At 36.5% G+C, this 115,599-nt stretch overlaps 2 protein-coding genes across 6 annotated transcripts; one reads left to right on the top strand and one right to left on the bottom strand.

Moving 5' to 3' along the window:
- The first annotated feature begins 5,238 nt into the window (after positions 1-5,238).
- Positions 5,239-72,605, top strand: FRK (Fyn-related kinase). Of its 3 annotated transcripts, XM_030983427.1 has the most exons (9): positions 5,239-5,852; positions 27,115-27,236; positions 35,807-35,970; positions 39,043-39,211; positions 49,325-49,486; positions 57,097-57,275; positions 63,851-63,856; positions 66,979-67,135; positions 68,676-72,605. In XM_030983427.1, exons 1-9 carry the CDS (start codon positions 5,425-5,427, stop codon positions 68,885-68,887), a joined length of 1,599 nt encoding a protein of 532 aa, XP_030839287.1. In that variant the 5' UTR covers positions 5,239-5,424; the 3' UTR covers positions 68,888-72,605. The 3 variants fall into 3 exon arrangements, with proteins under 3 accessions (XP_030839287.1, XP_030839288.1, XP_011681167.2); XM_030983428.1 differs by lacking the exon at positions 63,851-63,856; XM_011682865.2 differs by lacking the exons at positions 5,239-5,852; positions 27,115-27,236 and adding an exon at positions 27,301-27,494.
- A 5,000-nt stretch (positions 72,606-77,605) lies between these two features.
- Positions 77,606-101,479, bottom strand: LOC583574 (uridine-cytidine kinase-like 1). Of its 3 annotated transcripts, none has more exons than XM_030983430.1 (18): positions 101,276-101,479; positions 99,759-99,973; positions 99,433-99,539; positions 98,239-98,364; positions 97,361-97,405; positions 96,812-96,883; positions 95,733-95,922; positions 95,012-95,073; positions 94,313-94,324; positions 92,865-92,968; positions 92,333-92,426; positions 91,709-91,768; positions 87,452-87,472; positions 83,311-83,433; positions 82,402-82,509; positions 81,388-81,445; positions 79,998-80,096; positions 77,606-79,142 (listed from the first exon to the last, which is right to left on the bottom strand). In XM_030983430.1, the coding sequence occupies exons 1-18, from the start codon at positions 101,329-101,331 to the stop codon at positions 79,105-79,107; spliced, it is 1,590 nt and encodes a 529-aa protein (XP_030839290.1). In that variant the 5' UTR covers positions 101,332-101,479; the 3' UTR covers positions 77,606-79,104. The 3 variants fall into 3 exon arrangements, with proteins under 3 accessions (XP_030839290.1, XP_030839289.1, XP_030839291.1); XM_030983429.1 differs by having other exon boundaries at positions 92,865-92,963; positions 94,308-94,324; XM_030983431.1 differs by lacking the exon at positions 87,452-87,472 and having other exon boundaries at positions 92,865-92,963; positions 94,308-94,324.
- Positions 101,480-115,599: the final 14,120 nt, after the last annotated feature.

A 115,599-nucleotide genomic window follows, 5' to 3' on the forward strand; every position in this document is an offset into this window, starting at 1 on the left:
CAAACTAGAGTAAAATGGATGGCAAGGTGAGACGAGAGAACTATTTATTATGATGCTCGAGCATAGAGAGAATGAGTATGTGTGTGAGAGAGAAGAAAGAGAGAGAGAGAGAGAGAGAGAGAAGGTGGAAGAGAGAAAGTATCAGTGTGGAAGAGAAGAATTAGATGAAGGGAAATATCAGAGAGAGAGAGGAGGATACAAGTATTAGTAAAATATAGAAAGTGAATATTGATGGGAAAAGAGAGGAAGATTGGAAGAAGGATGGTAAAGATGTAGACATACAGTCTGAAAATGAAATAAATCGTAAAAGTAGATTTTGAGAATCGGTACAAAAACAGATAAATACACAGTATAAGAGGGGGAGAGAAAGAGAGAGAGATAGAGAGAGATATATATATCTATATAGAAAGAGAGAGAGAGAGAGACAGTCAGAAGAGAAGAAGGAGAGGGCATAATTGTAATACATGTACATGTCAGCTTCTGATGTGTTATCGATAAAAACTGGGAGATTCACTTCTACTATTCTTTCACATCTTGGTTTTTGAAAAAAAAATCAAACTGTCTACTTGTACAATTTTTGCGTGGTCTCTTCTTAAAAAATAAAAGAACTGAAAGAAAATATATAGAGAGAGTTGCATCTGATTTTCCCCTCATTGATTTCACTATAATTAGTATAATGCATTTACCGTAGATGGCGCCCGACCTGCTCTGTGCAAGGGGGAAACCAGAGAGATCAAAAGCAGTAGTAACAACACTAAAGTGAGAGCCAATCAATTTTAGGTTTGAACAAAATGATGAATGCAATAATGTCTAGAATTACCCCTTTTCAGAGTAATTCTAGGTGGCTGCAGTCATGTTTCATGATGTCATATTACTTTCATGTTATCATTTTCCTTCTTTATATAGCTATACAAGAAAGTAATCCATGCAACGTTCTTTTTAAGTCCTTATACTGCTATTGTCACCGTTCCATTCTCTCTCTCTCTCTCTCTTTCTTTATATATATATATATATATATATATATATATACACACACACACACACACACACCCTCTTTACATCTAATTTGCAAAGAAAGTCATACCATCATTGTCATAATATGAGAGCAATTACATTCAGTCCACTTAGAACAGACTCCAAAGCTCTTTTTCAAAGTCTTAACATTTTAAATATTTTTCAACTTCATGAACTTCTTGTATCAACATTTATGTATGATTTGGTAAAAGGTTTTTTACCACACTCCAGAAGCGGATCTAGAGGGGGGGTTGGGGGGGGGGTTGCAACCCCCCCCCCCAAAAAAAAAAAAAATCCGGGGACCATTTTTTAAAATCTTATCTTTTTTTTAAAACTTGTAATTTTATTTTATTCTATTTCTATGTATTTATTTCATTTATTATTATTATTATTATTATTATTATTATTATTATTATTATTATTATTATTATTATTATTATTATTATTATTATTATTATTATTATTATTATTATTATTATTATTTCTTTTTGGGGGGAAGGGGGGGGGGGTGGGCGAACAAATGTCACAGAGTCCCTTGCCCCCCCCCCCCCCATCAGCTTTTTTGAGGACACGGGCCACCGCCGAAGTGACAAGCTAGGCCAGCGTTGCCGATTCTCATCCCCAAAATCCCCACATTAAAAAAAAAAAATTGGGGGATTGTTGAAGTCTTTGGGGATGAAAAATAAATATTTGGGAATGAAAATAATATTGAGTTTTATGAAAAACGAATTTGGTTTAAACCCCCCCCCCCCCCCTTGGGCGGCCCAAAAAAAAAAAAAAAAAAAAAAAAAAAAAAAAGAAAAAAGAACGCACGCTGGAGAGAAACCCTTTCAAGTGCAAATATTGTGAGAAGATATTCAACTCATCTGGTAACTTAACCAAACACATGATAACTCTGGATATAACTGTGTATTTAACTGTTACTTGATTTAAAAAGACGTTATCATGCACTGCTTTTTATGGTCTCCATTGTGTTAATAGATGCCAGGAAAACATCACTTACGGGGTTCAAATAAACACCCCCAAAAAAAAATCGGCTCGCCGCTTTGCGGCTCGTGGACGATGCTCCGCATCGTCATTATTGGTCAACCCCCCCCCCCTTAGCAAAAAGCTAGATCCGCCCCTGCACTCTTTAGTGGATTATTGTCAGATGATACAGCACAGATATGCAACTAGGAGAAAAGAAAGTGGCTTACTTTTATCAACCAAAATGTAAGACAACGCAAGGGCAATTTTGTATTTCGTTTGTAGGAACAAAGCTGTGGAACGATCTGCCAGATGAAATTAGATTAAAAACATCAAGATTATCTTTTCGGAGACATCTTTCCACCTACCTTCTATGTAAATGACGAGGGCTCAATCCAACCCCCTTCGTTTTTTCCTTTTATATTACTTGTCTTCCTTTTATATAAGTATACACTTCCTTGTTAACGATTATAGCGGCCTTAAGCTTTTACAGGATTTGTGCATGTACGAACATGTGTATGATTATTTTTATTAATACATCCTTTTCATTTTTATGAACACATTGATGATTTTATTTCTTCAAAGATTTGTCTTCTTTCATTATAATGCTTTAACGCTTAAGCTTTTTTATTTTTATTTTTTTCATTTTAGTAAAGAAAAAAAGTTACATGATTTGTTGTATATGTAAATACAAAACAAACAAGTTTTACATTCATATGTAAAAACAAATTAACAGAAAAAAATCTTGCCAAAGAATGGAACTAGGCTCGACTAGCACTTGTGCTAACTTCTAGTTCCCATTAACAACTTCACCTAAACATAGTAATATACATATCCCAAGACGAAAATCCAATTGAATCCCCCTTGAATGTCCCCATTGAATCCCAATTGGCAATTTGGAGTAAATGGAAAGTGAAACAATGGGTACCCATTGAAACCAATTGGCAATTGGTCCCCATTGAAACCAACTGGCAATTGGTTTTAATGGGGACCAATTGCCAATTGGTTCCAATGGGGACCAATTGGTTTCAATGGGTACCCATTGTTTCACTTTCCATGTACTCCAAACCCGGGACTCCAAATTGCCAATTGGTATTGAATTGGGATTCAATGGGGGCATTCAATGGGGATTCAATTGGTAATCGATCCAGTTAGAAGAACCAGTGATAAATTACTGATACTTCATAATCATAATCAATATTGGCAACTGTCCACCAATTAGGTATATTCCAATCTCATTTGCATTAACTTCATCACATAGATCATTTGAAGTGAATTCAAGAGTTACATTTAGAGTAACACAGGCTCGTACACATATATATACTAAATATGCATGTTGTTTCTTGGTTAGTAATCATATAATCAATATATCTATTGCTAAAACGTGAATGAAATTGTAACATGATCAGACAAAATAATCTATTGGTTAATAATTGCCGAAGGAAAATAGAAATCACAAAATTGATGTGCATTGTCATAATTATTTTGCTTAACAAATCATGATAAATTTTTCTGTGACACGTGTAAAGTGATAATGAATATTCATGAGATGCCTAGATGTGTTGGTTTCTATTGGTTTCTGTCGGTTTCTATTGGTCCTATTGGTCTTATTGATTTTTTATTGGTCTTATTGGTCCTAATGGTTTCTATTGGTCCAATTGGTTTCTATTTAGCATTGGTCCTATTGGTTTCTATTGATTTCAATTGGCCCTATTAGACTTTAATGGAATTTCAATTGGTTTCAATTGGACCAATTGAAGTCCAAATTAAGGCCAATTGGTCCAATTGAAACCAATTGGGGACCCATTAGAGTCTAATGGGGCCTAGGCCAATGGGGCCAATGGGTCCAATTTGTCCAATGGGGCCAATCTGGACCAATTGAAACCAATTGGGGACCCATTAAAGTCTAATGGGGCCTAGCTACGCCAATGGGGCCAATGGGTCCAATTTGTACAATGGGGCCAATCTGGACCAATTGAAACCATATGAAATCCTATTAAAGTCCCATTGAAACCTGTTAAAACCTATTGAGACCAATTGAAACCAATTGAAACCAATTGAAATTTCAATTGGTGTTCAATTGGTTTCAATTGGATTTTCGTCTTGGGATATACGTATATATCTTTTGTACATTTAATAGTATGCAGATGTATGTCTAAAAAATATCGTTTTAAATCCATTACGGTTCAATCGACATTACTCTTATGTTATGTATACATGTATCAGTATTATTCTTTGCATTGTATGATTGTTCATAATATAATGTACTGTCATTATTGTGATGTGTTGTTGTTAATAAATTCAAATTCAAATTCAAATATTCTCGTTATACTAGGGAGGTGGCCTACATTCCTAGGAGGAATCCTAGCTCTTAGTACCCCCCCCCCCGCTCTCTTTCTCTCTCTCTTCCTCCATATCTTTATTTCGACTTTATTATTATATTTATTAGCCTTTTTGAACTGATGTTCCTAACGCGAGTATTTCAGAAATCACTTTAGCAAAAAATACCGTATCATTGACATATTGAAATATACCCTGCGCCACCTGCACCACACCACCATCTCGGCGCCGTTTCATGTTTCGAGTCTCCCGATTGTCACTTCATATTTTAAATTGTACAATATGACGGTAATCACACCACAACCTGCATTGCCACCACCACCACTACCACCACTACTACCACTTTTACCACCATTGCGGCGCCATTAATTTTAGCCTCATTTACAGCCTTGCGAGTTGCGGCGCGGCGCCACGATTTATGGACATAAACTGCCTTGACCGTGGACTGGTCAAATTATGTCGATTTATAAATACATATTATCCTCCAATTTATAGGTATATTCACTAAAACCATCCGCGTGTGCCCTCTCTAAATTGCATTCAGGTAATAATCTTCCTGTTTCATGTTTGAATGAAAATAAATTCTAGGAAAATATTGATTTGTTCTTTCTAATAACTCTATTCAACGTTAATGAAAGTCGATGCTCATAATATTATATCTTACATTTTACGTGTTAATATATCCATGCGCCAGGATTTGGTACATACATTTTTCGATGTAACAAAAAATTTCACGAGCAATTGATGACTATTTGTCATTATATATAAGAAATAAGTATTTTTTGGTGTCTGTAAGTTGTAATCATCTAATTATCATGATGACTAAAGTAGTTATGTTTTATGAGAATGCAGCGCTGAGAGAGAGTGCTGCGGCCATTACTAATAACGTGTATTTTTGGCATATTGAGGGAACACCCATTGTGTGTACATCATGACATGAATCTTGTCCGCTGGCAATTGAATTTTTCGTCCATCCGATTCACTAACGAGTTAATACATGTAGATGTTCGCGATGGAAGGTTTGTAGCGTATTTTCTTACGGAAATTTATTAAATTCTTCATATATTCTTGGATTCTGACATTGGATTTATACCAGGCTTCGTCATGGGGAATTGTTTGCGTGGATTAGGACTCACAAAGAGTGACAAAAACTACAATCCATCCCCTGCAACGCAGGGATCTGGGGGAAATGATGTCGGGATGCTGCCGACTTCTCCGCCCGGAGCTCCCGGGTCGCACATCGTGGTTAACGCACCTCCTCCACATCCATCAGCAGGGCACCAACCCTACAATATAGGACCAAGTAATGCAGGACCAAGCGGTCGGATTGAGCCTTCAAATCTGAAGAGATATGTAGCCCTGTTTGATTACGAAGCAAGGACACAGGATGATTTAGGTTTTAAGAAAGGAGAAGAATTGGAAGTTCAGAATGACTCTGGTGATTGGTGGCTAGCGAGGTCAAGACTCACCGGTTTAGAAGGCTACATCCCTTGTAATTATGTGGCCAAAGTGCAATCTTTAGAATCAGAACCGTAAGTATAGGCCTACTACATCTATATCAAAGTCTATTTATGTTTATTCTGTCGTTAAAATGTTTTTATCCTGTCATTTTTTAAGGCAGTGCATCATCAAACAGATAAATGTCATGATATTCAACAGCCTACAAATATTTTGATTAGGGGTTTACAGTTCTTGTTTAAAATAATACATTTCCCTTCATATTTTTGCATTTATATATTTGTATCCATATATTTGTATAATATTTTGTCATTATCACCTCTCTTTTACAGCATTTATTTTTGTATTTTTGTCCATTCATTTTGATTTAAAAAAAAAAATGTAGCGTATATTTGCATAATTTATAATTTGCCATTACTTCAAGGTTACAAGCAGTATCTACATGTACTTCAAGTTTGTTTGATCATATTTTAAAGAAAGAAGATGTTGTTGAGTTGTAATACATTGTTAACGTGATCTTATAAATGTGCAATTATATTGTTTGTCATACAACTGCTCTTACTGATGTATTTGTTCTACATGTGTCATACAGTAAATTTATACTTTTATTATCATGACAGGGCTCTGTGCTAAGCCCCATTGTAACCCTTGCTGTTTTCTTTTCATCAGTACCAGTTGCCTATCAAAGTGAATGACATTATACTATCATATCCTTTATTGCATTGAAATGTAAATTGAAAATTGAATGCAAAGAAAAAAAAAGAAGAAGAAAAAAAGTTCATGATACATCTCCATGTACATTGTTCATAGGTCTAATTGTACATACATGTACATGTACATGTATACATGTAGGCCTACAGTATTCTCAATTTTGTGTGTGGATACATCGGTACAGTATGCATGTGAAGTTTGGTTAGTTATGGAGCATGAAGTTAATTGTGTCCAAACTGATTTGATCATTTGTAACATGAAATTATAATGATATAATGGGGTGTTATGTTTTCCCCTCTCTTCTTGAATGTTTCTTTACCTTTACCTTTACTGCAAATACTGGAAGAATGCTGAGACAGCAGTCAAGCTTCCAGGTCTATCTTCTTGGTCTATCTTCTTGTACTCATACTCTTTAATGATAATTCACATTATATGCAAGGGAGGCAGAGGGGCATGATATTTTTTTGTTTACAGACCACAAATATGAAGTCATTGAGATCTTTGTATGATCTGATTCATTGAAACAGGTCTTTTAAAAAAAAATACACCATGACTTTGCAAACACATGTCCTCAGGCCTTTGCCTGTCAGAATGGTTTTGACAAAGGAACCACAAATCGTCAGGCTGTACTTTAGGTACATGGACGTACATTAAAGAGGAAGTTAAGTATTGACAATAGGCCTACTGTTGCGTTGTGAAAGAGACTGATTTTGGAGGCATTAAGAATGCAAGAAAGTGGTGAAATATTTCCAAGAAATGTGATTCATACAAAGTTACAAACAATGGAAAACACGGTACATACAGTGCATGTACTACATGTAGATATTTACAGGAACATTCAACACTGCATGGCAAAAACATATGGCATGATTGGCATCAAGTACAAATTTGTAAAGTATTTCCATTCATTATTTGAAATGTGAGAGCCATTTGTAGAGCAGTCAATGTCATTGGACATTGTACAGTGTACATGTATCTTTCCTTATGTCTTATGATGATAAAAAAAAAGAATGAGCTAATTCAATTAAACATGACCTTTTACAAGAATTTGATCCTTTCTTTTATTTAGTATGGGAAGACAAAGGGCCTCGATGAGCAGGCAAGACTGTATAGGCGCGTCCTCATCATCTCGAGATTGCCAAATAGCCTGCTATTTCTGATTTGGGAAATAATCCCGAAGTAACAAATCGCGTCTTCACTATCTCGAGATTCGACCTCGAAACTTGAAACTCGACCTTGAGAAATTAGCTCAAGATATTTTGCTCAGCGTTAGCGCGTATTGCGAATCTTCGGTCTAGCGAAGACGCATGTGACAAATACATGTAGCTGGATATTTTGCCAAATAGTGGGATATTTTGCAAACTATCCTAAAATATATTGGGATGACAATCCTGACCAAATATCCTTCTAATTGCTACTTCGGTCTGATGAAGACGCAAATTAGCTGGATAGTTTGCGATTGGGATAGTTCAAATAGCTGGATATTTGGCAATCTCGAGATAGTGAAGACAGACCTTTTGAGGAAAGATAGCTTGACTTGTTTTATTGCCTGATTAATGACCAATTGGAGGTACTCAGCTGTTGTGATGGGCAATAGTCAGAGATTAAGAGAATTAATGACCAGTTTTGACCACAACTCTGGCATTTCATTAGGTCTTTGGAGTTTGGACTGAAATTATCCTTTTGTAAAAGGTCTTAAAGTGCTTAGGAAAAAGAAAAATGTGCAACAAATTACAACAGTTACTACAACTATCAATGAATCAAATAAGTATGTTTTAAGAGCAATTTTGAATTGTAAAAGTGTTCATGTACATTGTACAGATGTTTCATTCACTTCAAAACTGTGTTCCACAGTCCCACCAGTTCTGAGTCCCACTGGAAGAACGGGGAAAAAGATAAGTTGAGCAGGGCTTGTGTTTGCTTTGAGTATCTTGGGTAACAAGTGCGGGGATGGGGGGTGGGGGGGGGGGGGGGGTCATAGATTTTTGCCCATAATTAATAAGAGCTGTTAAAAAGTGTTTTTGAAACAAGTATACATGCATACATGTACATGTATATATGTACATGTACAGTACATCAATCATAATGTTAAAGATAACACATTTTTGTTGGTTTAAAATGGTTACATATTTCTGATGTTTACATATTTTTTATGTACCTGCTCAATTCATTGTTTTTTTTTTATTTTCTTGCTTTAAAGCAATATTGATTCAATTACCATGTGAGGGAAGGGGAGGGTGCTAATTAGAGCCCCAAATTTAAAGTTACAGGAAAAAAAGGCAAGTTGTTTATTGAAAACATGAATGTTCTGTATACAATACAGTATCTTTTTATTTGCATGGAAGCCCAAATGCAAGGAAATTTGACACATTTGTTTTTGGAAAAAAACAATTTTTCCTGAGGGAAAATAGACATGTTTCTGTTTCTTTTTAGTATTAGAACAAATAGAAGGGAACCTCTCAAGACTTGCCAATTTGTGTTACTTTCTTATTTTTAATCATATTTTGCTCAAAGTTTCACAGGTATGTTCCTTTTCTTTGTCTGCTTTTATATACTTTAAATGAGGATGGACTTCCCCTTTACACGTGCACCAAGAACACATGACACAATAACATGCATAGTAAACAGAGACTACCACATGCTGCTCTTTCTCTTGAAAAATGATATCTACTGAGTACTGATCCATGCATTTCACCAAGCGCTGGAATATGGACCATCGATTTTCATCATGAGCTGGCCGCTATTATTGCAACCTTCGGCTCACTAATTGCATTTCCCGAGACCTAATTGAAATTCAAAATGAGTTCAACTATATACAGTATGTGTGCAAGATAGGCAGAATTCATTCAAGTTCTCCAGTTCATGTTTAATAGCCTGGTTTGACTCTCCTATTAAAATTGCATTAGATATTATACATGTACAATGTAGGCTCAACGCCAGACTTTTGACATGGACTTTGCACAGGTCATTTCATGTACAGCGAAATCTACTTTGACAATTGCCTGTATAAAAGACTACCTGTCTATAATATATAATGACTTCATTTTTTTTTTACCTTCAATAGTACTTTTCATTGAAAACAACCTGTACTTCTAAACCACCTGCCCAGAAAGACTATTTTTTCTCTCACTGTCTTTACAGCCTTCACTATATTGGCAGCAGGTCTACAACATTGTCTATACTTTAATACTGTACAGTACATGTAGTGAACTGCTATTAAACAATACACTTCAATTTTGAATGTTTGATTCTATGCCAAAATTGAATGGATTAAAAAATTTGAAAGTATCATTGATTTGTTGCTAGGAAAAAAAAAAAAGATTATATGTTGGAAACATCTCTCATTTCTAATTTGAAGCAATTAAAAATATTTCTACATGTGCAACTATGGTAATGTTCATGTACATGTAATTTCCTTCATACATACTGTACATTGTACATGTAGTTTGTTCGATCAAATTTACACATTTTTATACTTTTCCTGCTTCACCTTAAATACCACAAAATTTCATAATTCTTGTGTGCATTGTTGATTATAGTAGTGAGATATTGTACACTTTTAAATTTGTTGCTTTTATTAAAAATGGATCCCTTTTCTCTGGTATATATATATGCACACTACATGTACATAATACGCAGTACATGATCAGGGGCTGTGGTCCAATTGGGCATTTTATGTTTATAACTTTATATGGAAGTTACTGAACTTGTAAGCCTACAAAAGTGCCATTTTAAAACTTTTGTTTGGCTGAACTGAACTGTTTTTGGAGTTCTGTGAAACCTTGCTTGTGTTGACAATGCAACACATTAAAATAATTGAAAGAGTATTAGCCATTTCTATTGACCTTCCCTGCTAAATTAACAGCCAACAGCCAGTTCATAGTCCTATACAGAGTACATGTCATGTTTAAGAGTTTACAGAAATTTGCCAACAGTGTGTTTTTCATGCATACTACAGTACATGTACCTCCGTTTTTTCTTTTTCTTTTTTTCCAAAGATTTGATTATTATCAAGATGGTTGCCTGCATGAACTGATTTTTTTTGGATAAAAAGTCTGGTAAATTGCAACTCAGTCTGACACCAGGGCTGGTTTACCCAAAACTTTTTCAGTTTTTCCAGGGTGAAATAAGGAGCAGCATACTGTACATGTACATGTACACGTACAAATGTACATACTTGTACATGTATCTTTTATTGTGAATGATCAAGAGAATGGTTAAAAATACATACAGGTGTACTTGTACATGTAGATAAAGGTACAGTACCGGGTATGTATTTGAACACTTTTGTACATAAAGTGTGTACATGCAATTCATATATATTTCATACATGTATGTTCATTAAAATAGTGGTTTGTTTATATACATGTATGCCTACTTGTAATTTATTTAAATCATTCTTCTTTGAGGAGATGAAGATGCATGTGTGCAGTACATACAAAAATGTACATTGTACACATGCATTTGCTGTCAAAAATTTGACCACAAAAACATTGTAAAAGTATGTACTGTACATGTACATGTACAATGTATTTCTCTTTAATACTGTACAGGTATGTTGAAATCATCTTTTATCTGTTCATTAAAATAGTATTTACAGTGTACAGTCACTGTACATGCCTGATATAATAAAAGCATACTATTTGGAAAAGGTGCATACATGTAAGTCTTATTGCAGTATTAAACTGTAACTGTCATAAAGTCAACATCAAAAGCCTTATACATTATATACAGTTGTAAAATTTCTTTCAGGTTGACTTCTTTTGAACAAAGAAAAGTAGGATTGTGGGTGTGCATTGTTCCATATCATTCTATTGACACACCATTTTTGTGAGTTTGCAAATATAACCAAACCCAAAGTATTATTCTGTGTAGTACCCATGTTCAGTAGCGTGCAACACAAATATGTACAATTATACTCTACATGTATACTTTTTGTTTTACAGTATGATTCTTTTAACATGTACACCTATACCGGTAATGTAATTACATTGTATGGTACATGTACTGTACATGTACATGTATGTGCTGTATGAAGAAAATTATAAATACATATGAACGTTAAAGGTATTACAAAGTTTTGGGAAATTTTGAAAAATGGGTGGATAGTGATTCTTTATAACTTTGATATATTTGGATGCCCCTGTGGATGTATTAAAAACACCAGAAATTTTAGCCCCTAAAACACTTCTGCTTTCGAGAAAAATTGAATATAAAGATTTACCGGTGCTCCCGGTAAATTTTGATACATTTCAAATAGCTCCTACGGCCGTACAGTGGTAGCTGCGACCATGAAAATCTCAGAGTATGTACAGTATTGCTCGAAATAAAGTAGACACCGTACCGCCGTGTACCGCGCGGGAGCAAATTACCACGGTAATTTATTGAGTACCGCCACCCAACTGGTTACCGCGGTACTCCCACCTACCATAATGTCCCGCGGTAATGTACCACATTTGGGAGTCCGCAGTCTCGTAGAACACGAGATTCTTGTATGTTTAGTCTATCCTCAAAACATAAATAAAAATGTGTGTGTTAATGTGAGTGAGAGATGTATAGGGATTTCAATTTTTTGATCTGTAATGAATGGAAATTGCCGATTGACTGACTTGATTCTACAAGTTCGCACGTACTGCACATGATGGTTGTTAGCCAACTAGGCATCGTTTGTAATTAGCTGAAAAAATGTTCATTGATAATGAGAATAAACGAGTTTGGGTAGGATTTCACCATACCATCATTATTTCAGAACAATTGTTGAATATTTGAATAACAAAGAGCCTTTATTTCAAGAGGTAAAAGCAGCCACAAATACATTGAACATTATAATGGTCTGATAAACTTAAACTACCCCAGCGTGTAACCTAGTAACCAAACACAATGAAACAAAGGGATGAATGTAGGTCAATTCATTCATCGATACGCGAGGCACGCAAGTTTGATAACTACATAGGACATGAGTTATAAAGTATTCCCACATCGCTTTGCTCATTCTGGTTTGAAAATACAAACGACTTAACTAAGCATAATCACGTAGCTGCAATTTGTTTAGCTACAGATTGATCAATGATTGCATACTTACCTGATTCTATGACGTGTCCCACTTTTAAAATATCCATGTTTAACTATAAATCCGAAAATCAGATGAAAGTTATCCCAGGGACATCCATGGTTATCCGAAAGATTAATTCCCTTACACACGTTGTTGGAACCACCGATGGTATAAAAGCTAAGTCTAGTTTCGGACACAATAATTCCATTTTTAAAACCACTACAACAACGATTCGTACAATCTCGTTCTATCTCTAAATGGTGATTTTCAGATGAAAAGTTAACTCTTCTCATTGGCTAAATAATAATTTGCAACTTTATTTTTTAAAAGCAAATAATTATTTGCTCGTTTTCAGTTGTCATTTATGGTATGGCGTCTGAATTGGCAGACTATGCAAGCCCTTTCAGTTTCAGCTGGCTGGGGCGTGTCATATTTCTTAGATAAGAACTGTCAAAACATGTCTGGGAAATGTAATCACGTGCAGGAGGGAGAGAGAGATAGAGAGAGAGAGGGGGAGAGGGCAGAGAGGGAAGTAGAAAGACGGGGTTAGGTAGAGGTGTGGAGGACAGTGACCTCATGTCATTTACTTGTTAATCAATCAATGTTTGACGGGACTTGTAAACATCCATGAAGGGTGATGTCTTCAGATGACGAATCAAAGAATAAAGGATAAAAGGAAGGAAAATACATGTAGATATTAAAGATTAAATGATATCAGAGAAATATATGGAACGAAGAGGCGACTGTAAAGGAATAAAGTATACAAGGAAATAGATGGGAAGAATCAGAAACTGGATAAGAATAAAGGATTCGTGGGAGAGGAAATCTACATGGGAGGAAGAGGAGACTTGATATAAATAAAAGGGTTATAGGACGAACACCCCCGGCCAAGGCAATTATCCCCTCCCCCTCGGAAAATTACCTCCTTTGATTTTCAGCCCCCCCCCCCGAAAAAAATGCAAATTATCATCAAGGTGGACTTCCCCTTCAATGAACGGGGGGGGGGGGGGCGGGCGTATATTTGTCCTTGGGGCATATTTGTCCTAGGGGAGCTAATTCTCCTCCGTGGATATTCGTTCCCGGGGGGGGGGGATATTTGTCCTCGGATGTTAAAGCCCACGGGGGTTATCGTTCCTGGGGGGGGGGGGGGGGGGGGGGTGGTTGTCCGAAGGTTCGTATTTCCGAAAAATGCAATAGGGTTCATAATCCGAAAATGAAATAGGGTCCATAATTCCGAAACTGGAAAAAGGTACCTAAAAAGAAACGAACGTTAAAATGAATTCAGGAGGCCGAGACGGCCTCCCCCCCCCCCCATAAGACTTAAGAGATCCTAAATAACTGTAGAGAGAGACATAGACGGGGAGAAATAGTAGAAGACAACAAAAGATAATAGAAAAGTATAAAGGACAAATAAAAAAAGGAAAGGAAGGAATGAAGGAAGAGAGGAATATTAGAAAAGGAGGGATAAGAGCGCAATCGGTGATATAGAGTGAAAGTTAGAAGGGGGTATCATTATTGATTGATTAATAAGGTGATAATTGGAGGTCCGAGGCCATCTCACCGATTTCGTAATATTTTCTGATTCATTTATTGTTTGTTCGTTTGTTGCTATTTATTTGGTATTTGTTATTGGCTCCCCTCCACCCTCTTTCTTGTATTAATGGGATTAACCGTCTCCCGTTATTATGGGAACAAAATGTACATCATATTAACCCCCCCCCCCCCCCCTCCCGCTGGATCTAGTGTTTACAAATAAACTTGATTAATTTTAAAACAAACAAAACGGAACAGGTCAATATATTTCACGAGTTGTATAAACAAAAATAGTTACAATAGAGGATCTCCTTCCCCCTTTCTTTCTTCTTCCTCTCTTCTTTATTTCCCTTATTCTCATTCTCTCTTTCTCTTTTATTTTGGCGGGGAGGGGAGGGGGCCAAGCACGCTCCTTCCCCTGGATCCGCGCCTGTATTTCAGGCTTTTCTTGAGCGTTTTTAAATAAACCACGTCCGCCTTCTAATGTCAGCTAGTGCTTTGAATCTTGCCTAAACATTGAAAATGGATAATTTTGTTAATATTTTCTCTTCATGTGTAGCCCGATAACCCAGGCAATACCTCATTTGCACTCAGCCATTAGAAAGAGAAGACGATAGAAATAAAGCAACATAACATATGGAAAGAATTATCTTGCGGCCGCCAAATAATCTAGCTATATTTCCTCACGTTATGATGCAGATAGAAAGAGACATAAAACAAAGAATAACATGAGAGATAGAAAGAGAAGATAGAAAGATAGAAACAAAGAATAATAACAGGAAAGAACAGAAGATAGAAAGGAAAACAAAGAATTTCAAAATGAAAATAGAAAGAGGAAATGATAGAAGTATAAAAGCAAAGAGTAACATACAGAAAATAGAAAGAGAAGAAGGTGGTAGGATAAAAACAAAGAATACCATAAGGAAAGGTTGAAAGTGAAGAAGATAGAAGGAAAATAACATAATCATGATAAGGAAAGATAGAATTATCTGGCGGCCGCCAGACAATTATGACTTGGTTCGTAAGTATATGTAAATTGTATTGGAATGGGAACAATACAGTTCAGTTCATCTGAAGAGAGAGAGAGAGAGAGAGAGAACCCCTTACACATCAAAATGTGAGCTGAGCCTGAAAGAAACCGGACTTCAAGAAATCTTTTATGAACAAATTCTAAAGGTCCCCTTATTTCAAAGAGCCCGATGACGAGGGCGCTGGCTGGGAGATTAGAGAAACAATACACCTTTTATGAACCAATTCTAAAGGTCCCCTTAATGGTATTTAATGGCATTAACCGATTAAATACTGATTGCATATAGTGCTCGATAAAATCTTGGGTTTGGGCACATTTTCTGATGCAAGTTTCACGTCAATTATAGGACAGGAAGCAATGTGTTTGGACGTGTCGTATGTTTATCATGACGCCGAGAAAATATCGATTGGGAAATTGAGAGAAAACTTCATGTACATCGTTGATTTATCCTTTGTGTTACTATGTAAATCCTACTAACATCGTTTGCCATTATGGATTATTTCGGATATGAGAGGTGGTGAAAAGAGTAGAAGAAAGATTGGGAAAGAATGAAGTAAACATTTTGCATGAAAAAGCGGGTGAAATAGATGATCAAAATTAGAGGAAGAAAGAGGATGCAAGAGAGAGATGGAGGCTGTTGAAAGATCAGAGGACTGAGTAAATGATACGTTAAGGTAGAATGAGAGAGGATATATGACAATTGGTGAAAATAGTAAAGCAAGCAGTGGCGGATCCAGGGTTTTCCAATTGAATGAGAGAGGATATATGAGAGATGGTGAAAATAGTAAAGCAAGCAGTGGCGGATCCAGGGTTTTCCAATTGAGGTGGGGGGGGGGGGGCGAAAATTTAAACATTTTTTTCTTGTTGCTCGAGGGGGGGGGAAGTGTGAGCACTACAACTATAATCATGTTTTTACTCAACAGCCCCTCCCTCCCCCCTTCTTGAGAAAAAGTAACTTTGTGGTTACCATCTTATTTTAAAACTTGTTTGGGCAGGGGTGGGGGCCGTCAGTGTTTTTTGCCAGGGAGGAAAGGCCCCCGTTGCCCCCCCCCCCCCCCCACCCCTCTATTGGAAAATCCTGAATCCGCCAATGCTTCCTAAATTTTGTTAATTTCCAATCTAAATGGTCCGTACGCTCTAATAATTGAACAATGATGTTCTCATGCCACGTGGCATTACTCTGTATCGTTATCCAGTCACAACAAACGGCTTGTAAAATAATGACATATTTATTACATTCCCGCCATGTCCCGAGTCGGCGCTCTCGGAACAAAGGTGCGTAACACTTCGCGGTGTTTTAGAACTTTGGTGTTGATTGACATGACACCACATTTAAGATACGCAATCGGCCTATACAGTGCCTCCCAGGAAGAAAAAAAACGAAACCGACGTCAATGTTTTATCATAACTTAATCACAATTATAAGAGGAGAATGGGTATGAATAAAGGACACTATAGAGAGAGGAAAAAGATGGATAGAAGAAGAGACTGGATAAAGGATACTAAATAGAAGGAAATAGATGGAGAGAAGAAGAGACTGGGTAAGAATAAAGGATACTAAAGAGAGAGGAAATACATGGAGAGAAGAAGAGACTGGGTAGGAATAAAGGATACTAGAGAGAAGGAAATAGATCGGGATGAGAAGAGACTGGGTAGGAATAAATGATACTATAGAGAGGGGAAATAGATGGGGAGAAGAGGAGACCCGGGGAAGAATAACTAGAGAGAGGAAATAGATGGGGAGAAGAGGAGACTCGTTAAGAATAAAAGATACTAGAGGAAATAGATGGGGAGAAGAGGAGACTCGTTCAGAGTAAAGGATAATAGAGAGAGGAAGTAGATGGGGGGAAGAGGAGACATTGACGTTGTTATTTTTATGCTTCTACTTCTTTCTCTTGTTTCTCACACCGCAACTTTCTTATTTTTAGTATGTTTGAATATTTACACACATTCGTTCTCATGATTTACCCTTGACATCACTTGGAAATCGATAAAAAAAACCCCTACGATTTCAGCTCTGCATAGCAGTTTTTTCAGCATGTCCGTACTCATCAATATTCATGAGCGCATAATCACGCACGCTGTTATGTTGGCAAGGCTCCAAGAAGTCATGTCATATCGTGGGAACCAAAACTGTCTCTCTGCCTGGGTACGTAGAGACCGTACATTGCGTAACATACACTTTCTCTGTCATCAAGTCACACAGAAGAGATTGAGATAAGAGTCGAGTTGTTAAATGATTTAATTATGTCAAGAAGATAAGAGATAAATTTGTTTCTCTGGGGACTTGCTGGTTGAAGACTGGTGGAATGTGACATGGGCCACGGGGTGGATCCAGGATTTTCCAATAGAGGAGGTTGAAATATGAAAATCGCGCCGATCGATATTTCGGGGGAGGGGGGAGGGGGATGAGCACTAATTTTTGTTCTTTCTTTTTGGGGGGTAGTGAGCCTTATTTTAGGAGAGTTCGTTGTGCTTTGGCATGCGAAGAAATTGAAGTGGCTTATCGGCAATCTTTACAAATCAATATTTTTTTTTTTTTTTAAAGAAACATGATTTTCAATGCAAACTCATGGACAGTGCTATCAAGAAATGACAAAGGCCGTTTGAGACCATGAAAGATAGAGCATTTCGGAGTGCGATCATGTTATGACCTACGGACGGTTATGCTTCTCCAACTCCAACATTAGTAACTGAGCTGATCGAGGCGATTGGAGACGCCGCCCGCCGGCGAGCATCAACTGGTCAGCTAATTTTTATAAGCCCACGTTTTCGCACGGCGCGATCACAACCTTAGCCGTCGACAGAAATATAAGGAATGAAAGCATTTCTCCCGGCGTCATTCATCGTTTAAGTGATTAAACAATTATGGTAAAGCGACGTGCGAATCCTTTCCGTTTGATACATGACAAAGGGAGTGACGTACGTGATGGTTCATTACGAGATTTTCTTGAAAATCTCGTGGTACATTTTCGTGGTAATTACCGCCATTTGTGTACCGCACAGGGAAGAGTTACCGCGGGAGTACCGCGGGACTCAATCTTGGATTGATTCCCGCGAGACCCGGCGGTAATCTGTCTACTTTATTTCGAGCAATACTGTAGTTGTGGTATATAATTTCCGAACGACAATAGATAATCGGTCGATTTTAGTCAATAAGCATTGTTTTATAGCTTAATAAATATCTTGACATTGAGAGGGAGCTATTCAACATAAAATTTTTATTATTTACAATTTCATAACTTTAGAGTCGATTTCGACCGCGACAACGATCACTGAATATTGTAGGATTGTATATGCTTCCAATATATTCATTTGAACCAAATTCATGACCCAATACCAAAACTTTGTATTACCTTTAACTTGTGCTGTCAACCCATTTAAAAAGTATGTTTGTTTCAAAATAAAACCCAAAGGCTATTTAGGATTACAGTACATTATAATCAGTGACCAGTGCTTTTGATATTATGAGGTGTTTTACTGGAGGCTGAACACTATTGTATGAAAATTTACATTTATCCTCTCTTGAGCAGCCGTTATTTGGCAAGCTGGAAAATACAATTTCACAAAGAATGAGATGTTGATGTTTTTATGCATGTCCCATACTGTACATGTATTGACATGTACCTGCTGTACGTGTGCGTGTACCTGTGTCCTGTACCTTAGCAAAATTATGTTCTTCTTCCTGACCTTCCCTATGAGTCGCTTCATGTCACTTTTGATACAAATAGAGATGTCTCTTTCTTTATTTAACAATTAAAAAGCGGTGTGTCTTTCATGTACATGCATATTGACAATGAGACTTCTTTAAGGTGTTGCAATGTCAGTAGAGCTCTAGAAAAGAACAATTTATTTTACATGTACTGTACAGTACCTGAAATATTTGCTAGCTCTGTTTTATACAATAAGGCTTAGCATATGTATGACAAACAGGGATTAGTGTCTGTAATCTACACTACAGTACTGTACAATATTAATTGTAGCATTGTTGCAAACATTACAATGTACATTGTAGGTACATGTATGGCATGAATGCAGGCCTATCTACTTGTACATGTACATGTGCAATGTGCATGTATATGTACATTGCATATTTCATCTTAAATGACTGTGCAGCAGTGTTCTTTTCTGAACTCCTACAGACAGACAGATTTATTTGCCCTTTCGTTGTTTGTTATGTTCGTCCAGTGGAGTGTAAATAAAGCCAGCCTTTGTATTCATGAGTGTGTTTGTGAGAAGCTGAAATGAGTCATATATTTTCTTGGATTGCAGACAAATAAGGTTCTGAAGCAAGTGATTGAAGTGAAAGTCACTTCAACCCATCATCGGTTTCTTTGAAAGTGCATTTTTAATCCTTACATTGTCCATGTTTAGTACGTGTTATTGTTATAAAACGATTGCAGGCTTTAGCAGCTACAGTGTACATTTACATTGTACATGAATGAAGATATATAAAGATTTTTAGTTTTAAACACAACATCCTAAATCAATCTTTGAATGTTCAACTGTGCATTACATCAAGATAGTAGTGTATCCAGTAATCCATAAGAAAATTAGCAATGCAGAAGTTATGAATTAAAGTCTGCTCCTTTGTTTCTTGGTCCATTCAATCGATCATTATTAAATGCTTTTTGCTTTAGAATTGAATATTCTTTCATACAGTGTACCTCTACATGTGTACATGTACACGTGTTTATTTATTTATTTATTTATATTCATTTTATAGTACCGGTACATCGTAATAGTAAAACTGCTAAACATGCAACATGTCCTGTACGGCCTACATGTACAGTACCTGTAGTTGTGAAGCAAATTAGCAGATTGAAAGTGGAAATGTTTCTGAAATTTTAACGTGGAGACCTTTTTAGTACACATGTAGGTTATGTACATTGTATATACATGTACTGTACAGGTAGAGCCGTTGAGCTCGTAATGCAGAATGCGGTTTCAGTGAGTCATTCAGAATGTTCGAAATGGGAAAGGTATACAATTCCTGCTATCACTATCTCCTTCCATTATTCTCTCCTAGTCCTTCCCTCCGCCCAAACCTGTCCATTGATTATCACGATTCTCATTTACATTCAGACGATAGAATGGCGATTGATATGAGGATTGCATGATCAGGCATAGTCCCATTGCCCTTGAATTGCGTCGGTTCTGAAATGACTAGCGATGTATCGTTATGGACAGATGAAGGCGAGAGAAGAGGCAGGCTGTTCAGATTTGAATGTTTTAGACATTTCACAGTTTGAGATTATCCCTGCATTCAGACAATGTACAATGTAGCAATACACATGTACAGCATGTAGCCATATGATAAGTAAATTTACATTTTTTGGGGTCTGAACATCGTATAAAGAAACGTAGAACGAAACACCTGTTTTGGCACTGTTTTGAACAAAAACTTGATAAAGAATCATCATCCTATTCTACAAACTGTAGTCTGAACGTATACATGTACATGTAACTGGGCAGGGCTTAGCGAGACTGCGCACTCATGATTGGCTCGCTATCATGTCACCTGACTTCTTTAAAACCAGGTTCTTTTAATATACGATGTTTTACAATGTTGTTATCTAGTCTGAATGCTCCTTTCATAATCACAATTATTCTTTAAATACAACGTTTCATTTAAATTTCCTATAATAATGACGTATGTACATGTATGTGTCATCAAACGATAATTTCTACATTGTGAATGAAGGCCATGAATGCGTGCATTATACATTGTATATTGTTGGCAAGGTCATCTGTGTAGATTAGATCTGGCATGTTATGCTAATTGTAATCAGTAATCCTGATGTGCAGTGTACATGTACATGTACTGTACATGTATGCACATTAAAAGCATCTACAATACAAGAGCTACATTGTACATCACAAAGACCAATGTTGTGGTCACAGAATTTGTGACAGTACAAATTCAACACTTATTATAGCCTGTTTGAATTCTAGGACTTCTACACTGTATTTAGCAACCAAAAAGGACAGAAAATTAGTTTTGAAGCAAAAAAAGGAGATTTGTAATGTAAAATATAGTACTTGTACATGTATGTTTGATTTTTTCAAGTGACAGTTTTGTTTGAAATAGAAATCTATGCATACTGTACATGTGTGCACATACTACAAATGTACAGTACTTCCACATATGCAATTTATAGTGGAAAACACTCCTTAAAAGGTGTCCTAGCTCACTCTCCGTTCTTCCTTTTTCATTGTTTGAATTCAGCTTCCGTCCAGATTGAGTGAAACCCTATTTTTATTACAGTGCACTCTCAAATTTACCCAACCATGCTGGCTGGGCTAAGGAAAGCAGATGCTAGCTCATTGTCTGCTCGCCTCCTCGTGGAACCAGATAATGATGTCAAAAATGACTCATGATCTATTTAAGACATCACTCACGTAAGACCAGCTTGTTTGGGGGTGAAAATGCAAGTAAATTAGATTGGAGGAACCCAAACAGTTGTTGTTCATGCTGGCTGGATATAGACTTGTAGTTGGAGCTTTTACAATGAGTCAGGGTGTTAAAAATGAACATTTGGGTCTATTTTGGTTAATTTGCTTTTTTGAGAGGCTTCTTGTAATCCTCTTATTGTAAAGAATAAAGTTAAGATTAAAAATGAGGTTACATTTAATTCAAAATGGATGCAGTGATTGCAATATTCTGTATCAAAAAAGAATGTGAGCTATTGCCTGATGTTATTAAGCATATACAGTACATGTATGTACATGTACATGTACAGTGTAGATGAGAGCATGGACCTACAGTACATTGTACATGATCAGAGTCTACCGTACACTGAATGTATTATTGTTGTAGTCTTTAAAAAAATATTTAAAAATATATATATATATATATATATATGTATATTTTTGTTATTGTTTAATTGTACATGTACAGTAGATGTATAATTCAAGCAAACATGTACAGTACATACAAAATATATAACCCACATGTGCACTCATGTGCTTGAAGGTCATTGTCATACACTGTAGTTTCCAGGAAATTCAAACACATTGTTTCTCTTGATGAGATGTTAGATGTTATCAAATTACTGTTCTCTACATGTACTGTATGGGCATATTAAAGGCACAGTGCATGTATTTAAATATTAATTTAAATAGGTATGTAAAATTGTTTTACAACAATTTTTTTTAAACAAATTCTGTAAATTACTTGCACTCACTTATATTCTGCAATCTGCCTGACATAGCAATAGGGCCTCTTCAATTGTATTGATCAGGACTCAGAGGTGGGGGGGGGGGAGAAGATTTATTTTTCTTTGTGTTGGACTTTGCGATCGAACAACTGTTTATTTCCCTTGCAAGCATGTGTGTCTTCATGTTGACAGACTTGTTCAGTAATTGTTCAGGGTTCATGAACACTCATACACTGTATATCATAATAAGTAATGATACAGTTGTTTCTTCTGGGTCATTTGCAAGTAAAGGGACAGCGAGATCAACTCTGTAATTGCCACACAAAGACAGAATTTTTGGATACGCGATGAGTGACAGAGTACAAATATACATGTACTACAATATTAGAGTTAGTCATACTTGGTGTAGGGCTTCACACTATTATTTTTGTGAGGGAACTTATTTTTTACAGTCTGAATGCATGAGCCCAACTAGTGAAAAATAAAATAAATTGGGGTCCAGGGGTCCTGACTTAGATTTTGGGCACCCATGTCTCCCGGTTGCTTTTTATAGTGTTGATCATTGATGTACTGAACATGTACTGTGAGTGTGAAAAACAGAGAACATGATTGATGCAGAAAGCATTCAGAAGGAAGCGGTTGACATGAAGATGGCTCATACAGTATTAAAGGCCTGTCTTCATCAGCTTGAGTTTGCCAAATATAACCCGCTCATTTAGCTATCCCGATCGCAAATTGGCCAGCTAATTTGTGTCTTCATCAGCCCGCAGTTGCAATTAGCGGGATATTTGGTCAAGATAGTATCCCGAGAAATCTTGGTCTTGTTCCCAAAATATCCTGCTACAGGTGTATTTGGGAAATAGTGGGCTAATTTGTGCCTGTCCGAGCTAGTTTTCGATGAGCGGTCTGGTGAAGACGTACGTAATATTGAGTTTCGGGATAATATCCAGAGTCTGAAAATAGCGAGTTATTTGGCAAACTCAAGCTCATGAGAACTTCCTTTCAAGAGTTTGTGATAGAAAATGAAACTTTTTCTGTCCTTCCTGATGGAAACATGTATGCACATATGTATATCGTCCTTGTTTTCACGAAGTGACGGTAGTGAGGAAAATCGTCACGCAAAATGAATGCAATTTTTTTCACTTAGTGAAAACAGAGACGATATGTACATTTCCTGTTAGCTTTACATGTACATGTGAAATATTAACATACAGAGGTCAATGTACTTCATAAGTAACCTCTTTTGTCCACTGAAAGGATTGCTTTAATAATAAAAGGGGATCAACAAACCAATAAGGTATTGAAAATCAAAAGGGAAATATTTGAAAGATCATAGAAAATGATGTTCATTTATAAATAGTTCAAAACGTATATACTGTACTTGAAAGATAAACAACACTTGTACTTTAAAAAGTATCTGGCATGCTGTACATGTAAACGTAAAACTTTTGGTTTACAAAATGTAAGCTACATGTAGGTTTTACCCTTATGAACAGTAATGTGTAGTGCCATAATATAATTACTGTACGTAATGATTTACATTTTTGTGTACATCCATAAACTTGTTGCCATGTTGTTGACTTCTTGGAGCAGGTACATAACAACATGTAAATTGTCTGTTCAGGTCTTAAAGTTTATTAGCGTAATTTCCCCTTTTGTTCCCCCTGGAGGTGTGTGTTATAATGAGTTCCAATTAATAGATTCCTGTCCTACGGGCATTGTGTGTACTGATACGAGCCAAGCACCGGACTTCTAGCTGGCACTCTCTCAACTGTAACTGTAACACGAAGAAATTTCAACCTGCTGCAAGATGTCCATACAGTACTACATTATGTAAAATGCAGGACCCTGTGTGCATGTTACAATTGTGGATGATTACATCATGTTTTTTTTAATAGTGTGGGAGTGCCTTTTTACTATTTGTTCCCATTCAAAGCATATATTGTATTAAAGATCTGCCTTTGTGATTACATGTACATGTACATTGTGTCATTCTATGGCTCTGTGTGAAAGACTGAAAGTACATGTACTTTCCAGCACTTTCCATCTCAAATTAAATTTCTAATAATGGTTATTGTCTCTAAAATCACAGATTGCATACTACACATGTTTATACATATTAATTTGAAGCCTCTAATCTGTTTTGGTATGGATGAGGAACAGGTACTGCCAGGGAGTACCCCTATGCCCCTTTACATTGTAAATTCACCCTGACCAAGTCTTTCTTATTTTGCATAGTCCATGAGATACATTTACAGTGGGGTCAGAGTTGTAACCCCTACTTCCTTTTAAAGATGTACATACATGTATGGATGTACATGTACTATTTGTACATGTTCATGGTCTGCATACATGGGCTGTAGTCCAACTTATACACGTAAATTGTCAATGTCAATCTCCTGATTCTGTACAAACCAACATTATTGTCATTCTGGAAATTTGTTAAAATACGACCCCCCCCCCCAAAAAAAAAACAACAACAAACAAACAAACAAACAAACAAACAAACAAACAAACACACACACAACAACAACAACAACACAACATAACAACAACAATAACACAAAAACAACAACAAACAAACAAACATTAACAACAACTACAAACAAACAAATTTGTTATTCATGTAAATTCCTTTCTGATATTCAATGTTATGTCCAAAGTAATTTTGTTTATTTAAAAAAATGTATTTTGTTGCCATATTGCTATTAAAATTCTTTTAGGCTAAGGGTATACATATGACTATATGGCTATTAATGATTCATTCATGCACTTCGCCCTCTGAAATTAAAGTGAGTTTACTTCCTATACATGAAAATATTTACCAAGTTCATCTAGACCACTAAAGAATATGAACCAAAGTACACTGTAGGTTACCTCAACAATGACCTCTTAAAAGGCCTGTTTTCATCAGCTCGAGATTTTCACATAACCCCCTATTTCTGATTTGGGAAATAATCCTGAAGTTACAAATCGCGTCTTCATCAGCTTGAGACTTGACCTCAAAACTTGAAACTCGAGCTCGAGAGATTTTGCTCAGCGTTCGCGCATACATGTACAGTAGTACGAGTTTTCGGGCTGGTTAATATGCATCGGAAAATAGCGGGATATTTTGCAAACTAGCCCAAGATAGCTTGGGATGGTTATCTCGACCAAATATCCCACTAATTGCAACTTCAGGCTGGACTGGATAATTTATAGCGATCGGGATAGTTCAAATAGTGGGATATTTGGCAATATCGAGCTGATGAAGACAGGCCTAAAGTGTATGCCCTGGGTTGACCAGTCAGTTGGGTCAAGTTCACGGTTTGCCCTGTATCACAGTTAACCTCTAAATCTATGATGATTTATTACATGCTATTTATATCAGGAAGTGTAGGAATCTAACTAATGCCTGATTGTTTCCTTTTTTATTAAAGTACATGTACATGTTGTACAGTGGGTTATTGATTGACTTGATGCAAGCCAGGCCATTCAAATTTGTGTAAATATATTGCTTCATAATTGTCTTGTTGGCATTCAGACATTACAAACTGTGTGTGCTGAGAACCAAAAAGGGCATGAAATCTATTAATCTATGTACATGTACATGTAAATATCATGTTAACATTGATAACACCCTTCTAAAGCCCTAAGTAGATGTTTTGTTATTTTCATCACAAAGTACTGAAAGCTTGGCCGAGGCTTGCCCAACATAGCATCACATAATTTACTTGTGTGCAGACTGGATCCCAAGTATTTTAGTTCATTCATTTATATCAAACAAATAATGGAATAACTTGCCACTTGGTCAAAATCAAAATCAAAATGATAAGAAATTTGGCCCAGTCTTGGTAAAGTTACAAGCACTGTAGTGACTGTACACAAAAAGATGTATATGGGACTACGCGATATCTATCCAGTCCGATCTATCTAGTCCGGATAGATATAATCATTTTATTTACCAAATATATCAATAAGTAGGCGGTTTCCCGGCAAAATTTGTATCATCCCGTATTAGTCAAAACATATTCTTTCACATGATTGGTAATATTAGAGCTTCCATTTCATATTTTAAGAGTGGCGCATTTCCAAAACTGGTCTATACCTTTAAAACACAGAGTGAACTTCCAGTTTCAAGTACTTGACTTAATCACTTTCGTTTGTTAACACTTCATGTAAAAGGAAACGATCAGAGTACTAGTAGCAATCGATTACTTCCTGATATCATCAAAATGAAATTAAACATTGGCATCATCCCACTTAAAAAGCACTTCATTGACTAATCACTGACTGCCAATCAATAAAAGTGTGACTTTAGAATCATTAGAAGCAGATGTACAATGTACATGTATGCGAATCAGAATGTAGAACATACATGTAGTTTCAATATCATCTGTATAGAGCCAGAAGGTTGTTGGCTCTGTATTATTAAAAGTTTATGAGAAAGAAAATGAACAATTTAGCTGTACATGTATTATGACAATGTTCTATGTTAATGTTTTTTGTGTGTAAAGGATTAAAAATGTATCCCCCATATATTGTAGCTCAATATGTTGCAACTTTTTGGTTTTTACGCTAACTGGCATACAATATATGCATTTTATTCTAGTACATGTATTGCTTGTAAGTTCTGAAAATATCTTTCTTCATTCTCTTACAATTTACTTGTTCTTCGTTGACATACTGTACATGTACAGGAGTTTGGAGATGATTTATTTCTCCACGACAGGTAGAAGGAGAGATTGTAAATCATATCCTTTCTTTCAAATGATTACCAGATGACATTATTTATAAATCTAGTATTGCAATCAAACTGATTTAATATATACTTGAATGTATTTGCCAATTTCTCTCGCTACTATACATAGGTGGTTCTTTGGCAGTATAAAGCGTATGGATGCTGAGAAAAAGCTGCTTCTATCTCAAAACGAGCATGGATCATTCCTTATACGAGAAAGCGAAAGCCGAGTCGGGGATTACTCCCTCTCAGGTAAACATATGCATGACAAAAACGATGAATGTTTCATTTCCATGTTTAACTTTGCATTTCAATGTCTTGTTCTCCTTTGTCTCCTCACTCATCCTCCCCCTCACCGTATGTTTTGTGTGAACGCACCGACCGTCAGGTGGTATTTTGGGAGGTGCAAGCGATCAGAGGCGGAGAAGTTCCTGGACAAAGATGGAAACGATCACGGCTCGTTCCTATTGAGAAAGAGCGAGAGTAGTGTTAATGATCACTCTTTATCAGGTAACCCAATAAAGTAAAACCAAAACAATCCTTGCCAAATTGAAGCAAAGCTATAGCATCATGGCTGCTGTACTCAATCAAGGAAATCTTGAGCTGCCTCTGTTTTCTGGATGCAGGGTTTCTGACTCTTCGCGGATTGCAATGATATCTGATTCTCGCTGAAACACTTTGCATATAATTCATGGTTGACATTATTGCTGGATTTATAGCGGAGCTTGACGGCTTTATATAATCACCCTTATGATGTACACTGTACATGTACATGTAGCTTGCATATTATGAGATTCATGTCTGGCGTTGTATAGACGCATTTATCATAGATTCACTGTAAACAAAATTAACAAAATCTGTAAATCACCACCATCTATATATTGAAGACACTTTCATGGGAAATAAGGAATATTTAATCAAATAGAACATCTACAGGGAATAATTTTCCTGGTATCGCATCGCAATTTGCTATGCATTTTTGCATGACTGCTATACAAAATATCTTTTGTGTAGCAGTTTTCTTTCATAGAAATGTACAGAATTTCATTTGAAATATTTATCCATCGGCTGAAATTGCTAATCAAAAAAATTGAGGAAAATTATTCCCTGCATCTATCACTGGGATGATACATATATGTATTTTCAAGGCTTTATGGTTTGCGTCTCCCTTTTTTCCATTTTATTTCTCATCCATCATGTTTTGTTTTTTAATGACGTCAGCTTTAAACCATTTCATCAGCCTAATCATGTATCTTCATAATGAATTACATTTCAGTCATTATACACCGTAATTACACTAAATTACACTTCTTTGCGTTTTTGTTTTACAAAAATACTTTCTGCTCACCAGAGCATTCTGTTATTTTGTTTTAATATTGAAAAAGTGAGGTATACAGCTATTTCTTCTTTCTTTGACTCCTTCCCCCCTAAAGCTCTACTTTGATTTTCCAAAGCTTTTTTTGAGCTTTCCAAATTTTAACCACTCTCCAAATATATTTGTAACTATTTGTAACTGCATTGTATGTTCATATATTCTGCATATTTATAAAATAATACACAGTATCACATTACATCTTGAAAATATATGTATCTGTGTGTTTGATTGTCTATGTTTTTACTGTTATACTTGTAACCTATTTAATAGAAATCCATGTACATGACTCTTGAAATTCCTTTTTTGTTGAAAAAAACAGTTCAGAGCTGTACATAAACTCTTTAATATGACAAAGAAAAATAGTTGCATAAAAGCAGCAATTTGAATAAACAAATATCTCTTTCAGTGAACTTTGTGGGTTCTTTTTAATTGTTTGATTGTCATTCACGGAGGTTCATTCAATTGAGACCACTGTGTAGGAGTGAGGTTTTAATTATTTTAAAATTGTTTAAATTTTTATTGCTGTGTTTGTGTTGTTTTGTTTTGGCAACCTAAATAACTGAATGAAATTGTTGTGGCAATTGTCCCAAGGAAATGCGTGGATGTAGTGTTTGATTTATTATGGTTGAGAGTAAACCAACATCCTTTTAAATCAGTACACGTATTCAGTATAAACCAAAGGTAGAAATCATATTTCATTATTTTGAGAAAATATGCTTGTTTGTTAATTATAAACTCACACTTCATTTGGAAATAAAGTGATGAATCCCAAAATTTGCTAGTAAAGAACCTTCAGCTCAAATGGAATTTTTCATAATCAACAATATTCACTTTAATGAAACCAGGTATGTCTACAATCTTTAAAGTGAAATTGTTTGTCATACCCCTTTGTTACTCTCAAGTGCAATTTTTCAGCATGCATTCTTGCATTCCCTTTTCATGAATTCATGTAAATTATACATTTGTTTAATGTTTGCTTCTTTCATGCGTTCCTTGTTCTTTGTTAGCTTGTTTTAACGTGGTAATGTATTTTCATGTCACCATAGCATAAATATGACACACCATTTGCATTCTATACGTACCTCCGTATTTATGTAATGTACAAATGTATAACTATATGCTCTATTTCCCTTGTGAATTGGATTTAATGATAATTTCATTTGCTGGCCTATGCTTTCAAGAATCATTTGTAGGCGAATTGTCCATGTACATGGTATTCCCTTCACTAAAATATAATAGGATTATTGTCTTCTAAATTGTTAAATGCATTAATACTTTGTCGAAAGGCTCTATGAGTTTAATCCGTACTTTTGTTATAAATAGACAGTAATAATATGAACAACCTTTCTTTCTTTTCAAGCCAAATTGATATACAGCCGGTGTATGATTTTAATATGCAAGCTCCTTTAAAGATACTATGTCCCTTTTGCAGCCAACCTAAAATGCTGTAGAACTTTGCAGGAATTATGAATATGTCATGTTTGTCCTATCTGTGAAATTTAAACGTTAGCAGTGTCCTCATATTCAATTTATGCAAGGAAACCCGTTTACTTGCTAGACTTCACTGTCAGACACTATTGAGTGACTGGCTGGCTTTTTTTCTTCTTTGGTAATAACATACATGAAAAGAGTTGTAAAGGGTACATGAGCATTTGTCTACATCAATAACCCACTTCTTGTGATGGCCAAGATTAAACTGATTGAATCTTTGCGCAGCATAAAACGTATGACCATTCGGTACAATGATCTGAAAATCAAGACTATTACTTTTGGGCTCTATAGCCCTAAAGTCGATTTGACAACTAATAGTCATTATTTTCCCACTTTAAAGACATTTTCAAGCCCCATCTTTTTTAGGGAAGTTCTATATTAGTATTCTTTCAAATGCAGTTGGAATTAAACTTTTTCATTTTTTTGGCCTGCAAATGGGACATAGTACCTTTAAATACTTGCCCTATTTCAACATCTTAAATAAGTAACTACAGCAGCAAAAATGTACTAAACAATTTTTTTCTCACTTACAAGCTCAAATTATTACAGTTATTGTAGTCCTTTTAATATAGTTGTTATTTTACAATTGCTGCAATCGCTTAAATTTCAGTTGGATAATCTTGATTCATATTCATACCAAATATCTTTAAAGGGAAAGTCCACCCCCAAAATAAGTTTGTTTCGATAGAGGCAGAATAATAAGAAAATCAGGTGAGTGAAAGTTTGAGCAAATTCTGAATGAAAATAAGAAAGTTATGAATTATTGAAGTTGTGATCAATCAAATGCAAATTGGCAACTCTGTGACTTATTATACGAGCTCTCCTTCATTTGCTTTGTGCATAATATTCCATAAAATCATGTTTTCTTCGTTATTGATGACGGAATATATATTTGTTCCTTGCAGGGGGAGTATAGAAACATATTTGCAATTATTATATTTAGGGTGCATGTATGGTTGAAATTTTTCTTGAGGGAAAATGAAAATTTTAGATTTTTTTAGTACTGAGCAAATGGAAGTTGAGCTCGCATGATACGTCATAGAGTTGCCAATTTGTGTTTGATTGATCACAACTTCAAAAATCCTAACTTCCTTATTTTTAATCCGAATTTGCTCAAACTTTCACTGACTTGTTTCTCTCATTTTTCTACTCCTATTAAAACTAACTTAATTTCAGGGTGGACTTTCCCTTTAATAGTTACTTTTGAACACTGCAATTTCTATCTACAGGGAACGATCCTCTATGTCTATGTACATTGTGATAGAAGTCACAGCCTAGTCACATTGTATATATATATATATATATACACTTCTTTGTGAAAGAGAGTTTGTCACAGCCTCCTAGGCTAGGATAGAGAATGAATGGTGGGAAATCTTGTTGAGTGTTACTGTTAAACTGATTTGCATTGAGGTTGTTAGTCTGGTAAAGCGTTCACCGGGATGCACGTTGACCTGTGTCACTTAGCTCCAGTCAGAAACAGGTATAGACACTGTGACAGAGAAAAGACATGGAGGGTATACATGTATGAGCTGGTACATGTACAGTATGTGAGCCTGATGTATGCGTCAAACGATACACTGTACAGAGAAAGAGAGAGAGAGAGAGAGAAAGAGAGAGAGGGAGAAGGAGAGAGAGAGAGAGAGAAAGAAAATGAGAGAGAAAAGGAGAGAGGGGGAGGGGGGGGGGGGAGAGGGAGAGAAGGAGAGAGGCGATCTACAAAGGAAATTATAATGGCAACTAGAGACATATGAGAGAGAGCAGGAGAGGGATGCTGAGGGAGAAAGTTTAAAATGAAAGACAGATACAGACAGATCTACGCATGTACATGTAGCTACACGAACAAAGAACAAAGACTAGAGACTAAAGAGGCGGAGAGAGAGAGAGAGGGAGAGGGACATACAAAACTACAAACAAATTAGGGAAGAAAGATTTAAATAATATACAGACAGACAGAATGATATCAACAAAAGACATGTTAAAGAGCATTTTTTATGACATACATAACTGTTCATATAAAGTGTAATACACATCGCAGGACCCTGTTGAGCATACTTGCCATTCATTTACATGTTAAGAAAACAACACATGTTTTTTCCGGCATATGTCTGAAGAAGCTTTTAATGCTTACAACTAAATACAACAATACATCTGTAAATGTAAAAGCAAGTGAGGGCCAGCAGTGCACAGAAGCAATAGTATAAGTGATAAACATTTATTTAGCAGTCTCTAGAATGTTACAAGCATGTGAGCTAGAGAAGGTTAAAATTATAGGACATATCGTCTGTTTAGAGCCAGAAGGCGGTGTGCCTCATATACTTCAATGCAGAGATAATAACTACCTTCTGGTTCTGAAGTGACGATATCATAACATACTTTTAAAAGCAGGTACGTGACATTTCCCATCTCGCCCACAATAACAAGGTAGATCAACCCACTCCTCAAATACCATTTATTTATTTTTTCCTCGTCCCAATATTAGATTTCATTTAATTTGTGATTGCAGTCCATAGCAAGGCCTTCTGCAAAAATATCTGTAAAAACATCGAGGCATGCACCTAATATTTGCTCTTTAATTATTTGTACAAGAAATATGTCTTTAATATAGCCCGTTCAGACCAGATGAAATTTGTATGAAACACGTATAAAGAAACGTGTATCGTTGAATACAAAACGGGCATATGCAATGGATTAACAACAGCTTATGTAAAGAAACATTATATGAAGGAAATAGTTTTAAGCATTTAGTTGTCATGACAGCGAGCCGATCATTAGTGCCCACTCACCACAAGCCCCCCCCCCCCCCAGTTCTATTTTTTGTATACGATACAATGTTTAGAGGAGAAGGGGACCCTAATTCTCCATCAAGTTTTTGTTTGAAATAATGCTTAAACATGCATTTTGGTTTTGCTATATGTTGTTTCATTGTAAATCATTCATTCAGACCAGAAACAATGAATTACTTATTACATGAATACAGTGTTCGTTTAGCCAAACAATGAACTTGGGTAGTCTGAATTGGGGGGGGGGGGGATGTGCTCTTTGGTAGCTAGATCTCCTCTTTTAGAACAAACATCATGACTGTGTTAACATTTGATGAAAGCTGATTGGAGCAAATGTTTGAATCGTCAGTGGGTGTTCCCAATATACAGTTATGTACGTACAGTCCATGGATTAGCATTGTGTGAATGAATACCCATAGGGTACCACCAGAATTACCAACAAATATTCACAAAGTAAGCCGTCAATCATGGTTTATTTTACCATCAATCATCTTGGTACTAAGACTTTTCTAAAGTATCAGACTTTACATTTCCCTCTATATAGAAAACAATGCCTAAGCGTTGCCCGTTGGTTCTCCATGATCCTCTTTTTCTTATGTTAATTCAGGGCTGAGTTGATGAGAAAGCCACCTGTAAGTGACCAAGCTTGGTGGTCTACTCCCTTCTGGCCCAACTAGTGCAGACAGGCTTTAAAAAGGGATTAATTTTCAGGATATAACTTAGTAGATTCAACTTTGGAATTTTGAAATTGAAGACCACCTATGAATCTGAAAGGTTAACAAAAAATTGAGATCATTTTCGGGATGGTCACAGCTACTGCAGACAGGTCAGAAAGAGGGATAAAGATACATTGGGATTATTTTTGTCAGCATTGGCGTAGCCTCTGTCTCTGTGCATGTGGGGGGGGGGGGGCCTTGTTCTCTTGCATCTCTTTCTCCGCCCCTGACCGGTCCCGGCCAACCCCCCTTTCAGGACACCAGGGGGGGGGGGGGGGGGCGTTTCACAAAGCCTTTTTTCAATGACAAATAACAAAAATCAGTGACAAATCTGCTGATAACCAATCAGAAGCAAGGATTTCAATAGCTTATAACACAAACTGTCATTTGTCACTGATGGCAAGTTTTGTGAAACTCCCCCTTGTTCCCCCTCAAGGGAACAACAATGCAATTTGAAGGTACCCGTTTAGGAGGAAAGATGATATTTTTCTCATTTCAGATTCAATTTTAGAATTTGGATAATTAAGATTAAGACTGCAAGTGTGAATATGGCACATGTATAGAACACATCCAAGATGGTATCCATTACAGTGTAAATGGTCATTTATCGGTATGAACACAGCTCCTGCGCAGAGATGAGAGGAGATAGATGAGAGAGCTGGGATAGTGATTAAAGAGAGAGAGAAGCAGATGAGCCAGTGATGATAGGTGAAGAAGGCACATTTATATCATGCTAGTCTTAGACTGCATTCGAGTCCATACCTTCAGTATAATTCATACATTTGATTTTGAGGATACTCAAATAGACGTTTTCTTGTGGGCTGAGAAGCATGTTTATTAACTACATATAGAGGTCAATATTATGAAGCAGTAAACTATGAAAATATTGAAATGTAAATTAATTTCCAAGTTTTCTATTGAAAAAGGAACAGTTTACACAAACCATGTATTTTCTAGAACCACTATCACATGTATCCATTCGTATTTTCCTTCATTCTTATATATCATTTTCATTCACAAATTTGCTACTAGTCATAGTAATTCCTGATTTATTCTCTGGAGCTTTTCTTACTTTTCACAATAATAATAATAACAACAGTGCTTATAAAGCGCTTACATGTAACTTCAAATTAGGGAGAAATTATCTATCATAAATTTCTAATAATTAATCATACATGTGACATGTGTACATCAGAATTTGCTGGTAGAAATATTTTTGTTTTTGAGACATAATTACTATGTTAAAGCCCTTGTTATTCAGTCGAGTTAAATAAGTGCAATTTTATCATCATTCAAATTTCTGATAAATCAATGATCTGTAAATAGCTTCGGAACGCATGACCCAAAAATATCCACAGATCTTTACACGATGGATTCGTCCAACTTCTGCATTTTAGAATAATCACTGCCAAAGTGATGGAGGTGCTTCATGAATTCCATTGTTTGACTTTTGAGAAGAATACTTCCACCTGTGTATGAGATAAATGTACTGTCGATGCATATTAAATGAAAACTCCATAACTTTGAGCACGCTACCAGTGTTCTTCTCAATGGTTTTACAATTTGGGAGCTAATGACCTTTATCTGCCCATGCGCAGATTGGCCCGAATTCACAAAGCAAGGTTTGAGCTCAGACCAAGGTTTGAGCTCAAACCTCCTTTTGTTTCGCCAAACCTCCTTTTGTTATTTACAAACCTGGTTTGTAAATAACAAAAGGAGGTTTGAGCTCAAACCTTGCTTTGTGAATTCGGGCCATAGTTTTTACAATATTATCAAAGAAATTTTGCCATATCGCCTGAGAATCTTAGACTAGGGTATGATGATATGGAGAGCCACATGGAGCTTGTTGATTGAGAGAAACTTAATATGAAGATAGCTTCCAGACACGGACAGGATGGGTTTTCTCAGCTTACCCAGAATTTCATTTCTTCATATCGATGAGGATGCATGCATGTAGGAAGATGAAAGAAAAAGCTGCAAGTAATTGAGCTTGCTTCCGACATCCACTGGGCTAGTAGAAAATTGGAGGGTAGGGGGTTGATAGGGTTAGAGCATTGCTCATTTTTAGAAATAGATTCAAAATTGAATTGGTATGGAAAGTTTGTTACAAAGATATTATATTTTTGGTTGTTTTATGTCAGACTTGGCTATAGCAAAGAAAATATCAAATTCATTTGAATGCATTCTTTGTGGTAAATGTCAGTTTCTTCATTAGGCTGGAAGAGAGAGAGAGAGAGAGAGAGAGAGAGAGAGAGATCAAATGATCTTTGGCCCTTTTGGAGAAGGTTTCATTTCAATATTTCATTCTCCTCCTTCTTCAGTCATACCTGTGATCCCTTCTCTCTTCGCAAAACAATCAATACCATAAATAAGAAGAAAGAGTAATGACATCAGAAAAGAAATTATCATTATCCACATTTGTCTCACTGTCCCATATATTGTTTTTCCTGTCTTGTTTAGTGCGTGATGGAGACACAATCAAACACTACCGTATCAGACAGCTGGATGAGGGTGGATACTTCATCGCAAGGAGATGTACGTTCGCTACCTTGGTGGAGCTGGTCCAGCATTATCAGAGGGACGCTGACGGTCTGTGTGTTAACCTCAGGAGACCGTGTGTGTTGGTTAGTAGTCTTTAATTCTTTGAATGTCTATAGGCCTATCTTCATCAGCTCGAGATTGCAAAATAACCCCCTATTTTAACTATCCCGATCGCAAGTTATCCAGCTAATTTGCGTTTTCCTCAGCCCGTAGTTGCAATTAGCGGGATATTTTTGGTCGAGATAATCATCCCAAGATATCTTGGGCTAGTTTGCAAAATATCCCACTACATGTATTTGTCTGGTGCGTCCTCAGCAGCACTTGCACTATGCGCGAACACTGAGCAAAATATCATGAGCTAATTTCTCGAGCTCGAGTTTCGAGGTCAAGTCTCGAGCTGATGAAGATGCGATTGTAACTTCGGATTATTTCTCAAATCAGAAATAGCGGGTCTCATTGTAGTCGGTGTATAACCGTGATCTAGCACTCCTTCCACTCCATTATTTACACTACAATTCACAAAAATATCAACCGATCTTGCCCATGTACTGTATCTTTTAAAACAAGGACACAGTGTAAAACTTTATTAAAAATGTTTCATACCAATTTTCTTTTCAGCTACTAAAACTCTTTTTGAGCTTAACTAATACAGGGCTTGACTGCCTCGACACAGACAACCGTATATGCTACATACATGTATGGGCCCCCAAAATTGTGGAAATTAAATAGAGGCCCTTTGCCTGCACAGATTTCTGTTTTATCAGCAACTATGTAGATCATGTATCAGCTGCAGATGAAATTTTATTTTAAAATACATGTCCAATGAATTAGGACATGAGACTTGTCCGCATTAACCCCAAATATTAATTCATTCCACTTTGCACTAAGCCCCCACGTCATTGATAATCCACACTGTATTACAGAGACATGCAACTCTAAATCCATTTCAACCCGCAGTTCTTTACTACCTGTACAATGCCAGGATCTACAAAGCCCTATATGGTTAGCATAAATCTACATTGCTTAAAAGTTCACCACAATGTAATCTGATCAAAACCACAGCTTATATGTATCATATGCACCATACTCGAGGCCTACATGTACATTTGCTAATAAACCAGTAAATTTATGAGCAAGTCCGTCTTTCATTACAACCTACATATTCATGAACTGTCAATATTCAGAACCAGTGTAGAGTTGACAAACAAGCAAACAATAACAAACATGGAAAATACAATTTGAAGCCCTTTAATAAGCCTGCTCCAAATCACAAGTGGATATTAATTTTAAAAGAAAATACTAATGAAATATAATTAGTTTAGTATTATTTGCTTCACTTCAAACACGAGGTAGGATACAAGAGAGCTCCATCCTATTCATTTTCATCGAGTAATCTCTTTTCTTTTTTCTTTTCACTGTGATGTCATTGGTCTGTGAAATACATGGTCTTTCAATGATACCTTTGATTTTACATGTCTTAAAAAGGAAATATGAGTATTAATTTATTCATTTTTGTCATTAGAAACAGTACAATCTATTCTAAGATATAGGCCTTTATAATAGGGTGTGAAATATAAATCATATTGAATAGGCTCCATGTACACCGACTTATCCAACTACCCTAGGACATGATGATAAATTTCAACAACAGATGTTATAAATGTTCAATGCAAGGGACTTTTTTAGCAGAATAAACGCATTTCCTACCCAAACTGTCCTCACTTAAGCAAACAGTTGTTTACAGATTTGGTATCATTTAAAAGGAACTTCTCCAATATACAACTGAGCATGCATGAAATAAACATAAGCTAGAGGTGTGATGTACTGTAAAGGACCGATAGAGGTGTTTGTTGTACATGTCAGACTTGTATATTATATGCAGTCTATAGTGAGGGCCCCATTGAAAATGAGATATAGTGTTACACTCGAAGTGAAATCTAATCTGGTTTGATGGTGTTCATTGGCTGTTGTGGCAACAGTAGAGCACCTATCTTTCCTAGAAACACGGTTTTCAAAGACGTTTAGTTTAGAACTTGGTTGCGTTCAAGCGATATTTCGTCGGTCGTAAAAATAAATGTGTTTTAAAACGCAAACATGAAACGCTGAAAAAGATGCGTTTTGTATCGTGATTCTGCAGAATCACAGTCGCTAAAAATTGCTCGAAGGAACGGAGGTCTCATTATCGTCATTATCGCGGTCTGTACGGGTTTTTAACAGCGTTTTGATTTGTGATTCATGTTTGTGATTCTAGCTTCAAAAAAATCGCTTGAACGCACCCTCTAGCTCTTCAGTGCTGTGAATTCTCTCAAGGAAGTTCTATGAAAGCTTAATTCACCTTGGTGAAAAAACATTTTGTTCATGGACAATAGAAAAAACGCCTGCATCAATTTTATTTCCTACATAAAATCAAGTGGGGAAAAATTAAAACTGTAGAGAATTTGATATTGCAGATTTTTTTTTCTTACATCGCCATTACTATTTAGGCATAATATTATCATGTTTGCCTTCTTTTTTTATGTTGCCTCTCAGGGGTGTAGGTTTAGTTTCATGGTACACATTGTTAACCGATAATTAACAGCCGATGGTGCGGAAGCCACAGATAGCATTGCATAATGTCATCTTTTCAGATTTAATGACTTTTCTTTTGTTCATTTGATGGATCGTAATTATTGATACATGTTACATGTATATAATAGAAATTTTAAGTCCTTGATATTTGATCAATTGGTTTTCCAATAGGTTGGCAAGTACATTGCGGAGTTCTGAACATAAATGGATATCAAATGTGTCTTTTTTCCTGCAATATGTACCGTACATTGCTCCTAGATATGATCACTCTGGTCAGTACAACCTACGTAGGTACGGGACAAAATCATCATCATCTAGTGCCGTCCCTTCGCAAGGGGTTGGTGGCTATCCACCTCCATCGCTTTCTGTCATGTACCCTTGTTCTAACCTCTCCGTAGTTAAGACCAGTCTATTTCTTGACATCATCAAACCAAGTGATTCGCTGTCTACCCCTTTCTCGTTTACCCTCTACCATTCCTTCCAACAAGATCTTGTGCAATCCTCCCCCTCACATCACATGACCAACATAATAGCATGGTCTTATTTGCTCATAAATATCTTTATTTATTTCTCTTGTGAAATTTCAGATTGAAAAGCCTCAGACACGAGGCCTTTCATACAACACCGTAGACCAATGGGAGATCCCTAGGAGCTCGTTACAGCTGAAGAGTCTTCGAGGGACAGGACAGTTTGGTGAAGTCTGGGAAGGTCTATGGAATAACACAACACCAGTTGCAATCAAGACGCTAAAGAATGGTAAGTGGTCATTGCATGTACACGCTGTAGAATCCATGATATCCGAGGACTCGACCCTAACAAGCAGTCAGGTTGCTCAGGCTCCCAAAATCTAAGTCCAGGGACCTGTTTCACAAAGCCTTTCTTCAATGACAAATGACAAAAGCCAGTAACAAATCTGTTGATAACCAATCAGAAGCAAGGATTTCAGTAGCTTATAACAAAAAATGTCATTTGTCACTGATGACAAGTTCTGTGAAACGCAACCCTGATCCCTCAAATTCCACATTTTAAATTGTACTGATCTCCTTAAAGATTTTGCTCTGTAAGTTAACGATTTCTTTCACAAAATTCGAAATATGAGCTTCGGATATTAATTTTATGAAGAGATACTGGAAGTTTAAACACACTCTCGGTATTAAACAGTAAAGCAGTGTAAGAGTAGCCTAGTCAAGCCACCGGTATGTGCTTGCGTGGAAAACATCACATTAGCACATAATATGGAAGATCCCTAGGAGCTTATTACAGTTAAAGAGACTCAGAGGGACAATTTAGTTTGATGAAGTCTGGAATGGTCTGTGGAACAATACAACACCAGTTACAATCAAAACATTAAAGAATGGAAAGTTTTAACTCTTCACTGGCTTTGCTCGACTAGTGGACACAAGCAATGGACTGCCATATGGTGGACTAAATTGTTACATGTACATGTACAGTTTATGTGTAGCATATACATAATCTGTACAAATATGATGGCACTCCATCTAGGGTTTCCATCCATATCACAGAAAGAGTTAAAGGTAAAGGCCAGTTATGGTCATGCGATCGCATTGTGAAAGAAACGTTGTGGAATCGATCAGAAAAGGTTGATCATCTAGCATCTAGCATCTGCAAGGTTCTGGAATCATCAAAATGATAAGAAATTTGGCCCATTCTTCGTAAAGTTACAAGCACTATACACAGAAAGATGTATATGGGACTACCCTATATCTCTCACAGACCATGAGAGAAACAAATTTACCAAATATATGAATTAGTAGGCGGTTTCCCGGCAAATTTTTTATCATCATGTATTAGTCAAAACATATTCTTTCACATGATTGGTAATATTAGAGCTTCCATTTCATATTTTAAGAGTGGCGCATTTCCAAAACTGGTCTTTACCTTTAAACAGAGAATGATATTCTATAGCTTCTAACAAGGAGTAAGGACACCCGGGTGCCAATAATCCAAAGTCCAGATCCCACAAATTTCACATGTTTAAAATTGATTTAGATCTTGAAAATTTAAGTCTGGTCCCCCCCCCCCCCCCCCTTTTTTTCAATGCTAATTCAACCAGCTGGGTAACTTAGGGATATTTTAGTGGCATATCATACAGAACTGAGGATTCATATTCATTTCTTGCAAGCCAGAAGGGTATTACCTCATTATATACCTACCCCCCTCCCCCTTTCTGGCATAGGAGATGATATACATGTGAAATAAACTTCATTTTATCATCTCTCTTTGCCCTCCCCAAGGCAGAAATGATGGTTATACCCAATTATTATCCATCTAGACAATACCCAAAGCCGCTACATTGGAAAGCTCAGCTCATTTTAGCGATGAATCCCTAGCATTCTATTGGTGACGGATTGATGCTCCAGAAATCCTATCCTCACCATCTCCCTCGGGGAGGTAAAATGATAACTCTGTTTTCCATTCCTCGAGCCTTTTATCATTAAGGAATTATGGCTAGAATTCATAATACTCCATCCTTTTCCTTCCCCGATATCCTATCTAAGTTTGTAATCTGGTATTTCCCTTGTATGATTGTTCATGCAGATTGTGTCGATAAAGGCGTGACACATACATGTACATATACATGTGCCTCTTTGAGGAAAATCATATCTGTTTTGATATTTTGATATTTGAAGCTACAAGAATTGCCCAATAATAGAGTAATGCAGTTACGAAAAGATTAAAATAATTATGTTATAATGATAATAATATTTTGATAATAACAATGATAAAAATGATAGTAATAGAAATAATAATAATAATGATAATATAGTAATGATAATATAACACACAAAAACATTGGAGTGATATTGAGGAAATAAATCTTAATGATTATATCACAAATTATGATTCTATTTTTATCTCAAAATCTCAGGAATGTATTCATGGAATGTGCATTCCATGTACCGAACCAGGAAGTTTTTCTGAAATACGAATCATAAAAGTTCATTGCTCAACAATTCACAAAAAGGTGTATTCATTCCAGGGAACCAAAGCCTGACCATATTTGGGCAAAAATTGTGGTGAAGATGTCATCATAGGACAATAAATAGGAATTAATTCAAGCATTTAATGTGTTAGAGCTCAAAACCATAAAGTTATGATTTATAGGAAACCATCACGCTGTCACAAAATTTGACCAAGACAGATTAGTTGGTACAGTGTTCTCTGTAACAATGCCTTACAACAATTTTGGATACTTATTGTAAGAATTCGCTTCTGTGAAAAATACCCAAGAAAAGAAAACAATTGCTGATTATACTTTATGATCAGTGCATGTAATGGGGTCAAATACTATTGATTTGGTTAATTTGGAGAAAGAAAGAAAATATGAAGAAAAAAAAAATTGGCCCTGACCGGATCAGGTCGAGGCAAGCTCTTTGTTCGTCTATTTTCAGCCTATCTGTATATACATTGTACATGTAGTAGTAAAGGATACAATTATTTAACCAAAATAAAAATTGAATAATCACTCCTGATTTTTGTTGTATTGTATAACTAATTAACATTAGGTAGGGTACATGTACGTGTACAGTAGTGAAGAAGGTAGGGTACGTACATTAAAGATAAAGGTGAGTTCTGGTCATCTGATTGCATTGTGGAAGAAAAGGTGTGGAATGGATCAGAAAGAGTTGATCATGTAGTATGTACATGTAAGTATTGGTGTGTACTGCAAAGTTCTGGAGTCATCAAAAATTGAAAATCATAAATTAATTTGGCCAATTCTTGGTAAAGTAACAAGTACTGTAGACAGAAAGATGTATGGGACTAGACAAATGGTGTTGGGGCTAGTAACCTTGATTTCCTAATCTTTCTATGCTCATTACTCAGCCAGTATAAATTTTCTACCAAAATTGTTTGGCAAATGACATTTATTTGTAATCTTGAATATTCAGTGAGTTTTGTTTGGTTCTGTGAGAATTCTTTTTTTTTTACCAGAACTCATCTTTATCTTTAGATTAGTTCACTTGATTTTATTAGAGGACGATCCATCATAGATGTTTGTGATGATTTTTTTGTGCCAAACATTGACACAATTTTAAAAAGCAGGCACTTGGCCAAGCTAGTCCCAAGAGCACTGAATTACTTCACATCCTTTTACGTAGGTGTTTTGTTACCCACCACACTTGCACAAACATTCTTATTTTTGATGTCCCCCGTCGTCGTCGTCGAGAGAGGAGGTTGCTGCTACATTGTAATGCTGTGTTATTAGATGCAAGTTAACGCCCTTCTGGCTCTCAGTGCATGATGTATTGCTTTGAAAAATAAGATTACATTTAAAAATGTCAGGCATCAGATTAGATGCTCTATTTTTATCTCGACAATACTTTAGGCACCAAGAGAAGACATACCTCTAACACGATCACAAAGATTTTCAAGAAAAACCTCCTCAAGGACGACATCAATACCCTTTTGTAATGCCTGAAATTGTGTTTTGATTGCATGTGTACTCTTCACTGTATACTAAAATGTCATCATTGTCAAGTTCACACATTTCAATGGGTGATGTACAGTTAAGGCTATTGAGATTGCCATAGGTTGATTTCCTGAAAGTTTTTGTGATCGTATTCTCTGTAATATGGGGGAATGCTCATGAACTTTAAAGAGAAGGTTGAGTTCTGGGAAGAGGTAAAAAATAATTTGTGAGTGTTAACATTGTTATTATGCAAGGGTGGAAGAACATCAGATTAAACATGTTCCCTGAAAAGCATGGCTCCACTTACTTTACCAAGACTGGGCCAAATTTATTATGATTTTGATGACTCCAGAACCTTGCAGTACACACCAATACTAACATGCTACATGATCAACTTTTTCTGATCCATTCCACACCTTTTCTTTCACAATGCAATCGCATGACCAGAACTCAACTTTATCTTTAAGGCTATCTAACCTACATGTATTTTCAAAAATACATTCTCAAATTAACCTATCCTGTCAGCCTCTATAATGGTGCCAATTTTCCTATGTGTGCATGTGCATGTAAACATGGCCAGGTTAACCAATTTGCTCTTTTGTGTTTGCGAAAGGTTAAAAACTAAGGGGAACATTGTTTGCAAGAAGAACCATCCATCAATGTCTCCTAAAGAATGTTGCAAAGAGATCTAGGAAGGTTGAATATTCCAGCTCAGTGCAGATAGTTTATCGTACCGGTATATTCAGCGGCAAAGTAAATTTGATATTGTCATAGTAGAAATGCACATGGACACATAAAAATATAATATAAACAAATTAACACGGACAGCTACAAATGAAGCTCATGCACACATACATGTAATAATACAACAACCAGTTTGCATAAATGCTGAAATAAGAAAAAATGAAGTGCCAATAGATTTGAAGAGTTTAGGAATCACACCAACATTGAAATGAATACTGCCATATCTTTGTTTGTTGTAGATATGATGATGATGAAGTGTAGATGTAGAGTGGTGCCACTCAGTTCAGAAATGAAATATGATTGAGAGTAATAATAAGACATAAGCGAGCGATCGAGAGCCCAGATTGTTGATTTGGTCACCCCTCCAGCCAAGCTAAGGTTTCTAGTCTTGTATTTCAGTAGTAAGTTGATCGTCTCGTAGTACCGAGTGAATATCAAATGAATATTGGATGATGATTGAGAATGATGATGATGATTCATCTTTTTTAAGGTATTGTTTGACTTTTGAAAACATGTGCTGACAAATCTTTCAAAACAAATTAGAAGACAAGGTTACAAATGTATGGGTGTTGACAATAATGGTTTGCAAATTTGTTGAATTTTCTTTAGTCACTATGGTACAGCGTATCTGATTTTGATCACAATGTGCCCGTGGCTAAATTCAGTCATGAAATTGATTAAAAAACCCTTGTTAATCAACATCTGTCTCACCTGTCTAGATTAAAGAAAAAATTATTTGCTACATATTTATACAGACATGCATTATGTTCACGGAGCTTACATTTAAATGTTTCTCAATGGGTTTTCAGTATTAAAGTATAACATGCTTTTTTTACCCTCTGACACCAGAAATTGCAGAGGGATTTTCCCCCAAAATGTCCATGCCTAAAAAACCACTGCATTATACATTCTAACATACGATGAAATCGCACCAATAATAATCCAAGCTTCCACATTGAACCTGTTTTGTCAAGCCAACTCAACAGTAGATCCATTCCAATACCCTTTTCTATAGCTGGTACACTGAGGAATGTTTTTTAAAGTTTAATAATATCAGATCGAGTCTGATCATGCTCTCTGTGAAAAATCCAACTACTGAAGTTTACCCAACAAATGCTCCAGACTTTTTAAAAGATTTAGGTTCTAATCTAAAGATAGGGTTGCAATTCGGTTTAAGATCAGGTTTATATAGGGTTAGGATTCGGTTTAGGGTTATAGCGTTATGTTTGGTGCGGCATTGAAGTTAGGAATTCAGTTAGTAAGTGTGGGATATTGACCCAGAGAAATTGTTTCCGAAGCCTCTCTTGTAGAACCTAACTGTCTCATCATTGACACCCAGTGTGACAAACGAGGAGTGTCTGGACTGTGAAACTAGGCATTATCGTCATGATTGAATCCGGTGATAACTGCTGGCTCCATGTGATGTATGTGAGCACCATCGTAATGTGAACGCATGGCACCGATCAGTCCACGACACCAGACTCTGTGGCTCTTCATTGTATTGGGCAAAGAATCAGAATAATCCCTACTTGATGCAAATTTATGATCAAAATAAATTATTCCTGAAGAGAATTGTTGTCTAATACAGCAGCCTGCAAGACATTCATTCTTGGAAACAAACAATGTAATTTTAGTAGCTCTATTAATACATGTGAAAAAACTATTATGTAGACATTATCGTCATGATTGAATCGGGTGATATCTGCTGGCTCCATGTGATGTATGTGAGCACCATCGTAATGTGAAGGCATGGCACCGGTCAGTGCACGACACCAGACTCTGTGGCTCTTCATTGTAGTGGGCCAAGAAATGCTTCCTACATGTATTTGATGCAAATTTATGATCAAAATAAATTATTCTTGAATTGAATTGTTGTCTGATAAATAACTGCAAGACATCCATTCCTGGAAACAAACAATGTAATTTTAGTGGATATATTAAAGAATTAGGACAGTGTATTATTTAAACAAATGCTTTACTCTGGAGCTCATGCAGTAGTAGTCGTAGTACTTTGATATTATAGAAGTGAGATTAATTAGCTCTCAGTCATTTTAATCAAGTTTCATTTGTACCATGTGCTTTATGGTTTTTCATTCTTTTACTTGTAGTTTTCAGAACTTTTTTGTTGTTATTTAGTTTGGTTTAATTTAAAACTTTTACATGTCATTAGACATTACGTGCAGCTGCCCGGAGTTAAGTACGCCCAGCTTTTTGTGTAGCAATTTTCCTTTTTCAATTACTGATCCAATCACCTTTGCATTCCACCAAGCACCCAGTTACATGTACATATATATATATATATATATATATATCTATATATATCTATACCAGGAGGATAGGGAAAAGCATTGTAGATGATATCTGCAACACAGGTGTTGTGTTAATTGAAATAATTGGGATATTTTTTTTAGGTTCAACTAGATAAAGTCAATAAAGATAAAAGGTACACAGAAGATTATTTAGAAGTATCATAAGAATTCTTCTGATTTGCACATCAAAATATCTCTCTCTCTCTCTCTCTCTCTCATTACTAAAATCACATCAAACCAATCTGATCTGATTATGGTATGATTTGGAAGACTACCGACTTGCATTTGTGCCTGAGTTTCGCAATGAGTTGTGGCACCAGGGATCTAGCTGAACATCATTACCAAATGAATGCATTATCCTAAATCCTAGCCATATTAGTGTCTCCAGCTCACCCACAGGCAAAGGGGGGAGTGAAGGGAAGAATATTAATGGCATTTGATGCAGATGAGAAATATTAAAGGGAAATATCAAAGCGCTTGATAGGGAAAAAAATCCATATTTAGAGAGATATTGTGTAGAATGTAATATACAGGTTGTATTTTGATCATGCTAGAAATTTTTAAATTTTTAATATGTATATATTTCTTGAATGAGGGTTTGGGAGATTGAGAAAGGTTTTCACATTTTCACTTTTCAATAAACAGTAGGTCCTTTTATACCAACTCAATCAGGATGCACATATTTACCATCAATGCTCTTTCTTACATCTTGGGGTTAATTGTTGTGGTAAAAATGTATTGCTTGAGAACATACAACTCCTGCTTTGTTCTCGGTTAGGAAGTTGGCTATCACTGTCTGATTGGAGCTGAACAATCATGAACATGTACCGGAAGTCCTGTATTTGAACACATACTTACATTTATAAAACAGATTTTCTCATTGTTGTTTACATTATAGCGGTAGACCTACAGTATATGCGTCATGCACTCATGCACCCCCCCCCCCCCTCCTCCCCCCTCCCCCTCCCCCCGTACTCGATTTCACCTACATTGTACATCATAATGACTTTGGAATTTAGATCAAGCCTAGATTGTATTAGTCCTACATGTACAAGTAATATTAAACATCTCCAGGCATTTGCAATTGCAGTCCAAAATAATTAATGTATGGGGTCCGTTTCACAAAGCCTTTTATCAATGACAAATGTAAAAAAAAACAGTGACAAATCTGCTCATAACCAATCAGAAGCAAGAATATCAGAAGCTTGTAACAAAAACTGTCATTTGTCACTGATGATAATTTTAGCAAATATCTCTGGGACAATATTTTTTTTTCACTTTAAAAACATTGTTTGGTTGCATGGTTTGTACAGTAGTATCTAAATACTCTTTGAGGCAAATCCAGTCTAAGATTTAAAGCCCATCTGCACTACCCGGTAGTTTGGCCAGGGGGAATTATATCTCCCTGCAAGGTCACTGACAGGTGGTTATCTCATCAAATCAGCTCTCAATTAACATAAGAAAAAGGGGATCATGGGAAACCAACAGGCACCGATTAGGCATTGTTAGCTATATAGAGGGTGCAAGTAGCTATAAGTAGTGCAGTGGGGCTTTAAATACTCTTTGAGCCAAATCCAGTCTAGGATTTAAGCTTCGTATTCAAACCTGTATCTTTCATTTAAAAATGTAGGGTGGTATTCCGGTAGCGCGTACTAAGTTAGCGCGTACTTAGTTAGTTCACACTTCTATGGAGTGCCTGTTGCAAACTAATTTACCCTGTACAGATTATTTTAATCCTTCAATGAAAAGTGTTCAAAAAATTAATTTTGCAATGAAATGGGAAGAAAAAGATAATATGAGTATGAACTGAATTTCAACAAAGTTTTTGGTAGATTATCTTTGTCATGAATATTGAAGGAGGAAGATGAAACCTAGCATTCCATAGAAGTGTGAACTAAAATTCTTGTTTAGTCTGGACTTAGTCCCGGCTTAACTTATGAGAATACCACCCGTAGTCTTTGTAAATTGAACTCATGCAAGCAGAAAATGTCTCTTTGATTAGAGTTGGAAATGTGTCAAATCAAAGCCTATCTGCTGAAAGATTGTCACAGTGTGTAAGACCACATGCACACGCAGTCCATGATGAAGGTACAACAGATTCAACCTTGTCTTGAGAAGAAGTCCCATTTACGTCTAATGTAATCATTGGCTTCCTGCTAGAAGGGCGTTATTACCATTGATAATACATAGCTCTGACAGGTATGCCCTTTTTCCTGGCAGTGACGGTCTATTCTATGGGGTTACCTTGTGTGTGTGTGTGTGTGTGTGTGTGTGTGTGTGTGTGTGTGCTGATACATTGTCCCATGGGAAACTCATTACATACATGGATTAACCTGTGACCAACCGTCTCGGTTCACACATGAACTGTAATTATCTGTAATGAAAAGGAAATACATAATAGGCCAAGAGAAGGGTAGTGCTGGAAACAGAGACAGAGGGAAAGAGAGACAGGCAGAAAGAGTGACAGAGAGAGTGAGACAGAAAGACAAAGAGACAGAGAGTGTGTGTGAGAGAGAGAGGGGGGAGAGAGAGAGAGATAAACAGAGACAGAGAGAGACAGAGAGAGACAGAGAGAGACAGAAAGACAGATAGACAGAGGCAGGTTTGTTCTTTGATTTTCTTTGTATCTAGAGACACAATACCCTCGCTGTATCCAACCCCATGTAATAACTGTTGAGGTTTCAAATAAAGTTGGTTGGATGACTCAACAAAAAATCTTGAATCTACTCCTAAAGACATGTATGCTTGAACGCTCACTTTGTGTGTGTGTTCATGGGCTATTGTAGGTGACCTGAGGTGACCTGTGTGCATTACCTCAAAGGGAAATCCCCTGTTTAGAATGGGTGTGGCAACTGCTAACAACTATGCTTAGCACCAGAAATTATGGCTGATAACTTAATTGGTTTACATTGTTTAGGTGGTGGAAAGAAGGAGAGAGAGAGAGAGAGGGGGGGGGGGGGAGATAAAAAGATAGAGAGAGAGAGGGTGCTTGAGAGACAGGCAAATGGGGAGGGCAGCATGTGCACAAAGCAAATCGATACTTCCACTTTGAAACAAGATATGTTTTTTGTTATATACGTGATAATTTCTGTCCAGACCATTATACATTGAAGTCGAATGATGCTATTCTGTTTGTAGTATCATAACAATAACCAGTAATGAAAGTAAGAGGAAGTAGAAAGAATGGAAATTTAGCAGTTTGACAGATATGGAAAAAGAAGATGATACAGTACATGTACAATACATGTATATTCTTTCTCTCTTGATCAACATTTTATGTGATGTTAAATAAGCAGAATCAGTTCACCCTTTCGATTTAAAAAAAAGACATTTGTTTGATGTAACCATTCACATTTTCTTCCTTTTTTCTGAATTATTTTGCAGATACGATGAACACAGACGATTTCTTGAAAGAAGCCCAGATCATGAAGAAATTAAGACATCCTAAGTTGATTCAGCTGTATGCTGTGTGTACCAGAGATCAACCCATTTATATAGTCACTGAACTCATGATCAATGGATCTCTATTAGAATTTCTTCAGAGTCGTAAGTATTCTTTCGATATTTTTCTCCCCTTCTATTTTTCCCCTCAACCTGTTTTTCTTTTCATCTAGCTCTGTTCCCTTTCCATTATTTTCCTGTTATTCCATTTTATTCCTTTTCTCCCCCATAATTTTCTCCTTTTTGGTTCTGATCGCACTCTCTTATTTTCCTGTTCATCTTTCATTTTCTGTTACCATTCCTCTATTTTTCAATCTTGACATATTTTTCAAATTTGATGATTTTACGTATCACAAATGTTATGTACTCGATCTGTCATATCCCTGCATTTGGTTGCATTCTCTCTCTTTCTGTCTCATCTCATCTCATGTCTGTGTCCATTTCACCGTGTTTGTCTGTCTATTTCTCTCACTCTTCCTCTCTCTCCCTCTCTCTCTCCTCCCCCTACCTCTCTCCATCTCCCTTCTCTCTCTCCCTCTCTCCTTCTCTCTCTCCGTCCCTCCCTCCGTCCCTCCCTCCATCTCTAACTACCTCTATCCCTTGGTAAATAATTTCTCCTCGCATGTTTACTGTCATTCTGTCTCTGTCTGTTTCTGTCTGTCTCCGTCTGTCTCTTTCTCTCTCTCTCTCTCTCTTCCTCTTCCTCTTCCTCCCTCCTCTCTCTTCTCCCTCCCTTCCAGTCAGACCGCAGCCGGTGCGAAAACCCTCTATTTTATTCAGCACGTATGCAAGAATTTACGTGTCTTGCATGCGTAATGAGTAGTGCAGACGATCTTCCCGATCGGCAGTTTTTGCCTTTATAATTGTTCATTTCTCATGAAATGGGTCTTATTTTAAAGATAAGAAGTTGCACTCTCTATATACTTATATGACAATCATGTTAAATATATTTTGGAAACAGATATTTCGCCTAAAAAATGGGGTTTTTCGACGATAAATCTATCTAAAGAGTAGGGCTGATTTTCACATAGAAATCATTTATGCGTCAAGAAGATATTATAATCAGCATTAAGCATAAATATTTTTCTTTACAATGATATTAAAATTATTATATTTTATGCTGTACCAAAGTCAGGAACCAAGAAAAATCACGCGAATGTTTATGAATAATTAATAGAAGTAGTCAATTTTGCCGATGTGATAATAGAGAGTTCTGATTGGTCAAATACGTCAACTACGTCACATATGTCCCGCTTTGGTTTATTAACATTCTGAATACCAATATTTAGTTTGCGTGCCTTGTGGCGTGCGCCGGTAATACACGTGCGCGCAAGCAGTCATGTCAACAATCTAAGGACCCTGGATCAAATACGTCACGTGCCTTCCAGAATAATTATTTTCTACAATATTTCTTTTTTAATCATTTTTCTTATTTCTTTCGGCCAGTCGGTGGTGCGGCGGAGCTCCCTGGAGTTTAATAATCAGTTATGCATTGCCATTGCTCAGACGGCGAGCGTGCACGAGCATGAAATCACACAATTTCGCGCCATCATAGAAAGAACAAATTGGTAATTTCCGGGTTTTTAGGGTCTTAATTACTATGATTATAAAGAGAACAAGATTTTGCGTCAATTAGGTTTTGACATTATTTTGATCAGTGACTTTTCATCTTTCCAACGAATCTCAAAGTAAACAAATTAATTATGTACCAAAGTCAGGAACCAAAAGCGAAATTTTGGGTACAAAATAGCTGTTGAAATGTTACAAAAATAACGACAATAAAAGTGGTGAAAAAGGAATGTTTCAAAATTGTGAAATATGGCAAGTTTCATATCAAACTGAAGCTGAGAATCTCGAGAGTAATTACCGTTGCGTGCTGCCATGTTGACAGAAGTTATCGACCACAAAAGCAGCTGCATGTACACCCTTACAAATCTCACGGAAAATCTCGTGAATTTCAGCGCACGTGAATGTACGAGATAACCAAAGAGACGCTGAATAAAAATCAGACTATAGCCTCATTATCGCGCACGCTGCGGTCTGACTGCTTCTCCCTCTCTCCCTCCCTCCCCACCCCCTCCCTCTCGACCTCTCCCTCCATCTCTAACTACCTCTATCTCTTGGTAAATAATTTCTCCTCGCTGTTTACTGTAATTCTGTCCCTGAGGTTGGTATGTCAGGGCATATGTAATGTATGCATACCATCCAGAGGTATTAAGCCACTGATCGCCCATTCAGACTACAGGAGATTTCTACACAACCTGCATAAAAAAACGTCATAGGAAGCTGAAAGAGAGTTCACACATGAAATAGGTTATCGTATATATAGAAGCAATATCAGAAAATAGTTCTTAAGAGGTCATTTCACTGATAGTTCAGGAGGATATAGAACATTTGTGTGAATCTTGTATAGAGAAACGTTGTTTAAAGAATTTTTGTATGGCGAAAGGAGCTCACAGACTAGAAAACATATAAAGGAAACTAATATTGAACCGGGCAGTTGCCATGACAGTCGGCCAACCATTGATAGAGATAGAGGATAGGTGTTCATATACATGTACTAGCTATACCTTGAATTTAGCTTGTCTGAATGCACTCAGGGCGACCGTTTGATGATGCAGGTATAGGATGATGAAGCAGGAGGAGGAGGATAGGTGTTCATATACATGTACTAGCTATACCATGAATTTAGCTCGTCTGAATGAACTCAGGGCGACCGTTTGAGGATGCAGGTATAGGATGATGAAGCAGGAGGAGGAGGATAGGTGTTCATATACATGTACTAGCTATACCATGAATTTAGCTCGTCTGAATGAACTCAGGGCGACCGTTTGAGGATGCAGGTATAGGATGATGAAGCAGGAGGAGGAGGATAGGTGTTCATATACATGTACTAGCTATACCATGAATTTAGCTCGTCTGAATGAACTCAGGGCGACCGTTTGAGGATGCAGGTATAGGATGATGAAGCAGGAGGAGGAGGATAGGTGTTCATATACATGTACTAGCTATACCATGAATTTAGCTCGTCTGAATGAACTCAGGGCGACCGTTTGAGGATGCAGGTATAGGATGATGAAGCAGGAGAAGGAGGATAGGTGTTCATATACATGTACTAGCTATACCATGAATTTAGCTCGTCTGAATGAACTCAGGGCGACCGTTTGAGGATGCAGGTATAGGATGATGAAGCAGGAGGAGGAGGATAGGTGTTCATATACATGTACTAGCTATACCCTGAATTTAGCATGTCTGAATGAACCCAGGGCGACCGTTTGATGATGCAGGTATAGGATGATGAAGCTAGAGGAGGAGGATAGGTGAAGTGAAATGGAGTGGAATGGAATCCTCTGTGATTAGCAGGAGAAGGTGATCCTAGAAACCAGGGCAACGCATCAATGATTAATGAGCTGGTCATCGGATGAATGTGGGCTGTCCTCATCAGCTCGAATTTGCCAAATATCTCACTATTTCAACTATCTCTATACCGGAGTGTTGGCTCAGTCAGTAGATCGTCCGCCTCACAACCAGGAGGTCGTGGGTTCGAACCCCGGCCCCGTCATACTAAAAGACGTTAAAAGATGGGAGTTGTTGCTACCTTGTTTGGCGTTAAACAATAAGGGATCGATAAGGGTCGATCTGGCGCTGCTCAGTGGCTGCCGGCTCACGATCAATTGGGCAAAAAGAATTTCCGTTTCGGTTTAATCAAATTTGGAGTGGACTATTAGGCTATTATTATTATTAAATTATCCAGTTAGTTTGCATCTTCATCAGCCTGAAGTTGCAATTAGCGGGATATTAGGTCGGGATAATCATCCCAAGATTTCTTGGGATAGTTTGCAAAATATCCTGCTATTTGTCCGGTGCGGCTTCACCAGCCCGAAGACTCTCACTATGCGCGAACGCTGAGCAAAATATCTTGAGCACATTTCTCAAGGTCCAGTTTCAAGTTTCGAGGTCGAATCTCGGGCTGATGAATACGTGATTTGTAACTTCAGGATTATTTCCCAAATCAGAAATAGTGGGCTATTTATAGGCAATCTCAAGCTGATGAAAACACGCCTAATGTGGGAAGTAAAAAGAGAGTGGAGGACGGAGCGAGGGGAATGGATTTAGGAAGGATCCAGAGATTTGAGGATGAAAGAAGGAGAGAAGAATCCGGAGAAGGAGAGAATGTAATCCAACAAATGCAAATGAAGGCAAAGAAAAAATGGATTGGTGTAGCAAGGACAAGCATGTACATGTAGGTTGTCATTGAATGGATGCGGTAAAGAGCTGGGGATGGAGTGAGGGGCGGACAGAGGGATGATGAAAGAAGGAGGATAGCAGAATAATTTGTGTGCCTCTAGTGCCTTTAGTTCTCCTTTAATGGTTAAGTCGTTGGACTTTGGATCACAGGGTCTGCTGCTCGAGTCCCGCCACGGCACTAATGTCCTTTTGCAAGATACAAATCTACATTTGCCACTCCCCACCTAGGTGTTAAATGGCTACCTGTAGGAAGGAATTCCTTGAATGCTGTGAGCGCCGAAATCGGCTGCCTAGCAGAGCCAGGATAATAGTTGGAGCACCTTGAGCACTATGCATGGTGGATATGTGCGCTATATATCCAATATTATTATTATTAGTAGTACCAATTCAAACAAATGCAAATGAAGGAAAGAAAATTGATTACCGGTACTGTAGTGAGGATGGAGCTTGCATCTGGTCATTGAATGGAAGTGGAAGAAAGAGCCGGGGAGTGAGCGAGGTTCATGAATGATCCAGAAATTTGATGATGAAAGAAGGAGGAGAGAAGAATCGTCATCCTGTTTCATAATATTAGTTTGCCTTTAACTAATCATACAAAGCCAAGTGAAGGCGAAGAAAAATGGATTACTGCAGCGAGGAGTTGGTTTCTAACATGTATGAATAATGAGCTAGTCATCTCCGAGATGCAGGGAGCCAGGATGTACATTGTAATGTTGGAGGAATTAAAAAAAAGAAAGAGTCTCTAGATTAAAAAAAAAGGTATGAGATACTCCTACAAAATATATAGAGGAGAAGCATGAGTAGGTGTTACATTAAAGTAGGAAGATCAGCGATGCAATGAGTAAGAGATATACAGAGATGGTGTGATGCTACTGTATTAGGGGAAAAAAGTGATAAATTTGTCTGCTCTTGCAGATTACTTATCCTTAAAAGTTCATGTTATATAATTTGATTGTTTAGAATGTATAATTCTAATTAATTATCCTTGAAATCTGACACGTTCAATATACTAATATAAAAAATGATAGTTAATGTCATCCTTGTCTTACATCTAGAAAATAGTGGTTGATAATATATGGGCTCTACATATTTGTAATAGTCTTTCTCTCTCTCTTATGACTGTCAGTGTTATTGAGATACATCCTGCTGTGACCAAACTGACAGCTGATATATGAATAATCATTCAATTCTTGGTATAAGGATGCCCAAGTAATCAAAGCATCATTGAATCTACATTTATTCCTTGTAGTTACCTACATGTTTGAATACTCACTACAGTAAAGCAGTAGCAAGAAAACCCTCTGTCAGTGATCTTCCATAAAACCACAAATATCTTCCTTAAATCTGATCAGTCTGCTGGATTATTCCATTTAAAACAGTGTTCCCATGGACAATTATCATCGTCCGGATGCTGTTATTGTGCTATAAAATGTATTCCAACGTTTGGCGAATTGTTGTTTAAGAATATGGCGTGCAGTTACTGACTTGCTGTAGTTGTCAACAAATTTCATGAGTTATGACAGCTATTCCACTCTGATTTGTCTTTCTTCAGTACCTTGCTGCACAGGTGTATGGCTGTAAAACAGTATGATACAATTTAATCTTGAAAGTACATTCAAGTCTCACATGTAGTATATTCAGAGTGTCACAGTTTGAAATGCTTGTGCAGTGGGAAGCTACCCCTTCTTTCACTTGCAATAAGGCTGAATGAATTACCAATATCCTGTCTGAAGCGCAAGTAACGTGTTGACATATCCCGACTGGGGTTATCCTCTAGCTGAAGAAAGAAGAGTCAAAGGAAACGTTCCCCCCAAGTAGATGCAAGGCATCGATAATAAAAGCAGAAAGATTTTAGTCCTGTTTAACTCCTACAGTACTGTTGGTGGTTTAACTGCCCAACATTGATACTGAAACAAATACTGCTTTACTAAGAAATATCTTGCCTTTTGCAGTTAAATAGAACCGGCTCATTGATTATGAAATTTGTAAAATATCGCATTGTGAACAAGGCCCGAGGTCTACAGTTATGATGAAGCCTCACACTAGTTTATAGGGATGTTTCAGTTTTGTACGACGTCAACATTGCCTGTCTGTAGCAATAGTGCTTCTTGCAACTATCAAGGAAACCCAACAGTAATTGATAACAAATATCTTATATTATATACCTCACTTAAGAAATCCAGCCATCTGATTGGTCGAATTGCATTCATAAACTTCAACTGTTCCTGTAAAATTCTCGGTAACCATGCATAAAACATTTCAATATTTTTAATAACCATGGTTATTAAAAACAGTTGGTCAGCCTCCATGGTTACCCCATAGGTTTACATGTTAAAAAATGGTTTGAGCGATGGAGGATGCCGTATGTGTGCGAAGGATTGGTCGGTAATTTCAATACAATTGAATCTCGATCGATCTTACCGACAATTTTATCTTGCATTGTTGACATGAAGACGAAAATAAACTTCCAAAAACAAAAAAACAACATCTGCCGATAGATCTTGATCTAAGTTCGTGCCAATATGCATTGCAAAAGTAAAAGAAGAGTCCGTATATGGAGCTTTTGCGAAGCATTCATCACACGCGAAGCCGGTTTCAATCCATTTTAATGTATACATCGGAGAAAACTGCCAAGCATGTTAACGGCGGGCCATAGCCGAGTGGTCTAAGCGTTGGTTTATGGTACACCTCTTGTTGTACGCAAGGGTTCGAATCCCGTCTTCGACAAAATGATAAATATTTTTAATTTTTCATTTTTTAGTCTATTTTTGTTCGGCATATAAAAGTATTAATGACTGCTTTAATATTCGAGAAATAGTTGTTTTCATACGCTCTCGGGAAGGTTACAATTGGGCTATTCCCCTCGGCAAGCCTCGGGGAATAGCACAATTCTAACCTTCCCTTGAGCGTAATAAAACAACTATTTCTCTCAAAGCAGTCATTAATACTATACTAAGATGTGGTTTAAAGTAGGTAGGGTTGAATTGACCCAGGACTTCTTCTTTTTTGTTGGTCATGAGAATGTGGTTTGTTCTTGAGTTGCAGAATAGTTTGATGTGACATCAGTGATCTCCGTGGATGTACAAATGTTACCCTGTCTCTAGTTCTTTCAGATCTCAGCTTCACTACATGTTCACTACATCATCACCAGATGATGCAGAACGATTATTTTCAAGTAGTTTACAAGTAGTCAGTAGAGCGTCCGCCTCACAACCTGGAGGTCGTGGGTTCGAACCCTGGCAGCGTCATACCAAAAGAAGTTAAAAGACGGGAGTTGCTGCTACCTTGTTTGACGTTCAACAATAAGGGGATAGAGCAACGTCGATCTGGCGCTGCTCAGTGGCTGCCGGACTCACGATCAATTGGGCAAAAAGAATTTCCATTTTCGGTTTAATACAATTTGGAGTGGACTTAAAGATTATTATTATTATTATTATTATTATTACTTCTTTTCTCTTCTCTCACAGCCAAAGGCCACTCTTTACAGCTGAGGATACTGATCGACATGTCAGCACAGGTAGCAGCTGGTATGGCTTATTTGGAGTCACAGAACTACATCCACAGAGACTTGGCAGCCAGGAATGTACTGGTTGGAGAGAACAACATCTGCAAGGTGGCTGACTTTGGCTTGGCCAGGGTGATCAAGGTAAGTACTGTCACGTCAAAGACACAAATCTGTCTTTATATTGTTAATGGCAGCAATGTAATAGGATGTTACTGGTTGGAGAGAACAACATCTGCAAAGTGGCTGACTTTGGCTTGGCCAGGGTGATCAAGGTAGGTACTGTCCATTAAAGACAACAAAGACACATGCAGTATGTACCCATCTGGCACACTGATGAAAAGTTGTTGATGACAGCAATGTAGTAGGAATGTACTGGTTGGAGATAACAACATCTGCAAGGTGGCTGACTTTGGCTTGGTCAGGGTGATCAAGGTAAGTACTATCACTTCAAAGACACAAATCTGTCTTTATATTGTTAATGACAGCAATGTACTAGGATATTACTGGTTGGAGATAACAACATCTGCAAGGTGGCTGACTTTGGCTTGGCCAGGGTGATCAAGGTAAGTACTGTCACGTCAAAGACACAAATCTGTCTTTATATTGTTAATGGCAGCAATGTAATAGGATGTTACTGGTTGGAGAGAACAACATCTGCAAAGTGGCTGACTTTGGCTTGGCCAGGGTGATCAAGGTAGGTACTGTCCATTAAAGACAACAAAGACACATGCAGTATGTACCCATCTGGCACACTGATGAAAAGTTGTTGATGACAGCAATGTAGTAGGAATGTACTGGTTGGAGATAACAACATCTGCAAGGTGGCTGACTTTGGCTTGGCCAGGGTGATCAAGGTAAGTACTATCACTTCAAAGACACAAATCTGTCTTTGTATTGTTAATGACAGCAATGTACTAGGATATTACTGGTTGGAGATAACAACATCTGCAAGGTGGCTGACTTTGGCTTGGCCAGGGTGATCAAGGTAAGTACTGTCACGTCAAAGACACAAATGCTGTCTGTATATCATTAATGAGAAGCTGTTCATGACAGCAATGTACTAGGATTTTACTGGTTGGAGAGAACAGCATCTGCAAGGTGGCAGACTTTGGCTTGGCAAGGGTGATCAAGGTAAGTACTGTCCATCAAAGACATCAAAAATATCCACTAATGTGGTACAATACAAAAAACAAAAAAAAATAATGACAGCAGAGTGCAAGGAATGAACTCATTAGAGAGAAACACATGTGCAAGGTGAGTGGCTTTAGCTCAGCCAGGGTGATTAAGGTATGTACTGTCAATTCAAAGACTCCAATGCTGTCTCTACCTATCATTCATGAAAAATTGTTCATGACAGCAATGTAGTAGGAATGTACTGGTTGGAGAGAACAACATCTGCAAGGTGACTAACTTTGGCTTGGTCAGGTGTGATTAAGATAGATTCTGTCACATCAAACATGTCTACTTATGTGGTACAATACCCCCAAAATAATGACGGCAATGTGCAAGGAACATGCGGGTTAGAAAGAAAAACATCTGCAGGTTTGACTGACTCTGACTTGGCCAGGGTGATTATCACAGATGTCAGAGGTCTGTGGGGCCCTGCCCATCTGATTGATGAATGAAAAGATTTAGATGACAGCTCCAGTGATCCAACATAGTTGTTTGAAGCAAGAAGGATATTAAAGGCATCGTTTAACAGATGCACGGCCCTACATGTTACCAGTGTCTGTGATATGGTGTAATATTGAAGCCCTAAAGAAAAAATCGCTTCAAAGTGATCAAGAAGTGCCTCAAAAAGTAAAAACCTTTGAGTGACCGGTTTTACCATACTCGTTTCCCCCAATAGACTGTAATGTTATGAAAACCGTTTGACAAACGCAAAATTTGATTTTGATTTTCAATCATAAATATGTTGATAATCAGACAGGCGATCGGCTTGTAAAAGTGGGGTTCCTGACTGACCTAAAGGTTTATAATTATCATTGCAGCATGAGCTAAATCAAGGATTTTTTAAAGGATCTAAGACAAAATTACTGAATCCCTTTAAGTATATGTAAAAGAAAAAGAAATGTGACTTACTGCCCTTCTGGCTCTCAGCAGAAGATTAAACCTTGGCAAAATTTGCTTATAAGATGTTCTCCATTTTATTGGAAATAGGGTCATTAAGGGCTTGGATGTGATTCGGTTTTAAGTTAGGGGTAGGATTAAGCCTACTATACACCATACAACTCTACTTCGATCCATTTTTTGAAGAATTGCCATTTCATTAGATATGGGATATTAAACAAACATCGTTTTCTTGATTTAGGTTCTGAATAGTGATATGAATACTAACAACCAGAATGTTAGTGCATTTAATAATAATAATAATATTGGATTCTTATATAGCGCACGTATCGACCTTGCAAGGTCCTCAAGGCGCTCCAACATTACCCGGCTATGCTAGGATGCCGATTTTAACACCTGGATGGAGAGTGGCAAATGTAGATCAATGTCTTGCCAAAGGACATTAGTGCCGCGGCGGGACTTGAGCCGCAGACCTTGTGATCGACAGTCCGGCGATGTAACCACTCATCCACGACACCTCTAGTACCTATAGTCGGAATAAAACTTGAATTGGCTTCAAATTGTAGATCATAACTCTACTGGTTGGACGTCACTACAATTCTGAGCTGATTTAGGTTTTCCTCCAACAAGAAAGCTTGCAATGCTTTCAGTATTTAATTTTATTTTTCATGCGACTATAGAGCCCCAATCATTATGATTTGACATGTTAGAAATCTGAATATTCATATCTGATTCTATTGCAAATTCTTCCAAAATTGGATCTTAGTCACACCGTACATTTTGCAGAGGGCTTTAGGGTTAGTGCCTGGGCATGAGCCATGAACCATGGTTAGGGGTAGTGTTTGGGAGTGGGGGAGGAAGTATACTTACCTGGGAAGTAGCTGCCCTCTATAAACGGTGGTTGCTGTACGGAAACATGTAGTTTTCTAAATAGGGAGGGGGGCGAGTCTTAGTCATAGGATAGTGTAAGACAGTGACAGCTAAACTGGGACGGAAACTGGAATGTTCAAGGTTGTTGCTCCCAAGCCAAAGGCTATTTCGGGAAATTTGTATCGCAATATTTCTGGATCAGTAGCAAGACCACAAGGTGTAACTTCTGTCATGTGGGAGCCCCAAATTGAACAGATTTTACTAAAAATACAATCGTGCCTCTAGATTGTTAAACAGTAATTATGTGCTTTATCTTTCCAATCAAAACAGACCCTTTCCCCTCTTGGCGCATAAATTGTTTATGATGAATTTTGGTCAAGATTGATTGACTGACATATCACTGTCCAAACACTTTGGCCTCAGGAATGCAGGGATTAACACTGTGCCTCTCAACTTGGCTGAACTCATTTTACAGTCGGCCTGTCTTTATCAGACCGAAAGGGGGCAAAATAGCCCGTTATTTCTGATCCGGGAAATTAGCCAGATCACAAAATAGCAGGCTATTTGGCAGGTACCGTATTTGCGGGCTATTTTCTCAGGAAATCTTCCCAAGATATCTTGGGCTAGTTTGCCGAATAGCCCGCTATTTGTGGTCCGCTTCACTAGCCCAAAGAGTCCGGTAGATCTCTCGATCCTGGCATGTGTGACAATATCCTATTGTTTCAAGTGTCAATTGTTGAACTTTTTGTCGGCAGCCCACGAGAATGCTGTTAATGCCGTTGACAATACAAAGCTGCTTGTGCTACGGCTTTCTTGTGGGCAGCCGAACATTTGATTTTCAAGTTGATTTGGCACCTAACAAATATTGTTTACTATTAATCTCATAATTTTGTACTTGAAAGTTCATGTACAATAATTGTTGGTAAATCTGGCATGGGAAGGGTTAAAAAAAACAAGTGATTGTGATCAAAATGAATGAGGATATGAGGATTCACAGGAAATGAAAATGGGAAGTGAACTGTCATCATTCAGGGTAATACAAGCAATCAGAAATCTGGATTTAGTTATTAATACCATGGATTACATCCTAATCATTTTGTCACATTGTATTGTATTCATCCTACTGTTTCTCAGTACCCTTATTCATCATTTCACCATGATGTATTTGTTGATGTTCCTGACCATACACAAATTTTTCCCTGCCATATCTTTTGGGTTTAATGTAAAAAGTGTGGAGTTACATTTTATTAGAATTTGACTTTAATCCAAACTTTTATTAGTTCAGTAGTATTCTGTTTATTTTTGTTCGTTTTTTATTATTATTATTTTTCATATAACACTATATGCCAAAATTACACAAAATATAACTTTGGGCCTACATGCATAGTACATGCGATTAAGATCAGAATAATGTCAATTACAACAAAATTAAACTGGGAACTGTTTTTGAATGCTAACAGAAAGTTTAAGCTGACATTCAATCATTTCATACATGCTTGTAATCTATTTGAATGTAAAAATGACTGTACAGACCCGTTTTTAATAGAGCACAGGACAACAGACATTTTGTATTTCTACACCTCATTTATATAAGATAAAATATTGGCTTGCAAAATCTGCAAGCCTTCCTAGGTTGAAAATATACTCATTGGCCTGGCAATGATATTCAAGATTATGTTCATGACATAAATATTGTAATGTATCAAGGGAGTTGTTACCATTCAGAAAAGTAATAGGACCTTTTTGTACATAAAGAGTGTTTATTAAAAAAATCTGCACCTGCTAAAGATAATATTTACAATGTAATCCAAACGGGGGAAGTATCACCCTCAAGTCTCTTCTAATTAAAACATTATCACTTGTTGCGTCATGTTAATTCTGACCAGAAGATTTTTACAGCCTTGAAGCGTTTCCTTTGACAATTTCACTTCATTAGGCCTTTAAAAAAAAAGATGTTGTATAGCCCTTTACCTGTTTAGCCCTTTACCTGTTTAGCCCAAAACATTGGTCATTCGTTCAGGAATTTTTTTTTTCTCTCCCTCTTTAGGCTGATATTTTTCAGTTTTGAATGCTTTAATATTGTTTTTCTCCAAAAAACATTTATTTTTTATTTGTTTAAAGCGACCATAGATTTCAAGACTTTTGGGTCAGTTGCTAAGGGCAATACAACATCTTTTTTTATTAGGTCTTATACTTGTTGCATCATTTTAATTCTAACTAAAAGACTTTACAGCCATAAAGCATTTCCTTTAAGATTGCCCAAATGCCAAGTTGAAACGGGAGGCTTTAGATATGAATCAGAGGAGAGTGCACAAACTCCCTGGCGTGTTTCCAAATACATACATAGGAAGATGAGGGACGGAAATAGAAGATGATAATTCATTGTGACTTACAAACAAAGAGAAGGGGGAACCATCCGTGTTAAGAAGAGGAAGAATAGGAGGAAGGTTTGTGTTAGGGTTTGTCAGTCAGTGGTTACATCATATCATATCATTCGTGATGAGGGTGGTGTATTAATAGTTGATGAAGCTGACATGTGTTGGAGCAGTATGCGTGCGACAGAGGTGATGGCTGGCCTTGCTTCCAGGTGAAGTTATATTTTTTCCTTCTCAATATACATGAGTTTTATTGTTTGGTTCAAGTAGACTAGTTATGAGAGGAAGTAAAGCAGAAGTGTGTAGTAAGATTACAAGTTTTCTCATTTCTAGTCTCGGTATATACTCATTTGCATTTAGAATGAGGGCAAAATCATTTGGTGTTGAAGTGAGGCTAATGATTGTGAGCATGCAAGACTAGGAATAGAAATCAAGATGACTGCATACATGCAAGTACATGCAGCTTCTGTGATGGGAACCAGTTAGACATTCACCAAAACCACTTCATCAATACATAGCACACCATCAGAGCCAGAAGGCTGTTAACCATGTGTGTTGAAGTACAAGTAGTACAGAGTATAGGAGGTTTACAATCTTCTGGCTCCTAACAGATGATAGCGCTCATATCTGTCAGACTTGACACTCCTGGCGCTCCACATTCATTACCCCGGCTTTAGTATGGCTACCATTACGACGCTCTAGCATTTCAAGGAATAAATACCTGCCAGGTACCCATTTACATCACCTGGGTTGAGTGTGGTGAATGTAGATCAATGTCCTGTGACGTATCCACTCAACCACAACAAATAATGGTATACTTGGATCTCTAATCTATACTGCCCTTCATGTTTAATACTGCACCCATTCCCTGCTGTAGCCTTGTAATCGTGTATATCTGCTTATATAGAGATATATTGTGGACCTGTACATCTAGGTTGTGACCATGATCTGCCTTACTTGCATTCATATATGCTACAGAGTTCTTAATCCAATAACTGTGTCTAACAATCCATTTTTACCTGTGTGCCTTTATAACCAAGTGTTTTTGTCTACATGTACATACTGTTGTTATTTGTGTATCAATGTTTGTGAGTCATACTAATATTTCCTTTCCTAAATGTGTAGTTGTTATTGTCATCATTGGTGTATTTATACACATATTGTTTTCTGCGTATTTGGAATCCAGTCTGCATACATTACTTGTTGCTTTATCATACAAGCCTCAGGCAAACTTTCATGTTGTCAAGAACAACCTTTCTTTAAACAGTGTGCCTAAAGTTTGAATATGTTAGTATTAAAATGGTCTATTACACTGCTGTTAAATCAATAGGAATCATTTTCTCATTCTCTACACATTTTATGAGCCCCCTCCTTTCTCCTGTTTTTCTTCTTCTCTTACAGAATCAGGTAGGTTTATTCCTTTAGTTGAACAGCAATGGAATATCCCATTTATGGTCTAATAAAACCAAAAGGGGTGACACTTATTGTCAACCTAGATTGGTTAGGGGTAATGTATTGATTCGGTAGATCAAACTAATAGATATAGAGATCATCAAACATCTATTGCATGTATTGCATTTGCATTTTAATCTCTAACAACAGTATTTCTTCAAGAAATTGACACTCTAGAGAAAATTACATAACTATTTTAAAGGGAAAGCTTTAATAGATAGAGACAAGTTGGATGAGAATTAGATGGTACATTTAGAAATAAATTAATATTTGAAAATGGGAGATGGTTTGTGAGAAGATGAGGAACAATTTGCAACAAACGAAGGGGAGGGATCTGTTAAGGGGGTATATCGCCTGTTCTGTAACACAGAGTTAATGCCCTTCTGGCTCTGAACAGATTATATATTATTTGATAACAAAAGAGAGAGAGAGAGAGAGAGGGAGAGAGAGAGAGAGAGAGAGAGAGGGGGGGGGGGCAGGCATATTAAAGTTCCCACATCTAAATAGAGATGAGTTCTCTATTAGTTGCACAATGTCAAAAAAAACTCTGTAGATAAAAAAGCAAAACCTTGGTTTATCTCTTTTCTGCCTTGAATATTATTAGCATGTTCTAACAACACTTCACACCACATAGAACAGTCACTGCACTTTTGGACATCCATGCATGGTAGCATATTATATCACTCATTGCATATTAACTAATTACTAATGTACCCAAATTCACGGTTTAGACATTTTACATCGTCTAAGTCAATTTCCCAATAACTGTAGGCATGATTGTAATCAAACATAACCCGCTCATTGCCTAGATTAACCATTTTGACAGTAATGTTAGATATTACTCACTACCAAGGTGAAAGATAATTAGTATAGCCATGATGAGAAATACTGATAATAATAGCGCATATTACAATGTGTCCTATGTGCTGTAAATTGTCCTTTAGATTGTAAATTAGATTCAGTTGTAGCTGTTGAATTTTCAACAATTTTACATGCACCGTCTAAGACTGCATTTACCAGTAATAAATTGCCAGATGCACGGGTATGGTACATTTTAAAAGTTTACTCTTTCCACAAAAAATTGTTCTTCTCATAAAGGTCGTCACTGTCAGGATCTTTAATTTAAGATCCAGCCTCACATTCTTCGGGTGCTATGAGAACTGTCAAGCTTCTAAACTGTTTTAAAAGATCTTTTTACTACTATTTATATTTTATGTTTTACCCATTTGGAGGGAATGATTCGCTTTATTAAAGAGAGAAAAAATAGTTTAGTTTGATGGAATAATATTCATTGAAAGTGTCCTAATTATCATAACTATTAAGGTTGCAGCTTAAATTGAACACAAATAATGTGTGGTAATGAATGCCATTAAGAATACTTTCTACGAACTGTGTCCATGGCAACTGCCAATAAACAAAGGCCTTGATTAACGAAAGGATTATATGTCATGTGTGGTTTTTTCAGCAATTTACATTGTATGACTTTGTGATGACCTAGAACGGATCAGACCATGTCAACGGCACCTGCTAATATTGCTATGGTCATTGTTGTCTGACCTCATATTTGAACAGAAAGATTTTTGGCCGCAGAAGGGGATTTTCTCTCTTTTTTCAAGGCCTGCATTACATTTGTTTGTTTTGTATAGCTACCCTGTCAGATAATATGTTTTGCTTGAAAGAGTAACGTGTTGTGAAACATGAAACTACTGGAAAACACAACAACTTTTGTGATTTGCAAAAGAGAGTTATTTTCACTTCAAGAAACTTCTACAAAGACTAATAATTGAGTGTTGTGTCAGATGGGATTATTTTGTGCCTTAAACATTTTGTTAATCTGAACCACTCACAAATTTGCAAACAATTCAAATCTTCTGGCACTTTCTTTGAACTGAATAAGAACATGTACTTCCTCCTTGCCATTAATCTATATGATGGGTAACCGGACACTGTGTCTTCATACATTTGCAATATTGCTGTAACTGGGAGCACAGTTGCAGAATGTGTTAAAGTAAATATAATCTCTAAGTAGTGTTTGTTTAGATTCTGTAAGAGTCTATTGTAATATCAATAGCTGATGCACATGGGCCATCGGTGATATTCTAAAAATGTATTCCTTGTTCATAGAATAAACAGAAAGGTGTATTTCTCAATGCAAAAAAGGGATTTCCCTGTTGTTGTGCAATGGAAAGATTAAAGTCCTGTACGAATATTACGTAATGCAGAATTCATCTTTGCAATCGACAGACAGGAAGGGGTTGGCTCATTATTTGTATATTGGAATTGAAAGAATTTAATTACTTTTTCAATAAGTTTGCATATTACTCCACTTAAAAGAAAAAAAATACTGAAAAATAAATTTCCTTGATTGAGAGAAATGCCATTCAATTGTTCTTGTAAAGTTTGTTAAGTTTCATTGTAAAAAATGTATCATTCCAATTGGCAGAATTACAGTTCTAGTTATTGTAGACCCATCCTGCCTGTAAACAGTTTATTAGACAAGATGGACTGTAACTTCAGGGCAAAGATACGATCAACAGTTAATCCACATTCACCCCAAACTTCTCCTTCTTTTTAATTTTTAGGGAGTAGAGTTGTTTGTTGTCGTTTATTAGCCACTTAAGATTTTTCTTAAGCAAAAAATACACCTCCTGTTATCTCCTTTTTTATTGTTCCATTATCATTTCTGTGGATCATAAATCATTCATACATACTTTTAATAATACATTGAATTAAGCATGTGCCTGATGATATACATATCATGTAACCCATTGAAACAAAAGACAAATCGTCACATAAATACTTGTGACAAAATGTGATTGAGTAGCCATTCTTGATGGTAAGTTTCATGCATTTTGTTCAATTTACCAAAGTGAGATCATTTCATTCCACATACTATAATTTGAATCATTATTTTATACTTACAAAATACTTGGTTGTTAATTTAATAGCACAGTTATTAGTTTTTCATCACGATTTCCAGAGACTTCAACTCTCCATGGACTAATTTAACCCATGTTTAAGTTTATTACGGTAGTCCACCTTCATAAATCCCTGCATCTATCTTTATTTTGTTTTAGGATGAGATCTACGAGTCTCACGTAGGAGCCAAGTTCCCCATCAAGTGGACCGCTCCAGAAGCAGCTAACTATCACAGCTTCACCATCAAGTCAGATGTGTGGTCGTTTGGTATCCTACTCACAGAAATCATCACCTATGGAAGGATTCCATACCCAGGTAAGCAAGCCCCTCACCCTCTCAACAAACAATCTATTTTATAATGATCTATGGGTGCGTTTTTCATGTTTTGCCACTCAGAATCAGCGTTTCTATATGTATATATCGAACCCCACTATACGAACGTGATTTGCGGGATGTCACGTTTATCAACTCGTCACGATTCGTCACAACTAGGGCGCACGCTTTTTCTTCTTGGAGTAGTATGTTATGCTTTTGTCATTTCTCAGAAACGTAATTTTTGGCTCTATGTCACATTCCAAATGCCCTTTTTTTTTTGCGTTTCAATATACCATATCTAAAGACGTTTGAAAACAGGCTTGCGTTTATCACCATGAAAATTTGCCTGAAACAGGTTTGAAAACGCTGATTCTAGGCAAAAAAGGGTACTTTAAACGCACCCAATATAAGACTTCCAAGTGGTACAATAAGTCAGTGCATTTTTAGCTTAGTACCCAGATGAAAGATCAATATTTGTTTTTTTATAGCTCTGACATTCAGGAACTTGAACTGTCGATACAATATTGCTTGATTATCGTGTCAAATTTTGTTACTTCGCTAGTCAGCCTGATATAGATAATAATGATAATTTTGTATGGCTTTGTTTTCGTGTGATACTATATAAATATTGCTCTCGCTATGACAATATATTCTTGTATCACACTCAAAGCCATCAGATATTATATAAATACCCCTCTCTGTGGGTTTCAAAGTTTGCCCATGAATTTAATGATAATATCTCTTGTTTACTCAGGGTAGCCACATCAGTGTTAATAATGTTCTACCTGAGGTCCCTGCAATCATTTGAGTTTTGAAAAACAAAATTTGTTTAGACTAAAAATGATTGCAATGCATGTTTTTCTTCTACAAACAATAACATGTTTCCTTACTGCAAAGTGTGTTCCCACAGAATACATTCTACACCCAATTTAATAGTGACACTTTGCATTATAACTCATAATTGATGGTTTCTTTATGACGGCTTAGTGTTATTAGTATTTTTTATTGTATCAGTATTGCTATGAATCAAACTGTAACAATTGAAGAATATGTCCTTGCAATTCACACACTTCTGGGAAACTTCTTCCACAGTCAATCACTGTAACACAAGAAAATTTCTAACATTTGGCACACAGCCATTAGAAAAGCTGATGGATTATCAAAAATCCAGTGTTGTAATTCAATCAGATTTCGACGTGACCACTCGGCAAATTTGTGAAAGAATATGAATTTATTGTATGTCACATTTTCTTATCAGCTTAAAAATCTTATAAGTTATTAGCATGAAAATTCATATCAACGTGTATCTTAAAGCCCCACTGTACTACCTGTAGCTACTTGCTCCCTCTATATAGAAAACAATGTCTAAGCCGCAACCATGATCCTCTTTTTCTTATGTTAATTGAGAGCCGAGTTGATGAGATAGCCACCTGTCAGTGACCTTGCAGGGTGGTCTAATCCCTCCTGGCTAAACTAGTACAGACGGCCTTTAAATAGCACCTGACATGTTTTAAGAGCATTTCTTTTTTTTCCTTGCCAGGGATGACAAACAAGGAGGTCCTAGACTGCGTAGACAGAGGTTACCGTATGCCTAATCCTCCCGGCTGTCCACCAGAACTGTACGAGATCATGTTAGAATGCTGGAAGTCCAAAGCCATGGAGAGACCGACCTTCGAGACCCTGCAATGGAAGCTAGAAGAGTTCTTCGTCATGGAAGGCGAGCAGTATCGTGAGGCATCGTCCATCCGCTGAAGACCGGTCTCACATCACAGGGGCGCTGCAACGACAGGGTGGCTCAGGCAGGGCCACGTTGCCCTAGGAACTACTCAAGAAGCCCCTATAGACTTGTAGACCTACTAAACCTTCTCCTTTATAGGGGGAATGGTTTGTTGAACTTTAAAAAGAGCACAGATAAAAGGGAGATTTTCCTTTGCGGGGGACAATTGTTTCATTAAAAAAATTGTAAGGACCCTGGAGAAGAGGAATATTTTGATGGTTGTTACAAGATTGTAAGACTTTTGCAGTGTATTCTTATCTTACATACACATGTATCCCTCTCATCTTACCTCTCTCGGTGGTAATAGAGCTGGCTCTTGTGTATTAAAGGGGTAGAGGTCTTAGAGCCCCCCTCTACAAGGGTGTAATGTTTATTTACAGCCAGGGAGGGTTTTGGTGTTGGATTCGCTTCCTCTCTCCAGGTTCCTGTAGTGTTAAGGGAAAGATGTTTCCAAGTTTTCACCATTCATTCTCCTGTCTGCCAACTCTATTTTTGATGCAATATTTTCACTGTGTTGTCCAAACGATAAGCCATTAATCATGCACACGTTTTATTTACTGTACTAAGTTATTTAGAAGGAGGCTTGTGGGAGGTACTGAACAATGATATAAATGACAAAGGAGCTCCAAAGACCATGAATGAAACCATGGACCATGATGGAACCTACATGTAGCTGATTCAGTGCTCTCAATTTTAAAAGTTAACTTTGAAAGTAAAATCTGGTTTATCCATTAAGTGCATCTTTTGTAGAAGGGTTACGCACTAAATATTGAAACAAGCTAGTGAGATATTCAGGTGTTTTTTTTCCTCCTACATGTAGGGGACAAAATGCCAATAGAATGTCTACTTTGGATACCATGCTCTCCATTTCATTGGTGTGTGATCTCTTTCTAAGGTGTGTTTTCATTACTTGTAGTGTCTTCTTTTCTTCCTTTTACTTCTGATTTAAATTGGTGAAATTCATGAGATGCTTTAGGTAACTATGTATTCTTTAACGTACATGTACATTTTTTGCAGGTGTGATTTTATCAAATCAAGACTTTTTTCAAAGTAGTTTTTTGTCTCCTTTGGAGCATTGCAATCTTAATGCTAAACATGTACACTCTTTAATAGGTACTCTATTAACTCTATGTGCAAGTAGCTCTGAATAGAAAGATGCATTCTACAGCAGTTATTTGTGTTGATCATGCTAAATCATTTTGGAAACTGGAAAGTTTTTTCCACTGCAAATGTTTCTCCAAGCAAACAAATTTTACAATTGCACTCAAGAACAATTTGTGTAGCTGCATATTTAATTGTAAATGTAAATCCATATTTAATTTTTATGGAGAGAGAGAGATTAGTAAACGGTACTCTACTTTCGATGCTGCTGAAAATGTCTTATTACATTATATGCCCAGATTTAGTTTTGACAGTCGCATTTGTTCTTAATGTGAAGCTACATGTATGGACAATATTTCCATTCCTGTTCTCTCATCGTTTTCTCTGCAATTAGGAATAAAGAGCATTGATATGTAATCTGTTTGTAACTTTCATATTCAGGAATGACAATTTATATGATGTCTGGTTGTTTATATCAAATCATGTTCAGGTTAAGGTCATGTGGGATATAAGAAAACTCCAGGTTTCATAGTTTGTTTACATTTCATCACGCTATTAACCATGACAACTGCAAGGTATATAGCATAGCATGCAATATTTTACTCAGCCTTTTTTAAAGCTGTACAAAGTCGCTTTGGTTTCATTTACACAATTTTTAAACAAGCAAGTGGAATATATTGATTAGATCTCATTTTATTTCTAGTATATTTTAGAACATGAGAGATACATATCATGTTCAAGATAATCATTATTCAAGAATGGTAACACATTCTCTTTTACTAGACATGACCGCTCGTATGCGCGATGCTTTCATTTATTGAAACTCTCTTTTTTTCTACTCTTATGTAAGATTAATCGAGGAAGGTAAATGAATTACAAGTTTTTATGATAGTTAATATATATGTACATTACATTAATCTAAAAAAAATATTTTTTAAATATTACATTTACGGGAATGACAAAAATTGGTCGGGCTTTAGAAGAGGCTTCTGATGTGAATGTAAAAGATTTAATTTTTAGAAATTCTAAACAGTACTGCTTTTGGAGTAAATAGATTTTGACTAGGGAGACATGGTTCTTTGATATTAAAGGGTGGTTGTGGTGTAAGTGAAGTTTTTAAGATCATGGTATTAAACCTTAACAATTTGTATTTTAGAAGAATAGAAGCATTAATTGTTATAATCATGTGGCAGTTTTTGCAGTGAAACCATTTGGTCATTGTATTGAAGGTGAATGACTGGGATGAGTTTTTATTTTTTGTTTTGTGTAACAACTAAATCTTCAGGTTTAAAGGAAAAATAATTCATCTAGATGAGGAAGTGTCTTTTCTTTGTTCAATTTGATTCTTGTTTTTTTATTGGAAGTCTATGGTACATGTATGCAGGAAGACTTTTTTCATTGTTATATTATTAGAATGCCTTACTCCTTTTTCTTTCTTTCCTATTCCTTTTATCTACTTTTTTATTGCCATTTCTGGAAGACAATATTATATTTTATTTCATTTATATCTTAATGAAGTCCTAAAGTAAAAAGTCACTTGTTGAATGTACATGAAGCAAATACATCGTTCCAAATCATTTGTGATATAACTTGGCCTCGCATAGCACTTGGATCCTCTCTTTTTCCATTTTAATTTCTTTTGACTTTGATGATTTGTATCTATATCTTCTTCTCTGTGATCCCATGAGAAATATTTCTCATTCACTTTTCAAGCTATTATTCTGATCAATATCATGGAATGAAGGCGATGAAATTTATAGAAATATATATACCATAATGTATATCGGAACATGTATTTCTCATGTGGAGAAAAATACTAAGCAATCAATATCAATCATAATTTAGACTTGCATGTCAAAAGTAATGCACCATTAAAAAAAAACATTAGTAGTATTTATTTTACGTTTATTTTATGTTTTGAATCATGACCTGCCAAGTTATTCGTTTACTTTATATCGCTTTATTATTTTGAAGAATGGAGGTATACCGGTACTCAGAATCATGAGTACCGTACTTCTTAATTTTTATTGTAATCATAATTGCTAAAGATTGGCGGAAATGTTACATAAGACTTGCTTACCGGTATGTACAGTGAGTTGTGCATCATAGTAATGTGTTCATTTTGTTCCAATCACATTTATAGATGTACTTTATTTTATCCATGAGTTAGACATGAATATTGATTTTAATGTTCATTTTTTAATGAGTAAGTGCCATTGAATTTTCACACTCTATCAATATGTAACTTATATACTTCAAGATGGCATCATGGTTTTACAATTTTATTTGTTTTGTAAGCCTAGACATGCATTATATTTGCAATAATGGTAGTGTTAATTAATTGTATTCGCCGACCCTTGTTATAACTTGTATTATTTATGACTACTGTATATTATTAAAAGAAAAAATGACTTTTTAAGAGCCACAAGCACTTTCAAATGCACATGAAGTGTGTTCTAGCTTTCACTTTCTGTTACGTATTATACACAGCACTTTCATAAAGACTTGTAGATTATGTAAAAATATGTAAATAAATAAATACTTGGTCAGAAGTGAAATATGGGGACGTGGGTATCTTATTCATGCAGGCTTTATCAACACCAACTGGACGTTGGTTGTTGGATTTATTGTTCAGCAATTTTTTTTGAGGATTTCTTTTTTTATAAAGAAGACTCAAGTGTATTCAATGTAAAATACATGTGCATGTATGCTTCTTGTACTCACTTTTCTGAGCCGTTTGTTTGTTGTATTTTTATGAAAATATGTGTATTCTCTTTTAAAACTATTTACAAAACACAAGATTGTAATATTTAAAGAAAACTTTCTGCATTTAGTTAAGTACTTCTCCATAACTCATGAATGTTTGTTGTTATTGTCATCATTATTGCAAGTCATTCAATTATGAAAGCTGAGGCTTTCTCTGTAACTTATTCCTCTCTCTATAAATATATATTTCATCTTGTATCTTTCTCTCTCTCTCTCTCTCGTCTGGGGGTTGTTTCACAAATGTTTTAAGTCAAACTTAACTCTAAGTTGGACTTGAATATTATGGAGAGCCATTTGTAGCCTTATAATGAAATATATTCTAAAGCAAAAATTCAAGTATTTTAGACTTTTCATAAATTCCACATTAAGAACATGAAATCTCCCATGATAATACAAAATATGAATGCTTTGAATCAACATTCTATGCCTTTTAAAAAACTTTTACAAAATATTTTCAAAGATGCTAACGGCTTTCCATAATTGTTAAGTCCAACTTAGGATCTTTGTGAAACACCCCCCAGGTCTATTTCTCTTTCTCCCCTCCCTCTTTCTTTTCTCTCTCTCTCTCACCTCCCTCTTTTTCTCCCTCTTCCCCCTCTCTCTCTCTCATTTTCTCTCTCTCTCTCTCTGTCTCTCTCTCTCTCTCTCTCTCTTTGTACCTCACTCTTCATGTAGTCCTCCTTTACTCCCTTCCTAACTTATCTTGCTCACACTTTCTCTTTTTATCTTTGAAATTTCTCTATTATAAATCAAGTACATATTGGAAATATAAATGCAATTACTCAAGAAGAAAATGGACCAGAAAACAGTGCATTTATCCAGTTATATACAAACCTACTGTTGCATTTAGGCTTACACATATTATATACATGTATATGTATGGAAATGTTTCCATTACGCTTCACTTAAATCAGACATTTTCTATACCATTCAGTTCAGTTTAATGACTTCAGTGCACAAGCGTACATGTAATGTAGGTGAACAATTTTCTTGAATTTTGAAACTTACATGCTTACAGTTGAACACAATGACCAATATGATGAAATGTTCTTGTACCTGTTGATGCATATGTGATTTCATTTGTTGATGTTCGAGCGCATCCGTTTGAATTTTGGTTGCATTTTGTTTTAAAACACATTTATTGTCACATGTTCATGTACATTGCACATGTTTCTGAGTCGACAAATTGTCCGAAAGGCTAAAATGTATAAGAATGTTCTTTGCAAAGTGATTGAAATTATGTATAAACCTGAACTACATGTATGATTAACATACCGTAGTGTAAGGTTTGTATGAAAAAAAATGAACTCTTTCATCATACGTTTAAAAAAATGGTATTCAATCAATGAACTGGAAGTGATACTTTTGACAATTCACAGGATGTGTAAGTCACATATCTAGAACGACAGTGGCTGGGAACTTGTTAACATGTATAAGGGCAAGTACTCGATCTGTATGTAGATTGTTGAGAAATAAGAAATCATTATATAATCATATCGGTATTTTCTTACTATCGTGACGAAAGCCAAATTGTGTATGTTGAGTGCTGAAGCGTTGGGTTTTTTTTTCTTCAAAAATACTGTTCTTTTATGCCAACTATTGTATGTCTTGTAAAACGTGATGTTACACAGGAATAAATGTATTATTATGATGTAAGAAATGTGTGTTCTTTCTTTGTTTATTGATGTGTGCATAGCTTGTGTCAGATTGCTATAGAGTGGTGAAGTGTGACGTCATCAAAAATCTATTTTTAGAATTTCTCAATTTTTCTTCATTTTCCGAAAGAGCATAACAAATAATGTCCAAATGTCGAAAACCAATTGAATATGTTAAGTATTGGCTGATATATGACCATCTGAATAAATATATTTCCTACAGGAACTTGGTGTTATTTGCTCTGGCTACTAACCATTACGAGCATTGTTTTTGATGCTCTTTTCTTCGGTACTCTATTGGATGAGAAAAGATGGAAATTAATGCAAATAGTGAAAGGAAAAGATGCAAGAATCAGAGGTCAGGCAAAACACTGTCAAATTGGCAGAGAAATTAGAAAGACTACTTCAAAATAATACATAAAGCACTTTTGATAGGCAAAGGTTTACTGTAACCCATGTTGCAATTAGAAACATGTGCAGTCTTTCTATACTAGTGGTCACCACTAAAAAGCAGGTTGATTACAAAGCCCTGTTTTACACATACGTTTTGCTGCCATAAAAAATTGGTGCGGCTCTTTCCATTACCCACTTGCCATTGATCTTGCAGGGTTAAAGGTAATGCAAAGTTTTGGGAAACTTTGAAAATTGGATTGGTAGTAATTCTTTGAAATGTTGACATATTTGGATGCAACTGTGGATATATTATAAGCACTGGAAAATTTAGCCCCTAAAACACTTCTGCTTTCGAGAAATTGAATAATAATTTTTTTTTACCGGTGCTCCTGGTTAATTTCAAATATTTTGAATAGCACCTTGGGCCATTCCATGGTAGCTGTGACCGTTAAAATCTCAGAATATGCAGTTCTGATATATAATTTCCAAACGGGAATAGCAAATCGGTTGATTGTAGTGAGGAAACATCGTTTTAAAGCTAAAGTTATATCAGTCTTGAGAGGGCGCTATACAACATAAAGAGTTTATTATTTACAATTTCATCACTTTAGACTTGATTTCAACTGCGATAACGATCGTTGAATACTGTTAAATCGCATATGCTTCTAATATGTTCATTTGAACCAAATTCATGACCCATACCAAAACTTTGTAATACCTTTTGGTTTTGATATTGCAGTGACAGTTTTTTTGAGATGGTTTATACAATGTAAGAAGTGAATGTAGATCAAGTGGTTTGTGAAATATGTACATGTACAAGACTTGAGAAAGAAAGAGAGTTTTAAACTCTTTATTATAAATTTCAGCCTGTCGAGCATTGTCCAAGCTAGCACAGAATTTATTGATATATAAAAAAAATCCACTCCACAAATAAAATGTGTTTAATTTTATCAACATGATGCATGATATATATGAGGTAAATTTACTATATATGAATCGCATTTCATTTATCAAAGCAGATGAGATGACTCTGACGGACAGTTGGAAAATAAAAATAAAAATGATTAGATCAACAAAATTATGTTTTACCATAAAAAGCCAGAATATCATTTCATGAGAAAAAGAAAGAACTAATCAAATATTGATTAATAAAAGCTGACCCAGGTACTATCCTTTGAATTAAAAGAGAACATAAGACTTTTAATAAAAAATAAAAAATTAATAACCTATTTTTAGTACATGTTACCATTCATGTACACTATTGTTGGTTACTCTTTTTCTTTCATTTAAAAAAATGCTTCTGCAAAACAGAAAAAAAAATATATATTTTGTAGCTGGAAACATTTACAGATAATGTACACCTAATCTCTTTTTAATCATCATTTCTTTTTTAAATATAAGACAAGCATGAAACAATAGAACTTGTTTTCAGTGACTTTATATTTTAGGAATATATTTGTAGACAAAGGTTTAAGTAACCATGACAAATTACCCAACAACAGAAATTTGTTAACATTTTCAATGTATTAAGATATCTCCAAGGTACAATGTACAATATATCCAAAGTAGCACTCACTTGTACTTTGAAATTTTGAACATATATTGACATAAAAAACATAATTTTTTAATTTTTGTTTTTTCTGATTCAAGCTTGAGTGTGGGGCTTTTTGGCTTCATACAGTCATCAAAAAACACATCATCTTATATGAGGTCAGTATTGTATGGGACAAAAATGGGTTGGAATACATACATGTATAGTTAACATATGATAAAACCCTGTGCAACATCATTACACATACCTACATGTAACATATGTCTGGGAGCTCATAACTTCAAAACCTATACTTGCTTCAGCAAGGTTATTTCTTTGAAATGCTATTCCAACCATCGGAAATAAAAGACAAAAAAAAACCCAATGCATTATCTAGGAATTTGATTCTTTTCAGCCTAAAATTTCTACCAAAAGGGGTCAACTTATGAAGTTTTTATTTGTGCTAAATATCTTTTTTTCTAGCATTTCATGATCACTTGATTTAAATGTATCATTATCATTTTACCCTACTATGTGCAGTGCATAGAGACTATTTGAGTTTAATGCGCTATACAGTGTGTCCCAGAAAAAACAAAACCGAGAATTATCGATGTTTTAGCATAATTATAATTAATAAATGACACGTATTTGTAAAGTTTGGATCCTCCTCTTTCATTTGATGCAACTCATATGATACATATTACATGCATGAGTGATTAAAAAAACAATTTGAAGAGAGGGTACAAAGTTCTGTTTGTTTAAAGTAATGCTTGCATTTCCATAATTTGATTAAACAAATTAGTTTTCACTGGCTGCCTGCCTTAGCAACAAACAGAGTTGACAAAAGACTCAACTCCGATTCGTTGACGATCAGCCATGCACAAAGAAGACGAAAGACTTGATGCATGGCTGATCGTCTACGAAATGGAGTCTTTTTTTCTGGGACGCACTGTATAATAATCTACTAAAATGATCACTGGGCATGAAATCCGGCAGCATATTTTTCTTTGTTTCATAAAGTAGGCAACAACAAAAGGGGAATTTATCATTTTACTGAATAGCTCTGCAATAGAAGAGTGGGCTAAAGTTCACTTCACACACCCTATCCAATCCATCCAAAAGTTTAAAAAATAAAAGGGAAACCCCCATTGTGAGTGTATCAACATTGCACAATACTGGTCATGTCAAATGTGTACATGTGCATATATGTTGGCAAATTAATACCAACCGAATACTGGGTAAATGAATTATGGGAACAGCAAACAGAGTATCATTTGTGTTAATTTACACTGAACTGCTTACAATTTTGTACTCCATTGATATGAATGAGATCATAATCCGTTGAGCACGATTTGAATGGTGTAGCTTTACATAAAGATGCACAATATTTACGATGTACTTTATCCTCATATTCCTGCTCCCGCCCCCCCCCCCCCCCTGGAAAAAAGGAATGATGTCATATCTATTCAAGACTTACTATACTTTATTTTGAACAGAGGACACTCATAGGACTTGCCTTAATTTGGCTCTTTCTTGGCTACTTTACATCAGGATCATACAATTTCAAGATATGTTTGAGAAGAGATGGCCAATTCATGCCTAGCTACATAAAATAGAAACAGAATGTTCTTTTGACAAGTTCTTTGTTTCGTCACAAATGTCTTCCCATAATTATTTGTAAAGCTGAATTTCCACTTTGAGAATGCTGCTGGCAATATCAATGAAAATGGGACCAAAATTTAAGGATACTGGTACATATGAATTTCCAAAAGAGCAATGTTTTTTCTTCTATGATAGCCAGGTGTATGTATACAGTATACTTCCCCAATTAATGATGGGCTGTGGAGAACACTTGACCCAACAAATTTAACAAATTCTCTGAATCATGGCTGATGGCTCTTTATGTATAGCTGAAGCACATATTCAATTTTTGACTGCAAGAAAGAAGTTGGTTACAAAGTAAATGATACCAGACAGATGTGCCTCTATAATGCCACTGTTCAACAAACAAATATTACTGTAAAACTATACATGGTAAAATAATATTAATAATGATTAATATAAGATGTTGTTAAATTGTGCACTTTTGGCAACTGTTAATCACCCTGGTTACAGCATCTCCTGTATACGACTACCTCAGTTACAACACCAAATCAACCCAACCCGACCCATTTTTGACGAATGGGGGTAATGCAATTTTTTGTCAGTCTGGTGTCGGTCTGGTGTCGGTCTGACGGGAGTATCAGTACACAAAAACAACCTGGGGGTGTTTCACAAAGACTAAGATTGACTTTAAGTTGGATTTACTATTGCAGGCCGTTCATACCACTGTTTGCTCTCATCAGTTACTGGCATTGGTCTCGCAAGGGACGTACAAATTATGGTCACATATCTACAGAATTTACCTTTTTTGATAGTTCATTATTGAAGGAAAACATTATCTAAAGACCATAATTAAGAGACCAATGGTGGGAGCAACCAGTGCTTGATAGGCCTGTCATAGTTAAGTCTAACTTAAAGTCAATCTTAGTCTTTGTGAAACACTTCTCTGAACACAAAACAAAACTAATATCAAATCTGCACTTCGAGCTAAACAAGTGTTACCACAAACACTGTATGAAACAAGTTCATCTTGCAGAGATGGCTTTCAATACACTATAACTGTCCTGAGAAGCGAAGGAGTTCTTAAAGGCAATTGTCTTTACTCAAGCTAATGCCAATATCTGCTGGTGTCCAGTCATCCCTGTCATGAACCAGTCCCAAAGTATCTGTCTCCAAAGTTACCTAAACCAAGAAAAAACAAAACATTGTAGATATCAACAAAAGGGAGCTGGTGTCATGAAAAGCACGACCTTTGGAAGAAGGTTTTAAAAAACAGCTAGCAATAAAACAAACTATTAATATAGAGATCAAAATAAGCATTCATGGTTATAGAAAAACTGTTTGCATTATTCCAGGACAACACTGCATAGGCTTTGTATGTTTTATGATTCAATCTTAACATACTACCAGAACATGAGACAAATACAGTTGGCTTGCACCTATCCCCAATTATTTTTTTAAAGATAGAGCACTATCAAAAATTGCAACAAAGAACTGAATTATTGTGGAAAATGTTATTTAACATTAATACTACACTCTAAAGAAAATAAAAATTCTTCTCATTCCATCGGACATACTGTTGATATTCGAAGATCTTGTCTTGTTAAAAGTTGTGCTGGATTCCAATAGATCACAATTCAACTTGAGTTTGATATCAATCACAACTCAGTACATACATGTACACAAAAGGTAACTACATAATTGCACCTCCTTTTTTTTCTTCTTCCATTTATATTGATTACGGTACATGATTGTATCTTTACGAATGACTTGAGTACTTGCAATCGATTTGACTCGACCAAAACTCTTTATAAGACAGGGCCATGGTCTATTATTTTTGAGCGTCAAGTAACGCCTGTCTGGAATACTCCCCAGGGAATGGACATTGTGCACACAATGTGTGCCGGCAAGTATTGAATCCAATGCCCGGGGTAATAGTATATCTGTAAAGCGCTTAGAGACATCATAGATGTATTAAGGGCTATATAAAAGCGGAATATTAATATTATTATTATTTTTGACGGGACTATAACTCACCTATCCCTGGTAAGATGTGAAAGTTCTCATTGACCGCCTTATCTACAGCAGTGGTTACGATCTTCACCTTGGGGAACGCATACGCCACCGTTTGGACACCTAAAAACATAATAAATACACCTGTTATCAATATGCAAATATATACATGTACAAGAACGCATACGCCACCGTTTGGACACCTAAAACATAACAAATACACCTGTTATGAATATGCATATACATAACAGGAAAGCATATGCCACCGTTTGGACACCTGAAACATAATAAATACACCTGTTATGAATATGCATATACATAACAGGAAAGCATATGCCACTGTTTGGACACCTGAAACATAATAAATACACCTGTTATCAATATGCAAATATACATGTATCGTCTTAAGAGTAATTTTATCCATTATTATGCAGGCCACAGTCTGTACAGCTTTAATTAAACAACAAAATATTACTGTAATATGAATATATATACCCTTTGATTTTTTCTTTTTAATTTTAAATCAAAATGTCCTTTTTCAATGTGGCATAATTTTGTACATGTGTACCCGCAGTCAACATTAACATTATATATATGCACAAGTAGGGTGTTTTTCTCTCTACGGCAGGTTGTAGTTTCCAGGACCCACAAACGTGCAGGAGAGAAATCCTTTTCCTCTGCTATACCTCGCTTTTCCTCAGTGCTTTTGGTCTTCACCATCTCTTCCTGTTTACCACAAATTCCTGGAGATCTTGTAAACCTTGAAATCAATTGTATGGCCTTGCAGTATTTATATTTATTGTCTGAAATTAATTACATGTATGTCCATTTATATAACAAGTTTGTAAAGCATTGTGATATAGTTAAACTGTAAGAGCGCTATATTAGTTTGGCATGGTTTGGTGTGGTGTGTCGTGTCGTGTGGTTTGATGTTGTGTGGTGTGGTTCGGTTTGGTGTTGTGTGGCGTGGTGTGGTGTTGTGTTGTGTTGTGTTGTGTTGTGTTGTGTTGTGTTGTGTTGTGTTGTGTTGTGGTGTGGTGTGGTGTGGTGTGGTGTGGTGTGGTGTGGTGTGGTGTGGTGTGGTGTGGTGTGGTGTGATGTGGTGTGGTGTGGTGTGGTGTGGTGTGGTGTGGAGTGGTGTGGTGTGGTGTGGTGTGGTGTGTTGTGGTGTGGTGTGGTGCGGTGTCGTGTGGTGTGGAGTGGTGTGCTGTATTGTGTTGTGTAGTATAGTGTTGTGTTGTGTAGTAGTAGGCAACAGGGAGTAGAGATGGAATTTACATGGTGTGTGGTAATGAAGGCTAACAGTAACCACAGTTCTACCCAGAATTAAGTAAAATGCACTATCACAGATCATGAATTTTATGTTTAATCCATACACTTTAGACTGGAGTTCTCTATAAAGATTTATACTGACCTGACTCGGCAACTAGCAGTGAGAGAAACAGGATGTTTTCTTGGGGTACATCATGGTCCTATAGAAGCATTGGCGGAGGGGAAAGAATGTTAATAATATAGACAATATGACATGGTATTTGTTATCAAGAGATGGGTCCTGTGATATTAAAAAAATATCTACTTACAATGAATTATATCAATATCTCCAGTCTTACTTTGAATAATTGCATCTTACTACACAATAGTACGTATTACATCTACATGTGTATATGTGCAACATAAAATTTATTGTAAATTTACGTTTAATTTATGAAATTAAATGTACGACAAAAGAATTGTAACTTTTAGCGTTACAGGACCACGTGCACATATAAATACATTTTATTCTGGTAGAGCTAAATATCTTTAGGTTTCCCTGATTCTGATGATTATCAAAAAAATTATTCCCTACATGTACATATCGTACATATATGCCATGTTGGATTTTGTATTTGAAAATTATCTGTTTCTTTCTGAAATGACATTGACATGGAGTTTTGCCTCTGGCCTGCTTGTCGTCATCTCAGTCATAGCTCAACCAGGGCCCCTTCTTATAAACAGCAGATAGGCCAATCTTTACATTCAGCTTTCAGGGAGGATTCATTCAGGTATCAGGGAGGTTTCTATCCATTGCATACAGCATAATGGGAATAATCTTTCAAAAAATCAGGGAGGAATTAACAATTTTAAGGAGTGATGTGTCAACAAACAAAAAAAAATTCAGGGAGGGTTGGCATCTCTGAAACAACTGAAACAATATATTTGCGATTGATATCAATCGCAACTATGTACATAAGAAACTGTAAACTTGCGATTGATTCTGATCAAACGCAGCTCCTCATAAGACGGCCCAGGACTGTGGAATCCATCATACTTTTTTTTTAATGATAATAGAAAATACAGAATTATTATTAAAAAAAACATTTTTAGTATAAAGAAAGGAAAGATAGGAAGGTGACACCAATTATAAAAGGAGGATGAAAAGTGAGCTTACCAGAAGGACCCTGATGGCCATCATAGCTGCTGCTCCTGTTGCTACGGTAGCATCCATCAAGATGACGTAATCTTTCTTGATGTCCTTGGGAAGCCTCAGGTAGTGAAGCTAACAAACGTCAAATGAAATGTGATCATTGACCGATACATGGGCATTCGAAACGTCATATTATCAAGAAAGGGGGTGGCTGCTTCACATTACTTTAGAAATTTCAAACAAATTTGTTCTCCACATACGCAAGAAGAAGATTAAGGAAATGCCTGCACCCATGTCATGCTAAAAAGCATTGCATCATGCCAAGAATATCTTCATTTTATATAAGCTCTTGTACACATTCCTAAGGAATATTGTACATCAAAGGGCAGGAATACATCTCTTCTTTTAGAATACACCTACATTCTTTGGGGTGAATCTTCTATTCAAAGCAGATCAGATTTATTTACCCATCATATTATTCTCAATTTCATAATCCCCTACATGATACTGCCATACGTCCTCGGTAATCTGTACCCCCGTTATATTTTATCCAAATTAAATTCCAGATTGGACTTAGGAATGGAATTTTCAGGGATATACATGGACATCTAACAATAAAATGCATTTTCATTTCAATTATAAAGATTAGTGATAATTGACGAACATTTAGTCTGTGAGAGCTAGCAAATAGCATGACATGCTGCTGCTACATGTACATGTAGTTGAGTTTAGATCAAAATTTTATTTTACTTAAATCTTAGCATTTATTATTATTTTCTAGTTTAATTCTTTTAGTATTTCATTCACAAATGGATAAATCTCTCCTTTATTTAATTTTACTCCTAGCATTTATTATAATGTTTTAGTTTAATTCACTCCACTCATCTATTTTTGCCATGAATGGAAATTAAACAAAATTGATGTACATCTTACCTCTGGCTCTCCAGATATGTTATTCGTCTGTATGAGGATCTTCCCTAGGCGGATATCCTTACACACCTCACTCAATGCAGGCTCCATCACCTCCCCCGCTCTCAGAATGGACACACCGCATATCTGCACAGCACATAAAAGGAAGTTATGATTGGAACATTCCATTTTTAGAAATAGGGGAAATCTTGCAAGGGGTTCATGTAGAAGAAGAACAGATAAGGAAGAACATATTCACCATTTCTAGATGATTAACCGAAAACCAGTATAAATACCCAAAGTGCAAAGGAGAAAAAAGTGTAAAAGAAACAATTCCTTCGCCTAGTTACATAACAATCTGAGAATCAATGTGTTAAGTAAATCATTACAGAGGATATCCGATTTCTAGCAGTTATCTTTCGTTTTTCAAGATAGCAACTGTGATTGTAAACTTGTAATCATACAATGATAAAATCAGGCGGTTTTATTAGAAATGAAAAGACAAATTAAAAATCAAACATAACTGGAAAATAGGGTGCATGTTTCATCTCTCCTTTTTCTACACGGCATCACTGCCATTTTTATAACGATTCATGCTTGCTTTCCAAATTCCATATATGGTTATGCAAACTACATGTAGTAATGCTCTTGCATAGAATTACAAGAAACTGCATTGTAATTCAGTCAACCTCTATATTAAAAACAGGTTGTTATCATTCTTCTATTCTACAGTCATCTTCTACACTTTTTTGGAAATCAAAATACATTAAATGCTATTAAAGAAGACAACTAGAAGCATGAATGCTGCTTCTCTTCCTAATATATCAAGGTTTAATTCTGTAAAGGATGAAATAAATATTCACAGCAGCAAGAAAAAGAAAACCTAACCTACTCACAGTGAAGTAACAACCAAAATCAGTGCACAAATTGAATTCCAATGTTTCAGAGATACTAAACAAATATTCCCACGAAATCCACAAATATCTGTAATTCAGTAAACCAACAGCTGCAAACCAGTAACAAAAAGTCAATGAGATTAGAGAAGGTTACTGTTAAAAACGGCCATTTTGCAGCAACAACTGAACCTTTCATGAAATGTACTAAAATGTTTATGCATGCAAAACTTTTTTTCAGTACACTTGGAAGTCCAGAAAAGGGGGAAAAATATTTTGCGTAAGTACTCATAGCTCAATAGAATAGATAGATGGTGGATTGCTATATGGAACCCTAGTTTACAAATACCAAAAGAGTATGGACTGCTATATTAAGTTCCTCATACAAGAAGTTCGAATTTGTGCTTGAAATATGAGTGTCATGAATCATTGTCTAATGAATAGGTTTCCTTTAATTTCTTTCATGCTGTCCCATATCTGTTCAAATGTTAATTTTTTCCTCTATTTCCAATGAATCTGAAAAGGGTTAGTTCTTCTTTAATCGGGGCTCAACACCAACAGTCTCCCGGTAAATCTGGGTGACCCGGCCCAAATCTCGGTCTAGACCCTAACATTTCGTTACAGACTTTAAACATTTCAATCCTGACCGCCTTCCAAAAAGTTAGTGAAGAGCCCTGCTGATTTATAACATGTATTAGTTCTTTCTGTGTGCTAACATGATATAATGATTAAAAATGGGGTGATTCCATCTTCCAAGGATTTACTTTGCAACAAGTGAACGTATCGGTATGACTGCGATAAATATGTATAGTATACGCAAAAATATGGATTTAGTTGCTTATAATTGGACACACTTAGAAAAACGCCCTATTAATGTAATTATTATTATTATATGTAGTATGCCTCACGCAGCGTATTGCTGGTCTAAACACCTGATTAAAATAAGATTTCTACATGTACGTCTATATCTTTAAATACTCCTCCCCCTACTTTTCTTCTCATGTTTTTTTTATATAACATCCCGGGGACGATTTAAAGGTACACCTGTACAGACCAGTTTTGGAAACGCCCCCCCCCCCCTCTCAAAAAATGAAATGGAAGCTCTCATTACCAATCATGTAAAAGAATATGTTTTTAATAAGACGTGATGATACAAATTTTGCCCGGAAACCGCCTACTAATTGATTGGTAAATCATCATATCGATCAGGCCTGGATAGATATCACGAATGCACTTCAACGTTGAACATTTGGGCATATATTTCTGCTTTTTTGCAAATTTAGGTTGAAGTATTGCCCTCTAAACCTCTGAAGGCAATATTTGAACCATATTGAATGGATATTTTGCACCCTAAATCCTTGAACCGCAATTTTACAACTACCGGTCTATATCTTTAAAAAAAATTACTGCAGATTAAACCGAGGACCTACTTTTCCATGCAAATAGAGTGCCTAAATGAACATACCTCTATGGGAAATGGTGTCATATTTAAAACAATTTGCTGGGTTCTCGAACAGAGGTCGTCCTCGTCTTGCGAGTGGTCCTCAGAGTGAAGGTACAGTCTTCCTAGTGTTCTTAGTACCCATCCACCCCCACACCCACGCACACACCCACACACACACCTTCAATGTCACAGTACTTTTAAAAAAAAATTTATAAATATCTCAATCCCATGCAGATTTTTAGTAGCATGCGTTGAAGTAAAGCTAGGTTTACAATTTCACAAAGAACTACTACTTGTTCCATGACATACCGGTAAGTTAAATTCCTTACAAGACACACAAAGCTATCAATTGGTGATTGCATGCTATTTGTATTTTTATATGTTTGATACTTTGTTCTTTTGTACAGGTGTCATTATCTGTTTATTTGTTGCAGTGATGGTGGAATGCTCCATGATTTCAAAGCAGTTACACTACATGGAAGTACATGTATGTAAATTTGCAAGTATGGTATTAATTAATCTGTATTGTAATTGAACAAAAGCATGTTGGTGGATGAAATATAGCACAAATTGCTTGTAAATTACTAAATCATTCTAGAAACATTAATATACATGTATGTTTCTAAATGTGAAGATAGGCTAAATTCAACAAATTTGGAATAATAATGCAATGTTTGACAAATGATTTACATTGTACCTACATGTATAGTATTACACTCCTCACTTCTAAAGCCAGGACAGTCTTAAAAAAGATATTTAAGAGGATGGCTGATATCTATATATTAAATTGAAGCAGTTATTCTCACGAAAATAAAAGCGTACTTTGCAGTAAATCATACATTAGTAACTAAAATTTATTTTCTATTAAAAAATCAAGATATAGAAAAGAACAGTAAAAAATACATGCTATGATGCTTTTGATGTGCTTGAAATGTAAAAACAGCAAACAAGGGAGAAAAAGACTTTGGATAATAAAAAGGAATACATCATTTCTATTAATGTTATGAACTGCTTTAATTCACAACCATGAGTTTATCGCACCGATATGATTCATCTTTTAAGCCCATCACTAGAGATATGTTAGAACCTGAAACCTTTACGCCTTAATAACCTATGACCTAGGTCACCTAAGGTCACTTATATGTGTAAATTAGTTGATGAGGAAACCCCAGTAAAATTTGAAATAAAATTCTCTTTTATTTATGAAAGAAATAGATGAGAGATTAGCAACTGTGCTTGTTCTACCCAAAACCTAACCTACATTCACATTAATAAAGATAGATATTGAAAATGGATGTTATTTTCCCCATATTATAACCCAATTTTAAGTTTACATTCAATGGATAAATAAAGTTAAACATACCCAGTCCTATGGTAATGACTACCGGTAATCAATTTTGTACATTTTGCGACACAGAACCTAGAATTTCTTGTTTCACTTCTGCACAATTTTTTTTTAAAGTTAAAAAAAATAATAGTGCAAAGAAAATTACTGCATCAAAAAGTGAAAAGAGAAACTCATTTGGAACTCATGAGGGAATTCATGTAAATGCACGGCAAACTTAATATTCAAATAACAAAACAAATCATTCACTTTTAGTAAAGATTCTCACTGAACTAAACCCAGAATACAATGTACATGCAGAATAAGTGCTGGAATATACCATGACTGATCCGTAATTAATCAAGTTAGTTTACCAGAGACTTTGTATAGCTGGTTATCATGAATGAAATACCAATCAGGATATTTTGAGTGGACTGGCGAATGGATGAACTTCACTTCAAGCCGAGTTGTTATTAAATATATTTTGGGTTTCACAAGACTAACCTTATTTTTGCCATCACTTGACTGTAAAGATCAAAAAGGAAAAAATTAAATCATCACATTTTTCTTCAGCTATATATATGGCATACCTAAGGGTGATGTTTTTAAATATTTCTCAATGGAAAAGATGATGGTGATGATGAGTTTATGGTGGTGCTTATTGTGCATGTCGATACAGATGATATACATGACCTCTCATGACCTCAAGTTCTTTACAAGACAAACATGAATACAATAAATGATGATGGCAATTTAATACAAGAGCTACATGTACATTTATATCTTACTATTAACATGTACATGTAGATACAATGTACATTGCCCAGATACACATGTATAAGTGCACTTAACAACTAAATAATTAACACCCCTTGTAAATGTTATGCTTTTGTGTTTTTCATATTCACCTCCAGAATGAAAGGTAGAATGGTTGAATTAGGGACTTTCTTAAATGCTTTTAGATGTAAGCTTAAATATATGTCATATTCTCAAGAAACGTACATCCGTACAAATGAATTTTTCACATACTTAAAAAATATCAAACCTTGGTGAGGTTCTGAATAATTTAGTTGTTAAATTTATATCATGTATCCAACCCAGTGAATCACCAAGTTACATACACATACAGTCAAACCTGTCTATAAAGGTCACCCAAGGGTATCAGAACAAGTGGCCATTGACAGGTGGCCTTTCTAGGCAGGTTCTACTACATGCATTTTTTACCAGAGGGAGATAAATTACACAACCACTGTCTTCAGGTGGCCTTAAAGCCCCACTGTCCTACTTGTAGCTACCTGCTCTCTCTATATAGAAAACTTCCCCAATCGGTGCCTGTTGGTCCCCCATGATCCTCTTTTTCTTATGTTAGTTGAGAGCTGAGTTAATGAGATAGCCACCTGTCAGTGACCTTGCTGTGTGGTTTAATCCCGTCTGGCCCAGTAGTATTGACTGTCTTTAACAGAGAGCTTGCCACTAAGACAGGTTTGACTGTATCTACAAAGAGCTACCATTATCCTAAAGTTAGCAAATCTGCCCAAAGGTGCTGCAATGAATCATTCAAGGCATTATTTCCTACCTGGTACCCATGGTATCCTATTACCTACACCCGGGTAAAGAGTGGCTAAGTATAGATCAATGCCTTGTAAAATGACACTAGGCTAAAGGACATAGGAGCCACGGCTGGGATCCAAACTGTGAACCATTTGATTCACAGATGGGCGATTTATATCCTCTTGACCAAGACACCTGGGGGTGTTTCACAAAACTTGTCATCAGTGACAAATGACAGATTTTGTTATAAGCTATTGAAATCCTTGCTTCTTATTGGTTATCAGCAGATTTGTCACTGATTTTTGTCATTTGTCATTGAAAAAAGGCTTTGTGAAACAGGTCCCTGGTTAATACAATAATGGCAATGCTGTTCTGGAAAGGGGGAATGAAGAATGTCAAAAACTCCAACTTGTGATAGTCTAAGTTTCTTTCTAAATGCATGTTTTGTTTGTTCACTACTGCACGTGTCTTAAATCGAGTTCAACTTAAGGTTATGCATCATATACATTAACAAAATGTTTAACCTTTTGTATTCAAAAGTGGACCAAATTAAAAAGACATATAGCTTTTAATAGTCCACTGCAATATGGAGCAAAGCACAATTAAAACCAAAAAAAAATTAAAAGAGAGAGAGGGAGAAAGAGAGAGAAAAGGAGAGAGAGAGAAAGAGAAAAGAAGAGAGAAAGAAAGAGAGACTGATTGCAGTCATAAAATAAAAAATAAAAATTAATTTCATGATGACATGACTTTGTGTTTACTCAATTAGTTTCAGAAGTATGCTACATCTCATCCTTACTGGATGGATAGAGTAAACACCAACAAACAGTCCATATATCAGTGTACCAACAAACTCCATCCACTTTTCTTAATGATGAAACCATGCCTAAAGTTATAGTGTATGTATTATACTTGCATGAATACTAGCCAATGATTTTCAAGTGTGATCTCTACTGCCATGTGGTATTCAGGTTTTAGCTGGGCAATTTAGAACATCATCTGCTAAAATCACAACATAGAGTGTACGATCACACTATGAATATTGATGATTGCAGATGATCGAACAATATTCAAATCATACTCATACATGTAAGTGTCGATCCGTATGAATTTGTATGCTGTACACGAGAGAAACACACACATTTGAGATAGCACACAGTAAGGTTCTTAAACTTTGCCATTATCAGATAACCAATAAAAAATTTACAATAATAACCAATAAGTTTACATGCATATATTTTTGTTTTCAAATCTTGTCAAAGTGTGGAATGAGGCACGACTAGCACTTGCACTCACTTCTAGTTCCCAACAATAACATTCCCTTTAATATGAGTAATACACATATTTACATGTATATCTTGTACATTAAATGGTATGCATATCTATGTCTAGAGTTTTTAACATTTTTAAACATTACTCTTCCTTTATGTATTTATACGGTATCATATTATTCTTTAAAATGTATGATTGTTCATATACTGTCATTATTGTGATGTGTTGTTGTAAATGAATTCAATTCAATTCACTTTAATAAGAAAAGGAACGGTTAAGAAGATCTTTACATCGAAAGGATTATCTGTACACCTGACACATGTACTAAAAGCCCCTCCCCACACCTTCCCTTCTATAGTGTAATACATGCAAGGGTCCTTCATCAGCAAGTGTGTATTGACTGCACACATGATATATATGATATGTATCAAAACGAAACATATTGAACGGCTAAACACTTACATGGGCATCAATGTACAAGACAAGGACAAAACGTTTGGATTAAAGGGAGGTGGTAGTCAGTTTCCATGTGTAGCCGGTCATAATTCGCTGACACCAGACTTGGTGGAAATACCACTAATGGGTGTACAAGTCTGTGCACAGCCAACCCATGGCCCCACCGAGAAATACCCCCTAGTCTCTCAGCGAGCCTTTGGATGAGGGAAATGTAAGATAATGACTAATCCTTATGTTGCGATTAATTAGTAACCAGAAAATGCAGAGCATTTAATACATATTAAAGGCCTATAGGTCATAAAACTTAAGGCTAATCCTGGTGATTGACAACACCTGTTCTAATGGGTAAACACCAGAATCATGTTGAATTCCCCAAGAGAGCCCACTACTATGTGTCTTTAAACTAGAAAACAATTCTCGCTACCCCAAATAGCGATTCTGCCGAGATCCGGGGAAAATCCTGAAAACGCGCATTGCATTATGGGATAGCTTTTCGACATTACAGCTTCCTGTGCAGGCGCGCGATAGCGCAAACGTAAAACGCCGTCGCCACACAACGTGTATGCACCGAATATGTCGTCTGCTCGGTTTTGGGTTTTTTTCGCAAATATTTCAACGTTTATTTGAACATTTCATTCGTTGTTTTTTGCGTCTTTTGACATCAGTGACGATGGTTTTCTTTTGTGAGGCTGCACAGTGCTGGGCTCATGATTCCAAGCATAAGAACCCTGAAAAATGGGGGTGGATGAAGGCCGTGACTTGGGATGGGACTCTATACCGGAAGTTGTAGTGACGACCCGAGAGAGTGAAAATTACCTCGTCTCGCGAATTTCGAGATTTTCGTACCTATTTAGGATAGCGAGAATTGTTTCTGCATCTCCTATGGTCTCTGTACATGTAATGACATTACATCTGCAAGTCAGAGTGATTTAATGAGCTAACCAATTTGCATTGTAGAAGTGCAAGTCCGAGGTATTTGGTCATTTGCTGTCCCAGATGTTATCAAGAATAATGGAAAATGAACAGCAATTTACTTTTATGGTGTCATTTTCTTCGATATTTGGTCTGCTCCAGCTCTAGTGAAACCTGTATATAAAGACCACTTTGGGGAGACAAGAAACACTGTCTTTGTATTTATAAGCAGGTGGTCTTTAAGTACAGGTTTCAAGGAGAAATTACTTTCAAGACAGAAAATGTGATCTTTACAGAGACAGGTGGCCTTTCTATACAAGTGGTCGCCAAAGCAGGACCCTGTTTCTTAAAACTTGTTATCAATAACAAATGCTAACTGAATTTTGATGACAAACTTGCTCTCGGCCAATCAAATGCCATGATTTCAGTAGCTTATAACAGTTATTGTAACTTGTTCTTGTTTGTGAAACAGGGCGCAGGTTAGACTGTGATTCCAAAATTCATTATGGCCGATGGTACATGTAGCTCTAAAAATAAATCTGAGCTGTGGATCGTTCCATATTTCATACTTACCCTGCCTTTGAATCTCTTGCCTGCATACTTGGTATTCTGTGGTGTTTCTACAATGCAGTCCTGAAACAAGCCAATCAAATAAATATATACTAACAATTAATTAATCACTAGGAAGTTCAACAAGGCCTGTGATTATTGTTGTACCATTTCAATGTGAAATGACTTCCTCTTGTACAAGTTGTACATGTATCAAAATGATTTCTTTCTTTGTCCATTTTCTACATGATGTGCAATTATAATACCCAGCCATCATGTGACACAGGCTCTAGGGCAAAGGCTAAAGTCCCGGAGATTTTGGCATTTGAAGGGCTCGAGTAGAAGGGAACAGCTTAAAAAGGTATTCCGTTGTTTGTAGTCATTTCAATCTATCCATTAATGAAGCAATCTTGGCCCCTGTTATGTACCGGCTCCAATTCCCTTTTTTACCCAATTTCATTATGTTGAATAAATCTAGTCATCTGATTGGTCGAAATTGGAGTCGTGATTTTAGCCAAGCCCGCAAAGAAATCAAATGATTCACCAGCTTTACATGGCTCTGCAAGTAATGATTTTTAGATCTTTCTACAATATGTACACTATATTAATCCATGAGTATCATTAATATTCTTCAAGGTGAGTTTTTACCTCGAATGGTAGGAGTGAGAGAGCGTACTCTATTAGAATCCTGGTCAGTCTCTGAGAATAGAAGATGAATTCATCACGTCCTGTGTCACGATTCCTAGTCAGAAAAGAAGATTGGAAACGACATAAATCAAGTCAATTTTAGAGTTATTTGCAAAAGTGCAAAATAAAAATAAAGAGAAAGAGAAAAAGAAGACAACTGGGCGAGAACGTCTGTGCATGCCAAATCTTAAGTGAGTGCATTGACTTGTCTATTTAAAGGTCCATTTAACCTTTACAAAGAGTGCAGTTTGTTCTTTACACTTACAATATATTTTTACACAAGTAATTTTTAAAGCTCAAATAGTGTTTGAACATACAATACAAACATGGAGTCCCACATATAACTCACAAAAAATGCTTTGGCTAATTGGTTCAAAAAGACGTGTACCAATCACCTCAAAATAAATTTGTGTACAGCTAGAATGCATAAAATCAACTTCAGGAAATTCCTCATTCTATAGGTCTAATAATGAATCAGGGGAATGCTTAATACCTGATAAATGTGTGCAACCCTTGGACCTGGACCGTATTAGTAACTACATAGAGTGTGTCGGGCAGCGGCTGGTTGACGTGAGCTAGTGGTAGCTCAGCTCTGAAGAAAATCAAAGACAACAAAATAGAAAAGTCAATGATTTAGCAGGGGAGAAGAAAATGATCATTTAAAATAAGTAGGTTATGTTTGTAAATGTATTCATATTGACCTGCTACAGACAAATGTAACAATTCATTGAAGTGTGATAGAATTAGAATGCATGTTTTAGGTCGACAAATTCTGTTTTTCAAAGCTTTAGATTTCAAGTTTTCAGAAAGCTGTTACTCCTCTGACAGACACTGAAATAGAATGTAATTGATATTTGATATTATTGTAATCTATGACTTATAAACTTTCTGTTGATGTATGGTTCACCTATTTCATTTTCCACTCCCAACAGGGTCTTTAACCCTACGTTAACTGGGGGGGGGGGTCAATTTGACCCCCCCCCTGTAGAAATTTCGCGACTACTCCGAAACCGCGGCAGATATAAAATTTTCCTCTCATGACTTTTTACTTTCGAGTGTTACGCATCTTTTAAAACAATTTTTTTGAAAATCGGACCTACGGTTACAAGGTCGCGTGACCTTTTGTCTTTGCATGTCAGCCCGAAAATCGCTCATTTTCGTGATTTGAGTACAAAACATATGTAAAAGTCATTTTTCCTAAAAATAGATGAAACATTGGTTATTCAGTCTTGTTTAAAGTTTAGGTGTTCGTTTTGGGGTCAAAATAGTTGAATTGTAGTTATAAATGAAATAAAACAACAAAAACAATAAAATACATAAGTTAAAAAAACAATGAAATACATAAGAAATTATAAAAACAAGAGATAACATAAGGAATAACCTGGCTCTTCCAATTTTTGTGTTGTATTATTATTCCAAATGGTCTAATAAATATATGTAGTGAAAAAGAATACTTAAATATGAATAATCTATGATTTATGGGCCGAAATGTGAATTTTATGACCTTATTTGCATAAATTACCATAAATATGCAAATGAGTGAATTTTTCAAAAATTTGAAATTACCATAGTATTCTATACACTTCACTTGACATGCATGCAAATTTTCGCGGCGATCGGCGGTAAAACGGCCGAGATCTTAGGGGGGGGTCAAATTGACCCCCCCCCCAGTAAAAACCTGGTCTGAAATAGCCCAGTTAAAATAGGGTTAAATATACAGTCAAACCTGTCTATAGCGACCGCCGAAGGAAAACACAAAAAGTGATCTTTGTAGATGGGTGGTCTTTGTAGACAGGTTCCTTTAGTACATGTTTCAATGAGAAACCATTTTCAAGGGAAACACAAAATGTGGTCTTTGTAGAGAGGTGGTCACTAAAGCAGGTTTGACTATATCATACTACCTTTTCTAGAATCTAAAAACAGATGGCCTGCTTACCTGAATTGGAACCCTCTCTGGAAAAGAAAAGAAGGACAAAAATACAAGATTTATAGGCCATATTTTCAGAATGTGCATCAGTATACGTCACACACTGTACAAGCAAAAGGATCTTTTCAAAATCTCGTACACCAGGCATTGATGAATACAGATTATTCAACTGCAATATTGGTGGAATTCATAAGCTTCAACTTCCTAGCATAAATGATCAATCCTCTAGCATAATATAATAACTTATATTAAATCTTCTTTGAGAAAAGTAAAAGATTTAGTTATGGTCAGCTCTGAGAGGAGCTCTGGCTATAACAAAAAAGGGGGAAAATTGAATGCATATACGTCCATGTACAACATTGAATGCGAGAAAATCCACATTTCCTAGTTCCTACTCATGATATATGATAATAATAAAACGGTGCTTATAAAGTGCTTTCCACTGAAGTCTCTAAGCACTTTTTCATTAAATCTTCACAATTGATGAATATAACAATACAGAAATTTCCAGTAGGTTCCTGGTATAAACTTCTTCCATTAGCGTAAATATAAAATCATGAAGATCACAAAAAGATACTTTAATTAACAGAAAATGAGAGAGCACATAATAGCATGTAAATAGGCGCATCTCCTCCTCCATACCTAAAAGAGCTCCTAAGAACAAAAGGAAGTTTTTTTTTTCTATTCTGGAGAAAAGAATCTTGTATACTCACCAATGTGAGTTGGTCATGTACATGCTGGACGATAAGGATCATCGCAACCTCATTCTCAGCTCCTGTAGGTATATCAACATATTTAGTAAGGATAGTACGGTGAATAAGGAGAGAAAATTAAGCTTTTGATGAGGAAATAAACCGGTTTACCAACATGCACCTGTATTCAAATTTACGGATGTTTCTTTCCTGGGGACCTACACTGTAGTGACGGGGTATTCCATTAACCCCTCCGTTATTAATGAATGAACTACAATACATTACTTTTTTTTCAGATTTCGTTCAAACTTTCACCAGTCTGCTTCTCTGCTTTCTTTAAGAGTAGTTTGCTATCAAGGTTGGATTTCCCTTTAAGAAATAAAATATATTCCGCATTTACATAGTGCTTAATACATCGACAATGTCTCTAAGTGCTTTACAGATATAATAGTACCCTGGTCATTGGATTCAAGCTTGCCCGCACATAATGTCTCCATTCCCTGGGCAGTATAACAGCCAGGCACCATTTACGCCATTAACATTCGTATCCTACCAGGTACCCATTTAGCACCTGGGTTTAGATAGGCAAATGTAGATTAACGTCTTGTCAAAGGACGTTAGTGTCGGGCTGGGATTTGAACCCTGTACCTTGTGATCTACAGTCCATCGACTTATCCTCTACTCTAGACCAGAACACCTCTACAAATATATGATTCTTGGAGAAATGAGCCCAACTACTGACCTCTTGGCACTACAATATCTGCATGCTGAATAGAAGGCTCGATAAACTGCTCAAACGCTGGCTTCACAAATTTATTATACTGTTTGATGACTCCTTCCAGGCCACGCCCCCTGTCAGTGATGTCCCGCTTTAGTCTCCGTGCAAGCCTGATGTCTGAATCGGTGTCTACGAAAATCTTGAGGTCCATAACCTGTGTGGGAAAAAAATATTTGACAGCACAGCAGCAATAGTGTGTTAGAATGAATAATAAGGATGGCAACAACAATTGATTCTGATTCTAAGATTTTTCTGACTTGTTTTCAATTACAACATCGAGCACGCGATCTCTATCTACTGGGTACAAGCCAAAAAAATTCTTTATAAAACAATCCATTCTACTGATAGGATATTACGTTACTTTCTATTCAAACACAAGCCATCAAAAAGAAAATAGTTTTCCTGATATCTTTCTAAAATTATTGGGGAATAAAACAAATAAACTAATTTGGGTAAAAACACTAGGCCTACATTGCTAATGTAATCTGTTAAAAGCTCAGAAATGAAATACTGGTGTATACCATTTGTCTTTATACTCCGTAACTTCAGCCTGTTTGAGACATACAAATACAGAGAAACCTGTAGGTAAAGACCACTCAAGGGAGCAATAACAGTGCTCTTTATGTATAGGTTTTTGAGTACACATTTCAATGAGAAACAATATTCAAGGGAAACAGAAAATGTAGTCTTTATAGACAGGTGGTCTTTCTAGATATATATACCCTGAAGGAGGCCTCACAAGCCGAAAGCTTGTAATAAAATTGAAAAGTACAGCTACGTCTCACGTTCCTAGACCATTTTATTCACGCCTACATATTCTGGAACACCTGTTGTCATGTCAGAGTTGAGAATTCTCGCACTTTATATTTATATATATATATATATATATATATGGTTGCTAAAGCAGGTTTCACTGTAAAACATTCACTGACAAGACATTCTCTGTAGGATTTTCGGTAACACTATGTACTAGCTTTTATAGTCAAATGGTTGTGGACATACAGTTCGAAGGAGAAGGAGAAGTCAGCATACATGTAACTTACATCTATGAGTTCTTTCTTCGCAAATGCCATAATTCCTTCGAAAATGACAACATTGGCACCATACATAGTTTTCTGAAAATAAAAAATTACAAACAATGAAAATTAGAAAGAGTTCACATCTGGGCCCCATCTCACAAAGAGTTGATATCAATCGCAACTTATTTGCGATTGATATAAATCGCAACTATGTACATAAAAGAGAGGAAAATGCAAACTGGAGATCGCTTGGAGGACTTACGATTGATTTGGATCAATTGCAACTTAAGACGGGGCCCTCAAGTAGAAGTAAATGCTGAAATATTGAAGTCTTTTAGAAATTATTGCATGGGGTCGTAAATAACATTTTTTTCTTGAAATTTTACAAGATGAATTCCATGTTTAATTTCAATACCTGATTAGGAGGTAGAAATATCAAGTCAAAAATACATGTACACAGTTAACAACAGGATATTCATAGTTTTTCATAGTTTTTCAAATCATATTGATAACTCATGAAAATTCACGGATCTTTTTATTTTTTTCTATAACAGAAGTAATTGGGAAGCTTACCATTTCTCTTTCTCTACTGTGCGTTGTGAAATTATACACTGGAACCTGAACCATAAAACATAAAGAAACATCACAGGTTATAAGACTAGAAGAGACAAATTCTTCATACCTTTGAAAGAGAAATATCAATTTTCAAAGGAATTGCATATCATCACAATTGCTTTGATGCAAAAGTAAATTGTTGTATGCTGCAAGTCTACAGAAAAGAGGGCAACATTTGTATTTTTATTCCTACAGCTGGATAAGAATAGTAAATCTAAAACAGAAGCTTATAACTAGTAGCAGCTCTCTCTATATCAGGGCAAGTCAACGGTATTTTGGTAATTTGATTTTCCACATGATACCAAGTTTTGAGTCAAAATCATATATTGACATGAACTATGTCATTATATTTCATATTTGATCTGATCCAAGCTATAGTATAGCAATCAACCAGAAACAATATATACCATAATCAGAGACATGGTCAGTAATTTTCCAGGCCAAAACAACTTGGATTTGCCAATTAATTAACATCAGGTAAAATCTCACCGTGTCTTTGGAAGCTCAAACTTTACATGGGCTATAAACTTGGACAGTTTAATGTTTTTCACTCTATACTTGACTAATTACTATATCAAGAAATGCGCATTTGTGTTGTTGTTGTTTTCCACCCCTGTTGTTGTTGATGTTGTCTTATTGGTGCTCTTATTGTTGCTGGTGTTGTTTCTGCTTTGATGTTGTCATTGATGTTGCTGCTGTTGTTGTTGTTGTTGCTGCTGCTTTTGTTGTTAGTAGTGGTGATGATGGTGGTGGTGGTATGATTTTTTTAATCATTTATGCATTTGTTTTTTGTTTCTGTTTTGCTTTTTGTTATTTTGACTTGAAGGATGACAAACCTCTACATGCTTCCCTTCCTTGAGTTTCTTCAACGTCTCCACAAGAAGTTCAAAATCAAAGGCATCCGGATGATCAAAGTTGTACTCATTTCTGTTGGCTTGTTCGTGCTGCTTGGGGCTCAACACCTGTATAAAAATAATGGTATCAAACATCTCTCATTATTGATGTATCACATTTCACAACACATACATACAGAACTGAAACCAGAGGCGGTATTCTGAACCCTGTGTTATCTCTAATATTGTTGTATCTTTGAAGATAAGATAAAGTTGGTATTCTGAACATTGTTGTAACTTTTGTGTTATCTTTTGTTGTATCTTTTCTCTCATCTTATTGGCTGTGCCTGCGCTCATACTTTGGTGCGCTTGTAATTGTGCGTATTATTAATAAAGTGGCATTTAATCCTCATTTGCATATGCGCACGGGAGATAATATGTCAAGATAATTGGTATTCTGAAAGTTGTTGTATCTTTTATCTTATCTTATCTTGCATGGTATTTACAACAATATTTACAACAGGTAGGGGTTGTTGTATCTTTCGTGGTGATATAATGGCGGCAATATTTTTTGCCCAGAACCAACTTCGTGCCAATAGACGAGTTAGAAGAAGATTGTGTGTTGACCGGAAACATCACAGATGAGAACTTTTTAAGATATTACATGCTAGGATATGACGATTTTAATGCTCTCATCTTAACCAATATAGTGAAAGCATGATTTTTCTTCATGATCCACATTCAACAGCGCATAATGATGACGAGCGTAATAAGTGCTCAAATAACTAATTACACCCAAGATTAGTATGCGCTAGGCGCATCTTCAGATATGGCATTAAGTATTCCTATTGGTTGACCTATTTATCATGCTTATATAAATAGATTTTGATTGGTAGGTTCCATAAAAATGGGCATGTCATCAATGGTCAAAGATAAGATAGAGGCGGTCCTTCAAGAGATAACATAGGGATAAAACAATGTTCAGAATACCAACTTACAACAATATTAGCGCTGTGTTATTCTGGAAGATACAACAAAAGATAACACAAAACTTACAACAATGTTCAGAATACCGCCCCAGAGGTGTTATTCTGAAAACTGTGTCATCTTCAATATATTGAGAGGTCTTTTCAATAACTGCAATTACAAACACAAAATCAAGAAAAAGTAGCCTTGACTGAAGACTAGTTGACCCACCTTGTAGAATGAGTCCATTGAGAGGAGACTAACCCATGGTACATCCAATGCTTTGATGATTTCATTGGCTACAGTGGTCTTCCCAGATGCACTGCCTCCACATAACCCTGCATTCAGAACAGAAGAAAAATAGTGGGTTCTAGCATACATTAGTTGTTGCTAGGTATGGCAAAATTGATGGCTTGCCCTAACTAACAACACATAATATATGCAAGTATAAATATGGTTAACTTACGAAGATGGCCTATTAAAATCATTTATTTGCATGTTATCTCATTTACAAGGTGACTTATTAATGATCAGTTTCAAAGTTATCTGTATCATACCTATGACAAAAGCCTCATGAAGCTGTCCCTGTGAGTTATACCACGGGGGTCTTCCAGCGGTGTAGATAGTTCTATTAGATGTTCTGATGACCGTATCACCCGAACCACCGGTAGAAATGGTTCTCTTCCTGACTGGTTTAGATGGAGAACTAGTGATCGATGATGGATCAGTAGTTACAGAAGAGGGCAGACTGTCAAATGCATCACTAGTGTTGCTGAAATTAAGATTTGAAAAAATTTGAAATGATATTTGTCATATATATTACTCGATTAGTGAATATCATGATAACATCTCTACGTGCTTCTTAAAGGGCCCCACTAATCAAAACGGGCTTGAAATTAAAAATAAATGATGGAGAAGAATTTTTGACGCAGATTCCAAATATGACAATGATTATTCTTAGAAAACATCAATAATTCTAGAATCTAGATTTAAAAATGACGACTCAGACCGCTCAGGAAAAAAAAAAGCCCAATTCCGGAGCTGTATTGTGCAATAGCATATGATGTCACTGCAGGAGACAACATTGGCATTATAACACGACATAACATAGCACTTGAATAGAGATACCCTACTATAACATACCAAAAATCAACTAAATCTTTAACAATTGTTCAAATTATTGTCATGATTTAAAAGTCATTAGTCGGGTATCTTTCCTTGTTTTGTGTCTAATTTTCTTATATTTTTTGGAGTATTTTTCCTAAGAACGAAGACATTAGTATACAGCTTCAAATCGGAGGTGGATGCCTATCTTTCAACACAGCTCGACAAGTTTAGTTATAGGCCCAGCAGGTGATAATTCTGTTGAGTCTTCCCACAGATCCAGCGATGGACCTATTCTATTAAGGAACAAACTATTTGCAGTGGTGTAGGCGTACTGATGAACTATGGGAGGGCATTACAACTACAAGACATTGTCTTACTAAGGAGCCCGAAAAGACAGGTGAAGAGGTGAATACATGCACTTTCTCACAGGTTTCACGGCAAACAGCTGCACAATACAAGTGCATACTGAGGATGGGGTGCGGGAGCGCCAGTGCATGAAGCTAGCGACTGTAATCTCACATCCTCATTTAATTCATGCAAGTTATGAATTGATGATGATCATTACGGTCACTAACAAGGTGACTAATTAATGATCAGTTTAAAAGTTATCTGTAATTTCAAATTCTTTCTAACCTGCTCACATCGGTAAGTTGAAACAAATGTATTTTATGCCCTATCGCTTTTTCTTTATTTTTAATTGTAGGTGTCATCATGCATTAATTGTCATTAAACTCTTAAGTCTAGACATCTATCTAGTGATTTTGAGTGAAATCGGTTGAATTTTGTACAGTGGTGATTGAAGATCAATAGAACAGGTTTTAATACACAACCAGGATAGTAATGCAGCTATGTGTGTCTGGAGTTAACGCACACCTCTCCGAGCTCCCTCAGGCCCCATATGATTACAATATTTACTTTACATGAAAATTAGCACGTGGGAACATTGTTTTGCTCAAGTCTTGTTTACCTTTCGTCTGAGGCTCCAGATGTTCTCCGCAATGCGATATTAATTGTGTCTGCCATTTTATTAATACGAAAGGTATTGCAAGTGACACTCAGTCCTGATCCCCCACAGGTTAGAGTCTAAAAAATGTGACATAAAACACTGAAAAAGAATGTTTCAAAGAAGGTCTTCACATGTCCACTGTCAGATTTGTCACCTAGACATCTCGGCCACAGGTACGTACCAAATGCGGTAAATGAGGACTCGATATCGAGACTTGACCCGTACCAGCTCGGTATAATAGGGTCTTAATATTTATGTGCTTTTCCCGGTTGCCCTTTCCCCCTGACATACGTTATTAGAAAAAGGAATTATAATCATACATTATACATTAGAATACTCTTTTAAAAATCGTGCATTAATTCTTGACTCGTACAATGTATAAGTGATCATGGTGATTGCATGTAAATGAGATGTCGTCTCATCTCATGTTAGAGGGGGACGGGGGTTCATGATCTATTCAGTGATTCAGCTTTTTTTAAAGCTTTTATGACCTTGCCATTTCCTTTTAATCAGTTATTGTATGCATTTTCTTGTATTCAGTTATTGTATGCATTTCCTTGTATTCAGTTATTGTATATTATCATGTTTTTAATTTTATGATGCTTTTTATGCTTTTTTCCTTGTAAGTCTATTATTAACAATTAAATAAAATCTAGGTAGAATAAATGAAACGTTGAATCATTTGCTAACCAGATTTCTCTCGTAAACTGCGATTATACTAAGGGGCAGACGAAAATTAGAAAAATCGCACCCCCCCCCTCTTGAGCGCCAGGGGAGGGGGCCCATCTAAAAAATAAAAAAAAGGGTAAAATTAACGTGTTTTTACCTGTTTTTCCCCCAGGGAAAAAAGACAAAGTATGTGGTTTAGGTAATGAATAGAACCATTAACAATCTTCTTAACGTAACATTTATAAATTGCACATTTCGCATAATTAAAAGTAATATTCAGGAGAGAATTTATTTCTTGTTTCCAATGTCCTTACCTACAATTAATATTATTTGTTTTATTTGTAGTTCTACTTGAAATAGGTAAAATATCAAATTACTAGTTATATTCCAAAACATAATCACATCCTTGCAATATAACATAAAGTGAAAAATTGAGTGAAAATCGCGCCGACAATTTCGCAACGACTTAGCCAGCCGGTGAATAAGCGGGGGGGGGGGGGGGGGGGGGGCGGGGGGGAAAGAGCAATTTTTTGTCCCGGAAATTGGAAAATTTGGCCGACCTATATTGCGTTCAGTAGGGGGGGGGGGGGTAAGGTCAATTTTTTGTCACCCTTTAGCACAATTTTGTTGTTGTTTTTTCTTCTTTTTTTCATTAAAAAAATTAGAGGTTTTTTTTTCCTCCAAAACAAACACATTAGACAAAATTGAGGGTAACCCCCCCCCCCCCCCCCCCCCTGCGTACGCGCCTGCACTTTATCCCCTGTTTCTACTTCTCTAAGATTCGAAAATATCACATTCGTGTTCAAATCATTCACATAGCTTAATCTATCTAACCAACACTGCGGAAATGCTTTCTTTAATTTTGTATTTTTAAAATCAAATAAGAGCTGTGTTGCTTTCACTTTTGTATTTATTAAAGTAGAGTCATTCCAAATACCATTTGTAATCAAATATGAATTTTCAATAAACCTGCATCTATTTTTCCAAATAATTTCATTTGGAATATTTCTTACTTTAAACATATCAATGAATCTTAGTTCTGACCAAGTACAGAAAATATCTACATAGAATCCTGGCAAATTATGTTTGGAGCATAATAAATTCATATCTGTTATGTTACAATTGAAATGTAAACAAAGTGGCAAATCCCCTATTTTATCGGACCAGTATGTAAACATATTTTTCAGAGCCATTATCATTAAAAAAAAGAAATATATCCATGAGAAACGAAGTGAAGTTATTTTACTACCAATACCAATTATATTCAATCCACTATTTTCAATATCACTTATAATATTACATTACGTTTAATTTGTTATCTTTTTTGGAATTCATTAAGAAACAAAATAATAGTCTATTCATATAAAACATGTTTTGATACTGGAACAACATTAATTTTGCGGTATACACAAATTTTGACGCCGTTAACATTTTCAAAACAACTATTATACCATAAAAAGTAAGATCTCTCATTTTCCATTATTTAATACATTCCGAATTTTATCTATTCTTACATTCCATTTTAAATCTTGTAACCATTCCTTATTTTTGCCTACATATACTCCTAGATATTTAACAGGTTGATCAGTATATATAATGGCATTATCATGAACAAAAGTATCTACAATATTCAGTTTCATAACTTCTGTCTTATTCCAATTCATTTTCGGACCTGCATAGTCTCCAAAATCGTTAATTTCATTCAGATTCTACAAATAATGTCGTGTCATCTGCATATTGGGACCTTTTTAAACTATCAATACTTAAATCAACAATGAATATATCAATCCCTTTAATCTTTTTATTTTGTCTTATTTTGATGCTTATATATCCACTACTTTGTTAAAAAGTAATGCTGATAATGGCCAACCCTGGCGAACTCCTCTTTCAATAATCAACTTTTTTAAACTTTCCATTATTCATCACACGACCGATGGCGTCAGTGAAGGTCTTTATCCAGGTGATAAAAGATTCTTTGAAATTGAAGTTACGTAGTACATGAAATAGGAAAAATAGGGATGGCATTGTCGAATGCTTTTTTTTAATCCAAAAAGAATATAATCCCTGAACTACTGGATGTCTTTAAATAGTCGATCACATCTTGTACTATTCGTCTGTTTTCTGCTGCGGACATTTTCTTTATAAAACCTCTTTGATCAGTTGAAATAATACTTGATAAAACACGTTGAAGTCTTTTAAACAGTACTCTTGCCGCAATTTTATAATCATTATTTAATAACGAAATTAGTCTCCAATTGTCTAAATAAACCCCTATCCCCCTTCTTGAATAACAATGTAATAAAACCCTGCCTTTGGGAAGAAGATAATTTTTATTTGTGATACCCCTCATTTAAACTTGTAATATTAACAATATTTCTTTGTAAACAAAACCGCTACTCAAGCTTTCCAATTATATTGGCGGCTTCGAATCTCGGACATCAAAGGTAACAGCACACTTGTAGATTCTGTTGTGCATCCTTAGAAAACGCTCAAATTATGCCAAGCAGCTGCCGCTTTCTATAAGGATGCACAATCTTCAAATGTGCTGTTACCTTTGATGTCCGAGGTTCAAAGCCGCCGATATAATTGGAAAGCTTGAGTAGTGGTTTTGTTCACAAAGAAACATCGTTAATATTGCACCTTTTATTTGAACTAAATAAGGGGAAAATCGAACAGCTAGATGAGAAAATATGAATACAAAAGCCTAATTGAGACAAGAAATTTGAATACCTTGTATGATATTGTTTTAATTTGTAAAAATAGTAAAATGTTACAATCCTAAAACCTGCAATTTGACGCTTTTCCGATTACTCACGAAAAAAAAAAGTGAATTTGTTCTTGTACAGTTCTTTATGATGTTATATATCAGATTAGTGCCTACATATAGTCGTGTAATTTTGATTAATATCTCAGAAAATGCCTCCTGTAAAGGTAAACACTATACTCGTGTAATCGGACGAGTAGTAGCGAACAATAATTATCATTACAAAAGCATATTTCCCTTTGAAAGTGGCCCGTTATTTTGCAGCTATAGGCAAGAAACTTGGTATTTAAAGATAAGGGAATGAGCTAGATATGACTCCATCTCTAAAAACTCCTTGGTTATACCTGTGTTATATAGTTTCTCTTACAAAGTGATATAAGACGAGCTGCAGTGTAGTGTAACCAAATTATACTTATAAGCGCCTTGATACAATTATTTCATCCACCTGTAGCGAATAATTGTATTTAAATAGTCAGAAAGCAAATTGCATATTATTATTACATGATGTTAGGAAGGGGGGGGGCCACAATGAAGCTTTGTCATACCTAGCAACAACTAGTGTGCGCAATTTAAATTCTTACTGTTGAGATACATTACTTTTATTCGTTACATTCGCTTTGAGGCGCTCCATGAAGGCATATGCATAAATCTGGTTACATTATTACCCAAAATGGCATCTTGCACTCCAACAGCCAGATTGCGTATCACCACCCTGGTGCGGCGATTTCTTTTCATGACCGGGTGGGGAGGGGAGAGGGGGGGGGGTGAAAGGCGAGGGACGAGGGAGCATAGTGTAAACTGTGCTTACCCCCTAAACAAATTGAGGCCCCCCCCCCCTCCCGGATCGCCGCCCATGCGTATTACACATTCATTGCTGTTATAGGACAAACCATAATGTTGATCCCACCCAGCAACTACCAATGTAAGCGATTCGCACTCCGACCACTCATCGAAAAACAACAATCTGTAACATGTGAATGGAACATTCTGCAACATAAATAGCAACCAACAAAGACTCATGCTCTAAACCGGATAGCACCACGAAAGTGGTCTTAATTATGGTGAATTCTCGTTCGTCGTAGATTTTCTTAAAAAGGGACTTTTAGATTTGCACGCAGACTTAGTGTTGCGTAAAAGGTAACCAGTCGTCTTGATGAAACCAAGGGTTTAAATAAGAAATGCTCCAATAACAATGCAATTAAGGTACAGTCTACAGATACCTTTGCTATAAGTTTGGAATTAATAAGAAGATAAACTCCTGATTTAACAATGCCAACAAAAAGCGCGTAATATGCACACATTTACATGACCAGGCGCGTACGCAGGGGGGGGGGGGGGGGGTTACCCCCCTCTTGAATTTTTTTATGTGTATGTTTTGGAGGAAAAACTGAAAAACCTCCCTTTTTTAATATTTTTTTAAATAAAAAATAAATAATAATAATACAAAATAAAATAAAAAGTTGTAATGAATGACCCCAAAAAGCCGACCATACCCCCTCCCCCAAGGAAACGAAATACCGATCGGACAAATTTTGGGACACAAAAATAAAAAAATATGTCCTCTTACCCCCCCCCCCCCCCCCCCCACCGCTTATTCAGCGGTTCGCTGAGTCGTTGCGAAATTTTCGGCGTGATTTTCAAATTTTACCCCCCCCCCCCTCCCTTAAAAAATCCTGCGTAATCGCCAGTGCATGACAACTAGATGGTTCTGTTTCTCTACTACTAACCAATCTCGCGATAGAATGGCGCCAAGTCGCGCCTATATAAGGAAAAGGTCAACATGACAATAGCCCGACCCAACCCAAATAGCCAGATCAGACCGCTGCCACGTCAGGCATGTAGGTAACCGGGGAACGACCTGTTCCAAATGGTTGCATTTTAATAAGAAAAAAGTATGACTTGATTATTTGGTAACATCGTCTTATAGATTTTCTTAAAATTTAATGGAAGTTAATGGCGACCAAGTATTTTGATTTAATTCTTGTTTTGTATGGAGCCCGAATATAGTAGGCCTACCTTTATATATTTATTGTATATTTTTTTAATAGGAATTATATACAAGCCACCAAAATGTTTTCCTCCCTCGTTGGCTTTAACCCTAATAAGGCCGGGGGGCATTATGGCCCCCTCCCCTCCACGATTTTTCCGATTGCTCGGGAACGCATATGGATGGCGCTCCGCCGCTCGCTGACTTTTTTCTTTCGAGTCTTGCGCAACCTTTAAAAGATTTTTTTTGAAAATCGGACCTACGGTTACAAGGTCACGTGACCTTTTGTCTTTGCATGTCAGCCCGAATATCGCTCATTTTCGTGATTTGTGTACAAAACATATGGAAAAGTCATTTTTCCTAAAAACAGATCAAACATGGGTTATTGGGTCTTGTTTCAAGTTTAGGTGGTTGTTTTGGGAGTCAAAATAGTTGAATTGTAGTAAGAAATGAAATGAAACAACAAAAACAATGAAATACATAAGTTAAAAAACAATGAAAACATAAGACATTTTCAAAACAAGGGATAACATAAGGAATAAGCTGGCTCTACCAAATTTTGTTGTCGTATTATTATTCAGAATGGTCTAATGAATATAATGTAGTGAAAAAGAATGCTTAAATATTATATGTGGGTAAAAATGTGATATGTATGACTTTATTTGCATAAATTACCATAAAAATGCAAATGAGTGAATTTTTCAAAAAATTGAAATTATCATATTATCCTACACACTTCACTTGACATGCGTGCACATTTTCGCGGCCGAGATCTTAAGGGGGGGGCATAATGGCCCCCCGGCCGTACTAAGACCTCAAATAGCCCAGCCTTAATGCTCGCAAAATCGATTAATCAGGAAGATTCCTGCCAACGAGATGATCGCATATATAATTGTACACTTTATTTGGTGTATGTTGATGAATAGATAAAACATTTTTGCCATAATAAAGGCCCCCCCCCCCACTCTAGGGTTGGAGGGACTGCATGCGTGTTCCCAAAATGTCCCGTAAGGGGTACTTTTCACGCACTGAAGTCCGGCTCGTGGCAAAAATCCGGCCCGTATTGACCATACACACCGGACTTTGGGGGTGTTTTCAAAAGGAGGGAACATGCATACGCGTACCCTAAATAAAACTTCGTGGGGGGGGGGGGGCGGGAATAAAGGTGCCATATTTTGCTCGCTTGCATATTGCGGATACTTATGTTTTCAAACAAGAGGCTCTCACACGAAAATGAGCCCGTACGCGTATATACTACGGATGGAAAACAAATCCTCTTTAATGAATTTGGGATTGGGGTAACGCAAAACTCCTAAAAGGGTGTCGGTCCAAAAAAAAAAACGGTCGAAAAAACCCCGCTGATATCAGTAGACTTAAGACTGGTGCCCCCCCCCCCCATGACTGAGCCCACGCTACGCCACTGAATACGCCACCGAAACCAACATTATTCCACGTACCGCTATTATACCACCACCACCATCGTTATGCCACCACAATCGGCTGCTATCGACTCAAGCATTCTCGTTTACGTTGGCCTCTGCATTTATCTTGATAATTTTTACTTACCTCCATACTTTCAAGCTTTCAATTATATGCATTTTTATGTGTGTGTATTTAAGTTGTCACTCTTTATGTAAATCACTTATATTATATTCTGTTATTGTTATTTGATTTATCAATAAATGCAAAAACATCTGCTAAAAAAAAATACCACCACCATCATTATTCCACTATGCTATCACCATCATCGTCATCATCACCACCATCACACTACACATGCCGCACCAACACTTCCCACTACCACCAGCACCATATTCATTTCCAGGCGCGGATCCAGGGGGGCCGAGCGGGCCTTGCCCCCCCCCCCCCGCAAAAAAAAAAAAAAAAAAGGAGAGAGAGAGAAGGAAAGAAGGGAAAGGGAAAGAGGAGAGAAAGGGAAAAAAAGAAGAGGAAGAAGAAGAAGAGAAAAGAGGGAAGAATTAGATGGGGGGGGGGGGCAAAAGGACTCGCCTCCCAGGCTGTTGCCCCCCCCCCCCAATCAAAAAAAAAAGAGAAGGAAGGAAAGGGAAAGAAAAAAGGAAAAGAGGAGATACAGGGAAGGAAAAAAGAGGAAGAAGAAAAGAAAAGAAGTGGGATATTAGTTGCAATTTTCCCGCCAACAACTTGTGGATCGGGGGGGGGGGGGGGGGGGGGGGGGGGAAGGAAGAGAACGTAGGAAAAAAACTGAATTTAGACAAAGATTAAGAGTCGATAACGACACAACAAATCGTCTTCTTTCTCTAATGATTTAATGAAACGTAAGCTTTCGCTTAGCGCGGGAGGGGGAAAACTAAATTCAGACGAGGATTATTTTTTGGGAACGGTACAACAAATCGTCTTCTTTCCCTTATAATTTATTGAAATGTCAAAGCTTCCGCGTTTCGCGGAGGAGGGAGGGGGAAACTCGCCCCTCCCTGCACCCACCATCTCCAATTACGTCACTACTGGTCACCATTACGAACCAATATTTGGCTCGCATAATTTCAAATTTTGCCCCCCCCCCCCAAGAAATCCCTGGATCCGCGCCTGATGTGTATACAACGGCAGCAGTTTCAATATAAAATGTAAGTTCTTCTTACTTAAATCTTTGGTCTGGAAACAATTATTTGCCCATTGTTGTGTATTGTATTACATTTTCACTGACAATGAATTCACATTTAATGCAATTTTCTAGTTTCCCAGGCTTATTTAGGAGAACATAAGATTGATATTGTTAAGTTGTACGATAACATCACTCAGTTTGATTTGATTGGAGATATATCTCATTAAAAACAGAGTAAAGGCTATACAGTATCAAACAAACCTACACCATTAAACTTCAAGCTCACTCATACATGATTTATTGCGACACTTTCAAGGCTACTTATTATTTTAAGTTCATGTATAAAAAGGGCAACAGCTTCAATATTAAACGTAATTAAATCATTGGTCTGGAAAATGTTATGCCCATTGTTGTATATTATACAACATTTTCCATAACGATGAATATACATTGTATAATGCAATTTTCAGGAGAACCATACTTGTCATTACTGTTATATTTGTTATATGATACTAAAGCAAATCGTTTCGCTTATCGATAAGATAAATAAATGTGAAGTACGTGTCAAATAATGAAATCATTACGTGCTATTTTTAACCGGACTAGACATTTGAAATGTATAAAAAAATGTATACACTATTGACAGCAAGCAAGTTTTTTAACAAAGAATTCAGAAATTGAACAACATTGCACATTTTAGTCTACACGGCATGCTCTACACCCTTAGTTGGACTGTAAACAGTTGTCTTCTTAAGTCTTCCATATAAATATAAATTTTAAGGAGGTCAATAATCATTATGAAAACACCACTTTCGTAAGGTTGACACATCAATATATATTGTGCACACATGTAACAATGTGATAATATTTTTTCTTGGGGTGGGGGGGGGGGGGCGGGAGGAGAGCAATCCAAAAAGGGACTGATATGTGAACATTAATATTGATAGGTCGCTTCACAAAAGGGGCATACAAAGTCCTTTTTGTGGATAGTTTTTGGAGCAAAACACAAAATAGGTGGAGCCAACGTCCACACAGGTCACATCGCACCCATGGAGGTTTTGGCCCGAATTTACAAAGGAGGTTTGTCAACAAATCTAGGTTTATGTATTATGACGCGTTTCGATGCGTTTCAGACCAAGGTTTAGACAAACCTTTGTCTGAAACGCGTCATATGACGCACTCAAACATAGGTTTGTCTACAAACCTCCTTTGTGAATTCGGGCCTTTGTTTCTGTGTCCTTCCCTGGCTTTTCACACGACACATTTTTTCCCAATGTCTTTTGCGAGATGCCCCACATTCCACAATTATTCTCTTAGACACAGCTAGAGCGTTCTGCAATTGAAAGCGAAATGTGCGAGTCAGGGGCGGCGATCCCGGGGGAAGGACGGGGTACACGTCTTCCCTCAATTTTCTTAGGGGGATCGTCCGCCATGGATAATTTGAAAAAGTGCACACCAACAAAATGTATAGCAAATATTGACTAAAGACTGCAACACACTTTAAGGCTCTGGTGGGCCCAAGAGTACAGCGTTTAGACTTATAGAAATGCTAAAATCTTCTCGCTCGGTCGCTACGCTTCTTCGCATAATATCCTAAAAATATGCAAGTAAATATTGTAGAAAATATGTATTCTGTTGGTATCACGTATGTACAGTTTACACTGTATGTTAACAAGATTAAAAGTTATAGAAATAGATCAGTGTTCCAAAAATGAATATTCAGCTTGCCCTTTTAAGAAGTCCCTTCCTGCTCAGTACTTAATAAAATTTACCTAGTAAACAACCCTTCGGACTGCACACTAGATATCGGCAAAGTAAAAGTGAAGCGTGAAAAAAGTATATTGCTTGTTTTTATGCTGTAGTTTTGCTAAAGAATGTAATTTTGTAACACAACAAAACTTCAAAACCTGTGAGGGGTTTACATATAAGACTTATCATACAGCTTTATGGGGGTAGTCCCTTCCGTCACCTCCGCCTCTTTCACTGGCGTACTGATGGGGGGGGGGGGGGCAGTAACCCCCCCCAATACAATTTAAACATGTGTTATTTTAATTTGATACCAGTGATTTAAAGTATTGCTAAAATGGTAGTATTTTTCCATGAGCTCCCGGGGGCTCTACCCCCTGGAACCCACCAAGGGCCCTAAGTCGGGCCCCTGTTTGCTCATCTGGCCGTAATTAAATGCCTAAAGTCCTTGAGCTTTCGGGGGCTCTGCCCTCTGGACTCCACCAAGGGGCCTAAGGCGGGTCCCTAGATGCGTAATTTTGGTGCCTAAAAGCCCTGACCTCTTCTCTTCCGTTATGTATTTCTTTGTCTTTCTTTCTCCATATCCTCTGTACTCTCCTTATGTATTTTTTGTTTTCCCTTTTCTATTATCTTCCCTTCCCTGGGTATACGTGCTTGCACATGTACTCTATATGGCTAAACAGTTGTGTAAAAAAAATATGCGCGAACGGTCAAGGAGTAAGAAGAAGGGAAAAAGAGAACAAAGACGGCATCCATGGAAGCCATGTGAGAGTGTCCTCTTTTTTCGCTTTTACTTTTACCCTTGCATTCTTTCCTGAATCAGAGTTTTCTCACACCTTGTAGACTCGTGCAGGTTATCATTTTGTGTGTGTGTGTGTGTGTGGGTGTGTGTGTGTGTGTGTGTGTGTGTGTGCGTGTGTGTGCGTGTGTTTGTGTGTGTGCGTGTAACGAAATAACGTATACAAATAGCTTGGCAATTCTCATGGTTATGAGATACAATGTGAAAGGAAATGAGAGAATAATGGTCGCGTAGCTTAAATCAAAGTTCCCCATTGCAGTCCTCTCTTTTTGGATATTTTTGCATTTTGTTTTGTAAGAGGCGTAGCGCCAGAAGAAAGAAGAGGAAGAAGAAAAGAAACGTGTGAAGAAGGAGATCGGGGGGAGGCGAAAGGGCCTTGCCTCCCAGGCTGTTGCACCCCCCCCCCCAAAAAAAAAAATAAGAGAGAAGGAAGGAAAGGGAAAGGGTAAGAGGAGATAAAGAGAAGGAAAAAGAGGAAGAAGAAAAGAAAAGAAAGGGGATATCATTTGCAATTTTCCCGCCGGTGGATCGAGGAGGGGAAAAAAGGCCCTTACCGCCCCCGCCCCCGCTATAACAAAGAGAGAAAGAAGGAAAAGAGAAAGAGGAGAGCTAAAAGGGAACAAAAAAGAGGAAGAAGAAAAGAAAAGGTTGAAAAGAACGGGAGATCAGTTTCGGTTAATCCCGCCAACAACGTGTGGATCGGGGTGGGGGCCGAAAGGCCCTTGCCCCCCCCCCCTCGGCAAACCTTAAGGAGGAGAGAAAAAGAAAGAAGAAAAAAGAGAAAGAAGAAAGGGGGCACTGGCGTACTGATGGGGGGGGGGGGGGGCTTGGGGGAATTCAAATTCGAACGTGGTTTATTTCTAATTCCATTACGGTGGCTTACAAATAATGCTGAATTCATTCCGAGATTTTTCCTCAGTTTTTAGTAAATTATACTTTTGTATGCGTTTGTTGGAAAATGACAAATTCCTAAATTTACAGCCAGACAAAAAAAAATTGATTCTTGAGAAAAGTTGGGGCCCGGGGATCGGCTGAAATCGCAGGCCTCGAGCTCCCCCCCCCCCACACTTTTTTTTGAAAAGGTATAGTAAAATAGAAATAAAGAGAGCAAGAAAGAAAGAATAGTTAACTAGCTGCTCATCTGACCGAAATTAAACGCCTAAAATACCCTGAGCTTCCGGGGTTCTGTCCCCTGCACCCCGTCTAGAGCCCTAGACTCCCCTGGATGCTAATCTGACGGAAATGTAATGCCTAAAACCCCTGTTTTTCTGGGGGCTTCGCCCGCTGGACCTCACGCCAATTAGTGTCCTGCCAGTGTCACAAATAAGGTATAAAAATATGTTTATCTGACCGTAATCAAATGCCTTAAACCCCTTTTCTGGGGGCTTCGGCCGCTGCAGTGGACCTCACGCCAATTAGTGTCCTGCCAGTGTCACAAATAAGGTATAAAAATATGTTCATCTGACCGTAATCAAATGCCTAAAACCCCTGAGCTTCCCGGGTCGGACAAGGTATCAAAATTTTATCTGACCGCAGGCGCGTAGCCAGGGGGGGGGGGGGGGGGGGTAGAAAAAAAATAGAGAGGAGAGGAAAGGAAGAGGACGTAGGGAGAAAAAGGAGCAGACAAAAAATATCTTTGAAATTCAGACAAGAATTAAGAGTATAGAAAACGGTACAACGAATCGTCTTCTATCTCTAATAATTTAATGAAACGTCAAAGCTTCCGCGCTTCGCGGAGGGGGGGGGGGGGGGACTGAATTAAGAGTATAGAGAACGGTACAACGAATCGTCTTCTATCTCTAATTTTTTAATGAAACGTCAAAGCTTCCGCGCTTCGCGGAGGGGGGCTGAATTAAGACAAGGATTAAGAGTCGAGAACGATACAACGAATCGTTTTCCTTCTCCGATGATTTAATGAAACGTAAAAGCTTCCGCGCTTCGCGCAAGAGGGAGGGAGGGGGGGGGGGGACTGAATTAGGACAAGGATTAAGAGTCGAGAACGGTACAACGAATCTTTTTTTTTCGTCAATGATTTAATGAAACGTAAAAGTTTCCGCGCTTCGCGCAAGAGGGAGGGAGGGGGGGGGGGGGGGACTGAATTAAGACAAGGATTAAGAGTCGAGAACGGTACAACGAATCGTTTTCTTTCGTCAATGATTTAATGAAACGTAAAAGTACAAGGTTTTTTTGTTGATTCATGTTCTAGATGGGTATTGAAATAAATTCAGCTTGGTTGCCAGCTCGGCAACCTTAAGCAACTTTTTTATAGCCTAATTAGCATAATCATCTGCAATATGTAATAATGTTGCTAATCTCAATTCAGGAAGCCTGAAAACATGGGTAATACGACTTTTCAAGGGTTTTCTATGACGAGGAATTCATTTATGACACCAGTTTTTATTTTTAAGTAATGCAATTGTCTTAAATATCATAATTAGCACAATGAGCTAATTAGGATATGTTCAATATATGGACTTCATTGTCATTGTTTATCTATAGAGCCTGAAAATGGTGCAATGCATCATTGTAAATCACTTTTGAATGACGACACATTAATTTCATGTGGGTATAGTATAATTTTCCAAATTAGCATAACAATCCAAATAGCATATATTATTATGTGCAATTTGTAGGCCTAATAATGTTGCTAATCTTAGTTTAGGAAGCCTGAAAACATGGATAATATGACTTTTCCAGGGTTTTGCATGGCGAGGATTTGATTTATGACACCAGTTTTTATTTTTAAGTAATGCAATTGTCTTAAAAAAAAATCATAATTAGCCTAATGAGCTCATTAGCATATTGACAATATATGGACTTCGGTCATTGTTTATGTAGAAAGCCTGATTGTTGATTGGTCTTTTATGTTCAACCCAACCATTGAGAGTGTTGCAGTACTTTTTTCATACAGTAATGTGTAGGAAAGCCCAAATCGCCTGGATATGCAATTTAGCCTTTTTACTAAGTTAATTAAAAGTAACCTCTCTACAAATGTAAATCAAAATTTTGATAATTAGATATGTACACAAATTAGATGAAATTGATAAATGCACTTATATACTTACTGCATCATCGTCCTTGGTTGAAGAGATGAACGCCTCGCCATGAAGGCCAATAGAACAGTTATGTTTGCAGGTTTGGTTTAGGCTTCCTAGATTTAGGTTGATAATTGATGTTCTACAAATATGCTAATTAGGCTTATTATATAGTACAATAATTACATATTACATCAACTGCATTACTTAAAAATAAAAACTGGTGTCATAAATGAATCCCTCGTCATGAAATACCCTGGAAAAGTCATATTATTCATGTTTAAGGCTTTTGTGATTAAGATTAGCATCATTATAACATATTGCACATATATAATTATACTAATTAGATTATTAGGCCTAATTAGACTAATTATACTATATCTACATGTAATATCTTCTCATGACTTAATGTGTCGTCTTTCAAAAGTGATTTACAATGTTGCATTGCACCATTTTCAGGGTTTATAGATAAACAATGACAATGAAGTCTATATTTTTAACATATCCCTATTAGCTCATTATGCTATTTAAGACAATTCCATTACTTACAAATAAAAACTGGTGTCATAAATGAATTCCTCGTCATAGAAAACCCTTGAAAAATCGTATTATCCATGTTTTCAGGCTTCCTGGATTGAGATTAGCAACATTATTACATATTGCACATATGATAATTAGATGATTATGCTAATTAGGCTATAAAA

This window comes from Strongylocentrotus purpuratus, unplaced genomic scaffold (genome assembly GCF_000002235.5).
Source record: "Strongylocentrotus purpuratus isolate Spur 01 unplaced genomic scaffold, Spur_5.0 spur5_scaffold_13, whole genome shotgun sequence".
Taxonomy (NCBI): Eukaryota; Metazoa; Echinodermata; class Echinoidea; order Camarodonta; family Strongylocentrotidae; genus Strongylocentrotus; species Strongylocentrotus purpuratus.

Coding starts and splice junctions, on each gene's coding strand:
- FRK (XM_030983427.1), top strand. CDS start 5,425: ATGGGGAATTGTTTGCGTGGATTAGGACTCACAAAGAGTGACAAAAAC. Junction 5,853..27,114: donor CAATCTTTAGAATCAGAACC/GTAAGTATAGGC, acceptor TACTATACATAG/GTGGTTCTTTGGCAGTATAA. Junction 39,212..49,324: donor AATCAAGACGCTAAAGAATG/GTAAGTGGTCAT, acceptor ATTATTTTGCAG/ATACGATGAACACAGACGAT.
- LOC583574 (XM_030983430.1), bottom strand. CDS start 101,331: ATGGCAGACACAATTAATATCGCATTGCGGAGAACATCTGGAGCCTCA. Junction 95,923..96,811: donor CGAAGAAAGAACTCATAGAT/GTAAGTTACATG, acceptor TTTCCCACACAG/GTTATGGACCTCAAGATTTT. Junction 83,434..87,451: donor CAAGTGATGGCAAAAATAAG/GTTAGTCTTGTG, acceptor TGTGCTGTGCAG/ATATGCGGTGTGTCCATTCT.